This window comes from Cyprinus carpio, chromosome B12 (genome assembly GCF_018340385.1).
Source record: "Cyprinus carpio isolate SPL01 chromosome B12, ASM1834038v1, whole genome shotgun sequence".
Taxonomy (NCBI): Eukaryota; Metazoa; Chordata; class Actinopteri; order Cypriniformes; family Cyprinidae; genus Cyprinus; species Cyprinus carpio.
In genome coordinates this window covers 14,923,795-15,044,564 of record NC_056608.1, presented here as the reverse complement: position 1 = coordinate 15,044,564, position 120,770 = coordinate 14,923,795, and the positions used below count along the sequence as shown (strand labels likewise).

At 38.2% G+C, this 120,770-nt stretch overlaps 2 protein-coding genes across 11 annotated transcripts in view; one reads left to right on the top strand and one right to left on the bottom strand.

Moving 5' to 3' along the window:
* znf438 (zinc finger protein 438) overlaps positions 1-34,950 on the bottom strand; it is a 62,981-nt gene extending 28,031 nt beyond the window's left edge. For 7 of the 8 annotated variants that reach the window (XR_006156103.1, XR_006156102.1, XM_042735573.1 and 4 more), the window contains exon 1: positions 34,800-34,950. The gene's annotated coding sequence lies outside the window, so the exon portion shown is untranslated. The remainder of the gene's footprint in view (positions 1-34,799) is intronic. The other variant, XM_042735572.1, reaches the window with a different exon arrangement.
* Positions 34,951-48,215: 13,265 nt separating this feature from the next.
* Positions 48,216-112,276, top strand: zeb1b (zinc finger E-box binding homeobox 1b). Of its 3 annotated transcripts, none has more exons than XM_042735565.1 (8): positions 48,216-48,580; positions 95,248-95,415; positions 102,413-102,568; positions 104,772-104,974; positions 105,388-105,499; positions 105,886-107,564; positions 107,672-107,852; positions 109,500-112,276. In XM_042735565.1, exons 1-8 carry the CDS (start codon positions 48,523-48,525, stop codon positions 110,216-110,218), a joined length of 3,276 nt encoding a protein of 1,091 aa, XP_042591499.1. In that variant the 5' UTR covers positions 48,216-48,522; the 3' UTR covers positions 110,219-112,276. The 3 variants fall into 3 exon arrangements, with proteins under 3 accessions (XP_042591499.1, XP_042591500.1, XP_042591501.1); XM_042735566.1 differs by lacking the exon at positions 48,216-48,580 and adding an exon at positions 48,602-50,398; XM_042735567.1 differs by lacking the exon at positions 48,216-48,580 and adding an exon at positions 76,046-76,407.
* The last annotated feature ends 8,494 nt before the right edge of the window (positions 112,277-120,770 follow it).

The window sequence follows — 120,770 nt, the reverse complement described above, 5'->3', positions numbered from 1 at the left end:
TAGCCATGCATGTTAAATGTTGTTGCTCATAGTGTACACAGTTTGTCAAACAATGGTAACAAAGAGCAACATGATTGTTCAGGAAACCTGTTTGGAAACAATTCTGATTTGGGTCATAGTGGGTCATTAATTTCATAATGTAACTTATTTCCAAGTAGGAAAAAAATAATAATAATAATAATAATAAAACTAAATGAAAATGAATTAATTTATAATCTTTTCTAATAAAAACAGAGGATTTTAATAAAATAATGGTCCCACTTTATATTAGCTGTCTATGGAGGGCCAGAAAGCTCTCGGATTCCATCAAAAATATCTTAATTTGTGTTTGAGGGTGAGTAATTAGTGACAGAATTTTCATTTCTGGGTGAACTATCCCTTTAAGGGTAGTAGTAGGGTCGATAGTGTAATTATAGATGAAACTACAGAAATGAATTACAGATGTAATTAATGTACGGTATTTTCAAAAATAAGTACAATGTAAAAACATGTACACATTGTTTTAAATGATTCATTTAAACGTAAGTACATAGCACTTAAGGACATGTAATATAAAGTGGGTCCAAAATATTTTTTATTGTACCAATGAATATTTCACAAAAAGACAAGAAGAGTGCATTAAGTATGCTTTCATTTCACATTGACTTTACGAAAAAAGTTAGTGGCAGTAACTTAGGACTGAATAATAAAATGATGAAAGAAAGTTAGGACTGGCCCTAGGCTGGATAGACACAAGTTTTGATGTTATTTCAAACCAACCATTTTATATTTAGCATTTCCATCAGAACTCTGTCTGAACTTGTTGAGCTAAATTTGCTCTTGTGTTTTTAAGCAAGAGTGAGTCACTTCTGAAAATGAATCTGAAGATCATTTACCAGAGGCGAAGGATCTGTTTCACCCCATCATATTAATACTGACTATAGTGTGGCACTTTCAACCCCATAGTTCTTAAAACAAAATAAATATTTATAAATTGAAATAAATATTTCAATTGATTGATATTTATATGCAATTAAAATAGCTGATTTAAAGCAGTTTCGAATGGCCGCAAGTGGTTAGAGCATAAAAAGTAGATAAAACGTCCCACTGAATACTGATTTAGATCCGGGTTCTTGATGCCAACATCCTGCAGTTCAAAAAAACCTCAGCTGAAAAACTGAGTCCCAGGACTCAGCAAGACCATTATCGGTTCAAGAGTCAACACTACCCACTGAGCTTATTCACTAAATACAGATCCTGTATCTGTCCTTGTTTCTCACACAATGTCTCTACTAGTAGGTCTTCATAGAGTCACTGGAGATTCATGTCTTGACAAAAGGCCTTCGCTCTGTCCATTTGCTCCACGAGCGCTAACAGCCGACAGCATTCATTTCCTAGCTTTTGTGTGAGTGTGTGCATGTGTTTGAAAGAGAGGATCTTCAGCACTGTATGTGAATAACAGATTCAAGCCTGCGGGCTCCCTTCAGCAAGCTCTGCCTGTTTAAGTGAGAGTAGCCTACGGAGACATCTATTACCCTACTGTCCGTCTCTCCATCTCACTTGTTCTCAATCACCACATTAAAAGGCAAAAAAATTATTTCCTTTTTAGTTCAAGACAAGGTCTTACGGAGTACAAAATCAAACATCACACGCCTCAGGGAGTTGACATGAAAACCTTAAAATGCAAAAGTCAAATCCAGTTTTCGAGGCTATCTTGATAATATTTTTTCACCTACAGAGACGTTTACTTTTTAACTGCTGCCAGAAAGTGGACCTGCGAACAGAGACCCCCAACTGATTGCCCGATTAAAGCCAAGAGTGATCGGCCAACCACCAGAGAGCATTTCGCCAACAGATCAAACTGACACCCGAATACATCTGGCTCTAAACACGCTGCATTCAGCCAAAAGAGAAAATGAAGACAGGATAGTAGAAAACAAGGAAGAAAGAGGAACAACAGAGGAGAACAGGGAGGAGAAATCCCTTCAAATTGATCCCATAGAGACCCTCAAGGTTTCATTTAAGAACCTGGATTAAGCCCTCCAACAAATCATGGGATGTGAGGTAAGAGAAAGAAAGAAAAGGGGGGATGTGAACGAGAGATAATATGTCCTTTGGCTCACATGGAAAACCCCAGTGCTGATGGAACACCATCCCGGTGATAGAAACTAGGTTACAACTTCATCAATGTTGAAAATAATCCAACGCTTTGAAAAGTTTTCAAGATAATATAATGGCTTAAAGTGTTATGCAGAAACTCCTCAGCAAAGTCCAGAAAATGAATATTTAAAGAGTCTATCTTTTCCAAATGCATCTAATTAAAATAAGAGCCATGCGTATGTGAACTAGCACCTACTTATAAAAATATAGAGCAGAAGACTGAATTTATTGAGTTTATTGTCTCATAGAACAAGGTATAAAGACCACACACAGCTCATAATCTTCTCCATCCAATTCCTTTAGAAGACTTTTGATGTTCCAGATATATCTGAACTCTGAGGAAAAAACTAGGGTAGTTGTTATATAGAAGTTCTCAATGCAGCACCATGGGAACTTGTCAACACGTCTTTGTTTCCAGATGGGGCTCCAGTAAAGTGTAGAAGTCAGCCAAATAGATTGGATCTGGAGATTTCAGCCAGATCTGACTATTTTGTGTGAAATATACATCACAATCAGTGAACGTTTTGTCTGATGTTTCAAGAACATTCAAATTGCCAAACTGTAGATACTGTCCTGCTAAGAACACAAAATGTTAGCAAAAACAGGATTAGAAAAATGGAGTGTGAGTGTGTGGAAAACATGAGCGAGAGGAGGATAAAAAATAAGTGCTGCTGTCCCTTGTGTGCTTTAACTCTCTGCTCGAGCTCCTCTTGATGGAGCTCTGCTATGCAAGATCCTCATGATGCTGGGGTTTTTTCCAGTATAAATTTGTTTGTTTGTCTACGTAGAGTTCCTGGGCAAATCCCTCATGTGACTGCAACTATGAAACTATGTCATGTTTTGCCTGTCTAGTTACCGAGCAGCGGTGGTTTCCACAGCATGACGTGCTTTTCAGTGCTCCTCTGGCCCGGCAGTTAAACGGTGCAGGTTGACTTCCTTCAGCACCGCCATGATGGATGACCGACACTCAACATGAATAACTAAACAGCCTCATAAATTAGCCAGTCACTACTAATATCATTACACCCACCCCCACCCTTTGCCAACAACACATCCACTTATCCGGCTGCCCAAGCATTTCTGCTGATGCCTGCCTTGTGCTAAAAGGAACATCTGTAATTTTACCTTAACACAGTTTATTTATATAGTATTCTAAGCATTTAATTAAAGCTATATCCTTATGGATTTCCCTTCGTAAACTTAAATGCATAGAAAACAGCAGGGGAAACGATGTTAAGGGAATCTGCCATTAGTAAAAGCCACAGGTGACCTCACTGTAAAGCCGAGACACACTGCATGTTAAGCGTAGTAAATTGATTGTCCCCAGAGCAGCCACATCATTACAGCTAATTCTCAGTGCAGATGAAGAGCTGAAGGATGTAAAAATAAAACTCCAATCTATGCACAATTGAAATCTTTTTGGATAGAGATTTAAAGATAAAGCCTGATTTTTGTATACATAATTTTATCTCGTATATGTATTTATATACAATTTTCTCTCATGTTAGCGGACATATTTTGAATTGTAAAAAATATTTACATTTACAATATTACTGTTGTTTACTGTATTTTTTTGATCAAATAATTTCAGCCTTGGTGAGCAGAAGAGACGTCTGTCAGGGTTCTGGACTGTCTGTTTGTGTTTTGCTCCCTGTGACCCAGTTTCTCCTCGTGTTAATTGTTAATTTGATTTCAGCTGTGTCTATTTTGTCCCTCGTTATCCTGTTCATAAGCCCCAGTCTGTTCAGTTAGTGTTTGTTGGGTCTACCAGTAATGTATGTGTGTCTACCTCCTGTTCCCTGTGTTGGATTTACCCTCTGTATTGGAATATTAAAGTCTCTTTCCATTATCCACAGCTCCATGTTCCTTCTGGCAGCATAACGTGACAGAAGACCTGATCAACAAACAGTTTTTTGGTGCATTTACCCTCCATTTTTATTTCCGTTTTTCCTTTCAGTGTTTTTGTTTCCATTGTGATCCCTTATGGATCCCTTCACCCGCCCGGAAATTCCTCCTCCTCCTGCTGGAGCAGGGGGATAGATCTCTCGAGGGCCATACGAGACTATTCGAGTTGCTAGCAAGCACCACCAGCTACCTGGACGAACTTGAACACCGCAAGCAGAGCGCCGTCGTCCGAAGATGATCCTCGAGAGGATTTCATCGCCTTCGTGGAGTGGACTATGGCAAGAAACGGATCGCAATCCATAACTTGCCCCGTGGATGATCTCGTCAGATCCACTCCACACCCAGTGCCCAGCCCACCATTTTCCCGCGGTGCGTATCATCAGCCCGAGCCCACCGATGACGGAGAGGCAATTCCCGCCATGATCGACAAGCCAGCGCAAAGCCGAATGACTGATCAAGGGAGCTCAACCTGTCAGACCAGGTGCGAGAGCCAGCGACAATGCCCGCCACAAAGGAGAAAGCCGCGGACAGTGTGAAATGAGTATAGTGCAGCGAGTGTGCCACACCGAAGAGGAGAGGGCTTCAGTCCTCGAAACCAGTCTAGAGCACCCTCCAGTGCCCGCTCCTAGAAAGTGCCCTCCAGTGCCTGCTCCTCGAAAGCACCAATTTGTCCGCTCCTCCAGAGCACCATCCTGTTCCCGTGTTCAGCCTAGAGGGGGATTCCAATCCAGAGTTTAGCCCTGAATGCCTGGAGTCTCACAAATGACCTGCTCCTGCCTCCTCCACCGCTGTCGTCTGCAGCCCCTCTGCTCGCCCTCAATGCCCACCATCATTCCGTTGCCGTGACTGGAGAATCCCTCACTTTCGAGCCATAGACCAGTGTATCCACCTCGGCTCCTAGCTCCCTCACCTTCACCGTCACCTGTCGATTCACCAGCTCCACAGGGCTCCCTCAACCCTCCAGCTCCATCTTGGTTGGGCGTCGACCCGCCATCAACTCACGACTCCGCTCCTCCGGCTGCACCTCGTCGCTCTGTCCCACCGGGCCAGAGCTCAGACCTCCCGCTAGCTCCACCTTGGTCCTTAGTCACTCCGGCTCCGCCGCAGATCTCTGGATCTTAACCTTGTTTGCCAGAGCCCCAGGCTCCAACCTGGCCCCCTGGATCCTCGGCATCCCCCTGACTCGTTGACTCTTCATCTCCGCCACGGGCTCCTCCACCACCTGCTCCGCCGCCGTTAGTCGGCAGCCATTCCTTCTCCATGGCTCCTCCCTCCGTCGGCTCCTCCGTGGGTCAACATTATGGCTGTAACCTGGGTCCAGCTGGGCTCCTCCTGCACCTAGCCCCTCCTGTCTCCTCCCTGGACTCTGTCTGCCGGCTCCCTCCCGGCAATGACTATTTCTTTAAATAGTCTATACACACACACACACACACACACACACCTGTGACCACATATCAACTCAATTTTATATTAATGTGACTTTGGCATGGTAAACAACTAAACTTTGCCTCCTCAGGGTCCTCATATTTATATGGCTCTATAAATTGTTATTAGCTAGCTCGTAGCCTATTGACCAGTGAACAGATCAACCAAAAACAGCATTTGTCCCCATGTGAATGAGAAACCGAAAGCTCCATGTAATGATAATCACATCCTTTGTAAAAGAGCTGGTGGGACACAGCAGCAGTCTAAGGACTAATGCTGACTCATGACTTCTGCTTTCGTACATGCTTCCTTGTTTTGTCAAGGTGATTTACTGCAACTTCCTGAATGTGCTGAAAGCAGCCAGAGTGGGTATGAGCTAGTCAGTGAGTGTGAAGCAAATTTGACTATGAAATTATTTAGGGACACAAAAACAATATTTTTTTTTTACCAACAATAATTATAACAAAAAACAACTGGCTGATACCGACAATATTTAACAACATAAAAAAACAGGGGTTAAAAATGAAAAAAGAATTAAAAAAAAGATTCACTCCGAGCAGAATTGGTATTTGAATGTTCCTGCGTTCCTCTGTATTATTACCATTCTGAAAGCAGTTTGAGTAGAAAAGGCCTTTTTTTCAAGATATTTAAGTAGGCTGTACATCACATTTTATTATTATTAATATATTATTTAATTATTATCATTCAGAAATCATGTAGGCTAAAACACTGTTAAATAAAGCAAAATATTTAAAAACATTACAAACACAATTAGGCTATTTTAGTTCCCTTCTCTCCACAACAAATCCTCTAAAGTTGTAAGCCAAAACAAATTAATTTAAAAGCGAAACTGAAGCCTACCTCTCTCATTCTGCACGTATACAAATGCTACCATATTCATGACGTATCTGTATGCTAAAAAATTATTTATTATGTAAACTATAGGCTTTGTTCTTCACTCGCATTTTCGACATACAACATCATACATTACATAGGCTATAACAGCACAGTGAGGCAGTGGTTACGCTGAGTGGCACAGACTGGACTATTTCAAATGAGCAGTGTAACTTTTTATGCATCTTTAACTGTATTTTATTTTGATAATGAACAGGCTGTAATGTCAAGTTCGCTGATGTGATTCAAAATTGTAAAGCTTTTACAAAATAAAGAAACCCGCTTTCCTTTGCATGAACTTCGGAGTGCATTACAATGATCCAAACTCAGCACATTTATTTTCTTTCGTTTTGTTAATCTGTTAATGATTAAAGTGAAATAGATTTTATGTATAGGCCTATATATTCCTTTTTATGTAGCCTATATAGTTTTGTTTTTCTCTGTTCACAGAAACTCTGCAGGTGCGTGATGTTAACTTGTTTGAATTCGTGTTCTACATGATCCCACCATCCTACCATATTTGCCAATTACTTAAACACACAAAAAGTTGCATATTACCTGCCATTCATTTTCACTCAAATGTAGGCCTAATGCTTAATTGGCAGTTTGTGACACATCCTAAGATAAACTAACTCCGGGGCATTGCCATTGCGACTTAAAGTTACCTATGATGAATTTACAGCTGAGTGTAGGCGTTTCACTCGTTGGATGCGTCAGTCACATTTGCATAGGCCGTACTATGCTGTCTGACAAAACTATATTTTGTATAGATTTTATTTTGTTTTGGCAAGTATTTAATTATTTTGCCCAGAGGAAAAACACAACTCATTGTCTCCATGCAGTTAATTAATAAACCATCGTTATCGGCCTTTTACATGCCATTTCCGATATGCCGATGGCTTTAAAATAATCAAAAATCGGCTTGAATCCCTAAAATTATTATTTGTTGTAGTAGACTACGTTTCGATTTTCTATGTATCATAATTTAGTTTTAATTTGACTGTATTTTTTAAAGCCTTAGTAGTTTAGGAAAACAATTCTGGGTAAGGCTAAATATAGTCAAGCTGTAGTCAAGACCTTGTAAGCTCAGCCTCCTATCTGGAGAGGTAAAATTCACTGATGTTCTCAAGATAGACCTCATTCTTGTCCTTTTAAGAACATAATGTCTAAATTTAAATGAGCATTAGGAAGGAAACTGTCTCATGACTTAATCCTGTGGCTGCTTTTTTGTTTGTCATAAAACCAGCATTGACTCTACAGAGGGCATATGCTCTTACTCACAGTATGTAAAAGGACAGGAAGTTTCCCCACTACAATGCAGAATGTAAGCGTGAACGAGAGAGGAAGAGACTCTGTCTTTGTGTCGCGCTCAGATCGAGCAGCAGTGTCATAATCACACATGCTGAAGCAGCAGAGGGCGAGCATCTCTTGCTATCAGCTGCTCTACATTATGGCTTTATTTAGCCGTGGGAGTTAGGAGGATATCCGGTGGGTGGCGGCCACTTCCTATGCGAGACCGCAGGTTAAGCTTTGGTCACAGGTTTGTGTAGCTCTGCGCGGAAGCAGGTAGCATACATAGTATCTCATGTTACTTGGCAGGAGTGCTTTCTACTGACTCCACAAAGAGCAAGAAAGCCACAGTACTTTAACGCTGGCAGTCTGGGAAATCTTTTTACAGTGTGCTAGTGATTTATACAAGAAACTATAAAATTGGGAAACCAAGAATTCATTCTCATTCAGAACAGAGTAAATAAATAAATAAATAAATATAAGTAAATAAATAAATATAAACACTAGGTGGCCCTTACTGGGGGGTACCTGGGCAAACAATGCAAGAAAGAGGTGTTGCAAAGAGGTGCATCCAAGAGTACAACTGACTCATTATGCAGATTGTCAGAAAGCACCAAAATCTGTTTCCAGTTTCTACGGCTGAAGCAATTGTTGGATTGTTATCACAATCTAGATAAGATTGCAATTTTTGAAAAAAAAGGTTTTCAAAAAAAAAAAAAAAATTTAACTTAAAAAAAAAAAAAAAAAAAAAAAACAATTAAATATATATATATATATATATATATATATATATTTATATATATATATATATATATATATATATATTATTTTTTTTTTTTTTTGCCATTTTACGCCTTTATTTTCGATAGGACAGTAAGTGGATAGGAAGCAAAATGCCCAATAGGTCGACTGCGAAGGCAATGCTGGTAGTTCGCGCTTTAGGTAATTGGGGTGCGAGACAACTTAAAACTAAAATATAATACATTCACTAATGTTATGACTATTATGTTAAATAATGTAAAATATATATATATATAAATAAATAACAGCACCACCTCTCTATGTATTCTGTGATGTTCTGTGTTTCAGAGCAGCAAACCTTTCTTATCGCGCTGTGTGAAATAGCCTACAGACTGAACGGGGGCTCAAAACGGCTGTATGAGCATATGACACACAAACTACAGCTCTCGTCTGGATAAAAGAAGCCAGTGTCACACTAAAAATTGACCCTTATGACTGGTTTTGTGGTTCAGGGTCACATTTTAAGACTAACAACACTGTTCTGTGTTCTTGTTTTGAACCAGTTTACTAATGGTTTAGTATAAAAATTTGCTTTGTTTCCATTTCGGGGTGGGTGAGAGCAGATTTAAAAAGTCCCAAAATAAGAGCCACCCTAATAAACACACTTTTCTATTATTTTACTAAACAAAGGATACCATTAGATATCCTCCTCAAAATGTTAGTAATTGTTTGTTTATAATGTATAAATATAAACAATAATATAATTTTAGTATAGTATATTATAAACAAATCCTAAAAAACTACTTGATTTTTACCTAAAAATTCGTTCTTCATCAAAAGCATTTATCAAAGAAACATTAATGGTGGTGTTAACATAGTCTTTAAGGAATCTGAAGCAAAAAAGTTATGTGTTTTTCATCCCTTATAATCTTAGGGAGAGACTAAAAGGTCCAAAAAGGATTGCCTTGGCCAAAATGCTCTTTAAAATTTGGTTACTCTGTTTTATTTATTACGCAAGGGTATTCGCTGAAGTTCAAATGCAATGCAACATTAGAAAAATACACAATCTTGATCATATCCTGTTGAGATGAACTCCACCTGTGCAGGCAAGCACCTGAAAACATAGAGAAGCTTCCGGTTCATCTCTGTACTGATCTGCTCTTTCTGGTATTTGGCTCTGGCACAGCAGGGGGACCGCAGTGACTTGACTCTCTTTGCAGTTTAAGAGGTTTCAGAGGCTGGGAATGATTACTGCTCACGGGGCAATTAGTCAGTACACCACGGGACTATATTTAGACTGTCTCAGCGGGTCCATCACTGGGTCAGGCCCAAATAACATTGCTGTTTGTTCCGTATGGCCCCGGGTTTCCATTTACAAAGACTGGCGTTTTTTGGTCAAAGCGGGGGTGACCGCACATCCAAAGCTCTCTCCCTCTCTCTATCTCTCTCTCCCCATCCATCTGTCAGGTGCTCAGAGAGAAAAAGAGTTGGAAGAGAATCCGTGGGAAAAGATAGTGAACGGGACAAAGAGGAGAGATGAACATCAGGTTATAAAACACGAACCAAACTATGTGTCTTTTATTGGAAGTGTGCAGTTAAAACATGCTGATAAGATTATTTTCTGATCCTACAAGGGTTTTACTGTTGGGAAAGAGAGAGTAATATAAGAAGTAAATATGAACTAGCAGATATGTCTTATTTCTTTTTTCCTCCTCTAAACGTTCAAAGTGAATCTTCAACAGGATGTATCAAGTATCATGTGACTATGTTGCGCTAAACCATCTTTATCGCTAAGATTGATCACAGGCCACCTCTGCTGTATCAGAGCCTTTCATCTGTTGTTATGGTAACATGAGTGACAGCTCCAAAATGCAATGACAAGCCTTTAAATTCTTCTTCATCCTTATGAGGTGGATGAAATGTAGAACTGCCTCATGATAGTCTGTTTCTAAATTATTGCTTGAAGTATGTGAGAAGACAACATTGTTCACTTGAGCACTAAACTTGAGTTTCACCAATCAGCTTGGCCTTATTCTGAGCCAAATGACTGGTATAGATTTCTCAAATAACGGTTTTCCCATGCCTGCGATGAAGGAAAGCTGAAAAAGAAACCATGTTTCATCACCACCGTTGTTAGGAGGCAAAACGCAGAAGATTTTTATCCTTAAAAACAGGAGGTTCGCCCACACTCTCACCTGGGATCTCTCTTGGCCAGTGTAAGGAAGCCAGGAGGTTATGGGAGCCTGGGAATGTTTAGTATGAAGAAAGTGATCCGAAAGGAGCTGGAGCTGGGGGAATTGGACAGGAAACATGGAAAGTAACCCTTTCCTGTCTTAAGAGGGTGAGAGAGAAGGGGAAAAAAATGCTAGAAAAACAAGGCATTAAGGATTTGACTCATTTCCACACTAATGCAAGGTTGGAGACCTGTCAGCATAGGTACAGGCAGCAGCCGGGAAAGAATAAATGCTGATATTATGAAAAACATGGAAACAGGCTGAGTCAAAAGACTCCATTGTGACCATTTCATTTTCCACACGGTGCAAGACACCAAAACAGTTTATGTTTACCTAATTTAAAAGCACAGTGATTCATTACAATCCAAGAAAAAGACCAAGACAACATTTTCAAATTTTCTGTGCTGATTTTGGGCGAAAATCTGGATTTAAACATGGAAAAATGTGTTAAATGGAGTTGAACGTACTTTTATTGGTAGCTGAATGCATAATTAAATTAGCCAAAACATAATGACATAACCCTGTGAATGACACGTGGTCAAATTCTGCAGGTTTCTGCAGGCAGTGATGCCGTGTGGGCCTGTCCATCACTAATCAAACCATATTATTAGTAACTTGGACTTGAATGATATAATGACCAATGAGGTGCAGTGCTGTTTCTGAGGCAGATATTTAGAGGCAGAGAACTAGTGGAAGAAAATGGACACGGGGAGATAAGAAGACAAGTTAAGCGCTGCAGTGTGTTCTTATCGATTTTTATAAATATTTCAAATCAATTCATGTCTTCGCTGCCCAGAGCATTTCTTTTCTTTAACTCTCTGGCCAGAGGACATTTCTGCATGATATTGAACGTGACAAACATTACCTACGACAGCTCAGGAAACAGCTCGGCTTCTTAAAGCAGTCAGGCAATGATCACAATCCTGCACACGCTGTGTCACATGATCACTTCCTATAAGGGGAAGAGGGCCTATATGGTAATAAGGACAAAACATCAAGGTTCAGTGGTTTTTAGGATATTACTGAAAGAACAAGAGCTAACAGAATGCAACAGTACAGGCAAAAATAACAAGGAATAGTCTGGTTATCAGTTCTACGCAGGAAGCTAAATATTCTAAAGTAACTCAAAAAGGAGCAGGAGTCATAATTATTAGTAGATGATGGCGAAAAAAATAGCTCACACAGTATCGCAGGTCATTACCATACAACACCGGTTCATAGGGACCACGGCTGAAAATGACAAAAAAAGCGGCAAACAAGCATAAAAGTGGTCTGTAATAAGTCTTCTAACAAAAAGACAATGGAAGTCAATGGTTACCAAAACAATTGGTTACCAGCATTCTTCAAAATATCTTCTTCCACAAAGGAAAGTCAAAAAGGTTTGGAATGACATAGGGTTTTTATCAATACTGTTATTGAATCATTAAGTGTACATATTGTTAAATCAGTTCTATCTGACAGCAGGATAACTGAAAAGAACCAACTCAAAGTAACGATTCATGCAGTCATCTGATTCTTCTGAAGTAGTTCTTGAGTCAACAGCTCACTAGGGCAAGATTATACTTACATTTCGTTCCGTTTCTCTAATGATTGTTTAATGATTTTGTGTTAAATAAAAATAGGTTTGGAACACCATGAGGAGGAGTAAATAATGACAAAATGCTAATTTTTGACTGAACTATCCCTTTAAATGTAGTCCAACCCATAAAAATTCAGAAACCTATCCAGAATTACACAGCTTTATGACTTAATCACAAAGATAACATTCCTCCTCAAAATAACATTGAGAACCCAAAATTGGCATGTAGCAGAGAATAATTTCCCCTGGAGAAATCCCCATGAAATATCCAAAGAGGAAACAACGCGTGTAGGAGGACAACGAGGGAGATTAAGTGAGTGGAGGAATGAGAGAAGGAAAGAAAAGAGGTTACTTTGGCAATCGGACCAGGTGATAAAACAGCAAACATGCTCGATGGACAGCATATAAAAAATGTTTGTTATTTATCAGTCAGCTCAAGTGAAATGAAAGAACAGTCTGCCCTGCTTTACGCTGCTCTGTGAATGGGAAACCGATTCAAGCATATCCTTGGGGTAACATAATTTATTGAAATAAAATTCAGATGACTTTAAATATGTATAACAAACACATCATGAGCAGGGCTTACCGAGAGTACATTGGGGATTATATGTAGCGTGACGTTGGCGCTCTTTTCAGCAGATGTCCCGAATGACTAAGAAATAAAGCGGCTGCGATAAGAGAGATGATTCGCGCTGTTTTATGTAACTCGATGTACCCAGTTAAAACACGAGTATAATATTCTGGAATCCTGGGGCAGCTTGAACAAAACAACTGAGATGACTGAGAGGCTTGCTATCACCGCCTCTGCTGTCGAAGAGGATTGTGGTTCCTTTAACTTGTGCATTTCAATGGCCCATGGAAACTCTGACATGCACTCTTCTCTCGGTCCAAAAAAGAGGGAGATATTCAAAAGATTTATGTTTTATCATTTTCCAGTGATATGAGTCAAGCTGCGGATACAATATCTTTTTAGCCAGTGCTCTTATGAGCATAAAATCAAGGATTATATTTATTCTGGTGACCCAGTCAGGCCAATAAATTTTCCCTGCCCTAGCGACATTTTCACTAACCTGAAGCAAAAAAAAAAATAGATTATTAGCCAACCAATTTTTCTGGTAGAAGCCATTTGTTATTACTAAACATTAAATATTTTTTAAATTGCAAAAATAAATGTTTATTATACAGCTATAATCAGTGCCTCCAGGATTTTGGGGGATTTTTTTCAGATTTTTGCGGCCTATAATTTGTGACATTTCTTATTGTTTTGCAGTGAAAATATACCACAGACAACATTCTTCTAACACTGTTATTACCATTGTAGGGCTCCAGACTAACATTTGGAGGACACCAGCACCAATGCCATTAAATTCCACAGAAGGTGGAACCAGCACCTGACAGTAAAGCACTCACCCTAATCACACATGTACATCTTGGAGATGTCTATATGATGTCTGAATTTACATATGCAAGATGTATTTTTTAAGGCCCCGATATACTTCAAACGAAATCGAAGAACGAACTGATATGACGTCATTTCGAGCAAAATCAGGCCGAAACAAATTTTTGTTTTGAGTTTGTTTTGGCAGTTTGAAACAGCTGACCAAAGCAAACTTTCTGGGGGAGTTCCTTTTGGCTACCAAACACCTTTAAGCTTCCATTGGTCAGTGGCTGTTATGCAATCGGTGGGTGTGTTCTGAAACTCCACCTTCTATGATGTGCAATTTTTTTCCCAGGTTAATTTCTCATTCAACGGAGGTCAGACAGGAGAACAACATCTCCTAGTCACTAGCAACAGGAATACACTGGAGCTGAGGTGGCACAAATATATCCGCACCGGTACGATTACTCACGAACATACTTCAAAGATTCAGATAAAGCATTTAATTCCTAGAAAGAAATTGCAACGAAGCTTGGTGTCGACGGAGTTAACCCGGAGTTATGCAAAAAGTGACGCAGACAAACATCCGAGACAAGTTTTCCAAAGCCATGAAAAGAATGAAAGGAAAGAGTAAAGATATAAGGTAGCAAGTACCAAATACATGCGTTTCAAATAAATGTTACACCATACTGCTGCTGCTTAAGCGAATTTAAAGGGTATACAATAAATGAAATGCCGAACGAACATACAATAATAAACCTTTGTTTTTTATCAAAAATAAATCATGACAGCACATAAAATACAAAAAGGTGTAACAATTTGTCCAGTTTAACAAAATAAATGAACACTAATAAAATAAAGCAGAATTGCTGCTAAGCTAAAGTTTTCAGACTATGAGACATTCACACTTCCCATAAAGGACTGATTATGGAAATGTTATGGTTCTTTTGTATTGCAAACATAATACTTGCCTCTGAATTGCTGCTAATCATCATTCTTTTGTCTATAATATTCTGACCATTGGTGCCAGTATCACACCTAGATTGCCTACACTTCATTATTTCATCATTGTTGTGTTTAGGAAATGCGCGTGAGTATTGTGAGTCACCCCACCTCCAACAGCGCGGGGGTGTCGGAATGTTCGAAAACAGTATACCGTCACTCAGCCTTTTCGAACATCTTTTTGCCCCCAAACGAAGAACGAAAACAAACTTCATTTGAAGTATATAGGGGCCTTTAGAGTGTTTGCTCATCTGCAATGCGCCTAAGATGTTTCCTGTCAGATGTCAAACTGACATTTATTACAATGCATGTAAAACTGCCTCGAAGACGTTTATCAGATTACACAGCAGATGCTTCCCAGATCTTTAGCAGACGTCTTACAGATGTACTTGTGCTGTCTAGGTAGTTGAGATGCAGATACAATTAACTTTTATTACTGTCATTCATAATGTCTAAATATAATTTAATAAATTCAAAAAATATATATTAGGAAGTGGAAATGGCTAATTAGCCTACAAGTACTTCTCTGCTGCCATCTACTAGTGGTAATTTAAAGTCTTTTTTATTTTTAAATAAGTGTTTGCTTTCCTACATCAAGAAATTTTTTAGTTTTATAAATGGGGGCAACCTATGAAGGTTGAACAAATAATGTCATCACATTAAAAATAACTTACATATTTGGTAATACTAAAAGCTTTGAAGTGCTGGGAAAAGTTGTGTCAGGCATTTAAAAACACTTGAAAACATTAAACCATTTCTGCCATAAGTTGTTCCAGTAGTTTTACTATGTTAAATCCATGGTGAATGGTGGTGATTTGTGTTTATTGAACAATGTTTTTCCTGGTTTCCACATAGCTTTAGCAGAATTCTGCGCCTAATTTGAATGCTTCTCACAAGATTTCACAGAGATGTTATTGATTCTGCGGCAAATTCGACTGCTTTCTTCACTGCATCACCCAGCGCTGTGTATAACGGGGTCACATGATCAAGATTAGGCCGCGGCTCCGGGCCAAGCAGATAAATGGTCTGCGATGCATAACCCCAAGGAGTAGCGTTCCGCTTTCGGTTTGTTTGTCCAATGTAGGTCTTGTAAATTGGTCATGATGAGAACGCAAGGCTGTTCATTCCATTTTTGGAACCTTTCTTTGACTGAATGCGCATTGTGATGACGTCATGTGATGTCTGTAAGCCCAAAATCTGTGGAAAATGTGTGGCAACGAAAATTGCAGAGTTTGCTTGATTTTACGATAATTTCAGCGATCGCAGAATTGCAAAATCCTGAAGGGACTGTATAATGCAACTATCAAACAGGCATAATTCATAAACAAATGGCATAAACCCAAAACATCAAAACACACACCCACATATATATATACACAGTTTTGCTCGTAAGTGTACATAAACCTTGAAGAATATGCAAATAGGCTGTTAATAACTAAAAATATGTTAAAAATATGTTAATAATTTTAACAAAATAAGAGGAACATGAAACTTGTTTGTTATTCTTTATTTAGTACTGACCTGAATAAGCGGTTTCACGTAACAGATGTTTATATATACTCCACAAGAAGAAAAAATTACTGAATTTATAAAAATGACCCCGTTCAAAAGTCTACATACCCTTGAATCTTAATATTGTGTGTCATTTCCTGGATGATCCATGACTGATTTTCTGTTTTGTGATAGTTGTTAATGAGTCCCTTGTTTGTCTTGAGCAGTTCAACTGCCTGCTGTTCTTCAGAAAAGTTCTTCAGGTCCCACAAATTCTTTGGTTTTCCAGCATTTTTGTGTATTTGAACCCTTTCCAACAATGACTGTATGATTTTGAGATCCATCTTTTCACACTGAGGACAACTTAGGGACTCATATACAACAATTACAGAAGGTTTTAGCACTCACTGTTGCTCCAGAAGGAAAAACTATTAAGGTTAAGAGCCGAGGGGTGAAAACTTTTGTGTACATTTTTCTTATTTTGCCTATATCATATTTTTTCACTTAGTACTGCCCTTCAGAGGCTACAAAAGATAGTTACATGTTTCCCAGAAGACAAAAGAAGTTAAATTTACCCTGATCTTCAAATTCAAAAAGTTTACACCCCCCGGCTCTTAATGCATGATTTTTCCTTCTGGAGCATCAGTGAGCATTTGAACCTTCTGTAATAGTAGCATATGAGTCCCTCAGTTCTCCTCTGTATGATTTTGAGATTCATATTTTCACACTGTCACTTTTGGAAAGGGTTCAAATATGCAGATGCTGGAAAACCAAAGAATGTGCAGGATCTGGAACATTTTTCTGAACTGCTCAGGACCAATGCAGGACTCACAAACAACTATCACAAAACAGAAAATTATCCAGGAAATGACACACAGTATTAAGATTCAAGGGTATGTAGACTTTTGAACAGGGTCATTTTTTATAAATTCAGTTATAAATTATTTTTTCTTGTGTAGTATATATAAACATCTGTTACGTGAAATAGCTTATTCAGGTCAGTACTAAATAAAGATACTAATAAAGTTTCATGTTCCTCTTATTTTGTTAAAATTATTAACATAGTTGCATATTCTGCAAGGGGTATGTACACTTATGAGCACAATTGTATATATGTGTGTGCATATATGTATGTGTGTGATATATAAAGGAAATATATATATATATATATATATATATATATATATATATTGTGACGGGACGAGCCAACGACAGACACAGTGGGCGTGGCGTCAGGCCTCGGAGAGGTTTTTTATTTAACAGAAAAAACCAAAACAAGGGGGAATAAAGTGTCCAAAAGGGGAACAGTGTCCAAAACCAACAGGGAATCTGGTGTCCTCGTCGTGCTGCGGGGTTCGTGGGGGTCTGGCAGTGTTCACGGAGGGAAGGGTCCAGGTAAGGGGCGGAGTCCCGGCGGCCGCACGCGCTCCCCTCTTCGGTCCGGGGGCGCGAGGGGGCGGCGGCTTCTTCTAGCGGCTTCATCCTCCTCGCTGGCCGCGGCGCTTGCAGGGGGGATGGACGGCCCGGCATCCTGGCCCGACGGCCGTGTAGACGGGTGCGGTTCTCGACCGGGGACCGCGGGTCCGGCAGCTCACGTCTCTGGTGGCGCGGGAGTCCCTCAACGCACCCTTCCTGGACCCACGAGGACACCAGTGTGCATGCACGGGGAAGAGACCGGTCTGGCAGTGTTCATGGAGGAAGGGTCCAGGTAAGGGGCGGAGTCCGGCGGCCGCACGCGCTCCCCTCTTCGGTCCGGGGCGCGAGGGGGCGGCGGCTTCTTCTAGCGGCTTCATCCTCCTCGCTGGCCGCGGCGCTTGCAGGGGATGGACGGCCCGGCATCCTGGCCCGACGGCCGTGTAGACGGGTGCGGTTCTCGACCGGACCGCGGGTCCCGGCAGCTCACGTCTCTGGTGGCGCGGGAGTCCCTCAACGCACCCTTCCTGGACCCACGAGGACACCAGTGTGCATGCACGGGGAGAGAGACCGTGTCTCCCGAGGAGAGGCACGTTGGGGCTTTTTAAACAGCGGCGGTGATGAGGCTCCATTCCCTTCAGTGTGCCCCATCACACGCCGCCAGCCCCAGGTCCTGACGTTCGTCCAGCGCCCCTCCTCTCTCCCACACCCCACTCCTATCGGGAGCCTGGTGAAGGGCGGCGATTTAGGACGGGGTGCCGGTGATTATCAGGGAGGAGGCAGCTGACTCGCCACATTCCCCCCCCCAAGCGACATCCCCGTCCTCCGGGCGCAGCCCACCACGGGAGTGCTACCTTCCTCACCAGGCCCCAAACGGTCGGAGTGGGCGGGGCGGGGATTCCTCTCCGGGCAGTCCCTCCCTCTCGCAGCGCGCCGGAACAGGGACAGAGGAAACGGGATTTAGTCGACAGCCTCAACCAACCACAGGGTAAAATGACCGTAAAAGAGAAGTCACTTACCCCTTTGTGTGGCTGGGAGGCCGTCTCCCTCCCGTTTTCTCCGTCCCAGTCCGGGTACGCGCACTTTTGCAAACGAAGAGGGAGTGACGTCATCATCAGGTGTTTCCCAACCAACTGCTGCTGTCTAGGCTCCGCCTTGCCCGCATTCTCCACCACTGTGACGGGACGCGCCAACGACAGACACGTGTGGGGCGTGGCGTCAGGCCTCGGAGAGGTTTTTATTTAACAGAAACAACCAAAACAAGGGGGAATAAAGTGTCCAAAAGGGGAACAGTGTCCAAAACAACAGGGAATCTGGTGTCCTCGCCGTGCTGCGGGGTTCGTGGGGGTCTGGCAGTGTTCACGGAGGGAAGGGTCCAGGTAAGGGGCGGAGTCCGGCGGCCGCACGCGGTCCCCTCTTTGGTCCGGGGCGCGAGGGGCGGCGGCTTCTTCTAGCGGCTTCATCCTCCTCGCTGGCCCGCGGCGCTTGCAGGGGATGGACGGCCCGGCATCCTGGCCCGACGGCCATGTAGACGGGTGCGGTTCTCGACCGGACCCGCGGGGGGGGGGGTCGGCAGCTCACGTCTCTGGTGGCGCGGGAGTCCCTCAACGCACCCTTCCTGGACCCACGAGGACACCAGTGTGCATGCACGGGGAAAGAGACCGGTCTGGCAGTGTTCATGGAGGAAGGGTCCAGGTAAGGGGCGGAGTCCGGCGGCCGCACGCGCTCCCCTCTTCGGTCCGGGGCGCGAGGGCGCGGCTTCTTCTAGCGGCTTCATCCTCCTCGCTGGCCGCGGCGCTTGCAGGGGATGGACGGCCCGGCATCCTGGCCCGACGGCCGTGTAGACGGGTGCGGTTTTTCGACCGGACCGCGGGTCCGGCAGCTCACGTCTCTGGTGGCGCGGGAGTCCCTCAACGCACCCTTCCTGGACCCACGAGGACACCAGTGTGCATGCACGGGGAGAGAGACCGGTCTCCCGAGGAGAGGCACGTTGGGCTTTTAAACAGCGGCGGTGATGAGGCTCCATTCCCTTCAGGTGTGCCCCATCACACGCCGCCAGCCCTGACTCGTCCAGCGCCCCTCCTCTCTCCCACACCCACTCCTATCGGGAGCCTGGTGAAGGGCGCGGCGATTTAGGACGGGTGCCGGTGATTATCAGGGAGGAGGCAGCTGACTCGCCACTATATATATATATATATATATATATATATATATATATATATATATATATATATATATATATATATATATATATATATATATATATATTAAGGAACTAAAAAATAATTAAAATCAATACATAATTAAACTGTAGAGGTACTACGGCAAGCTGTTTTGGCTTATTACTTCACAGGATATGAATTCTTGATATAAACAATTAAATTTTCACTAGTTAAAGTTGGAAGTTGGAATTGGATTTCTACTAGTAACAATTGCTATTTTTGATGTCAGGAATTACATTTCCACTAGTAACAACGTTAATTCTTGATATCAACATTTAAATTTTCACTAGATAAAATGATAATTATTGATATCAGTAATTACATTTCAACAACAAAAAATATAATTCTTGATATCTCTAATTGTATTTTCACTAGTTAAATGTCACCATAGACTACCATTCAAAAAATCAATTGTTGATATCAAGAATTGATTTCTTACTAGTTAAAATTCCAATTTCACAAATCAGAAATATTCTTACTAGTAAAGACCTTTGTTTTTGATATCAGTAATCACGTGGTTACTAGTGCCACTAGTAAAACTGTTCCTTTTTTATATCAATAATTCAAATGTCACTAGTGACAATGTTAATTTTTTATATCATGAAGGTGATTGTTACTAGTATCAAAAGTCAGAGATCAAGAATTAACATGATATCTCTTGATATCAGAAATTCACATTTTTACTATTAACAATGTAGTTATTGATCCCAAAAAAATAAAGGTCTTTACTAGTAAAAATATTTCTGATATGTGCAATTACAATTTTAACTAGTAAGAAATAAATTCTTGATATCAACAACTGAATGTGAATGCCAGCCTATGGTGACATTTAACTAGTGAAAATACAATTACAGATATCAAGAATTTTATTTTTTGCTAGTTGAAATTCAATTCCTGATTTCAAGGATTGTATCCCCCAATTGTAAGTCACTTTGGATAAAAGCGTCTGCAAATTGACTAAACGTAATGTGAATGTTAAAATTAGCATTTTAACTAGTAAAAATTTAATTGTTGATATCAAGAATTAACATTATTACTAGTAGAAATGTAATTCCAGATATCAAAAATAGCCATTGTTACTGGTAGAAATCCGATCCCTTATATCAAGAATTAGCATTTTTTAACTAGTGAAAACTGAATTGTTGTTATCAAGAATTCATATCCCGTGAAGGAATAAAAGTCTAAACGGCTTGCCATAGAGGTACAACAACTTTTTATTGCTGTAAAGAGGTATTATTCATGTATTTATACAAGAATAATAAATTGCAGGAAATTGACAGTTTTTATGTTTGAATGTTAAATGAAATAATATTAATCATGGATAATATGTCTGATTGTTGCACTATAAATAATTCTTAAAAAAAACAAAAATAAAAAAAAAAAAAAAATCCTTCATAACATCCATCATAACAACACAAAAAAAAAAAGATCTGTATCACATCTGTCCTGAAAACACAATATGAAAACAATGACAGATATCAACATCTCTAGACAGAACTGATGGAATAATATACTTGTATCTTGTCCTGTCTACAGTTTTTTGTGCTTTAGTTTCTCCTGCTGTGTATTGTGGACTACAGCTGGTCATTGCTAAACTTCCATTCTGGGTCATGTGATCTAGTTTGGAACCGCAATGGAATTTGTTACTGACCCCTCCTTAAACCAATCCTCCCCCTAACATAGACACACTTTGACACGCGCATGTGTGTATGCACAAACACAAACCCACACAGACACGCAAATAAAGCTAGGTGGAGAACATGCACGCTGAGGCACCATGGGTGTGTGTCCACCTCTGCCATTCCAGAGACAGTCTTACATATAAACAATACAAACAGACTGAGAAAGAGGAGGAGAGGAAGATACAAAGATAAATAGCAAAAGAACAAGACAGCAGAGGAGAGGAGAGGAGAGGAGAGGAGAGGAGAGGAAAGGTAGCGTCCAGCTTAGGCAGCTGTGTGCTATTACTGCTCTCCCCACCCCTCCTCCCGTGGCAGGAAATGAGCAATCATTTAGTAGTGACAGGTACACGCCGAACCACGGCATCTCTCCCCTAAAACCCTGAGAATACTGCACCACAGCCGGCCAGAATTACCCCTACAGACCACCACACGTCAGCATCTGCCTGAGTCAGATACGCATGTTTATTTCTTGTGTTTATCAGAGAAAGACTGGAGAGAACTTGTTGAAAATGCACAACAAACTTTTAAACCCAAGTACAATCTTGAGTCAGATCAGAACAAGTACCAAGTACCATCCAGTCACAACAATGTTTGCACATTTGGGCCAAAAAATTTGTCATTAATCACTTACCCCCATGTCGTACAGGCATGTGATCAGCTAGAGACAAAAAAGAAGGAAAATCTGACCACGCCCCCAGCACTCATTATTAAAAATATATATTTTAGCACATTAAAAGATATATCTTATATTGTAAAAATACATACTGTCCTGTAAAAATAAAAAGCAGCATTTAATAATCATGACAACAATATAATATAATATATTATAATAAAACACTATAATATATTAAAGTATATAGAATTATTAGTATTATTAAAGTACCTGCAAAAAGTTTGGAAACATTACAGTTATTAATGATTGTGAAATAACTATCTTCTGCTCATCAAGGCTGAATTTATTTGATCAAAAAAAAAAAAAAAAATATATATATATATATATATATATATATATATATTATATATATATATATATATATATATATAATATATAGTAACGTTATTCCTGTGATGCAAAGCAGAATTTTCTTCATCATTACTCCAGTTTTCAGTGATTTTAATACATTATAAAATGTAACGTTATTCCTGTGATGCAAAGCAGAATTTTCTTCATCATTACTCCAGTTTTCAGTGTCACACGATCTTTTAGAAATCATTACAATTTATTTGACTCTCAAGAAACATTTCGGATTATTATCAATGTTGATATTATCAATTTTGCTGCTTCATATTTTGTGTGAAAATGATGATGCACTTAATTTTTCAGGATTTTTTTGAGATATATAAAATTTAATGAACAGCATTTATTTGAATTTATCAAATATATTAAATTTGTTAATGCCTTTATTAAATAGAAATCATTTTAAATGTCTTCACTCACTTTTTGTCACTTTCATGCATGATGAATAAAATTATTAATTTCTCTCTCTTTTTTAAATCTTATACAAATGTTTGAGTGGTATCACTGTAATATTAAGCAGCAAAACTCTTTCTAACATTTATAATAATGAGAAATGTTTCTTGAGCAGCAAATCATCATATTAGAATGATTTCTGAAGTATTATGTGACACTGAAAATTCTTTGTAAACAACAACAGATTTATAAACGTTTCTAATAACTAATGTTGCGTTCTCAAATGCAAATGAAAGCGGCTCAAACCAAGCGCAGCGCTAACAGTGAATCACAACTATAAACAGTGCTGTAACAGCAGACATGTAGCGCGTCACACTATAGCCTTTTATATAATTACAGCACAACCGTTGTGAATTTTATGACAGCACTAACAATCTCAAATTCTCGCTGCTATTCATAAAGTCACTGGGTAGAGTAACACGTTTCAGCGCTGATTCTGCTCGCGTTTGGTGCTTTGAATCATTTGAATGCTTTGAACTGTCCTGCAGATGGAACCGCGAGCTCGTGCAGCGCTCTCAGGACTATTCCATCCTTGATGTTTCTTTTCACAGTTTATTTAGGTAATAGCTTAAGGCTATTTGCGTGATTTCAATCATCATGCAGTAACCAACCAACCCCCCCCCCCCCCCCCCAAAAAAAAAACTCAAATCACATTGGTCGTCCCTCAAAGGTTGGATGATACGGACATTCCTGGTCGTAACAAACCCGTAAAAGCTTTGTACGTTTTCGATACACAATTTAAGATATTTTGGATGACAACAGGGAGGCTTGAGACTGTCCCATTGATTGCCAAGTAAATTGCACTGTCAAGGTCCAAAAAAGTATGAAAGACATCATCAGAATACTGCCATCAGTGGTTCAACCGTAATGTTATGAAGCAACGAGAATACTTTTTGTACACAAAGAAAACAAAAATAATGACTTTATTCAACAACTTCTCTATTCTGTGTCTCTCCATATCACCGTAGTGCCATTTTGGAGTAGCGCTATTCTGTGTCATCCACAACATAAGGATAAGTTTGCTACGTGTATTTACGCTTTGATTTGAACAAAAATTATTCTTGTTGCTTCATAACATTATGGTTGAACCACTGATGGCAGATAGACTATTCTGACAATGTCTTTCATACTTTTCTGGACCTTGACAGTGCAATTTACTTGTCAGTCAATGGGACAGTCACAGGCCTCCCGGTTTTCATAAACCATAGTACATAGTACAAACCTGTGTAGTCAGGTTTTGGGAAGTCACACTATACATTTGTAAACCCTAGGCTAATGGTATTATAGAGGTCAATACCATTGATCTGACAAACACAGACATGTGACAGACATGTGTCAGACATGTGACTTGTTCTAAGAACTGCTTGTCCATCTATGAAAATGTCACCATGTGGTAAGAAAAACATATATTTAATACATTTGGTGTCAATTTAGAACAGCATCACATTTCTATCAGACCCTGAAAATAAAACAATGTGTAAAAGTTTCTGGGACTGTACAAAGTGCATCAACATTTAATGAGGTAAGCACTATTCAGTTTCTAATTGGCTGTTATTGCATTTTCTAACTTTTAATAAACAATACATTGTGAAGATTTTACCACCTATGGTTTTTCAATACACCTTAGAACCACAATTTGGTGTTCAAATTGAAAACACAGTTTTTTGCTCTCAAAAATATACAGTACTGTTCAATAGTTTGATGTTAGTACGATAATCTACATTTTCAAAAGAAACCTATTCATGCTCACCAATGCAAAATAAATTTTATAAAAATACAGTGTGAAAAAATTACTTAAACCTAAAATAAACTAACCAACATAATAAACATCAAAATGTAATTTATTCCTGTGATGGCCATGCTGAATTGTCAGCAGCTATTTCTCCAGTCTAGTGTCACATGACCCTTCAGAAATCATGTTAAAGTGGTGCTCAAGACACAATTCTTTTTATTATCATTTTTGAAAACAGTTGTGCTGCTTAACAGTTCGGTGGAAACCATGATACTTTAGAGAAAGCAACGTAGAATAGCTTTTATTTAAAATTGAAATTCACTTGAAATGGAATTTACTGTCACTTTTAGCCATTTTAATGCATCCCTGCTGAATAATAGTATTAAATGGATAGTTCACCCAAAAATGATAATTCTGTCATTAATTACCCTCATGTGGTATGCATGTGTGGTACTCATGAATATGCATCAACGACATGGAAGAGAAGAAACACCAAAATAAACATAATAATACACACAACACAATCCAAATTTTTAGAAACAACCACCCCCTGAAAATAAATTCTACCATCTTTATAATAAATGCGTTACAAATTTTGAGACCAACACCCCAGTTGACTTGAATGTGTTTTTGACCTAACACAAGTCAACTGCTCCAGGTCTGGAATGAATGACCTTACACACAACTGGCTAGCGAGCAGAGCTTTACTGAAAACAGCTTAACAGCTTACAACCATACATCGTTTCCAATAGTGCAATGACATGATGAACAATCACTCTGAGATTGTCACTTCCAGGTGAACATCGAAAAAGAGAACATGCCGTAACAAAAAGTTAAATAACACCCAAACAAATGCATTTTAATAATGTAGCTGGCAGAGAGCATTCAGACAGAAAGGCAGCCTGCCGCTTATTCATGCATGCGCCTGATGCAGAGCGACATAAATGTCCTCATTACAACAGCCATGTTGCCTCCAAACAGCCTGTGCATACTGAACTTTATAAGAAATAGGTAAAGATGTGTTTGCTGCTGCTGGAGGAATTGTACATTCATTCATCCGAGTTTTGCACAGAATGCCTTTAGGTCTCATGGATGATCAATTGTAGATCCATTCACATACTGCCGAAATCCTTATAAACAAGATCTAGTTGTACTCAAGTCTGGTTTTAACTGCATTACTTTACTTTACATTACACGCACCATTAGAAATGGACATTATGACCAAAAATTGGTTCACCGTCATCATTACATCTATATAGAAGTGCTTTATCTAGCTTAATTAAAATGCTCTTAGTATAACTTGAATAGCAAAATATTTAAAATATAAAAAAAAGGCCAAAGTACAAACAAAATGCAATTAAATAAGTGCTCTTAATCATTACTGAATGGGCTAATGTGCAAGACCACCAGCTTGGCAAATCACTCCGATTACAAAGTAGTTCTTGTCAGCACTTCAGGTACCGCATACTGCAACAATTCCTCAGACATGCTGAATTCAGCACTGTAAAACCCTTTTCACCGGAGAGCAAGAGACAGGTCTATCCACAAAGAACAAAAATAAACAAAATCAGCTTCCATATTGTTTGGTTTACTCCCTTAAGCTCAGAAACCTCATCTTCAAGGACAATAAGGCCATCGAGCACAGTTCAACTGTCTTATTAGAGCTGTACATGCTTGCATTTATTCTCCAGGAACAGTCACAACATAACCTTACACCTAAATTGTCTTTGGCATGAAAGTCTCTATGTTCAGATCATTTAAAACATTTCTGGACCAATGGGACAGTTTGTTGCTCCACCAATTTTTTAAATGTGTGTATTTGCATAGGTTGAGTAAAGGAAAGGTGTCTATAAACTATCAAGACAAATAATTGCCAGCCTAAGGAATAGATTATGTCCTTAGCATTGTTGGATATTGCTGAAGATTAACTGATTTTTAATCAATCAACCAACCAAATTAGCAAATAAATAAATAAATAAAAATTACAAAATAAAATAACATTAATCAGACAAAATAAATAATTAAATAAAATGTAATTACATTTAAACAAAAACAAGTAAAAATTAAATAAAAAAAAATAAATAAATAAAAAAACAATAAATAAATACATTCAAAATCTTCATAATTCTACAAAAATAACCAGAAAAACAAATAATAACGTGTCAAACTAAGCTCAGATTACAACACTTTTACAAGTACCCGAAATCATTATAAAACATGTTATATTTACTAAACACATACATTAGGGGTGTGGAATAAACAAACATATATATTCTGTATGGGCCTCTATATGATAGATTCAGATGCACATATTCATCACATGCTCTTCATTCACAATTAAAAACTCTATAGCCCATTGTCTTTGCAACATTGTCTTTCTCTCTGTCATACACGCACACCATAAACTGTATAAAAACATGGATGTAGTATCCGTGACGTCACCCATAGATTCCTGAAGAGCGTTTTTGAAGCGCAAAGTGGGCGGAGCGGGCTGTCGCCATCTTGGCAGCACGTCACAGCGCGTCTCTCCCGGATAATCGAAAATGGGCAAAAAGGCGGCAGCTGGTTGCTAAAACCATGCCCACTTAGCGCGACGGCAGTGTCAGCAGTAGCAATCCACCTGTCACTCAAGTGGCCACTCCCATAATTATGCAGAACTTTAAGGCTTAATATAATTTAAACGGGTGAGTTATAAAAAATTCACCCCCCCCCCACAGCTGTCACGAAGGGCAAAATTAGCTATATAGACCAAAATAATTTTTTGTACTAGGCTGATAACATGTTTTATTTCTGCTGTAAAGTTGGGCATTTTAACATGGAGAGCCTATGGGAATGATTCCCTTTTGGAGCCAGCCTCCAGTGGCCAGTCGATGAATTGCAGTTTTAGTCACTTCCTTGTTGGTTCCAAGAGAGGGAGCGGGAGGTTGCCGCATGATGCACACACATAAACCTACTGGGTTGTTCTGAAGCTTTAACATGCATTTGTGTAATGATAAGGATCATTTTGAAAAAGCACCTTGTTGCATCATACACTATCTCTTCAGGCCACATCCGTGGTCTATAGGTCATCGCAAAAATCTCCCCCACAACGGTAACTTTCAATCAATTTAATGTGGAACGGTTGGACCACGAGTTAAAGAGATCCATCATTGGGGAGAAGGACAGCATTTCACAACCATTAAATGACAATACATATCTTTGACTGACCACAAAAACAGCTCTTGGTTACAGTGCACTGATAGGTGGCTGAGGGAACAGAAGTAGGATCTACTATTTCCTCCCTTTTAGATCTCTTCAGCTTCTTCCATCCTTGCAGATACAGGTTTCATAACCCCATGTCACGTGTGCATGAGTATGCGTAGGTTTGTGGCAGTAACGATTTACGTGTGGTTTGGGCTCAAGTCTTCAGACAGTACTCACTCCACCACAAAACCACACTAGGAACAAGTGAGTCACACTACAGTCACCTCCTCAGGTGGACCGGGGGAAGGAATGAGTGAGATGGAGAGACGGGGACGGATGATGACTAAAAAAAAAAAAAAAAACATGAGAAATGGGAGAAACAGAGTTGTTTGTGTCCAAGCAATTGTGGAGTGTTTGAACAAGGGAATGCCACATCAAATTAATTAGAAATCTGAATCATATAGAACAGATCCTGACATGGACAAAGAGTACCAGTGGGAACCATCATTATGGTGTTTCACTGTTTCCTTTCATTCCCTTGAGTAACACTGAAAGCACCTGTAAACTAAACAGCACTTCCTTTCTGGCATTCGATTGTCATTCCAACTGGGCAAGACTGATTTTCACTGGAAGGAGGTCATAATGCCGGAACAATATTGTTATATAAAACAAATAGTTGTGTCTTTTATTTAGTATTGGAGCAACACAGCCAATTTTCTATAAGAGTTGAGCAACAAGGATTCTCAAATGAGCCGTATAAAGACATTCTGACTTTTCCCCCAACACAGTTCTGGTGTTAACCTGCATGTTAAAGTACAATCATCTCTGGCACACATCATTATTGTGCAAGATACTTATACACTAGCTGGGAAGGTGGGCCCAGATGTGTGTAATCAACAAAAGGGATTGATTTATCTGATCAAGTTCCATATGCAACTAATCATTCACTTTAGAAAGAGAGAGAGCGAAGGAAAGAAAGACAGACATATGGCTTGTGACACTTTTGTGGAGATGCTGTTTTTTCTTTAACATTAATACCTAAATGTCAGTGTTCACCATACAGCAAAAATGTCTTTATGAATTTATAACTGTACATTACACCTGACCTGTACATTTTCTAGCAATTACTGCAAAATGCACAAATGTGTTAAAAAAATTTAAACTTCAAATAAAGGCTGTTCTTTTGAACTTTCTATTTATCAAAGAATGCTAAATATATATATATATATATAATAAGAAAAATACCAAATGACAATATTATATATATATATATATATATATATATATATATATATATATATATATATATATATATATATATATATATATATATATAAATAATAAGAAAAATACCAAATGACAATATTACAAAGATTAGAAAACTGTTACTGAAAACTGGAGAATTCAGCTTTGCTATTGCAAGAAACAGTTATTTTAAACAATATTTCATAATATTAGGGTTTTACTGCATTTTTGATTAAAATCCTTGGTGAGAGAGAAGAGACCGTTTTCCAAAAAATGTTTTTAAAAAATCATACTGACCCCCAAACGTTTTAACAGTACTAATGTATAGATATTTTTATCTCATACATCTAAAAACATAAAAATAACAATACACATGGTGCCAGTGTCAATGTCAACATTTATTGTTGAGCACTTAAATCAAAATGACACTTCCTAATTTGTTTCGTCTCACTGGTCCAAATCTGAGTTTGACTCTACTTCCTTCCCCTGTGGTTCTGAACCACAGTACATTATATTTTTAGCACCACCATGAGCACTAGCACCAGATGTTTACTACAGCAGTAGGTAATTAGAATGAGAAGACACAAATTTCACTGTAATATAGGCATTAGGGTCGGGCCGATAGATGATGCCATCGTCCATCGCCGATGGCTGATAGACATCATGATGTTGAGCCGGCATCGTGATCTTCCCCATACCCCCTGCAATCCGCCACATCCCAATACCGTGTTCGGAAAGAAAAAGACGAGTACATTGAAACCCCTAAAGGGAATATATACCCCCTAACCCCCATCCCCCGCCCGCCCCCGATGTCATCGTCCATCGCGATGATTCACTATAGACATCGTCCAATGCCAATTTTGTAGACATCGCCCAACCCTAATAGGCATTCACTTAAATATGAAATGCAATAAACTACAATACATATTTCTAACCAGGAGTATGCAAATGAAAGTGAACTGGAAAGACGCCATCCCCACTGTGAAGCATGGGGATGGCAGCATCATGCTGTGGGGATGCGTCTCTACATCAGGCTCCTGGAGGGCTCGTGAGGTGGATGGGTGAAATAAATGTAGCAAAACACAAGAGAAAAAAACCTGACGGAGTCTGCAAAACACCTGCGACTTGGAAGATTTGTTATCCAGCAAGACAATGACCCAAAGCATAAAGCCAGTGCCATGCAGGCATGGCTTAAAAACAACGATGTTAATATCCTGGAGTGGTTAAATCCACAGTCCAGATCTCAAGCCAACTGAGAATTTATGAGCGTGCTTGAAAAGGCCTGTCCACTCATGATCTCCATGCAACCAGACAAATCCAGAATAGTTTTACAAAGGGAAAAATTTCAATGACCAGATGTGGAAACAGATAGAGAGGCGTAGAATACATACAAACTCAAGGCTCAAGCAGCCTCAGATGTGGTTCACGTCAAACAAACTAAATTCTGACATCAAAAAAATGGACTGAGATCTACCCCCAAACCTCCTTAAAACTGATGACTTCATTAGCACCCTGACAACAAAAGAATTTCTTAAAGTTTCCTACATGCCGTGGTGAGCAAATGAAACATTCACTAGTCCATTACCACAGCCACTCTGCCCTCAGTCCAATGCCACCACATTCATAATTCACACTTTTATGCACTTTTCTTGTACAAGGTGTTGGCTATTTTTTTTTTTTTTTTTTGAATACTAAGGTGAGTTTCTAGTATAAGCGGCAGTCATGTCACTACAGTTTAATCAATGTACTCTTAACTATTTTAACTACTGGCCATGACTAGTGAGGTGCTTCCCTTTACTGATAATAAGAATGAAGATGATGAGAGAGAAAACTATTCAATGTAAATGAGCCACTATAGTTTGAGTAATTACAGACATGACTGATTCAAAAGGGTTTGGTTTTAAATACCGTGAATCTTTTCTTAAGGATAAATGCCTTTCTGCAGCAAAAAAAAAAAAAAAAAAAAAAAAGCTATAATTATGTGATGCCATAAAGATGCAAATGTCACATGACTCCCTTGGACCACAGCACAACACTGGCTCTAAATTCCAAACAGCATAAATTGTCTTCACAGGTGCAAAAGTGCTTAATTCAGCCAAAAATGACATTTCTGACATTAATTACTAATCCTCATGTTGTCCCAAACCTGTATGTCTTTGTGTTACCTGTTACGTGGAAATTATAATAGAAGTTAAAAAAAATAATAATAAATCAAACTTGTTCAGTAGCTTGCGTCAAAAACTCTTAAGACTACAGTTCAAAAGTTTGGGGTTGGGTTTTTAAATAAGTTTCTTATGCTCACCAAAACTAATAACTGTGCTATTTTAGTGTCACATGATCCTTCATAAATCAGTCTAATATGCTGATCTAGTGTTAAAGAAACATTTCTTACTTTCAATGTTAAAAAGCAGTTGTGATTCTTAGTATGTTTGTGGAAACCATAATCCATTTTTTAAGATTTGATTAATAGAAAAGTTCAAAAACAACATATACTTGAAATCTTTTGAAATGATGTACAAGTATTTGTCACTATTGATCAATGTAATGCATCCTTGCTGACTAAAAGTATTAATTTCTTACTGTAATAAATTATTAAAAAGTATTCAAATCTTTCTGGCCCCTATCTTTTGAATGACAGTGTACCTGCATTTAAAATTTTATTTTAGCTATCTATAAAAGCAGTAAACTGAGTGTATTTATCTTGTTCGGGTGTTGAAAACCGGTCAGGTTTGTGTCTAAAACTACAACAAAAAAGGGAACAAAAAAAGCGTATTGTGAGAAAATATTAGAAATGCACTCCGTAGCATGTAAAATAAACAGGAAAGCATGAGGCTTTGCCACACATTGCTGTATGACCTCTCTGAATTCTGCATATGTCAGATAATGGTGGAAATTCTGAATCTTGTGATCGCAGCAAACCTGGTCCCCTTGAACAAAGAAATGAATTACTCATAAAATATGCACGGCTCCATGTTCATATGTTTATTTTGGCCACACATCGCACCTTGCCGTGAAGCTCAGCGCTGTTACAACAAAGACATTTGTTCTGCATCTGTTCAGAACAATCCCAGTAATTACAGTGCAGTTTCCTCCGCAGTTTTGATCCCTAATTGTGGAAAGCCTTATTTCTGACCACACATGAGAGCCGTACAGATAGGTGAACGGTCTCCTGCGAGTAATCACTACAAAGTCACCGACCAAGAAGTTGAAGGAGAGTTTAAGATAGCTATCTTTTTCTGGCTAGGTTTGTGTATGGGATAAATGTTGTGTGTGTGTATGCGCGCGCATGCAGTGATGTTGACATGGTTCTGATTGACCGGAAATGTTAAATAAGCATCTCTGCTATGAAAAGGGTCTCCCTCCCCCTCTCTCTCACCACATGTGAAACCACACAACGTCATGACAACTGCCAAAATAAACCTCAGCATCCTCCAAAAGAGCGTGTGAGTGCGCTTCCCTGCCGTGCAACACGTCCGTGCAGAGGTGTATTTAATAACCTTTTGCAAAATCCCTGAAAGAATGCGTTCAGTGACACCGCAGAAATGAATTTCAACTGCCAACAGCTACACCATAATCATCAGAAGATTCTCAGCGATCCCCTAAATTTCTCTCGAGAAGTTTTAAGTTTAAAGTCAAATATTTTGATGAGGAAAAAACGTTACTTGAGCAGAAAACTCCTTTATTAAGGTTAACCCTTTCTAAACGTTTGAAAGCACTATGCCAATGTTTTCCAGTAGCATATTGTGTCATGTTACACTGTTATTAAGCATTTCTGGTCATATCTTTAACGCTGCGGCTATTAAAGTATGACTCAAAAGCGCAAAAGGGAACAGTTCATCAAAAAATTAAACTTATGTCCAAATCTTTGAGATTTTCTTTCTATCGTGGAAAACTAAAAAAAAGTTTTAAGAATATCCTGGCCAGACTTTTCAATATAATGAAAACTAATAAGGACTGGGGCTTTCAAGCTTTAAAAAGGATGCAAAATACCATAAAAGTAGGCCTTACAGCAAAAAAACTATGTTCCAAATCTTCTAAAGCCATACAGTAACTTTTTGTGACGAACAGACTGAAATTTACCTGCCGTGAAATGCATTATCTGTCTTTCAAAAACATGTCTTTCCATACTGTAGTAACAAATTCATCATTTGTACATTACATTTTGCTATTCTCTTACTTAGTTACTCAGCAAATATAAATAGATAAGCCTCTATTAAAACATGTATGTCAATTGTTTTACACTCATGTAAGGTTAGCTTTAGCTAAGCAACATAATCATCACTTAAAAAAAAAAACTTGCTTACAATCCTACACATCATAAACCTGGCATCCGCTGTAATTTTTAAAACGTCTCCAGTCTGATAGAACCATATTGTACAGCTTTTGCCAGTTCAGTTCATGAGTACCAATTCTCATCACCAAAAAGGTATGTGTGTGCGTGCGTTTATGAATTTAACAAATTGTTTGAGACAATTTTCCTGACACTGCTACTCATTCAGCAAACCTTGCCATTATAAATACAAGGATGTTCCACTGGAATTCCTGGGGCAAATTTCCAATCTAATGTCCAGAATGATTTGTAGCTTAACTGAGAAAATATTACTCTAACATTTGGAATCCAACGCGGTTGATTTACTAGTTTGAAATGTCACTGGTCATGCATGTATATGCAAACAAACAAGCACAGATTGGTAAATTTATAGTCCAACTTTGATTTGTTGTTAGATGAGCTAGGTCTATTTCACACTATATGAGAAAGCATCACATATTTCAGCAACAATATTAATAGGTTACAATATTCCCAAGCAACGGCACTGCATATCAGAAGTGTAGGTACGAGTTGGGTTTCAGCTCTGAACCTAATTTTTAAAATGTGAACCACATAAAACTTAGTGGAAAATACTTTCAAATTCCAAATTTGCATATAGCAACATAATGCACTGAAGCAAACTGCTCACACATTGTTTGAAAAAGCATCTGTCCGGGTCGATGCAAGTTGCATACAGTGACAGACACAAACAACACTTTCTTGCAGATATGGTGCTGGTGTGAAAGCTTTAGCGGTTAGTGTTAAAACAATGTGAAACTCTGTGAAACAGGCCTGACTTTCAAATTCATTTCAGTGCAGGCAATGTAAATCACCATTATTTGAGTAAAGAGGACTCATAGCTCCTCATTTAAAAGGCTGGCTTATGATATTTACAAACTGACAGCTAAGATCAGATACTTACACACAATATAACATTATGATAAAAGGACTTTTGCAAAGTCTAATAATGCATTAGGTAACTAATGCACACACCCAAAGCAAAGCAAACCTTATGACCTTCTACCTTCAAAACTACGCAAAAGGTGGGTGTAACATATACAAACAATCACAATACCATGCAGTGAGTTACATCATCATTGCACAAATATTTATGAATGCATCGGTGCTGTAACTATTCTGTTAATACAATATGTCACTTTTAAAACGATATTGCATGAGAACTGTATGTTTACTATGCACAGAGATGAGAATCCCCACATTGCGAATATGAACTTTGCAATTGTTTTTAAGAACGTGTGGTTGCAGTTTCTGTGCTAAAGCTCTGTTTTAATGAAGTTTGATGCTCAGTGTTGTTTTATTCTGTATAAACACATCCTCGAAGGCCCTGGCCTGTGATCGCTCTGGTATTCCTATTGGCTGAAAATAAAGTCGTAACACGACTGCTTGGAGAGCCCATTGGGCTCCTCTTTTCTGCACGAAATAACGGAACATCTTGTGCCTCACCTTCCAGAAATGTCCTCCGGCTCGATCAGAGGACTCTTGGTTAATTTGGAGCACGCGCCACATTAATTAGGTGAGTAGCTCGACACATCTTCATAACTGTTTCTCCACAGCCATTTTTGGGCGAGACCTCAAATCCCAAACGGTGGCTGTTACAAAACAGAAGTGAGGGGTATTTATCTTAAACGCAATATAGAGAATCCGAAATCATACATTTCAATACAAAATCAAAAGATTTTGTTGTAAAGCGTAATATTTAAGCAAAACACCATCTATGTTTGCTTATAATACAATAACAACGTTCCACACCCACCCCTTTTAAGAAAAATGGTACGGCTCAGTCAACACCAGTTTACTTCTGTGAATACAGCCAATCAGAGACGATTAAATTGTCACTCTCCAATCAGAGCACCGCCTACTTGATGACGAGCGTACAGTCGGCGTATTTTTTTTTATCAGATTCAAGGACCTGCGGGAAATCTGAGGCAGACGACCAATTCAACAGAAAATATATCACCCAAACAATACCAGTGCAATAAGACTAGCTCTATAGGTTTTCAGCGGTTATAGAGAGCGTTGTATATCTAGACTACATATATAACTAAAGTTACATTAGGCTAGAATTCAACTAGAAACTAGATAAGATGAGGTTGGAACTGCTGAGAGAGTGGAAGTGAAGGCATGCACAATAAAAATCTACAGGTAACGTTAAACAAACGACGAGTGGCGGATTTAGCAGCCTCATCAGCTCTCACTCTGGTGTGTGGTAAACTGGATAGCACTACGCTGTAGACTAACGTTAAGTGACATGTCACTAAAAAATTAAAATACTGTTGCTGTTCTAAATACTTAAAAAAAATTCAAACTTCTATTATAACAACTATACACCAGTGGGGTCCAAAATCTAAGATGGCTAGGTAATTTTTAAAATAATTTCAAACTTGTATTATAACAATTTTAATGTTAATCTTAAATTGCTAAATTATCATGAATTAAGATTTCTTAGTAGGCTATTTGATTTATCTTCCTTTTGCTTTAGCATCACTCAAATAAGTTTAAATGGTCAGTGTCACATTTTTTACATGCATTAAATTATTTTATGCCATTATGTTTCTTCTTAAAGCTAAACATTTAGATTCCAGTTTTCTGTGTGCTGATAAACTGAAATGGTCAGAATATTTTGGTTTATCAAGCCATCTTTTAGTTTGTCATAGTCATGCATTAATGTTGCTGGCAGTATGTGAGAATGTGCATGTACACTCTCAGAAAAAAAAGTGCAAAATTGTACCTTCAGGGGAACAACTGCTTGTCATTACCTTAAGGGTACATATTACTACTCTAACGTACTAATATGCACCCTTCAGGGGTAAAGCTGTCCCTTTGAGGGTCATGCCCCAGTGAAAAGCTGTTTTGTTGTACAATTATACATTTTGCAAAAAAAAATTCTGATAACTTATGCATAATATTTAGATGGAACTTTCCACTTGTTTCAAAATCTAAAGATATATATTTGGCCTTTTTGCTTTATTGGGACAGTGCAACTGTAATGAAGCATTTGGAGAGGTAAAAGAGGAACAAGGTTTGAGAAAAATCTTGAGTTGGAGACTTAAACTTGGGTTACCCCAAAGCACTGCTAAATATCAAGGTACTTCCCACAAAGCTATGACTCTGACTCAGGGTGAAACATAAACATTTATGTGCTTTAGATTAAAAAAAATGAATATATTTGAATAAAATACAGATTGGTATTTAGACTCCAAAGCAACCTTAAAAATAAAAGTAAAAATTTAATTTGTCAAAAACCATTTAGACAATTGTATTTATAGGAGTTGCTCACGGTCATAACCTTTTCCCCTTTTAAACAGTAGGTGGTTAGTTCACTTATGTGAACAACATGTGGCCTTGCAAAAAAACATTCAGAGAAAGACCTCTCCAGCATCTTCAAATTAGTGTTAACCCAGTGCTTTTATTGTGTGGTTTCAGCAAACAGACATATGGCCCAAAATATTTTTCATGAGCAATGGGAAATTTTGCCTTGTGTATTTTAAAGTGTTTTGTATTGTTACTGACTAAACTTCATACAACCTTGAAGTACTTGAACCTTAATGTAATTTCAGCAGTTACCTTCATCTTTCTTAACATCAGACTGAGAGAATGTGAGTTCCATAGTTCAAGGCTGGACTATAAACATAGAGAGAATCAATGACACTCCTTCTGTTGTAAACAATGAAATGGACTCACCCGCCTTCATTCTACATCTCCTTAATAAAAAGCAAAATGAAGCACTTGTCCATTCAAGCCGAAGGGCATACAGATGGCAATAACTTGTGTTTACAAGAAGAAAAAGCATCAGTAAGAAGTCAGATAAAAATAAAAGGTTCTCTTAAGCTAGTTTGTTTACAGTCTCTCTCTTTCCCTCATCCCTCACTTGTCTCAGGCATATTTGTAATGGTTTATGAATGTCTGTTCTGTAAGAGGAGCCATTTGGATGTTTTTGTCTGTGAAATCTGTCATGGTCATTAGAAAGGCAGAGAAAAGGTGAGTCAGTGAATTATTCCACTGGGGCAAGCAAGTGTGATGACCTGGCTGTTCATCAGCCGTCAAGCATAAAACCGAAAGCTTACGGGATTCTTTTTCACTCGGGTTGATTTCAAGGAAACTTGTGTTTTGGCTTCTTCTGAAAAGCTCTAAATGCCACATTGAAAGTGGTAGTGGAGAGCTTCCTCAAATAGTTATTTTGCAGCCTCCAACTTTGTCCTCTGCCATAGCAGAAGTACACCTGACATAGCTTTTCAGTTACGTATCATCAACCAGGGTTTTTTTCTTTTTCGGTTATGTCTTTTGACGTTTCTCCTCAGCACCCACAAAGCTGACACTAGGTCCATGACATGGGCTAGTCAAATGCATGTAGTGAAAAAAAAAACAGTGCTTGTCTTTTCATTTATTTGGCATGCTTTCCTTCATTTCTTTTCTCTCTCTGTACACATTGTAAGTTATTATGGGTTGAGACTGAGAGGCTGAATTTGTAGGTAGTTGCAGCTTTCATGACCGTTAGACCCATATGTCTTGCAATTTATGAGAGTGGTTGTGTGTAGATACATGGTATTGCTTGAACAGAGGCACTCTGCTTCTTCTAACTGCTGTAAAAAATATTTTTCTCAGAAGACCTTTTCTTCATGTAATTCTACCTGTTCATTCCTACCTCTGTTTCATATCATCCCCTAATATTGGTCAAGACTGTGTAATGAGTAGCCCATGTGCCCTGTTTACCGTACATCTCTGTATCTTTCTAATAATATATAATAATAAACCTACCAACAGTGGACTTTTTTGGTTGGTGTAAAAGAAGAAGTAAGGTAATGTAAGAGCTTTTTCTTCTTCCTCAAAGGTACACATGGTAATTTTTGTGGTTTCTAATGATGGTTGATATAACAGTCACTTTAGATTAATACTGACACCTGTCGGTGTGGATGTTGCCTACAACAAATGTTAATATTATTACCATTGCATGTACAACTGCACCTTGTTGTTTATTATTAGAGAATTCGCAAGAGAGAGCAGAATTCAGCAAACTGAACAACAAACGTCCTGTGTTTCAGCGATGACTCATCTGAATGCCTCTGATTGGTCATTGCATTCATAAAGTCAACGGAGTTGTGTGTGATTAGTTATAACACGTAACACTGTAAAAACACAGAAAAAGGAATGAAGAGTTTGGTTCCAAAACACATTAAACACTATTTTAAAAATAATAATAATTGAGCCAGTATCTGGCCAGTATTGAAAAGTCAATTTAAAATTTTACGTAATTCTGTCATGTTTTCACCCTATCTTTCCAAATCGCGACAAACACCGGTCTCCCTTCTCTGCAGAATACAATACATCCGCTCAACCAATCACAGCGCCCCATTCCACGCATTGTAAACAATAACTGACAAGCTACGCAATATCGTGGTCATAATCGCAGATGAATCGACTTCAATTAAGAATGTGATATTGTGTAGCTTGTCAGTGATGGCTCTGTGTATTAAATGCTGCTCCATCTGAATGCATGTGAAGGAGATTTACTACTAATCACAGAACTGGCTTTACTGATGAGATGCGCATGACAATCGCATGCGATTTATTGTGCAGCCCTTAAAAAATGAATACTTTTGACGCCATTGATGAACCTGTGGTGGTTTTTGCGGTGGGGAAGAAACGTAAGCTATTAATAAGATCAGTACTGACAAAGTTCAGAGGCTGTCATATGTGGATCAACTTACTTTGTTGTGTAGTTTCAATTTGAAAAATAACTTTTATATTGATTCAATGGATTTATTGCATTTTGGATAAAAAATTATCAGTTTTTATAATAAATCTTTGAAAATCTAAATCTGTATTTGAAATTTTAATGTTGTTATAACTTATAGATGCTATGTAAAAGTTTGAAACAGAAAATAGTGTTTTTCATAAACCAACAAAACAAACAAAGAAAACACATTTTTACTCAAATTATATTAAAATGGATTTATAGGGTTTTTGAACCAAACTCCTCAAATATGATGGAACAAATAAGCCCTAATATTAATTACATGGCATTACTAGTCTGTTTATAATAATCAGCCACAGGCGATATCTCTATCGTCAGTCGGCACAACCATAATTTGCAGTCAACCATTATTAGTTTATTGATATTTTTGATTATGTTTACTAATATAATGTGTGTAGTATTCAACAGGTCATCAACATGGTGGCCACCAAGAGGCAACCCACTCCATGTAAAAAAATAAATAAAATGCAAATGCCTGCTTGTGACTGGCGTCTTCCTTTTAATTTTGATGTGTGTAAGTTTTTAATGAGGAAAAATACATAGAGTGCACCTTTAAAAAACTGACACTGAAACAAAATAAGCATCATGCTAATTCGCCAAATCTATCCACAAAACAGCAGGAATTCTGAATGACTAAATACCTGCATACTAAACATGGAAATCTCTAACCACTAATGCAATATCAGAAAACAAAACTTAGGAAAGTAATAAGGAGGATGTCCAAATGCCTTCTGTGGAAAAAGTTCCTTCACAGAAAGCACCTGGATAATGATTGTTTCTCTCTTTCTTTTTGTTGGTTTCTCTTTTTATTTCTCCTTTTCTCTGAGGTGCATTCACATCTGCACCTAAATGTGAAGGATTCTTCGATATGCAGAGCCTGAAGTGTGTGTATGTGTGAGTGTGGGAAGCACATGATTCTTCCTATCAGACATGCCAGCAAAATGAGCAGAAGAAAGATTTTGGTGTTCCAACATACACAAAATAAATTTTAGCTGTGGTTGTGAGGTGAATTTTTGACGGAACATTTGGAATGGATCTCCAGTAATCTGCGTGACAGACTTAGCTCACCCGTATAACCTGGACGATCCAGAAAAAATCCTGTCTCATACACACACGCACATTATATGCTTCAGCTATGGTACTATTCTTCCTACGCATCCATTATAAAAGACTCCTGGGCACTCAGATGTTAGATTTTGAGTCACACATATTTTATAATGAACAAAATATTTAAAAGTACGTGAAACAATATTGGTGTTTACACCTCATTTTTAGTTAAGCTGCGAATGTTATATGCAAGATTTGAAATACTGCTTTTAACTACAATAATAAGCTTTGAGAAAGAAAATGAGTTTGTGATTTGTCATGGCACACCTATAATCATGAATTCTGCATTTAAATTGCAACAATTTTCAATGCATAAAATACTTTTTGTTAAGATTTCTATTGTAGGTATAATAGATCACACATTCTGCATTTGGTTATAAGCAGAATTTGATTACAATTTGAGTTCTAAGAATCTGCTGGTTTACTGGATGTTTTGTTTTGGGTGTGGCCAAATTCTCCTGGGCATTATAGCTGCAACCCTGTCCAGGGACACTCCAGAGAAGAGGAAGTGAGATCATAATGACCTTGTTCTTGGGAAGGGGGTGTGTATTGTGATTGACATCTCAATCTTGCCTGTAAAACATTCCATTGTTAGGCCCTTGAGTTTTCCTGGGCTCTTGAGTAGTTTTGTCGTCATGGCATTTGTGTTTGCATTCTCTATGAGCAGCAGTAACTTCAGCACAGTGCTAGAAAAACAAGTAAACACAGATTTTGTGGCTTTGGATTTTTCTGGATCATGTCACAAACAATCAACTCATTTTCTGGCCATGTAACTGTAAGACTTAGAAATCACTTCTGACTCTCAAATTTTTTAACACAGATGTTTCTGCTTTACTTGGATCAGGAAGGACAGCTTTCATTTCAATATAAATGTGTGCACTTTATGTCTAAAGTTCTTAGTCCCCTCAAAAATGTGGCTGTTAATCCATGTCAATGAGATTTTGGGTTATCAGTGTACTTCAAAAAAAGTTGACAAAACAGCTTCTTCTGGTATACAGATCAAAGATATTGATGACATATCTTGCACTCAAAAGTTTATCCAAGTTTTTGCATGTAATACAATGTTTTGAAGACAGAACGAGAATGTTCCTCACCCAAAAGGTATGGTCACATAAGTTCATTTTCAGCTAAACTTAAAAGGCTCATTGCCTGTTGTCAATAGTGTAGCAATATGTAGCACAGCTCACACAAAAGTCACTTTCAAACCAAGAAATTTTTTGTTGGTTAACAAAGTAAATCTGCATGACTACCTTGAACCTGCTGCGAAAGCTTTTGCCCTTACAAATTCCTGATTACATAGATTCCAGTTGTCATGAAATTTTGCCAATCATAAATGTGACCACACCTTAATACCACCTGCAACTGACTAGCAGAAGCACACAGCTAATTATGCTTCTGTGAAATATTAAAATAAAATTGATTGGTTTTATTATAAAATGCCCAAAAAAGAAATACCCAAACCTCCTGTTTCATGTCAACACAAAACAATGCTCATCAAGTCATTTCATTGGGTCTTCAAATCAGTTTAGTATTCTGGAAAATGCCCGTTTGAGTTACCTTGATGGTCTGTCCCTAATTTAAGATTATTATATTTCTGTTTACTGTCATACTGTAATGGAAGATGGCTTATGCCTCATGCTGAACACATTCCCGAGGGTTGCTTGAGTTTCGAGTTTTTATCTCCATCCATTATGATCACCACTCTTTCTTTCTTTCTTTCTTTCTTTCTTAGTACATACCTGTCAGTTTCTACCATAATCCTCCATTTGTTTTTAATCTTTCTCTGTTTCTCCAGTTGTACTTGCCACCTGTGTTTCTCTTTCATTCCTCTCGCTTTCTGTTCCTCTCCTCTCTCGCCACTTTAAATCACCCGTTTCTTCAACGTGTCCGTGTGTCAAATGAGCCTTACACAAATAACTTTAAGCTGATTTTTCCTGCCTCTTTCTTTTTATGTATGTTTTCCTGTATCATTAGTAGTCCTATGTATTTCCATTTCTCTTCCTTCCTTTTTCTCTCTCTTTCAATCCCCCCCCGCGCCCTGAGCCACATACACACATCTTCTCCCTTCCCCCACACAGCTGGCGCCCTGAGCTGTTAGTCCAGATGGTTAGGAGGGGAGGCAGGGGCTTGTTCTCCACGTAGCCCCACAGCAGTCTCTCTGTCCTGGGCAGCTCTAAGTCGGCTCCCCCCTGGACCAACTGGAACCCCCCACCCAACCCACCCCAAATAGCACTGCCAGCATTAATCTCCTAAATGATCCCGCCAGGAGGAGGATCAATACTCATTTACAGAGACGCGGCCTGATCCCTTAATGTAGAGCAGTGAGGATAGCTTTCTACCCCCCCACTCATGTTGCTGTCTCTCCTTCTATCTTGTCTCTTCCTTTCGCACTCTTTCTTCCTGTCTTCATGGCCCATTCCTTCTCTTCCTCTTTAACCCAGTGAAAGGAAAAGGTAAATGGGATTGGAATAGGTAACAGGTGAAGAAATGGATGTACAATGGAAAAATGACCGGATAAATTGCTTGTAGTATGAGGTCAGTCGCTTTAATGAAAAATAAAACCTCCGTTGATTAAGTCACCACTGTTAAACTGCCACCCTCAGTATTCCCAGTGGATTGAAACCAGCAGCTCTTGGATTGCAGATATTGTTGGGTTTTAATTTTGTCCTGCTGGGTGGTCCCGTCACCAGTTACCAGGAATAGAGGCTACTGGCTTTCAGACTGCTATTTAAAAAGCATAGTGACTGACCGCTATTATACAGTTGTAATATTTGCTGTAGGCATTATTTTTACTCTTTGTTTTCCATCGTTGCAAGAAAATATGACTTCATGTCGAAATGGCAGCATCCAAGGAAAATGGGAATAGACTGGACTTTCCACAGAATAATGGCCCCGTCTTTTTCCAGTCGGTTAGCACCAGCAGAGAGCGAGCGCGTGTGTGGTTTTCAAAACGCCTCATCATTGATCTCTGATGAAGCCTGCCCTTCACTGAAATGCTTTTCTTCTTTTTCTTTTTCCCTTAGCCAGGGAACGTCTGTTTTTCACCTTCACTCTGTCTCTGAGCTTGCCCAGCCGTAGTGGCACCTGGAGCCAACTCAGCTGGACAGCTGCTCTGGTCGCTGGCACACTGGGAGAATATAACTGGTGCCTGGTCAAAAACAAGCTAAACCATGAAATAATATTTTACAGTTTCGCTATTCCAAGTCATCATGAAGTCAGCACAATTTCAGAGATTTCTTTCAGGACAGGACCACGTACCAGCGAAATTCCCAGTGAGGGTTCAGAAGGATGATGTTCGTTTAATCCCACCAGAAGCCGCTTACCTCACTTCTTCCAAAAAGTTTCTTTCTGCAACTCTACCTCAGCTTCCAGTTATTGCAATGGTTATGGCCAGTAGGGGAACATAGCTCAAACCCCTTCATTATGGCCAGCCAAACCTGTCCACCCTTTTCCACATCGCTCTTTTCCATTATATGCACATGCAGCATGTGAATAAATATATATATAGGAAGGCAGAGATGAATGCTAACTCTCTTTACGAGATTCTATGGACATTAATGCTATTATTATCTGTTACTCTGTAAAGCCTCTGCACAGCCACAGAGCACTTTGTCCTGTTGAATAATTCACTGTCAGCAGCCATAGGCAGAGCGAACTGGCTTAATGATGAAGGGACAGGCACCTTACTCAGCTCTGTCTGTTGTCTGTTTGATGAAGTGAAAGAGGCCATGGGTTGGAGAGGGTTAGACAGATGACAGGGAGGGTATTTGAGGCTACTACCAGGGGCATTTCTAAACTAATGTTGGGTTTTTCTCTGCAAAGATTCCACTATGTACTTAGAGGATATTGCTTTCAACACAGAGCTTGTCTTCTCTCTAAACATTCAAAATGAAATTGCCCTGTCATTTGTCTCCTAACCATTGTTTCATTTCCCTTTCCACTTCCTGTTCTCATGACCATAGCTCACCTGTAGAGCGTTTGCAGATTTGATTAAACAGACGGCTTTGGAATGTTTAAGAAGGTCATAGTTCTCTTCAGACCTCATTATCTGGGTTCGTTTTATGGAAACAGTTTTCATAATGCAGCTGAAATGCAAGATGAGAACACACAGGATGTTAAAGGGATTAGTCTCAAAAATGACAATTCTGTCATTATACCTAACCTCATGTTGTTTCAAACCCATTGGACTGAGGAACACAAAAAGTTACTTATTAGAGTTCATGAGAAAAGTAGTGAATTGTTGAATAAATTGTCCATTTGAGTCAATTTATTAATCTCATTAACTGAATCAAAATAAATCAGTTGATCTGCTTCTTTGAATCAGACTGATCAGCCAATCTGATTTACTGAATCTCAAATGATTCAGTTGATCTGATTTAATGAATTGCAAATAAATCAACTAATATGATTTATTGGGTGTTTCTCTAACAGAAGGATGCATCTTTCTAAAGATGCATATCTAGGCTGCATAAAGCTCCATTGAAGGACGTCACAGTTTGAAGGATCCTTAGTAGGCAGTCTTGTGCCCTTCATTTGGCCTTTTTTGAAGGATGCATCAGGTGTATCCTTTATGTCCTTCAATCACCCACAATCCTTTGCACAGATTCTAATTCACTTAAAATGAATGAGCTGAAAATGAATCAACACTGAGCTTGTTCAGTTTTATTCAAGATAAGATTTTTTATATGCACTTACTACACTATTCTGAGAAGGACTCTAGCCTTGAAGCCTCAGAAGGACTAGGAAGGTTCACTGTGTTCCTCTGTTTGAGCAGCCCCCATTGAATCGCAAATGAATCAACTCATATGATTCACTGAATCAAATATGTTCTAAATGATTCAGACTGATCTGTTCAACTCACTCACTTGATGTTCTGATCATAGTGATTTCTAAGTTAAACACATGCAGGAGATGAATATTATCAGAGAATATCAGAAAGCTATCTTAGACTGCTTTTATGATACTTTTATGGTTCATTTGCATCCATTTCAAAACATTTCTCCTTCAGTGGAAGAAAGTAAGCCATACGGGTTTGGAACGACATTAAGGGGAGTAAATAACATAATTTTCATTTTCAGGTAGTACTTAAAGAGCAATGGAGGAAGGAAATACTGTTTAATTTTACAGTGATTATGTTCAATATTTTTCTTACATATAGGCTTGTGCAACATGCTTTAAATTTGCAACATATCATCATGAGATTATATAGTTTTTTCACTCAATCAATGCGGACTGTACACTGCAGACCCATGCTAAGTACACCACACCCAGCTGAGGTCTGACAGAAACCTGATAGTCATCAGGTACAAGAATAGCGCTACCCGCCACTGCTGCAGCACTCGCTTTTGTGACCTGTAACAGAGAACGGCAGACCTTCAGATGGTAACATGTTGGTGCTTCAGCCCAGTGTGTCCTTGTATTCAAAGTCAAATAAATGCGCTAGCTCATGTTTTGGCTGCTGCATTCATACGTATGTATTTGACCAGATCATGTTTTTAACATCATTAAACACCTGAAAATCTTTGGGATGCTCCAAACTCATTATCTTAAACATTTCTCTACATCTAACTTTTCTCTGGCCTTCAGTTCCTTTTAGTTGGTGTCAGTCGGTCTCTCTCTCTCTGTCTTTCTCTCTTTCTCTCATGCATTCTCTCCCTAGTCAGAATCAGAGAAGTAAACATCCCTGGGGAACAGCGAGCTCTTTCTTTGGGTGGAGGACTGAATCATTGCAGTGAGGGTCCCATGATCCTCCCTGTGCCTTGGGACACACACTGCATTCCTCCTTCCTACTCAGTCGCACACACATACACTCGAACACATATTTCCTTCATACTTTAAAGGGATCATATGACGTTGCTAAAAAGAACATTATTTTGTGTATTTGGTGTAATGCAATGTGTTTATGTGGTTTAAGGTTCAAAAAACACATTATTTTCCACATAATGTACATTATTGTTTCTCCTCTATGCCTCGCCTTTCTGAAACACGTCGATTTTTACAAAGCTCATTGTTCTGAAAAGCAAAGTGTGCTCTGATTGGCCAGCTATCCAGTGCGTTGGGATTGGCCGAATGCCTCAAGCATGTGACGGAAATGTTATGCCCCTAAACACTGTGATGCCGTGTGTGAATGACGGGTAGGGTAAAATGTCAGGACACTAGCGCGATGAGGCAAAACCAGTAAAACCCATTACAAACAAGGCATTTGTTGCATCCAGTGGGGACAAAATTACTGATTATAATGACTTATACTGTCTTTTTATGCGTTGCGTATCGCGCTGCATAAACATAAAACCATGTCTGCTCTAACAGTTACTCTTCACTGCTCAAAACTCTCGTTTGAATCATCAGTGGCAAATCCTTTAACGTTACGTACTTACAGACTGTGTGTCAGAAGCGCCAGACTGTCCTTGCAAAGTTAGAATTGCCCCACTTTATAGAAACAGACACAGGCATTGTAGGCTATACTCTCAGAGGAAACAGTCCTCGTCCTCTGTAAAATGCGCGGCACACATCTGAATATTTGGGTTGAATACAACAGTGTTGTAAATACAACTTAACCACTGATTTCTAGTTGTGTCCTCTTTTGAAAGGCCAAACAAAGTAGCTTCACTTTCACAATAAAACACAGCGTCTCCCCACAGAGACGTTTGTGCCAGTAAACATTTAGCAAATAACGTTTTGATCTAATGTCACAGTTATTTCGTGAACTGACAAATCTTTTGCCAACCTGAAGAACTGTGAAGTGCATTAGATATGCTTATTTCACTAAAGTGTTTCTTCTGTTATGCTCAGATGTGTACTCTTTAGTGATAGACCAAATTTTATTTTCAAATAAAACAAAAACTCAGCTACATCAGCCACTGATAACATCAGTCATGTGACATGATGTTTAATAATTAAAAAATGAATGGCACCGCTTTGAAGTTCCAACCATGTTCCTTTGAATTCAATCTTGACTAAATAAAAACAGTTATATATAATTCAAAACTTATGGGAAAAACTGACTTCCATATAAAAGATTTAAATGATCTTGTCAGATACAGCCTTTTTTGAAATTCTATCTGAAGTTAGCTATAAGTAACGCCTATAACAAATAAGAGATTGGGGAACAGGAAAATAGTCACAAGGACTGTAAATCAGTACTGAAATTCTGAATCAAAAGTTGAGTTGCAAAACCAGTTCAATATCAACTTAAATAATATTTAATTTTATCTCCTGAAATTATTTTCCACTATCAACATATTTTTGGCAATAGCTCTTTGTAAAAATGACACAGAAGTCACAAAATGGGAAAACAATGGTAATGTTAAACACTTTTATGATTAAAACACCCTATTTTTATTTATTTATTTATTATTAAGTAATTAAATAAGATTCTCTCTTTCCTATGTTAGGGGTCAAATAATTAAATAATATTAAATAGGGTTACACTTTATTTTAAGGTGTCCTTGTTACAGTGTAATTATACATTTAAGTACTGAATATTTTTAAATAACTATATACTGTAGGGTTAAGGTTACTTGCATTTAATTATGCATAATTTAGTGTTATTATAATACCAAGTACATGTAACTTGTGTAACAAGGACACCTTAAAATAAAGTGTTACCTTAAATAGTATTTATTTATTTGATTCTTTTAGATGAGAGTAGCCTACCTTAAGTTATGATTTAAGATATATTTATTGATTTTAATAAAACTACCCCTTATAACTGTTCATTAGAGTAAAAAGTGACAACTAGCCAGTGCCCCCTCTATAAAAAGTTACTGTCAACTTCTTGCTGCGACTAGTTTTATGACAAGCACTTTTCTGCCTCGTCATGAATTAAAAAAAAGTTGCAGCAAAGATTGCGTGACTGTGTATGCGTGCGCCATAAACAGGTGCACGCGTCAAACTTTCCCCGCCCCCGTCCTAACTGTACAAAAAACACATCACGCTCGATTCAGGTTAAATGTTTACCGTCGCGCTTTTCTCTGTGATGCGCTTGGAAATGTTTGTTTTGTCCAGACACTCGTGTTTCTTTTGAACTGTCAATCAAAATAGCTTTTCCTCTCCCTGTACACGCACAGGTTGGTCAGCGAGCGTTTCGGAGCGCCGCAGGGAGCGCGTGGTGCGAGGGGCGGGAGTTGGCCAGAGACGGGGGTCTGAGCGCCAGAGAGAGAGGTATAGGAGCCAGAAGGTAATGTCGTAAAGCCGAGTGTCGTAAACCAGGTGCAGGGAGGGGAGGTGGAGTAGAAGGGAGGGAGGGGAGGTGTGGGGGCGAGAGGAGGTGACTCTCCAGCAGCATTTAGACACAGCGAAAGGATCATGGCGGATGGCCCCAGGTGTAAGCGCAGAAAGCAGGCGAACCCGAGGAGGACAAACGGTGAGTAAAAACCCTTCGCTTTGCTTGGCGACGGCTGTTTCCATTCAACTCTGGACTCCGGGCCGCTGGCAGAACTTCTCGAGCCCCACAAAGTGCTGGAAAGTAGCGCCGTGTTATAGCCCCTATCTAGTGTACCGTTATACCTGCCGCGCTCGCGACTCTCTCACCGCCTAGCGGTGCACAGCGCGAGCGCGGACCGTTATACGCAGCCAGTCCCATACAAGTGACTCTCGCTTTTGTTTCCCCTTTTACTCCCCTTCGCCCTGAGTTCACTTTATAAAGCTTTTGGGTTTGAAAAAAACAATTCTATTCGAATCTGTTACCCGCCATCGTTAGATTTTGCTCTTTAGAGTTGAAACTTATTTTCTTGCTCTAAATGTACCTGTTTGGTCCGATGCGGGTGATCTGGTTTCGCATGAATCAGTTTGAGCGATTGAAGTGGTGGAAATGCTTTCATACATACGCGTTTGGGAATAGAGCGGTGGCTTGAGAGGATTTTGTTTTATTTTCGTTGACAACAAACTTTGATATATCTGCAGTGGGCTGTTCCGCTGTCTGCGTGGTAGCAGGTAGCTAGCGAGCTAGCAGAATCCTAAAAATAACCTCTAATATTAGTATGTATGTAAACGTTTAAGAGTAATATTTAGGAATGCGTGGCTTTAAATCGCCGATGTGACAGTTTGGCTTGTTTCACTATCTACAAGTCGCACTTTTGTCTTATAGCTCACAAGAAACTGCCTGATAACAGCAGCATGCTGCTCTCTCTGTGTTGCTGCTGCATTAGAAAACAGGGGCATGTATGCAGTTCGCGGTGATGTTTGACAGGAAAGTTTCTTCTTGAACTCTGATTTAAGTTTACAAAGCAAAAAATAAGGGTGTGTTTATGTAACAGTCCTGCCAGTCCAGGCGTCCCTGCGGGATCGGGGCTCTGAGAGCTCTGGAGCACGATGCCAGTTAAAGCAACCTGTTTGTGCAGCCAGCCTGCCACATTTCTAGTTGGGTGGTAACGCTGAAGAGAAAAGGAAAGGAATCTGAAGGGCTGTCTGCTGCTAGAACAACTGCTGCAGCCTATATAAGGAATGCGTATACATCCCGAGCAGCGCAGAGACTCCTGATAAATCGCGCTGCTGCAGCTGGACTTACTGCACTGACAGTTTATTTGTTTCGGGGACTTTATGCATCCGCTTTATGTAATGCACGTCCGCAACTGTAGGTTTCGGGTTTGTGTGTGGTAAATCCTACTTGCGATTTGTTTCTTTGAATTATAACGATTTAGCAGGCAAGCCGTGTCCAGAGGTATAGATGTGAGCCTGAGTAATTTTACGAAGGAAATCGATCGATAGCGAGAAATGTGAGGCGTGCTTTACTTCTCGCTTGCGCGCGTGAGATAGGGAATAGAAACTTGAAAATACTTTTAAATAATTTTATTCGTCCAAACTCTCTCCTTTTAGATTAAAAGTCCGCCGTTTTTCATTTCGTCGGCTCATCTGTTGTATTAAGTGTCTTTTTTGTGAAGAGCTGAGTGAAGAAATACACTTTTCCTAAGGCTGACGCCATGCGCGCGCCGTGTAGCGGATCTCTCAGCGCGCGCGTGTGTGAGCGACCTGTAATATGTGCTTACCTGATCGGAGGGGAGGATAAAAATGTCACTTAGGTTTTTCGTAATGGCCATTTGACCATCTCGCTATTGTTTTTTGCTACCCGAACTTGCTGACAAGGAAGGAGTCTTTCTTTCTCTCTCTCTGAGATACATTGTCTCATTTTGAAAGCAGACGGGAGGTGTTTGTCGTGCGTTGCAGCAAATGTCAACTTGTGCAGGTATTAAAAAAAAGATGTATGTGTAGTGTTCGCATGCCTTTTCACTCTCAGCTGCTGTTGTCGTTTGTTTTTAACTGCAGAATGGATGGGTGCCTGTTATCATTCGGTTTTCTATAGCGCTTACTCTTAAAAGCATCGCGACAGTGCAAAGAGCATCCTCAATACTTATAGGTGCTAGAGCATCGCTCATGATCTTTTTTTCATGCGGTAAAAGCATAGGCGTGTTCTGAAATTGTTTCGAAACCTACAATGATTTTACACCGTGAGGTTTGAGGGTCATTTTGCAGCGCTTTTCTGCGGTGTTGGGTTGATATAAGTGCTTTGTCATAGGGCGTTTGGCACTGCTCACCGCACTGCAGGTATCTGAACGCGGAGACGCACCTGAGCCGTGCAACAGCACCTGCTTGTACTTATTTTATCATATTAACACCTCCTCAGATATAACTTTTGATGACGTTACGTCACTTAATTTTAAACTTAGTCCTTCCGTGTTAAATAAAGCTTGTTTTATCATTTTAATCATCATATAAACCCACATTAATTTAAGTTCATTCTATGAACGCTCGCAGGAGCTCTGCGTCCTGACCGTTCATTATTTGAAGTCACGGACTGACCTCGGAGCTCTCCCGGTGCGTGATGAACGCTCCCTGCGTCATTAACATACGCCCCTCCCCCTCCGCGCCGCCGTGAGGAGTGTTGATCAGACCGTGTATAATTGGAATGTGGCCGCTTGAGTGCTTCACCGTTTGGTGTAAAGGCCAACAGTAAATGTTCACTGGAGGCAAACTGTCTTCTAGATGGATTCACCTTGTGTTTACCAGACGTACCTTCACTTTAATGACCATAATCATGATGAATGGAACGTTTTTCATTTCAACTCACTTACTTTAGAACTATTCTGAATCAGCCACAGAAGGCTTAAACACTGTAAAGTATCTTGTAAAGTTATGTGACATGAACAGTATACCTAAACTGTTTGTTCATAACATCTTCAGCTCTAATTATAATTCACACAACCTTCACCGACTTAACAATCACACATAATTAAAATCTCCCCCTTAGGTCTTCTATGATTGTGGCTCTTAATAGAAGGCCTAATTGTTGGCAACATTGCTGTCCTGATAAAACACACATGGAGACAGTTTGCAGCAATAAGACTGTTACACGTAAATATATACTTTAAAATGCAAAAGCAAGTTTAGAAACATTAATAATTACCGAAAACTTTTATTTTTCTCGGTCATCTTGGAAGGTCATCCCAACATGGTAACTTGTGTGTCAAAAATTCAAAAAGTTCCCAGTTAGCATTCATGTGAAAATTTCAAGTTGACAATTTGTGTTTAGAAAGATTATAATAGCTTATTAAGGCAACATTATTTGCTTGAGAACTGTATTTGTATTTTTTATGATGCTCTTAATTGGTCACATGACTTGCATTTACAGATTAGTGTGAGCCGAAGCAGTAAATATGGAAATACCTATACCATTCTACTAATCTTTCTTTTTTTGGCTATCAATAAAGTATTTGTAAAGGTTACAGTGGGTTCTACACAGGGGCTGAGGGGGAAGGTAAAGTTTTTTTTCTTTTACCTGGTGCTGAAGCTTTTACCAGACACTTTGAGCATGTGACAGCAGCACTTCACCATCAGGTGAAAAATATGTGACTTGCCTGTTGCTTTGACTAAAGGCTGGGTGTTAACCCCGAGATGAGCTGTTGGGCAGGTGAAGAATGTTTTACAAGCTAGAGAATTCATTAGTTCTCTCTGACTTTTAACCCTGTATAGACCTGACTGAATGACCTACCCTGAAAACAAAATATGCTAAATTCTATAGAGATACAGAAAAATATAATTTTTTTCATCATTTGGTAAGTCTGTATTTAGTTAAACTGAGTAAACTTGAGGCCCAGGGAACGACCCATAGATTCTGACTCTCCGTCTTGGATTGGAATGCTAAATAGTCAACAGTTTTTCCGAGTATTTAAAGCCGTCTCAGGTGAAGTTATCTGCAGAATGCGAGGAAGGTTAACTGTGTCTAAACAACTTGAAAACTGTGTTGCTGTGCAGTAAAGCCTTAATCAATCTAATTTAAAAACACACCTTGCTCATATTATCAACAGCTCCAAAGGCCGACAGAGTACATTTCGAGTATGCCACTTCTGAACTTCTGAACATACGTATTCCCAAAACACTTCTATTGATAGAGCTAAGAAGATGCTTTAACCGTGTGCCAATGTGTCTTTTTTCACCTTTTCGCATGGGACTGGTTCTAGCGACGTTCCCAGCCACTTGGGGTTCTCGTGGCACGTAACATGAAGGCGATCAGGGGCTTGAGCTGTAAACGTGAAGGTGCTAATAGTCCGCAAGATGACAGGTGTTGTTCACAGGGCAGCTCTCCTTCTGTCCCTTCCTCCTTTGGCTCTTTCCGAGAGTACTGAAGGGCAATTTGAAACCTCCCAGTTTGGGAATAGAGGAATGTGGCTGACCGGTATTAGCATGGCTAAGAAAATAAACATGGCAGCGGCTGTTGGGCGTGCTGTGCTTTGTAGTGGCTTTCTAAAATGGAGGTTACGTTTCAAAAGAACCTTAGCAAGACTGTATTTTTATTCCGAGACGTTTTAGGGGAAGGATTTACACCTCTGAAATGAGCAGAACCCACAAAGTTTTACCCAGCGGCATTTATACAAATACACCCAATGAATGATGAGAAATATGTAGCTTGTTTACTGTCATTACCTTTGGAGAGCTATGGCCAACTCCAGGCTACTGCCAGCTCTGTGATAAAAAGGGGTTAGCGGAATTTATTTGACTGATAAAACTTTAATTACTGTGCTGGGCTAGTTCCACACCCCGTACCAGACTTTCTAGGGGTTTAAAGCAATAAACACACATGCTTGTTTTTTCTCTTACTCATGCACATTAAGTTGACGCTTTATAGTTAGGAAATAGTGCAGTATTTTTAAAATGTGTTTGTTTTTCTCTAGGTATATTTGAGTTAGGAGGACCGCTTTTCTGTGGGACATGCTGCTAGGGCATTTTAAAAGCCATCTGCTAACATTTAGGGTCTCTCCCTGGTGAACTAGGTTCAGCCGAGGAGGAAATTTTCATTTATCCATCATGCTTTCGTTGACTTCCTCCAAAAGTCCATCTGAAATGCTCTCTCCTCTCTTCTGCGTCCCTCTCATTTCTTGACCCTTTCTGTAAGACACAGTAGCAGGGTGATGTTTAGTGATCTCTGCCATGGGCGCCCATGCAATGCCTCAAATATGACTTCACACCCCCCCCAAACCCCCCGGCCATTGTGAGGCGTCCAGCGTAACAAATTGGCTGTGTGTTAAAGCCCCCAACACACACACACAAATACACATGCTGTGAATAGATCTCTAGGTAACAAAGCTCAGAAGCAGCCCTTGTTTTTTCGTCTTACCCCCATTCCCTTTCAGTTTGCCCCCCGTGTGGAGGTCACGTGGGGGAGGGATTTGTTGAAGATGGGGGTCAGTGTTTTGGAGGCCTGCCGAGGTGACAGTGAAGGACTGTTGTAAACTGGCAAGATAGCTGCTCTTCTCTCCCTTCCTGTGCTTTGCATAACAAACATGGCCTCCTTCTTGTCAAGGGCCGGTGTGTGAATGTGTTTATAGCATGTGGAAAACACTGTATGTGACTGAGAACTTGTAGACAGAGCGTGGTGGTGTATTTCTATTTGATTATTTGATAGGTCCAGTTTGTGTTTTCTCTTTCATTGAACACATTTGTCCGCTTCTCTTTAGAAGGGTCAGAGAAGGAAATTGGTCCTTTTGTTTTGTTGATTAGGTGAATGAAAAGGAAAGAAAGGGAAATGGGACTCAATTATAGGCAATAGTGATAGCCACTCAGGCCACGCATGACACAACATAAGACAAGCATGCACAACTTCACATGTAATGTGACTTACACTACCCTTCAAAAGTTTGGCGTCGGTGAGATTTTTAGAAATGCCCTCCTTACTAGTTTCGTGAAGTATGCTCTTACTACTTTTTAATTTTAAACTTTAAATTTATAAATCAAGATTTGGTTAGACTGCATGGTTAATTGGATTGACATTGTTGAATAATATTTTTTTCCTTGCCAATACAGCCTTAGCAACGCAAGCAAAAATTTTGCTTCAGAGGTTGAGAAGGTTTTTGAAAAATAACCAAAATGTTTTTTCTTTATAATACTATTATTTATAGTAAATACTGTCAATTTTAGTTTCATTTTATCTTTAAGAAGTATTCTTGATGGAATCATCCTCCATCCTGTACAGGACTGAAATCCGCACACGGTTCATTTCAGGTGCTGCTTAATTCCTGCGGCCCTGTCCAAATTTGGCTCTCAGCAAACAGCCCTCCAAACATCTCTGTGCTTTTACAAATGGGGATTAATGATCAGGCCGGTCACTGGTCCCACGGAAGGAGAGGAAGCATTACTCCTAAAGAAAAACCTTCTCTTTATTTCTGTCTCCTTCATCTCTCCCTCATTTTCATTCTCCTCAGAAGAGCCCAGGTTTCATGAACCCGCTTTATAGCCGTGCACGGTTGTACTTTATTGGTTGGTTTGTGTGTGTATTTGTGTGTGTGTGCTTAAGTGAGCTATTGTGTTTTAAAGCTTCAGTGAGGGGGAGAAAAGGGGTTTTGCTACCTATGCAGCAGGCCACTATCGGGCATAGAGGGGCTTAGCGGCAGAAGAAAAGGACTATTGAAAGAGTGCAGAGAGGGAGGGAACACTCTTTCTCCCGCGCTGCCTGTGGGAAAAAACTACTGCCCATGCGGAGACACTCATTTGCATATGACCCATTCTCCTCCGAGAGGAAGATGAGATGTGGAGGAATCCTTGTCTCTCTGCATGTCAGTGTGTAGGTGGAGCGTTTGTCACTTGTGATGGAGAGGTGTGATAGAGGAACAAGTGTTAGAGCGAATGGGTGTCAACAGCGCTGGTCCATGGACTAAAATATCCTAAAGGTGTCTGAGTGGTGAGAAAAGACACGTACACTCTAGTGGTCAAAAACACATCTCAGTAACACTTAAAGCCTGAGTTCCGCTTTGATACCCAAATAACATATGATTAAGTTCATATCATATACCACTTTATATATGCCCCTCCCTCACCCTTCACCGAAAAGGAAGCTTTTTGTAGAATATAAAAAACTGAGGAATACACAATATGCTCTATGTCGTTTTTATTTAAATATCGTATGACATAGGATATTTAATTGTGAATGCTCATTTACTGTATATAAAAAAAAAAAAAAATTAATTTAACATGAGCTTAAAGTTAGTCTTTAAATACACTAATAATTTAATAACACTGTTAAATGATGCTGTTGTTCATGTGTAGCATATAAAATGACTGATTTCAGTTTTTAGCGTTCAGTTTTTATTTTCAATTTAATTTGAAATAAATAAATGTTTAATTTTTTATAAAATATTTTTACATTTAATGAATATAATTGTTTTTATTTTAATTTAATTGATTTAATTGAATGACATATTTAGACCATTTGTACTTTATATTTTTCATATATTAATTTTAATTTAATAAAAATGTAATTTGCTTTTAATTTGTAATTTATCTGCTGTAACATGAATGTAATGTTAGTATCAGACATAATTTTAATATCTGTGCATTCTTGAAACAAGCCACATATTTATTTACATTATCAAACAGGATTTTCTCAAAGGGGAAATTTTGTTCATCAGACCATTCTGCAGATAATTTTGTCTTCACAGTATAGTAAACCCACACACTAGCACACTTACAGCTCAGCCCTGGAATAGCAACAGCCAGTTAGGATCATTCACAAGTATTGTGCTGTCTGGACACAGCAGCACACATTCCACAATGAGTGTGTGTGTGTGTGTGTGTGTGTGTGTGTGTGTGTGTGTGTGTGTGTGTGTGTGTGTGAATGTTTCCTATCAGTCTTATTTTTCTGCTGTATGTCACTGTGTTGTGTTGATCTCATCTAATAGAGTGTGTATGAAATAGATTCTCTGGAGATAAACACTTCTCCGCAGATCTCTTGTCAGCGTGAGTCATATGAACAGGTGTGTGAGGTGTATGACCTCATCTAATACAATCATCTATCCCAACTTGTGTGTGTGTGCAGGCATGGTGGGAAGGTCGCTGCCACATCACACAGGAAATTAAGACTTCACCCCCTCCTTCTCCACTCCTTTACTCTTTGGGGATATTATGTTTGTGTGTACACCTGTCCAAAAGACTCCGATCGGAGCCTGACAACTTAAGTGGCTTGCTCTTTAGGGATAAGTCTACGAGTTTGTGTCTATGAGTGTGTGCACCTGTTAGGGTTTCTTCAGTGCACCTGAGAATATGAGTGCTCGTAATTGGCTTGTGTGGGGGCTAATTTTGTGTGTCTGTTGTGCTGATACGTTTATTGTTTTTAATAATATGACTTGGACATCTCTTAAGGGCTAGGATAATCATTGGCATTTCTCTCCGTCTCTCCCTCTCTCTCTCTTTCATGCTTCTCCTGGCCTTAATCCTAAAGTTTGTGTTTAACTGTTTACACAATATAGGCCTGCTGGACTCTTCCTGGACTCTGTTTTCAGTAGATTGTGGTGTAATCTAGTAGTTAAAGATCTTGGCTGGTAACCAAAAGGTTGCAAGCTCAAATCCCTGAGGAACGATCCATGAACGAACACCATTGTGCTCTGGAGCGAGCCACTTAACCTTAGGTTTCTCCAGGAGGATTGTTTCTGTAACTGAACATGCAATTACAGCGGTTTTCAAAGTTTCTGATGCCAAGGAGGAGCCCTAAATATGATGATCCCCTTGTGAGGGATCACCTCACTAAAACATAAATGCAGCTATATATTTTCATGAATGGGCTCTTTTAAAATTTCCGAGGTTCTAAGAAGCAGAAGTTGTCTTACTTGAGAAAACATTTACAGCAAATATAATTTTTGCTTTCCCACTTGCCCCAACTAACTGTGGAAACACATCATAGTCTATGATTTTTTTATCAAACAAAATGGGTAACACTTTATTTTAAGGTGTTCTGTTACATGCGTTACATCATGTTCTTACTATAGTCATAGCAATAAATTATGCATAATTACACGCAACTAACCCTGAAGCAAATCCTCATCCTAACCCTAACCATAGTAAGTACATGTAGTTAATTAATATTACTCAGCACTTAAATGTATAATTACACTGTAACAAGGACACCATAAAATGAAGTGTTATATGTTAGACATGTGACAACAAAATTAAATAGATGTTTCCAAAATGAAGTTGGCAATTTCACTGTACTAAAGCAAATTGTTAAAATTTTACCTGGAAAATATTTAAGTTGTTTTTTCACTTTTTAGTTTCAGATTGTAACTGAGATGAACTGTTTTAGGGGGGAAAATAGTTTAAAGAATTTAGACTTTCACAGCGACAGGTATGATATCTGTCAAGTTATAGGAATAAAAAAACAAAACAAAAAGCTGAAACTTTAACATGGTGTAATTCTATGTTGTTCTGTTCGGTGTGTAATATGGAAACAGCAAAGGATGAGCAATGAAAGTCTTATCACCGCTTAGAGTGTTTTTCTTATCTTCACCCCCTGTGTATAAAGAACCTCTGCTAAAAATGAAAAGCTGTATTTTTCATTTTTTTAATCTTACCAGCTTCACGCTCATATCCAATCCCATCATCCCCATATTGCATCCATAATAGGCAACAACCTGCAATATCTCCTGATTGATCCACGAGGCACGGCAGTCTCTTCGGCACAGAAACAGCTCCTAAAGAGCATCAACACACCTTCAACCGTCACTGTTCCTTTTTCAACATTTGCAGCCCTGTTGCATCAGAAAGCGAAATTATAGCTAGAAGTAATGCATCCTCATTTAATGCTTTCAGCCCTTATCGCATCAAAACAATGCTAAGAAGATAATGATGAATATGCCGTATACTTTTATCAGCTCGTAGGCTTGCACGGCCTTATGAATACAGTTCTTATGCCGGCGAGTGGCTGCACTGATAAGGTGATCTATCAAAGTGATGTATGAAATGTCAGGGATGCTGGGAGGCTGTGTGAGATCTCTGTTCTCTGAGGTTCTGAGGAGCTCTGCAAGGGTTTGATGCGCTATGATTTGAGGGGGTACTCATCGTAATGCGTCTCTATCCATGGCCCCCTGGAGATGTGTGTGTGTGTGTGTGTGTGTGTCCTTGTCCATCTGAACTCCCTAGAGAAGTGATTGTATAAGTAGGATGTTAGGTCATACTATGAGTGTGTGTATTAGTCACGTTGTGAAATGCTTTCCGCCAGAGTGACTGTCAAGACTGCTAAACATCTAGAAAGATGCGATGGGGAAAAAGTGTAGCCTTTGCAAAAAATAGCTAAAAAATGCTAAATTGGCCATATATGGACCATTCTTGGTGCAAATTGCTGTCCCACAACCAAAAAACACATTTAAAAAGCATTTAAGTATTTAAATCTTAGATATTTATTACTATCCTTTTATTATTTATTGAAACCCACAATAATATTTCAAATATTAGTAAGCTTAATATATATAATCATCATTTTTGGGTACTTCCAATTGGGAGGTGGCTGTCCCAAATCCTAACCCCTAAATTTCAACTTATGAAAATTATATGGAAATATTTTTTTTCCATTGTTGTTTTTGAAAGTATCTTTCTGGTTCCCTTAAAACGTGATGTTCAAAAAATATTCAGGCTTTTTGCCTTTTACAAGAAAAATTGGATTCAAAATACAACAAATCTCATAAATTACTTAAAATATTGTTATAAATGTAATTGTTATGGATTTACCTCCTTTAAATTTTTTAGTAAAATAGCAAAAAATATATTTACAATCTAGATGTAAGCAAAATCTTAATTGGTCAATATAGCCCTTCTAAATAAATTATTATCACTGTGTTTCAGGTAGAGGACAAATATTCCAAAACCTTCTGAAAATACAATATATGAGAATTAACTGCACAATTACTATGTGTACCTTGGATATTATACAATTTGCATACATACAAATGTTTTGGAAAAAGACATTTTTTTCAAGGTGTTTACAACTCTGACTTTGGACCAATTCTGTAGAATGGCCCATATATATACACACAGAAAGTATATAAGTGTTCTGTATTTTATTAATGTGATGTTATTACAGCCTCTCGTATTTGAGATGCTGTCACCCCAATTAAAATGTTTCTCAGGGGTCTATCCGATCTGTTAGCAAGCGTTAAACATGCCTATGTGTGTGTTGCCAGAAAGGCTTGTCATGTGATGATAAATATGTTTAAGCGGTGTTTAGTAAACTGTTTGTTTCTGCTCTCCAGCTCCATATGTTTGCCTCAGGTCCCCACTGGTTTCCTCTGATGTCATCTGTCCATGTGCTAAATGGCATCCCGGGAATTTCTCGCCTCCACTATAATAATAATTATCCTGGGGTCCCGTGTGAGGGGATGTCATTGCAACATTTCCTTTTAAAACCAGCCTAATGTGAACCAGATTTGGCTCCACGCTCTCTCTGTATGTGATCCGGACATCTTTAAAGCGGTGATCGTTCACCTCTGCTGGTGCTGTCAGACTCCCCCACCCCTCCTCTGTCTGTCTGCACCTGGCACCTGATGGTATCAGAGCCTCCCACTACATGTTACAGCCAATCACAGCGCAAGTAGTGGTATCCCTCCTGTATTTGCAGTACACAGTATTTGGCCTTGCCAAGTTTACCTGATAGTTACCTGATACTGAACTTGGGTTAGACATCAAGAGCAAATAAATGACTTGTGTAATAATCTTGCTTCATGCCTTGATCTTATTGGTGGTTCATTTCTTGGCTTTCTGCAAAGTTAAACCGAAATGATGTTTGCAATCTATTTTACATTTATAATATGATGTATTTCTTATCCATTAGGAATTGATTAGATTGAGGCAGAGCAGTTTATTGCATTCTGATAGAAGAATACAAGCATTTTGTATTTGGAATAACTTAAGAATCGTGTGTAGTAAGACCGAAAGTGTGCATTCAGACAGTAAATAAGGTCAATTTGGATTTCGTGTTGATTTAAAGGATGTGTTTTTGGTCTGTTTTAGTGGAACTGAATGTATCCAGCAGATGCTACTGCATTCAGGTGCTAATGTGTTGTTGTTTTTTTCAGTGTGTATGATGCTCTTTATCAAAACTGGCAGATTAAAGTCCACCTGTCCTGATTCAGGTGTTTGCAGTCAAAACAAACACTGACCTTGCCTTGTTCACCTGTGCGCTGTGTTTACCTGGTTACAACACTGACAAAAAGTGATGACTGAACTTGGGTCTAGATATCGGCAACAAATAGGAAAGTTACTCATCAGTTTATTTTTTCTATATTTGAACTTCACTGGAAGCGCATGTTTATCTGTGTTTTCATTTTAGCATTAATTTAAATTTATTTATTTGTAGTAGTTTCAGTAACACTTGACAATATGTGACCCTGGACCACAAAACCTGTCATAAGTAGCACAGGTATATTTGTAGCAATAGCCAACAATACATTGTATGGGTCAAAATTATCATTTATCATATTCCAAAAATCATTAGGATATTAAATAAAGATCATGTTCTATAAAGATATTTTGTAAATGTCCTACTGTAAATATATCAGAACTTAATTTTTGATTAGTAATATGCATTGCTAAGAACTTAATTTGGACAACTTTAAAGGTGATTTTCTCAGATTCCAGATTTTCAAATATCTAGACCAAATATTGTCCTATTTTAACAAATCATACATCAATGACTGCATGGTTTTGTGGTGTAGGTCACATATGGTTCAATTCGATAATCCATTAGGTATCGTGAACTAATGAATAGAATCTTTACAGCATTTATTTATTTGGTTAACTTCTAGTTATATTAATTAACATCACTGATTGATTTATGAATTAATAATCAACAATTAATTAAAAAAAATATGAATAAATGTAACAAACAATGTTAGTTCATGATATTTGTTGCATTAATTAATTGTAATAAATTTAACCTTATTGTAAAATGTTTCTTAGTTTCATTGTTTTCCAGTATTCTTGAGCTCAGCTACATGTTTTATACTGAAAAACTCCCTGGGTCCACTTAACATTTTCAGCACACTTTCATAATGTGTTTGAAAACGTTGTTAGACCTTTTTGTTCTCACAATGCTTTCACAGTTCTTCTGCAAGTCCCAGCTTCCCTGAACAAATCCACTACACTTTTTCAATGTCCTTTAATGTTCCCGGCCTCCCTTAACACTTAAATAACATAATCACAGTGCTTTCACAACATTTTCCTTGCTCTTACAGAGTACGGCAGCTGCCGCTCGACTCCCCGTCCAACTACAGCAGGTGCTGCAGGCTCACAGGAATTCCGCTACACGTCTCATAAATAACACCTGACAAAAGAGAGAGAGAGGAGACATGGTACCTTTGATGATTTGGAGTGAAAGACTTCAGCAGACATGGATTCTGAATTACTTTGCTTTAAAATACAGGGAAAAGAAACAGTGAGGCAGAGGAAAGGAACGAGACTCTTAATATTGCGCAAATGGAATGATGCATGAGGGTGTGTCTGCATAGAGAGAGAAAAAAAGATGCATGACATTGGCTGTGGCCAAAACCGTAGGCAGCTGTCCTGCTGTCCAGTTAGCCAATGACTACACAGCAGTGTTTTCGTATGAATGCAACTCCTAAGGAAACTGCTTTCAAAAAAGCTTCCAAGTCATAGTGTCTATGTTTAATCATTAATGATTAAAATGTGTATTTCTCAGAAGAAATTAAATCAAAAGTTGACAAAAAAAAAGATATTTATGAATTATATTGCATCTTTTAAGATGGACAAACCACTCGCATATGATTGTGGAATATCATAGGCAGGCATATATAGAGGTTTCGAGACTGAGAAAGGTAAAAAGAAAGCTGAGATTGAAGATTTCCTGTGGATCACGTGGTCTAGTATAGTTTCAGGGGAAGTCTGGTGTTAAGTCATATGCAGAAACTTCAAAACTCACCTATATGTGGAAGAAATATCTTAGTTTCAATTTATCAGTTGCCTTTATGTGTCTTTATGAGCTCACCAGCTCAGTGAGAAACAGAAAGACAGTATGGGGTCACCTTCAGACTGCATACAACCACCAAAAAAAAAACAGTTGTTTTCATAATCTGCCAATTTTTTATTTTATCATGTGTCCATTTTTCTCTCTCCCTTAAATTAAGCTTTTAAGCTTGGTATTAACTGAAAGCATGGAGATCACAAAAAAGATTTTTTATTTTTTTTAAATAAAAGTCAAATGGATGTGTTTGGTTAATGGATGCAGATGAGAACATGAAAGAGTGCTTGTGAATTCAAATCAAATAGCGGGGAGGGCATTGTTCTCTTCTCTAGGAGTTTATAATTCCATAAAAGAAAACCAGGCGACTGTGTTAATTGCGCTGTTAAAAGCTGCTAACGTCGTCAGGAATGACATTGAATGAGTGTCTCAAAAAGTGGCGGCATAATAATTAAGAAGTGCACATTAATCAGGTTAGATTGGGCATGAATAGACATGTGTAAAGTGATTAATTGAATCATTACTGTGGTCCTCTACCCCTGTTTTGCTTTTCTCAGAGGTTATTTACAAAAGGCTGAAGTTACTGATGCTTGGACGTGGCATATTTTTAGCTAAATGAATCATTTTATCAAGCTGTCTGTAAACTCATCCTTCGCTGATGGTACCAGCTGGAATCGTATTCTGATGGGAATCTTAATTTTAGTTTAAACATAAAAGCTAGTGATAGTGATTGTATTTCTCATAGAAATTAGGAATCTGCCATGCATGTCGATGCATATTTTGTGAAATGTTATTACAATTAAAATAAGTTTTCTATTTATAGATTTTAAAATATAATTTATTCTTCTGAGGGCAAAGCTGAATTTTCAGCAGCCATTACTCCAATCACGTGATCCTTCAGAAATCATTCTAATATGCGGATTTAGTGTTCAAGAGGGTGAATAGAACAAAAGAACAGCATTTATTTGAAGTAGAGATCTTTTTTTCACAATACAAAAGTCTTTGCTGATATTTTTGATGATTTTATTTATTTTATAAACGATTAGAAGATATAATTCCACATGATACCTGTTTGGACCTTTCTGAGTGATGATGCAAACAAATCATCAAACTGATTCAGAATCACTCAACTCAACTCTTTTTGGCATTTTAATAAGATTTAAATTAGGGACACTATTAAAATAGCCTTGTTTCAGCACTCTCAAGTTCAAAGGTGATTGACTTAATTTATATATACTGTAAATATATGTTGTATTGTCCAGCCCCAGGACCCAAACATACCCTAGGTGACAAGTCTTTTCCTACTTTGAGTGACCCCCATCCAGGCCAATGCCAACAAAACCAGGAAGAGGCAAAGACAGATTACTTACCCAGGATGTACAGCCCCAATGCCCCCTCACAACAAAACAAAGTAACAAAAAAAAGCAACAACAACACAAAACAAACAAGGAAATGCATGTAACTTTAGGATAAGTGTCTGATTGCTGCAGGCGTGAGAGTGGATTTAGACTTTTAACACTGCAGAAGTTTAATTATGATTTCGGTATTAATAGAATCAGACTGTCTCTCTCACAAACATAGTGTTGAAACGCTCCCGTCACACACTGGATCTCTGTTTCATCCAATTCCTCTCACTAATACCAAAGTCTTGCAACACTGCTTTTGAGGCAACACTGTGTGCATGCCAACGAGCCTCTGTCTCCTTTTGTGCTGTTTTCACTGACTGGCCTTATTCACGCGCTGGGATAAATAAGCCTCATTCATGACCGCTGAAAGCCTGAGTCTGCCCTCGCTGGCACAGACGGCCCCTCTGCATGTTCCTGCCTGGCATCCGCTCACCAAAGTGGGCACTGCCAGCCCAGCTCACTGTCCCGCCGTCCTGATTGTGCTAAGACAATCAGTAAATGAGAAATCAAGCTTTGGTAAGACTTAAAGGGATAATTCACCCAAAAATGAAAATTCTGACATTAATTACTCACCCTCATGTTCCAAACCTGTAAGACCTTCATTCATTTACTCTCTTTGCACATAAGAAGTATTCTCATAGCTTCATAAAATTAAGGTTGAACCATTAATGTCACATGGACTGTTTTAACAATGTCCTTACTACCTTTCTGGGCCTTGAAAGTTTTAGTTGCATTGCTGTCTATGCAGGGTCAGAAAGCTTTCGGATTTCATCAAAAATCTCAATTTGTGTTTCGAAGATGAGGGTGAGTAATTAATGACAGAATTTTCATTTTTTTAAGTTTTTTTTTTTTTAAGATTTTAGAGTTTTTGAAGAATTTTACAACTGTTTTGTTTATATAATTAAAGTAAATAGGGCCCAAAACAACAATGTATTGGACAAAAAAAAAATCTAAATATATTCTTTTACATTCTACATAAGAAAGAATTTCAGGTTTGGAACAACACTATGGATGAGGAAATTATGACACGATTGTTATTACTGTGAACTATCCTTTTAAGAATCACTTTCTACACTCTCATTGGTACTTTCTGCATTGCATCACTGTGTATTTGCATAAAGTTGAGTTCTGCTCAACTTTTGTTTCATAACTAATATTTGTTTGCTGAATTACTGAAAATAAATGACATCAGCTCTCTTTGTCACTGCAGATTGCAGTTTTGTTGATTTACAAGTCTCTTTTACTGTATATCTTCCATTTGACAAGGAAGTCAGTGTCTTCCAGAGTTTAATGTGTGTTATCTGAAAAGGGGAAGAGAGAACTACTATTAAGCAATGGTTGGACAGGCAGAGGACATTAAGAAAGAGGCCAGAAGAAGAAGAGGAATGAAAGGAAGAGGGCAACAGAAAGGGTGGAGAATGGGAATGCACTCATGAGATAAGCGTGTGAGACTCACATGGTTGGCCTGTGTGTGTGTGTGTGTGTGTGTGTGTGTGTGTGTGTGTGTGTGTGTGTGTGTGTGTGTTTGTGTGTGGGTGGATGATTTGGTTTGTGCATGCATTCCTAACCGCCACCTGAATGCTGACCTTACTCTGAACTGGACATGCATCTTTTTTTCTGATCAAAAAACCTTGTTTACCCTGCACACCCAAACCACTAATGCACATTTCTTCATAGGTATTAACATTTCTTCATATTTCTGGCTTAGATGCACTCGGAAAGTGTGATAAGATAAAAAATTTGGCTCTGCTGGGACAGCAGGAACAACAGGAAAAGCGCACGTTTGAGGACAGGCTGGTTTGATACCGGATGCTGAAGAAAATTTACTGTTGTGTCTTTACCTCCACTTGTCATTTTTGTGGCATCATGTCTCCTGAGGATCACATTTGCTGACCTTTTTCCACCCACATTTTTGGTCTTGCCATGACTCTGTTTACCACCAAAGAGCACCTTCAGAAAGCACAACACAAGCTGAAAATTGAACCGCTGACAATTAAGTTTCACCAAGCTAAAAACCTGATATGTCTGGGATAATGAGAGTGATTAGGGATGCCGTTAGCTGAATTGAAATCTCTGAAGAGTGGTAGAGGGGTCTGGGCTTGTGGTAAGCAGCCGAGGCAGACTGTACTTACCCTTTAATTTAGCCTCTGTGCAGCCAATGTGCCCTCAGCCTGAGCTGTCATTTAGAGCTGAGCCTTCTCTCTGTCCTAATCAAATCAAAGCCTAATAAATCTATTAAATCAAGGAGAATCTCTTTAGCCCTACAGATGCTGGGAATGTCTAGACGTTTATAGCCAGTGTGCCATGCTGGACCTTTGGAATTCACAGCCATTCGCTCTCGTCTCCTGCTTGATGTGAGGCGGTATTGGGTTGTTTCGAGAGATGCCATTGGTGGATAATTTAGCTTGAATGCTGATTAACAGTAAAATAGTACATATGATATAATAATTAGGCATTTATTCTACTATATATAAATATAATTACGGTTTTGATTTATTGGTTTATTAATATTTATGATTTATATTTTTATTCATTTAATATTATTTTGCATATATATGCAAGTAGGCAAAGTATTTAAGCATTTTATGTAACCTTTATTATTCATTTAATATTATTTTGCATATATATGCATGTAAGCAGAGTATTTAAGCATTTTATGTAACCTTTGACAATTTTGTTAAAAGGTTGATCTGTCAATTATTGATTTGCTCCTGAGTTAACTAGTGTGTGTGTGTGTGTGTGTGTGTGTGTGTGTGTGTTTTGTGGCCCTCTCTCCACATCTCAGTCATGCACCAGGTTGTCCCATGGAGTCGTGTAGCACTGAAGCATCCCATTTAGAGAGATTAATTTACAACAACACCATGTGTAATGATGATCTTGTGGCCTGGCTGGTTATTAATACGTAAATACGGTGGATTAGTCTGCTCGCAGGCTTGTGCTTGGAGACCAGGATTATGGAAAAGCGCAGGAGTTTTGCTGCATGCCGCTTGCCTCATACACACGCACATGTGGACGCAAATACACAGACCACCTGAAGCACCCAGAGAGAGGATGATTAGTTCATGGTTAATCTTCTCTATTGAGGTTGATCTCTGTATGTCTGACTCCACCCCTCCCCCAATTACACTCAAGTACGGCTCAGCAGATAACGTCCAGGTCAGACGCGCACACCCACAAACACGCTCGCAGGCTAAGCTTTTACATTAAATGCTGCCCACAGGACAGTTTTAGACCCTGCATTACACCTCGACTCACATACACTGAACATTTAAACACCAGATGGATTGAAGGACACTGGAGGGAATCTGCATCTTTTTCCTGCTTTGATAACTGAATGCTTGTTCGAATCAGCCATAGGCTTCCAAACTGGCTTACATCAAAAGCCACGTCTCTCCCGTCACATGGTCTGCACAGGAAACATGATAATAGCTCCAATCATGCTGATTCAATCAGGGCTTCTCCTCGAGCATTCTGGAGCTAAATAGTTCCTTGTTGACTACATACACTCACAACTCTGCAAAAACCACAGCAAACTAGAATCTGAAGCTCTAGGTTAATGTAAAAAGAAACATTAGAGAACAGCAATGGGAGTCAGTGAAACCGCTCTGTATTCTTTTGAAGACAACATGAAATCAATATTTTTTATGTTGTCAATAATGACAGATTGTGCACGATTGATATTGTGAAATATTATTTGCATTTGTAAATAACTTATGTTATTTGAAGTTATTTTTAATGTTATTTTAATCTATTTTAAATGTCATTAATTCCTCTGATGGCAAAGCTGAGTCTTAATTTACTAGAAAACATTCAACATTTTGGGTTTGGCTTTAACTTGTTGGCTGTCTGTTTAAAATATTTGAAGGTAAACTAGAAAAGTTTTATATAATTTATTATAAAATTTATTTTTTGTCTTGATTTTATAGAAAATAATTAAAATGCTGGGTTTGGCTTTAACATTCTTGGCTGTCAGTAAAGATTTAAAATTAAAACTATAAAAAGCTCATATATTTTTCTATATTATTTCAATCCATCTGACCAAATGATCCAGTCAAATCACGATTCATAAAATCCATTCATACCATCTGTACTCCATTATTTCTTGTTGAATATTCTGTTTCACTTAGTAGTAGGGCACATTATGTACATTAAGCGTGCTGCAAATGGCGTTGCTTTTAAAGATATTAAAGTTGGTAGAGTAAGTGATAATGTACAGTTGGTTATTATCACAAAATACCCAACGGTGTAATCAGGACCCCAATGCAAAAGCAGATTCATTAATATGAGCTGAAATGATTTCATTATGTAAAAAGCAAGATCACATAATAGAGACATAAAGCTATAACAGCAATGAAGGAAATCGGTGCTCAGGGACAATACTCAATATTTAGTTTAGTCACCATTATACAAAAACATTTGACTGCAGTTGACCAGTCAGAATCAAGCTGTGTAATAATGAACCAAAATCATTTTATGCGCCTAATTGTCAACTGACGAAGAAGAGAATTTAGTGAATGCTCTTTGTGGATCATATTTCAATCTCTTCTCATGGTAACAGATTCACTGGGGCCTTGTGTAACCTGTGGCCATGACTCTGCTGCTGTGGGTCGGCCGTGCGATTAGTGCAGCTCAATCCATCTACGTTATGGCTGAAATAGCTCCACATAAAGTAGTAAGCACAACCTCCTGACCCAAAAATGAGGGGCTTAAGAGACCAGCTGTGTGTGTGTGTGTGTTCGCCCGGGAGAAAGAGAGCGCATGATTCAAAGGTTAAACCTTTATATATGTGTGTGTGGGAGAGATTTGTAAGAGAGGAGAAGAACAGGTAAAAGTGTAGCGATAAACCCTATTTATAAATCCCTCTTCCTTTAGCGTCTATCTCTCCTAATCTCTCTCTCTCTTGTGTCTTTCCGTTCCCTTCCTTCCTCTCGCTGTGCTTCCTCTCCCTCATTCACCAGGGCGCCTCTGCAAATATGCATTAACTGCATTTGTGTACCTGAGCGGGGTTTTATCACCTTTTTGTCGCCATCTCGGGTTTGTTATCGTGCACGATTAATGAGGTCGTTGTATGAAATAACGCAGACTTACTGCTAACACATTTATCCACCCTATCCCATCATCACAGGGTGTGTCGTCCTGGAAGAGGACACAGGAAACAAGAGCGCAATAGTGCACCAATTAAACAAGCACTCTTCATGCTGTGTGTGTCTGTGTGTGTTTCTACTCAAAATGTACTCATCTCCTCTTTTTTTCATTCACACTCTCACTCGCACTCCCACACACTCAGGGCGGCATCATAGACAATCATCGTGTCTGAGGACATGGCACAGGAAATCAGGGTTGTCTTGGAAACGGGGGCTTATTGATTAAGTGGTCATCATCGCTCGGCACATGCAGCTCAGAGGTGGACAGGGTTGTTCAACTGTCTCTCTTCTTTTGTTCTGTCTTTTGTTCTTCGTCCATGTTTCTTTTCCATTCTTCCTCATCCAGATTCCCACCAGGTGTTTGTCTCTCCCACATGAGTAATTTCGATATTTAATTTTTTTGGCTGTTGCCTTGTTTTTAAGATTGATATTTTTGTGTTGATTTGAGTTGGTGTAGTGCTCATATAGCACCTTTGGATGGGATACTATATATATATATATATATATATATATATATATATATATATATATATGTGTATATATATATATATATATATATATATATATATATATATATATATATATATATATATATGTTCAAGGCCGTAACCATGTCTTGAACATTGGGGGGGACCAACTTATATAACTTTGTGGTTTGTTATTTTGAGTCATTTGGGATGCGGTAACACACAGCCCTCTCTCACAATATATTGCTTTACCGATCTATCACTTTTGCGTCTAGGAAATGTCCACGCAATCGTGCTAAATGTATCAGAAGTTCTGTGCTCTGGCGCAGTTAGCGCTCACACTACATGCATACCGCACCTGAGCCCAACTGAACCGTGCTCTGGCCCACCTCTTCCAACCGACTCAGGGACAGCTAAACGGACCGTGCCTGAGCACGGCACGGAGGGATCACACTAGTAAAACCAACCAGGCTTTGGGGGCGCTCGGCCACGGTTAGGATTGCCTAGTGTTAGTACACCCTAATTCTCCCACATCCCGCACATATGAGTCTCTACCCACCAGCTCCCACACTCACCCATAAAGTGTTGTCCCGCGCCGCACTCTGTTGCATTGGGTCCCGCGGGAGTGCAGGTCTCTACTCGGAAGGTGCCTGTTATACTGTTTTGATCGAGGCTCTGGACTCTAAGCAAAACTTGTTTTTCTATAACAAACTATAAAATATTTTATATAAAAACGTTAATGCCTTGGCAGTGTTAGCAAAGCCCCCCCCCCCAACCCCCTTATTTGATATTTTTCTTTCTTTTTCACTTGTCATGTGCTCATGTTCACTCCCTCTGGTTCTTTCTGCTCTAAAGTTTGACTGTCAGATGTCAGATGTTTTGATCTCTGTCTTGGAGCAGTGAAAAGACTTTAGAATGGATTGGGAATTTACAGTAGGAAATAAGGACAGGACCACTGTCGTTATTGCCATTGGCTGGCAGTGTAATATTTTGAGTTTAGACAGATTAAGTCAGGGTCCACAAGTCCAAGATCCATTTAGATCCTGAAAGAGCTTCTATGGTTTATATGACTCTAGCTTCAGGCCACAGATGTGTGTGTGGCTTAGGTTGTGGCCTACAGACCAGCCAGGCTTAATAAACACATAATGTCTTAATAAAAATCTGAAAATGCAGAAAGGTTTATGTTAAAGTTAGGGGATAAAAAAATATCATTAACTCTGTGTAAAAGAACATACATTTTAAAAGAAATAGAAAAGTTTAAAAGAATAGAAGTCAATGGAAGCTTGTAGTGTGTGTAAGAAATTTAAAGGGATAGTTCACACTATAATCAAAATTATGTCACCTCTTTAGGTGTGTAGCAACCGAGTGGCAACCTCTCTCGTGAAACCAACACAGAAGTGACTAAAACTGCAATTCATCGATTGGCTCCAAAAAAAAAAAAAAAAAAAAGTATTTACAGCCAGGTCAAAAAGTGGTTTTGGTCTATATAGCTAATTTTGCCCTTCGTGACAACTGTGATGGGGTGAATTTTTTCATAACTCATCCGTTTAAATTAAAGTTCTGCATAATTAAGGGCATGGCCATTTGAGTGACACTTGGATTGCCACTGCTGTCAACGCCGTCGAGCTAGGTGGGAGTGGTTTCAGCAACCAGCTCCCGCCTTTTTGCCCATTTTTGATTATCCAGGAGTGAAGCACGGTGATGCTGCCAAGATGGCGACGGCCAGTTCCGCCCACTTTGAGCTTCAAAAACGCTCTTCAGAAATCTATGGGTGACGTGACGGACACTACGTCCATGTTTTTATACAGTCTATGGTAGCAACATCCTTTAAGTCTGAATGTCATGTGCATTTATGTAACCTCACTGAGCATGTGTGTGTTGTAATAGTGCATCATCTGTCTCCTCTTCTGATGTCTCAGAGGACTGAGACACAGTGGAATGTAAACACATGAGCAAAATAAACTGCTATTATCGAAAGTAGCTGGTGTGTTTGTGTGTAAAGAGATGCTGGATGTTGCCAAGTCAGCGATAGTAGAGTTTAATTTTAAATGTATCTAAATGTACCAGCTGGGAGATTGCAAGCTTCATTGTCTGAACTCCCACCATATTTGCATAAAGTTAAACTCTGCTCAACTTTGTTGCATCCTTCCTGCCACTCATGTCACCTCGAACCTCCAACTCTCATTAAAAATGAATGACTTTCAGCTGCACAAGTGTGAACAGCCCTTAAGAGAGTTTGTGTCATGTGGAGGGTAACATATCAACCTTGAATGACTCAATCCTAAATTTCTAAATTATTGCAAAATAATCTGATGGAACCTTTGAAATACTCAAATTAGGTCTAAAGTTTCTTAAAATGCTTAGCTATCAGATTTAATGAGAGCGTGGACCATTTCCAGATTAATCTTTCTTAAATTTAAGCTGCCATTTAGTAATGAAGCGTGAGAATGTTTGGGGAGTGAAAGTGCGCCACTCTTTTGAACAGCTGGGGAACATCACGTCATGGAAAACTCAAAAGAAAAAGCGTATCGGTTCGTCGCGAGTTCACCAGGAAGTTGAGGTTGTTCCTGCCAAGGTCATGACCCAGGAAGTACATTACCTCAGATAAGGGCTGGTGGGAATTCAGCCATTGTGGCAGTGTCACGAGAAGAGAGGATGTGGATAGTATGAACTGTGTGTGTAAGAGGGATGGTGTTAAGGAAAGCTAGGCTTAATAAAGTCAGACATTGGATTCTCTGTTCTCTTATGTCTTGGACTCAGAATAGTGATGTGTGTTCATTGGTTGAAACAACATTTCATGCAAGTTTTCAAACCAAAGAATTTGCCTCAAGTAAACAGATAATGTGATTTTACACATTAAAATAGCACCTTTCTCTCAAAAATGTGAGACACTTAAACTACTGTTAAAAAGTTGGGGGTCGGTAAGAAGTCTCTTATGCTTATCAAGGCTGCATTTATTTTATCATAAATATGATAAAAACATTACTGTTGTGAAACATTACAATAAAAATTATATATAATAAATAAATAATCAATCATGGTTCTTCACAAATTACTCTAATAAAATTATTTAATGTTCAATAAACTTTTATTATAAAGGTTAAAAACAGTTGTGATGCTGAATGTTTTTTTTTTTGTGATTTTTTTTTTCATGGTTCTAGAAAAGGCAGGGTTCAAAAGAAAAGCATTTGCTTAAAAAAAAGGATAACATATTATAAATGTCTTTAACTTTTTTATCATGATACATAGGCCTACTGTGATTTATTCCAAAGTGACTTATATGATGCATTTAAAGTCAAATAATCTAAATAAAGTCTTTTAAAAGACAAGTATTCACTGTGGTTCATGTTTGTGGCATGCGGCAGAAAGATGCTCAAGGAGACTAAAGCAGAGCATTCTGTTGTTCTCTTTATTTTTTTAAAGGCATGACATTTTGTAGTTATTTTGAACGTAACGTTACACAAATAAAATATACATTTTACCATACAACTATAAATGACAGAGTATTAAGTTATTTCCCCTCGATGAGGAAAAAATCCAAGTGAAAAAAATCAATCAGTACTCAATATTAATTTAAACTCTGTATATAAACTGCTTTAAATATGACTGCTGCATATTTCTTGTGCACTTCAATACTGGTCTGCACTTGACTGCAGTCACGTCTGTCTGCTTATTGAGTTTATTTAACCCATCACAATTTATTGGAACTGTGTGAATTAGAGTGACCACTAACCTTAATCTTGTTCTAAAGGCTTATTACTTAATAACACAAAAAATGTCCTGCTCACACTTGCCAATTTAATGGCAGAGAATGGTGACTTTAGGTTTTGTTTATTTTTTTGAAGCGGATGCATATCTGTCGTAAAATAATCCTATGCATTTCGTGGCATATATTCCAAGCATTCTGAAGGTATAATGAGGGTTTGGTGAGAAACAAACCGAAATGGCAAGTTATTATGAAAATCTTGTGTTGCAGTCATTTGTGCCAGTGCGCAGCAGCTCACGCCGCGCACAAGTGCATATCCGTTTGAGATATCAAATATAATCAATTTTAATTTAGTGACGTGACTTACAGCCAAGTATGGTGACCCATACTCAGAATTCGTGCTCTGCATTTAACCCATCCAAAGTGCACACACACAGCAGTGAACACACACAAACACACACCGTGAACACACACCCGGAGCAGTGGGCAGCCATTTATGCTGCGGCGCCCGGGGAGCAGTTGGGGGTTCGGTGCCTTGCTCAAGGGCATCTTAGTCCTGGTATTGCTGGCCCGAGACTCGAAACCACAACCTTAGGGTTAGGAGTCAAACTCTCTAACCATTAGGCCATGACTTCCCTGTCGTGGCCTGGTAATAAAACACAAGACTACATTATAAAACTCTAACAGTAGGCTATTTAATATCTGTTGTTCTCTGGTTGTCAGTCAGAATGACAGTTCTTGCAGGAACATTATACACAAAGGAGAGAAATAAAAAATAGGCTTCAATACACTAATCAAACAAATATTTATTTTGAAATTAATGAATTAATTTATTAATCAAACAAAAGGGTATAATGGGTAAACAATATACTCTATATCATAGCCTGCCATGCCCAGCTGATGCAAAGAATAGAATTTATATCTACACAGAAGAAAGCCCTGTCTAGACTCTGCCCTGGTATGAGTTGTGTCGAGCTATTCATTTGTCTGTTTGTTTGATAAAAAAAAAAAAGAAATGTAGTTGCAATAAATGTATACAACTGCAGCTGCAGAGGACTATTATTCTGCTGCGTAATACTGCGGAAGAACTAATGACAGCATGGTTTGATCTTCGGCTGACCAATCAGCAGGAAGGGCCATTTAATTCCCACCCACTTGTAGAAATCGAATATTCAAGCTGTTTATTAATTTTTGTTGATTTGAATGAACCCCTAAGTTGAATGCACGCTAGTAATAGTGATGCTTAGCAAACACCACTAGTAATCTCACAATGCTAAACGCCTAATCACGCTCAGATATCTTCTTGCAAGAGATGCTCAACCGCTAATATTGTAGCCTGACCTCTTTCTCTCACTCTCTCTCTCACTTTGAAACTGAGACGTTGATGACTTTGGTGTTTTTTTTTCGTTCCTTGTCTCTGTTCTTTTTCTTGCTCCTTTCTTTCTCTCTCTTTCATTTCTCTGTTCCACCCTTTTTTAATTTCTCCTGCTACATCAAAGCTCAGCCTGGTGTGTAGGCGGTTAAATATGGGCCCAATGTCAACAAGCTCTTTACTTTTTTCACTTCTCTTTCTCTTTTTCTTCTTCTTAGACCTGGAGGACATGCCCTTCAGTACAAACACTATGTACTTTTTTTCCCTTAGTGAAACATCCCTTTCAATCTTTTCGTTTAGGAAAAAATGTCACTTTCTTGTCACCATGTCATGGGAAATTATCTCAGAAAGACTAACCGTGTTCATTACCGTTCAGTTACAGTCAAATCAAAGAAACTTCTTATGATGCCACAGAATGTCTCTGAAAACACACTTATGCTGTCCAGACAAAGTCATAATTAGAAGTCTGGGGATTTTACAGTACTGACTCATTATAAATCATCTATTAGCACCAGATATTCCTACAAGCTTAGAGACGTCACAGTTTTTCTTTATCATGGATTCTAGGCTGACTTAATAAAGCTGTCTGGGGATATAAGAGGAGGATGAGACCCAGACGCAGGGAGGATTGAGGAGAGGTCTGGAGCACACCTGGTTTACACACACATAGCGCTCTAATGTGGGTTCTGATGACTTCCATTTGTTAAGTTTCCGTTTGATTTCTTTTTAAATAAGGAAAAGATGTTGTTAAAGATAGAAAAAGGAAGGAGGAAGGACTGTGAAACAGCACAGGAAATAACGTCAAAGCAACAGTTCTTGTGTGACGTGGACCTGGCCGGTGGAGACTCATGGGGAACAAATTCAACTGAATGAATAAATAACACACATACAAGAGCACACACCTGTCGAGTTGATTCTGTCCAGAGCATTTTTTTCAGTATGTCTAAACTTCTGTTTTTGTATTTGGATACATGGATACATGTTTGAGTCTGTACAGTGGCAACAAAATATTTTTTATGCCGAGAAACTATGACTTTCATTCCATTACAATGAAAGGTGCTTTTTCAGCATTTTTAAATGATTTTGAGTTTCAGTTCACTCAGGTGCTGAAAGAATAACGATGTTGCTAATACAGTATATGATCCAATATGATCCATTAGTGAGGAACAATGTCTTATACATTTATAGTTTTTCTTAGGTTTTGATTTGTTAAAACTGGTGTGTGTGTGTGTGTGTGTGTGTGTGTGTGTGTGTCTGTGTGTGTGTATATATATATATATATATATATATATATATATATATGACCCTGGACCACAAAACCTTGAAATTTCAATTTCACAAAGAAATGTGCAACACTGACAGATAAGGACAAAAGAAGCAATCAAAACCAACAAAAGAGCAATAATAAAATAATAAAAGTGCTATATTAGTATATTATTATAATTATATTTCAATTTCACAAAGAAATGTGCAGCATTTTGTCCAACCAATAATAAAAGGATACAGTTAGTTTATAATTTATCTTAAATCTCATGTTTTATCGCTCCTGTGTAGATGTTTTTAGGGCCACTGTGTATATATGTTTGAGAAAATCACAGCGAAATACTGTGTTAAATGAATGCCTGGGTTGATTATGCACACTTTGTGTCTACAGAGAGAATTAGGGGTTAAAAGTGGGTTCCAGGAGGGGCAGCTTTTCCCCAAGCCTTGTGCAGTAGAGCATTTAAGCCTTGTTGTAAAGCTCTCTCACACACACATCATGGTTTAGAGCACATGCTTATAATGCCGGCCTATAGTCCAGAGATCATGTCTTAGTCTAATAATTATTACACTCACAGTCTGTGTCTGATTGTTGCTGCAAACCCACAGGTGAGTGTGTGTGTGCGTGTGTGTGTGTGACGGCAATCAGATGATTGTAATCTCTAATCTCTGTTGTTTATCTAATGTGCTGTTTGTTTCTCACGGATTAAGAGGATGTTTAGAGCTCCGGTGTTTTTGGTATTATTATTCCATACTAATTGTGTGTGTGTTTTAGAGAGTAAAAGCATTAACAAATGTGATCATTTGAGAGCGCAATTAGCCTATTTGACCACTGTTGTTGTTTATGTGGTGTGTGGGTGTGTGTGAGGAGGCGTGTGATAAAGATCAGCAGATGATCTGTGTATTTTTGTAAATTGTGGTCTCTTTGCTACTCCGATGATGATGAAGGCCTTCATGCAGATCAAGAATGTCTGAATGAACAAAGACCATTCTGTATTTCCTCTCGCTTTTGTGTCTGATCTGCATGTGTTAATGTGTATATGTGAATTTTTTGTATTTGCTTATTTGGTCTGGCAGGTAAATGTCACGCATGGGAGTGTTGCCTAGCTACAAAAATCAAATGCCATTAGCCCAATGAGTGTGAGAGCGTGTTTCACATTCCTGACAAATAACATGTCCACAACACCTCGCCACTCATCTGCATGTACACACACTTCCTGTTTCCTTTTCATTTCATCAAATAATTAAAAAGCAAATGGTGCGTCCCTTTGAACTCTTTATTGATGATGTTCTGAGTGCTTACGGAGGACTCATGCTTTGTTACTCGTGTTTCTGACTCTGGTTTTAGACAATGTTTATGGATTTTTGCTGCGTTCACCTCTAGTTGGAATTACTGTAATTACGAGATGATAACTCTCGTTTTTCAGATTTAACTCTGAGCTGCTCACAAGTAATTTTTGTGGCAGTTTTCATAACACCAGAATGGATCCATTGTGGCTTTGTTCTTGATGTCTTAATCACAATATTAAATCACCTCTGTATTTTATTTCAGAATATTTACGAACTAAGTAAGTTCACAGATTGCATTTCATTTTTGCATTGCATTGTGCTGCTTTTTCATTGTTTTTCTTTATAAACATGCAGTGGAAGTAAGTGTTTGACCGCATCTTGCACCTTTTATAGCATCTCGTGTATGACACAATAATCATAATGTGATGTTTTAAGAAATTCACATTTAAAAAATGTCTCTTGGGTTTTTTTTTATTCCACTACCATACGTTTCACAGAGAAAAGCATTCTGTGACATCATGATATATCTGTGATGTGTAGAGGTAGCTGATGATGTCACAAAGGTTTAGTGAGTTTTTGTAAAATTCCATGTTTAGAACTTTTAATTAAAGTGATAGTTCACCCCAAAATGAATGTACTCACCCTCATGTTGTTCCAAACTCTTAAGACCTTTGTTCATCTTCGGAACACAAATTAAGATATTTTTGATGAAATCCAAGAGCTTTCTGACCCTGCATAGACAGCAACACAACTGACATGTTCAAGGCCCAGAAAAGTAGTAAGAACATCGTAATGACATCACATGGACTATTTTAACAATGTTCCTTTAAGAATTTTAACAAAGATGTTAATAAGATTTACAACTTTACCTAAGAACAGTGATGATGTGTTGGTATGTTTTAGTATTAACATTAGTTTCTTTAAAATCCTCATAATAATTTAACAATCAAACATTGATTATAATGTAGCTAACATCTTATGCCAAATTTACTCTGCATAGGTGGCCCAGAAGTGGAACTGGAATGTGCTCTAGGTGTCTTTACATAGACAGTTTAATGCTGCTCAGAGGTGGCATGAATGCATTTACACAGTAATTACAGTTTTATGCTTTGATACTAAGTGGCTGAGATGAGTCTGAGCAGGCATAATTTAATATGGCTTTAATGTGGCATTGCGTCTTTACACTAAATTTGCTATCACTTTTAGAAACAGTATGTGAAGTTCTTTCCAATGCTCTGCCAATCAAATAATTCAGAATGAAGTTTAAACAAAATTAACAGATTTGTGTCACTGACAAATGCTGCAAATAGGGAAATGTCACAGTGTTGTTAAACTAAATATCATCACTTTAGGAACACCGCTCAGCCAATCAGATTACAGGACCGGAACTAACTGTTGTATAACAGAAAACTGGACAAAAAAGAGTTTACAGATGTTTCTGTTTGTTTAGTTCCTAAAGTGTGCCAACACAACCAAAACTGCCTTTGGGTCTGCTTCAAAGCGTTCAATCCTCTCTTTCCTCTCATTTCTTTTGCTTTTTCCCCTTTGCACTTAAGGGGGAATCAGGGACAAACCATCTATCAGTCACTAAACACACACACACACACACACACACACACACACACACACACACACACACACACACACACTCTTCTCCACACAGCATTGCGTCACACCCTCCCATTGTGTTTATTAAAAGCTGCATATGTGAGTTTCCTGAATTGTCAAAGGATCCACAAAGTTTAAAGGACAAACGCGCACAAATGTTCACCTGGTCTATCTTTTAAAAGTGTCCCGCGTGCATGTGTTTGTGTGTGTTGAGAACTATCACAGGAAGGGTTGTGTTCAGGGTCACACTGACTAATAGAATTAGGTCAGTGTGGGTAGTTCAATACAAATGCTCCTCTCGAATGCTCTTATGATGTTATAGGACAACATTTAAGATCAGTGTCGTATTATACAAGCAAATAATGAATTTGTTGTGTGTGCACTTGTCTAGGTCAGAGATCCCATTAGTAAAGGTGAGAGGAAATTAGAGCTCTGTGTTGTTTTACATTGAGCGATTTGTCAGTGTGCACATTGATTTCTGTCCGTGTACATCTTTCTCTTTCTCTCTGACACACACGCATACACAAGTCACAGACAAAGAGAAGCTTCAGTATGTCAATATGTCTGTCCCTGGTGACATCATCTATCTGCCAGGACAGTTGTTTTATCTATTTTATCGTAAAATACCCCCTTTATACATATTCCTGTACTTATTATGCAACATTCATGGGTCCAAGCTATTCCCAAGAGAAATGCTTGTATTTGTAATCTTTTATTGCTCCTGTTCCAAACCACCTGACTTCATTCTGGCATGTAACGCCCACTTTTTGCAATCCAAGCAATAGCCGATGTTTAAAAGCCACACATGCATTAAATTTTTTCTTGTTGAATATTACGTTTCACTTGGAAATACAGTACAGTATGTAACATTAGTTAAATAAAACAGGTTGAGGATGTTGTTTCATGTTGACTGTAAATAGTGCTGAGTGTGTGTCTGTAGGAAGGCCGTTAAAATCTTGTGATTGGTGATCAAAGTAAAAACAGGACAACTGATCCTTGTCACTTCTTGTAATTAGTGACTACACCAACATCCAATCCCTTTTTTCTCTTCTCCCTGTGCCTCTCAGCGCACAGACATTTACACTCTCTCATGGCTGGTTAGGTTAGATATATCTCGGCTGCCTGTAATTGTGTAAGTGATTGCTGTCCTGCCCGTTTAGTAGTGTGTAATGGAGCAGCAATGGATGGATCAGTGAGCTCCAAGAGACGGGGGGCTCAACCCCACCTCACTGCCCAGGAACAAGATACCCTTCTGGGGCTCAGGCAGACAATAGTTTGAAGAATCTTGGAGATTACATTTGGAATGGAGGTTTTGTTTGTTAGAGAGTGAAAATGCTCTACATTACCATTAAAAAGTTTGGTGTTGTAAGATAAAAAATTATGTTTTGAAAGTAGTTCTCACATGGGTTGAATTTATTTGATTTAAAATACAGTTAAAACAGTAATATTGTGAAATATTATTATGACTTAAAATAACTGTTTTCTGTTTTAATGTATTTTAACACGTCATTTCATTTAAAGATCACCTACAGCTCAACCTGGCAAAGACTGAGCTTCTTGTCTCCCCTGCCACTCTAACTCTACAACATGATTTCACTATCCATGATATTCACTGTCACCATCTTTGATGACCAGCTGACCTTCAAAGACCACATTGCAAAGACTGCTCGATCTTGCAGGTTTGCATTGCACAACATCAGAAAGATCAGGCCCTTTCTACTTCTTGTCCAGGACCTTGTCATTTCTAGGCTGGACTACTGTAATGCTCTTCTGGCTGGACTTCCATCAAGTACAGTCAAACCTCTACAAATGATTCAGAATGCAGCAGCACGACTAGTCTTCAGCAAGCTCAAAATAGCCCATGTTACACCTCTCTTTATCTTCTTGTACTGGCTACCGGTTGCAGCTCGAATCAAGTTCAAGACACTGCTTGCATAGAGAACAGGCTCAGCACCCACCTACTTCCACTCACAACTACAAATCTACATCCCCTCCAGAAGTCCTCATGGTACCTTACCAGAGAGGCTCAAAATCACTTTCCAGATCATTCTCGTTCACCATTCCTGGACGGTGAAATGATCTTCCCACCCCTATCTGGAACGCAGAATCCCTAACATCCCGACAGCTCTTTCGACGCTACTTGACTTCGTCCTAAAAAAACAAAACTTAGTCTTTCTCTTTATTTATTCCTTCCTTTTCTAGCTTGTACTTATTTGAACAAATGCCTGAAACTTGGTATTACGAGCACTTCCTGTGTCTTCTTGCCTCTTTAAGAAGAATCGCTTTATGTGTTCCCCAGTTGTAAGTCGCTTTGGATAAAAGCGTCTGCAAAATGACTAAATGTAAATGTAAATATATTTTTTCCTGTAATAGCAAAGCTTATTTTCCGCAGTCATTACTCCAGTCTTAAGAGTCACGTGATCCTTCAGATAGCATTCTGATATGCTGATTTGGTGCTTATGCAATTTTATTTTTTGTCATTTTATGTTTTAACATGTCGCAATACTGTTGTAATTTATTGCTACATATTTATATTCTACATATTTTTTGTACTTTGTACTACTATGCAAATTGAGATTTGTCTTTAAGATCTGATTTGGACTGTTAATGATAAAGACAGCAAAGCTCAATGCAGATTAACCAATCGTTTATTTGAAAATTTTCATATTATTAGCATCCGCTAGTAAAAAACTGATATATTTAAAATACAGTTATTTCAAATTTATGAACATATTTACTGACATAATGCTTGAGACTTACTGATATAAGAATTATAATTTAACTTTATTTGGAGTACCACTTGTGCACAATGCACATTTCTTAATATTAAGCCTAAAATGTGTTTTAATGTCACTAATGATGATCATTGTATGATCTTTGAATGATAACAGTCTTTAAATGCAAGATATTTAAAGTGTACCTGAAGTATACTTCCAATAGTTTCACTTTAGCACAATCAAATATACTTCAGTAGCCTGTATCTTTATTTGGACTTCAGCACTACTTCTGCACAAGTGAAGTGTACAAAATTTAGTGCAAAATTAGTTGTTCCAATTTAGCAGACTTTAAATATACCAGTTTAGTATACCAAAAGTACAAATGCAGGGTATTTGTATTAAGTACATAAATATGTAAATGTATTTGTAGTATACTTAGCATGAAATTTAACATTTTAGTATATTTATTTTTCACTAGGGTCTGCCAATAATTGTGTCCACAATTGGGCCTTGACAGCCGATAAATTCTGTTTGCATTTTTTTTCATATATATAATTTTGAATACATATGCCGATTTCATTTCAAAGATTTTCTGTAAGTCTCATTTGTGCTCATTTAACATATTATGTTTATTTTAGTTTGATATGAAAAACCTGTATCTGTCGACGACTGGTGTAAATTATTTCTGTCTTTACATTCACCAGAGAGCGAGTTTCAAGGGGCTGTGAAGCAAACAGAGAGTGAAATTTGCAGATCTGTGCTGTTTCTGCGTGACGTGGGAGAGTTTCTGGGGTTGTTTTGTTGACTCATCCCTCTGCCTCCAGTGCGAGTCTTTGAATGTGTGTGTATGCGAGTGTGTGTATGCCTGTGGCATCTCTTCACCTCTGTAAGTGTCAGGCTGTCTGAATGATCTGCTTTATGAGACCTGACCTTTAAATACAAGAGTCTGAGCAGCCCCCTCTCTCTCAGTCTTCCTCTCTCTGACCATGTGTGACAGGATCTGCCTCGGGCGAACACTCCTTCCAGAATATAGACTTTGAATATGGACTTTGACAGCGATTCTGTGTCTTTTCAAGTCATTAACAGTTTTTTTGTACCACTGCATATACTCACAGCCCAATCTCTCACAGATCAAATGCTGTTATTTTGACTATTTTAGGTCGGAAAGAGAGGGGCGGCTTATCTGTGTCTCCCTCCCCCATCTCCAGTGCCCCGTTAACAAGAATAGTCACATCCTTGCTGAACACTTCACCTGTTCCCACAGTCCAACAGCTGAGACTGTGAGTGGGCCTCCTGTCGGTCTGGACCACAGACTGGTTTAATCCGGTTTAAGGTGTTTTCAGTCTGGATGTGCTGCATTAGAAAGAGAAACAGTGAGAGAAAAACACCATCCACCAGAATCTCTTTTATAAGACTATTTTAACATCATCTTCTTAATAATAACAAAAAATTCTTTCCAAATTCCATAATCAGAATCTCTTTTATAAGACTATTTTAACATGATGTTCTTAATCATAACAAAATATTCTGTCCTCTTTGTCTGACTCACTTGAACTGTTTGGGAAATGCCATGCGTACACACACACACACACACACACTGACAAATGTACTCAGATGCTCTTAAAATGACTAATCATATCTGAGTCACTGTGTGTGTTGGTTTGGATTTGTGCATAAGTAAGTGTATCAGAGTGTGCTGTTCAGTGGTTTGCTTGAGTTGGTCAGTCAGACAGGCTGTTCGATGTCTTGTCTAGACACCACTGGCTCATTCTCTTGTTCTTTTATTGATCATTTCATAGATTAAAACTTTTGGACAGTGCTTGTGTCCAAGAGAGTGAGCAGACACTATTACATATCTGTAAAAACCACCAAACAGGGAAGCTTGCACCAGAGGAATATTTTATAGCTCAGAGGTTGCTCTTTTATGGCTCAGGAGAATTAATAGTGTTTGTAGTTATGCTTCATTGAAGTATCAACTTAGTCTCACCGGCTTTATAAAATTCAAGATAAATAAAAGTAAAAAATTTGTAAAATGATGTGACTCAGATAATTTTATTTTGTATGTACTGGTTGAGAATTGTTTGAGTTTATATTGAAACTTATTGCATTTGGTTGAAGATGTTTGGTATCTTGGCAACTCCAAGCACAGTCAAGACTAGGGATGTAACTGAGGCCGATGCAATACGCATTTTGATGCATAGCCAACGATAAGGTACATTAAGGATACATATGAAGCATCTACCGATGCAATGCGATAGGATTCACCCCATCATGATGCAGTGCAATCCAATTTTGATTCGATTCAACACAATGCAATTCAATGCAATACGATGCAATGGGAAAAATATGATGCTATGCAATTCAATATTGTACAGATAGCCTGCTTTTATTTCTTTGGTTCAGACAGTGGCTTCTGACTCCTAACACCTCTGTCTCTGTAGTGTTGTTGTATGTCGTATTCACGTAGCAGCAGTGAAGAGAGAATGCGCCTGAGAAACAGTCTAGAGAGGAGAAATCTATCTAGATATAAAATATTGGTCACAAATTATTAGTCACTTTCTAAATAATAAAAGTATAGTGCATCTACTAATAATCATATATGATTAAATTGTTTTTTACCAATACAAATATGTTAGAAACGATGCATCACGATACAAATGCCAACGTGTATACGATGCACACTTTTTTAAATTGCATCATTACATTTTATGCATATCGGTGAATCTTACCATCCACGGCGTCAATACTTAAATCTATAGAGATGACAAATGAAAGATTTTAGTTTAGTTTAGTTTAGTTTTTAGAATCGGTGGCTGCTGAACTCCACAGAAAGTTTCCACAGAATCTGAACACCTGTCATTCACAACATTATACAGTACATATCATCTGCCTCTTGCATGCTCCTTAATTTAAATGAATTTGATTATATTTTCTGCTACCAATAAGAATTTAATAGTAGTATTTAAAATTATTTTTCAATTTAAATCATATTTTACCATTTAAATCCATTCCACAGAATCACGCACAATTTCCCTCAAAATAGCACAGTAAATGCAGAAAAACTGATGACCGAAAGAATATATATATATATATATTCTCAAATATATATATATATATATATATATATATATATATACACAGGTGCATCTCAATAAATTAGAATGTCGTGGAGAAGTTAATTTATTTCAGTAATTCAACTCAAATTGTGAAATGCAGTGCACACAGACTGAAGTAGTTTTAGTCTTTGGTTCTTTTAATTGTGATGATTTTGGCTCACACTTAACAAAAACCCACCAATTCACCAATCTTAACAAATTAGAATACTTCATAAGACCAATAAAAAAAAATCATTTTTAGTGAATTGTTGGCCTTCTAGAAAGTATGTTAATTTACTGTAAATGTACTCAATACTTGGTAGGGGCTCCTCTTGCTTTAATTACTGCCTCAATTCGGCGTGGCATGGAGGTGATCAGTTTGTGGCACTGCTGAAGTGGTATGCAAACCCAGGTTTCTTTGACAGTGGCCTTCAGCTCATCTGCATTTTTTTGGTCTCTTGTTTCTCATTTTCCTCTTGACAAAACCCCATAGATTCTCTATGGGGTTCAGGTCTGGTGAGTTTGCTGGCCAGTCAAGCACACCAACACCATGGTCATTTAACCAACTTTTGGTTCTTTTGGCATTGTCAGCAGCCAAATCCTGCTGGAGAATAAAATCAGCATCTTCAAAAAGCTGGTCTGTACAGCAGAAGGAAGCAGGAAGTGCTCCAAAATGTCTTGGTAAACGAGTGCAGTGACTTTGGTTTTCAAAAAACACAATGGACCAACACCAGCAGATGACATTGCACCACAAATCATCACAGACTGTGAAAACTTAACACTGGACTTCAAGCAACTTGGGCTATGAGCTTCTCCACCCTTCCTCCAGACTCTAGGACCTTGGTTTCCAAATGAAATACAAAACTTGCTCTCATCTGAAAAGAGGACTTTGGACCACTGGACAACAGTCCAGTTCTTCTTCTCCTTAGCCCAGGTAAGATGCCTCTGACGTTGTCTGTGGTTCTGGAGTGGCTTTACAAGAGGAATATGACAACTGTAGCCAAATTCCTTGACACGTCTGTGTGTGGTGTCTCTTGATGCCTTGACCCCAGCCTCAGTCCATTCCTTGTGAAGTTCACTCAAATTCTTGAATCAATTTTGCTTGACAATCCTCATAAGGCTGCGGTTCTCTCGGTTGGTTATGCATCTTTTTCTTCAACACTTTTTCCTTCCACTCAACTTTCTGTTTACATGCTTGGATACAGCACTCTGTGAACAGCCAGCTTCTTTGGCAATGAATGTTTGAGGCTTACCCTCCTTGTGAAGGGTGTCAATGATTGTCTTCTGGACAACTGTCGGATCAGCAGTCTTCCCCATGATTGTGTAGCCTAGTGAACCAAACTGAGAGAACATTTTGAAGGCTCAGGAAACCTTAGCAGTTGTTTTGAGTTGATTAGCTGATTGGCATGTCACCATATTCTAATTTGTTGAGATAGTGAATTGGTGGGTTTTTTCATCACAATTAAAAGAGCCAAAGACTAAAACTACTTCAGTCTGTGTGCACTGAATTTATTAAATACACAAGTTTCACAATTTGAGTTGAATTACTGAAATAAATGAATTTTTCCTCAACATTCTAATTTATTGAATGTATTTATATACAATATATATATATATATATACACACACTATATATATATATATATATATATATATATATATATATATATATATATATATATATATGCGTGTCCAAGAGAGTGTCCATATATGTCATATATTTCAACTGTTGCAGTCTTGGGAGGGAGAGAAATCCCCATTTCCTGTTGACGCAGGTGTGTGGTTACGTCTGTGTGTTCTCATACAACAGTTTAGTGCTTTCTTCATTGTCAGTGTTAATTTTGGTAGAGTTACCTTGACGACGGGACTTTCCCACCCTAAACAAAGTGTGTTATGTTAGCGTCTAAATCCAGCGTGCTGACCATGGGCGGCACTGAACCTGTCTGATCTGCTTATGAAGACGAGTGTGAGGACAGAGTGAGGCAGAGCTGCTGGAAGGACGAGTGGGAGGAGAGAGAGAAAGAGAAGGTAGTGAAACTGTATGAAGAAAGGTTCGGGTTAGTGAACCATATCTGCAGGTACAGGACTGACTGACTACCCAGCAGGCACGGCAGATGTTTCCTCTTTATATCTACAGAACGGTGAAGCACAAACACACATGAACAGACACAAAGTCTAGCACCGCGCAGATACAGAACAGGCTCTGATAATGAATGAGTGCCTCAGCATACCGCCCATATTTCCACTAACAGGTAATGCACTGCCATGAAAAACAAACTTGCTGGTTTAACTTACTCTCAGACTCTTAAATTAGTCTTTAGCCAATCGGCACGTAAATGAAAGAGCATTATTTCTGTGAACGGGGTCAGTCTCACCTCAAACCAAAACACACTTAAATAAGCGCTGACTAACTGAGGCAGCATGCTTTATTATCATAGTGCAGGTATGACCACGCTCTCTGACCTTATTTAGAAGAACCCAGTTGCACTGAGCAAGATTAGCTCAAAATACACTCACATAGTCTCATGTGAAGGCCAGACACACATCATGCATGGTCAGATGTAAGTTCTTAAAGTCACCTTTGCTCACACACACACACACACACACACACACACACACACACACACACACACACACACACACACACACACACACACACACACACAGCTATTCCTCACTATGCATTCTTTCTCTTAGCACATCACTTTTTTATCACCAACCTGTAGTCAAGCTAAGTGTACATTGGCAGTGTCTTTGTGGTTGACGTGCTCTTCTTCAGTGAATAGAGGAGACAGCCTGCTGCGACTAATTAGCTTCTTAGCATTGGTTGGATAATGATGCACTTGTGAAGTGACGCTCTTAGCAGGGCAAGTGGCGCCACCGCCATCTATGACACTAGTTTGTGTGCTGACTCCCAGAAGGCAGGAAGTGGGAGAGCAAGGCGAATGAGATGTAGGAGCGTGAATATTATGTACTTTTAGTAAAGCTGTAATTTAGCACGTCAGGGCTGCAGCTTTAGCTGCGCACATGTTTTCGGATATGTTGAGCTTTTTTTGCAGCAACTGACTTTATTTGCTTAAGTTTTCCATAGGGACACACCATATTGGTTATTATTTGTAACAGACAGTACTGGACATTTACATTTAGACTCCTGTTTCATTGTTTTTTTTTTAGTACTTTTCCTGTCTTTTACTTTTGTACTTTAACAGAAATGTTAAAAGCTTGAGGGTTTAAATGCTTGAAAGTGAAGAATTTAAAAAATAAAAATTAGTATCGTTACTTTTCAAACATTTGTTCTTTATTTTACAATACAGTTATTTACAGTAATATTTGTCTTTGTTTTTAGAATTACTATTAAAACAACAACAGCAACAATAATAATAATTATAAAATAATATATAAACTATATAATGTAATATATAAACACAATATATAATTATAATAACAAAATAAATAATACAAATGAGCAAATAATAACAATAATATATAACAAAATTTCACAACACACATTATTATTATTATTATTATTAGAGGTTTTTGTCAATTTTAAAGTCCAGTTACAATGTCAAAATAAAACACTTTTCAAATATATGTAATATTTTATCTTTTTATGTGAACATGCAAATGTGTCACTAAATTATTGAAATAATAACTTAAAATCTCAGGGGGTACTTCATGTAAAAAAAAATATATATATATATATTCTTTTCAATTGTATTTCCAACATCCCATATGACATTTGTCATTCAGTTCAGAATTCAAAACAAACTATTTTTTCCATTATGTTGCCAAGCAAGGATGCCTAAATTAAGTAGTTGATTTATTTTTTTTTATGGACAAATATACAGGTCATAGTGATTTTTGTACTTATAAATTGTGATTTTTTTATTTTATTTTTTTATCAGGCTGTGACATCAATTATTGTCTTATTGATATCGGCCAGAATTTTAATATCAGTGCATCTTTAGTCTTCCCATCTCTTTTCATCTCTGACATCAGGAATGTCACTTGAATGCTAAATGCTTTGCAAACTGGGCCATGCTGTGTTTCATTTGGCTCTATGTTGCCTCACTGACATCTCCTTGGGAACAGGTTGCCCCCTACAGCCCAGAGCAGAGGGTGCAGCGCGAAGCCCAGCCTCTGAAAACAGAAACATAATGATACAGGCCGCATGTGGAACCCGATTCTTTCTCAGGAGTGGGTTCACACACTCCCCAGACGCCCAGAGATGTGTGCGGTGACAGGCTTTTGTTTGATGTGATGGCTCTGTCTTGTTGTGGTTAGTGTGTGATAGAAAAGAATGCTGGGTGGGGATGTGGTTTGAAGCACTGCGTGTGTGTTTGCCAGTGAAAAAAGAAGTTTGTGCATAATAAAGGATTGCCATTTAGTCAGAGCATGCATGGTCCAGAAGGCTTTACTTAATTTTTCCAGTTCTGCGTTGTTATTTTTCAGTTTTCGAGCACCTCTAGTTTCAAGATAAGAGCAGAAGTGTGTGTTTGTGTGTATTGAAGCTTTGGTTTATATATAGCTCAGTTCTAGCATAGGGTGTGTCTTCATTCCTCCAACGCTGCTTCTGTGTGTTATACTTCAAACTGTCACAAATCCAGCTATGAGTTTTATAATTATTAGAGATGCTACAGTTACAAACTTGACAGTTATTGACAGGAACATCCATCAGGATCAATTCTCTCCTCAGGTTTTATTTCCCATCATCCTCTCCATCGGTACTTGTACAAAATGGCTTATGCGTGGGCTGATTAGATTTTCGCTTTGTGGTTTTTAAGGAGTTCTGAGTGGATGCAAAGGTGCTGCTATGATGTTGCTTAAGTTTTAAGGGTAGTTTTAGTGAGTTGCACTGAGGTTTCTAAGTGTTGCTATTAATTCTCCAGACAAAAATTGTGTCAAATCTAGGGGTGTGCGATATTTAGCATCTTCAATAATATTGTAATTGTTGTTTTAACGATGTGGGAGCTGACATTATCACATATGTCACTGACAGTGCAGAAAAAACAAACAAAAACTTCATCAATTAAAGATCTTCATTTCTTTTTTTTTTCATATCTTTTTAACAGCACACCTTTCCTCATAAAGATGTATGATCTGAGGAATCATTCAAGTCCATGTTACAAATAGTGAGAGACGAGTTATGCATTACTTTATTTTTCAGTTTCTTTCTCTCTCTCTTTTTTTTCATTTATATATACATTTGTGTATTTTTATTCTCATCTTATTTTTTATTATCTCTGTGTTCTTGTCTCTGTGTACTGGAAGCTTGGGACACTAAAACAAATACTTGGCAATAAAGCTCTTCCTGACTTCTGACTTCTGAAATTTTAATACTTATCTTAGAGGTTTGCTCAAATAACAGTAGTCACCAAATCTGACACTAGTATGAGCAACAGTAACAGCAGTGGTTTCCTTAGCAAGCACCACTAATTAGTCTTTGCAGCTGAAAAGCAACAGTGCAGTATGTGCCTGTTGTAATGAAGGTTAAAAAAAAAAGCCGACACAGCAATCTGTCGTTATGGTCGAGCCACTCAGGGAGAGTGTTATGATTGGACATTCCACGCATAGCTTCTCTCACCAGGGTTGCAGCAGTGAACGAAGCACTCGAACAAACGAACGAAAAACCCAACTATCCATTCTTACCATAACCTCCTTCTAAAACAAACACCAGTTCTCTTGCCGCAAAGATAGCTTTGGAAGAAAACGCGTACCTAAGCCCTAAAGAAAACTGTGTTTGCAATGGAAACCCAATTACAGGCCATTAAGGTTTTTTTGTGGAGATCACCCACCTCGTGTTGTCATATGTTGATTCAGACAGACTTACAGGTATACAACCAGTTACTTTCCATACAAAGGTGAAATAAAGACCAGCAATGCAGACCTCAGGACTCTGCGAGGTAAACGTGATGCTGAAGAGGAAAGCATGCTGTAATTTACTGCTCTTGTGCCCCCCTCAAGTTCCCTTCATTGGTGATAAATCCTATGAACAGAATCCTGAGTGAGGTATCAGTGTGCCCCAGCGATTATTTTCTTACACCACAGGCCACAATGATTAATATGTTCTGCAGAGAGTGTTCCAGAAGAGACACTCCTGAAAGATTTAACACACAGTTTGTCCTCTTAGCACATTTGATTCTTACTGGCTAATTCTGTGTGTCTTCTTAAAATTGCAAACTATGCAAAGGTCAGAAGATTTATGTTTTTAATACATTCATGTTTTCAATGCATTAGTAGAAATGCACAATTTATCAGTACCATACGTGTTATTTAATGGGTATTGGTTATTATCATAACAACTTAATGATTAAACAACACAAACAATATAAAATCTTACCAATTTGTCTATTCAATTTGAATGTATTTTAAATAGTGCTGTCAAACAATTAATCGCGATTAATCGCATTCAGAATAAAAGTTTTTCTTTACATAATATGCGAGTGTACTGTGTCTATGTGTGTCTATGTGTTATGTATATATAAATACACACAAGTATATTTAATATATAAACATAACATTTCTTAAATATATACATGGATGTGTGTGTGTTTATATATACATAATAAATATACACAGTACACACTCATATATTATATAAAGAAATCTTTTATTTTGGATGCGATTAATCGCGTTTAATCTTTTGACAGCACTAATTTTCAAATGAAATTTAATCTTATTTTATCTGTTAACATTGTATATTTAATTATGCATGTGCACATTTCATGTATTTTTACATCTAAATTACCTTTGTACTCATCTTATGCTTCCTTAAAGTTAATCTTTAAGAATACATATAAGTTAATAACACTGTGAATATCCATTTTCAAATACTGTACATTATAATGTTATGACACCTAAATTCACTTGAAGCATTTTTTTGTTGTTGTTGATTTTGATCCAGTAACAGAAGTCCTACTTCTCTAAATTACATTGTGCTTGTGCTTGAATAAGCTCTACATAGAGATTGAGAGGGCAAGTAGCAGATGAGAATGTTCTTAGTGGCAAAGACTCATGGGAAACCTGCAGCTCACCTTCCTAAATGACAAATCAATAACTCTTGTCTGCCTCAGAGTCTCATGTGTCTTTTATCTGAGCTGGAGTTCAGATGGGTAAAGGCTCAATTTATTATTTAAAGGGTCTATATGTGATGTACTGAACCGCTAACAAGCAGTTGAGCTCTGCCCAGGTGAGTCACAATGTATATGTGTACTTGTTTAGGGATTGCTTTTAGAGGGATTTATCAGTGTGCCTTGACAGATGTCACTGGGGGTCTCGATTGTGTTTGCTTTAAATAGAACTTTCGGAGAATCACCTGGAGTTCTGGGAATCCAGGCTTTATCATACAGGTACAGAGCAGCAGATTGGAGGCCAGCTTTTGCCCAGTCAACATATCACTTAAACTGGGTTGATTATAAAATCCATACATGAGGCATAGCTGGAAAACTGATTGACCAGTAGGAATGTAGACTCATTAGGCTAATGGTTTCATAGGCTGACTTGACATACTCATAGTGCTGTGCATGCCGACAACACACAAAAATATCATTGGATGTTTCAGTGGAATGTCAGTGTTTGTATTTGGGCAAGTGTATGTGATATTTTAGGAGATAGGAAATACATTTAGCATGCATTTATATAACTGAGTAATAGTAGAGCATTGGCCTGGTGGTTAGCGCACATGCTAAAAATACAATGAGCCTTAGTTCAGAATGCCTTTCCCCCGTCATTTTCTGTTCTTTCTCTATACCAGTATTATCAAAAATTACTCTTAATATCAAAAACATCCAAGCAGTATATCTATGAAGCATGATATTTACAAATAAGTTTTTATTATTATTGGTTAAAAACTGTGATACATTATTTCTCAGGATTCTTTTTATAACTGTCAATTTTGATCAATTTAATGCATCTTTGCTAAATAAATGTATTAATATGTATTTCTTAAATAAAATTCCTAAAGACTGCAAACTTTTGAACTGTTGTGTATACTGTGTGAAAAAAGCAAGTTGTTTCCTATATTAAATTGGCTTTTATATTGTCATTAAACTAAATCCAAAACAAATCATTAAAATATTCTTTCTATTTAATTTCTGAAATGCTTAATTTCTGTTTAAAAGCATATTGATGCAAATTTTTTGTATAGTGCTTTTCACAAGAAGTAATGTTTCAAAGCAGCATTACAAAGTAAAGCAGAAAATAATAATATTTCACAAAATATATAAAGATTTGTTTTGCTTACTTTTACTAAAAAGTATTGCTATCAAGAGAGTAAAAATTTGTAATCGATCTCATTATTTTTAAAAAATATTTAAAGTATGAGTAGTAATCATTATTTTGATTTATTTATTTACATTTGTTTTTTAGACTGACCTCTGACTTTTCTATTTTGAGGCACAGATGTTAAATGTTTCCTGCTGTCTTTTAGGTGTTTTTATGTAGTACAGTTTGTTCTTCATGTGCCTTTACACAGTTTTAGTTTACAGCTCCAGCATAATGTGAGCTATTCCTTTCTCGGTAAAGCGTTTATTTAGTCACTTTTCCTGTGTGTACCTCCTGAAGGCTGTAATGAAATCTCTCATGTGGAACGGCGGAACAAGGCTCGTGGCTGTTTGTCATGGATCATTCACAGTGAGCTCACACACTCTCCGCTGTCCCTTTACTTCTGTCTTCTGCTGACTAGCCACACCGTTAGCTTCCCTTGGCTGAACAGCCTGATGGGATTGGTAGCATCTCCTTCACAGTACACCGAATTGACTGTTGTAGTGATCCGTGCATCACTCGGATAGGTTTGACAGAACTTGTGGCTAGTGAGCGATGGGTCTATCTTTATGACTGTGTGATTTTTTTTTTTACCATTTTTTTATAGGCAGCATTTTTCAACCACCGCCACATTGAGACTCTATTTCAGGTACATATATAGACCTTAAAACTAAAGATGGACCATGAGATAGAGAGAAAGAAAGAGGTTAAGAGGTTTGTACATGCACAGAACAGGTGGCGAATGAAAGTACAGGCCAGAGAAATAAAAGAAGATTGAGAGTGTGTGAGCGAGAGAGAGAGAGAGAGAGAGAGAGTTGGTTAAAGTTTAAAACAAAAAACAAAAAATCACAAAAACATAAAAATGCAAAATAACCACATAAGAAGAGATATGACCAGCATAAGAGATATTGTGTGTGTTCTCTACTGCCAGCCCCTCTGTGTGTGTGTGTGTGTGTGTGTGTGTGTGTGTGTGTGTGTGTGTGTGTGTCTCTACGGCCAGCCCCTCTGCTGACTTTGCTCCTCTCAAAGGAAAATTGATTTGGCCGGAGAGAGAGGTACTTAGATGAGTGGAAAAGAAGAATGACGGAGAGCAAGAACTGCGAGAGAAATGGAGAGAGAGGAGGAGGATGGAGAGGAAGGCTTTTCGGCACACCTATTCCTTTCCCCGCAAAAAAAATTAGCCAACAAGGATTCACTCATATTACGATAATAATCACTACCAGTCTCTAGCATCATATTCATTGTGTGATGTGTGAATATCTTTATTAGAAAAAAATGTTTTTTACCAATTAAAGGGATAGTTCACCCTCTTGGATCATTTACTCACCTCCGTGTTCATCCAAACTTGTTCTGTGGAATAAAAAAGAAGATATTTTGAAGAATCTTTCTGTTGTTTTTGTCAAAGGGGTCCAAAACAACATTGAACCCTACTGACTTTCATTGTATGGATGAAAGAAATAACAGGAATAACAGCATTTTTAAAAATATGTTTAGCAGAAGTAAGAACAGCACAGGGTGGTTAAATGTTTACAGAATTCTCATTTTTGGGTGAACTGTACCTTTAAAATAATACTGATTCCTCAAGTGGCAATAAACTCTTCAGTTCAAGGTGTATACAAGTGCTGGATGTTTGCTGTCGCTGGGTTTGAAAAGGTCTCTCTTTTAGCTGAATTTATAAATCTAAACATTCAACCTCTGCTTGATTTATGCCTGCTCCATTAGAGGCCTTGTCCTGCCAGCACTTACCTTTAAGGAATGAGAACGTGTTAGGTGAGCTTACCACTCTGTCATCCGCTGTTTTAATAGAATGTCAAATCACACTTGGCCTAGCATGCAAACACACACATTACTAATTAAGGCCGTCTGGCCTGTTACAGAAAATCAATGGTGTTTAAGCTCAATCTCTCTCTCTCCTTCCTGTGTTGCTGAAATGGAGGTCAACCTGTCCCTCCTTTTTGACAAAAAAGTAAAGAGGCAAATCACAGACCTATAAGAAGATACGTTTCAAGTACTGTACGGTGTGTGATCTCATGATTACAGTAGTTTGTTCATCATTTCATGATCTGATTACACCGTCGGACTATGTCCACACTGGACCGTTTGGCCACAAATGGTTTTAACACGAGCCGTTCTGATTTATTGATTCAATCTTGAGTGATTCTTTGTCTTGTTTCATTGGCTCACTGAAAGACGCAGGAACTGCTCCACTACTATTTGGCATTTCATTGAATTATTCCCTGAAGTACACTTCATCTCTCTACATCTCTTCAGTCATCTCTCCCGCTTCAACAATTGGTTTCATCTGAGCTGCAGTCTCTCTTTTTAATCTTGTCCGGATCTATCTTGTAGTCATTTTCACCAGCAGCGTCTTTCCAGATTTCAAGGGTTTCATCAAGCCTTCTGTGGTTTGCAAGCACTTGCCGGCTCCATATGTTAGCATTCTCTTTAAGTGTTGTGTTTTCTCTGTGTCTCTGCAGTGAGTAACTACAGTCATGTGCTGGAGGGCCAGTCAGACTCAGATGATGAAGATAAGCTTCACATCGTGGAGGAGGAAGGGAGTCTCCTGGATGGGGCGGACTGTGACAGTGTGGCCCCGGATGATGACCCTAACGGTACCGTCGACGCTGATGGCAGATGGGACGATGGTGAGCCCGCCATTTTGTGGCATATCGTTATCAAGGAAGCTCTGTATATTGAGTCTCATTTTAGGTTCACCTAAGTTTCTCAGGGAGTGTTCTGTGTACATGAGACACGTTCTTGCGTTCAAAAACAGCTAGATAGAAGAGAATGAAGGTGTCTCAGTATGCATGTTTTAAAAGTTCGACTATTTTTAAATTGACACGCTGTCTTAAAAATGCACAGCTTGTGGCAGGATGCTCCAAAAACAGAGCTAAACATGATGCAACAGCCAAAGACCTCCGTCTGAATTTGTGACTGTGATGCTTTAAAAGGGATGAATTTAAATATGCAACCACACATAAAACAAAAACAACATCATAACATTTAATTAAAAAATGAATAAAAAAATTCAGAATCTATAAAACACTCGTTTAATTGTTCAAAAGTGACAGTAAAGGCATTAAAGATGTTACAAAAATGTCTAATTTAATAAATGCTATTCTTTTGAACTTTCTGTTCATTAAGAATCTTGAAAAATGTATCACTGTTTCCACAAAAAAAATATCAAGCAACCATATTTAACATTGATATGTTTTTTGAACAACAAATCAGCATATTAGAATGATTTCTAAATAATCATATGACACAATTCAGCTTTGCCATCAAGAGAATAAATTATACAAATATTAAAACAGAATTGATTTAAATTGTAATAATATTTCACAATATTACTGTTTTTATTGCATTTTGATCAAATAGGCACAGAACGAATTAGCATAAGAGACCTCTTTTGGAACATTTGAACAGTATTGCAAAACAATTGAAAGAAATTATATTAAAAAAAATCTAAATACAATGTTCTCTTTGAAAACCTGTACTATAAATATTAGGAAATCTCATAAATCTAATTTATATAATAGATCTGGAAAGTCATTAATTTATAAGAAATTCATGACTTTAAAAAAAAAAATTGAATTTTTTTAAGAAAAAAATATATATATTTGAAAAGTTCTGACTAGGCAAACATTGGTATTCAGGAAATGCACCCTGTTGAAAAACTAGTTGACTTTTCAAATCAACTAGTCACTTGTAAGGTGACTAGTCAATCATCATTAACATTATAACAAAGGTTTTTTTTAAATCTCTCTAACAAACACTGATTGAGATAATTCAACACCATTCCTTTGCTGCCTTTCAAGCACAGGTATTTCCTTCAGAAAATTCAGAGTTTTTATTGTGATGGTAAAATCTTGGCTCCATCTGGATAATAAGCCTTGATAAAGGGTGACTGGGATACAATAGAGCTCTTTTGCTTCCGACGAAAGGCATTTTTCCTGTTCCTGGGCTACTATGTATTGCCTGCACTGTGAGGATTGATTATGCTGGAAGAGGTGAACGCAAAGTTGTGTGTGAGCTACCAGGGTGCTATTGTGCATTAAGCTTGGTGTTGCGGGACGCAGGCATCATGGCAGGTAATATACCGCCACTATAACCACAGCAACTGCTTGCACAGCAGCCCCTAGTTCAGTTTTTTCATTCAGCACAATTTCTACTCTCTCCACTCTGTATTTCAAGGTTTGCCCCCCAAATTCAAGTCCTCTGTCATTTTAATTTCTGCCAGTATTCATTCATTCATTCCTCTCTCCTGGCTTCTCTGTCAGTTCTCTGCAGGATAGAGCTTCAGTGAAGAAGAAAGTCATTGTTTTTGGCAGAGCTCTCCAAACATTAAACACTTCACAGAAACCCGAGTTAAGAGAGACGGACTACACACACACACTCTCTCTTGAATGTTTCTTTTATTACCTCCATACCACCTTCATCTCTTTGTAGTCTTTCTTTGTCTGCCTGTTGCTTCTTTGTTGTAGCTCTGAATGAATTGTTGTTGTGAGAATTCTTCCTTTTAACATGTTACAGCACCTGTTGCAGCACCTTTTCCTCTTCATTTCGTAGCTTTTCTCTCCATTGCCAAAGGCTTGGTTGCAGCAAGAGGCCCAGATATACGAGCGAGGTGTGTCACATAGAGAAATCGGTCTGCTGAGATGTAATGTGCATTGTTCTCTGTTCACAGATGTCGCTTTTGAGTTATATACACTTCTCTGCCTAAGCTTCCCATCATTCATAGAGCTCAGGGCTGTAAAGCAGCCACTAGCCATAATGGTCCAGCGCTATCAGTCCAACTCTCTCTCCATTTCGGGCTACCCCACACCTTTATTTTCTTTTCTCTTTCTTTGTATCTTGGCAGCGATCTCTGTATTAGAGGACCAGCTCACTTAAAAACCGCATGGCTGGCTCTCTGTGGTCTCTGGCTACAATTCTTGTACCTCAACCTCCACATTTACTTTCCCTCCGTCCAAGCTATGTTTCTGCGCTTCGTTCTTCACTATCAGGTGACTGGCCACTCGTTCACTGTCAGCTCTCGGGTTCTCTGAGATGAAAACGCTCCTCTTGCAGTCATTTATGGGGTAAATACTCCGTAAACCAATACATGATTACTGTGGTATGGATAGTGATGCTGTGTATCCAATTCGATATGTCAAGCCGCTCTGTTTCCCTGTAATTTAACCACACGTTTCTTGAACAGGCATTAGGAATCCGCCATTTACGTAATGCGGTGAGTAGAGGCACCTAGCATAATGGAACAAGAAACATGTTGGATGGGTTTCCCTCATTTTTTACTGTTGGGAGGATTACATTCTATATTTGACTCTTAGGTTTTAAAGTGCATGAGCATATGGTGATGGAGTAATTGGTCACTGGGGAAAGTGCTGTAAGTGCCTGACTCATAATGGAAATCTCACCAGAACTTTAATCAGGAAAAGTGAAGCTGGTGGATTCTGGGAAACGTAGTGCCTGCTGATGGTCTATGCTGTGAGAGGCACTCAAGAATCCGAATCATATGAATCTCAAAGTTTATATTCTACCTCCAAAATTTGCAGTTGTTAAGATTTATTTATTTATTTTTACAAAAATGTAGTAAAAACAGCAATACTGTAAAATCTATAATTTTAACTTAAAACAATTTTTCAGTCATTACTCCAGTCTACAGTGTTACTAATAGAAATCGTTATATTATGCTGACTTGGGGATCAGTAAAGATTTCTTATGATCAATGTTGAAAACAGTTGTGCTGCTTAAGATTTTTGTGAATACTGTTATAAATTTCTTTCAGGATTTTTTTGGTGAATAGAAAATTTTAAAGAATAGCATTTATTTTAAACAGAAATATTTGTGACATTATAATTGTACTTAGTGTCGATACACAATAAAATTCTATATAAATGCCTCATTCATTCATTTATTCATTCATTCATACTGTCATTTTAATTCATCATTGCTAAATAAAATGAAAAAAAATAATGAATAATTACTGACACCAAACTTGTGACTATACCTGTATACATAGAGATATATGGAAGCTCCACCACATACAACTTTTTATCTCACAATTCCTTTTTTTTTCTCGTAATAGCGTGATACAAACTCACAATTCTGACTTTTTCCTCAGAATTGCGTGATACAAACTCGCGATTCTGACTTTTCCTCAAAATTCCGTGATACAAACTCGCAATTCTGACTTTTTCTCAGAATTGCATGATGCAAACTCGCGATTCTGAATTTTTCCTCAAAAATGCATGATACAAACTCGCGATTCTGAGTTTTTCCTCAGAATTGCGTGATACAAACTCGCGATTCTAAGTTTTTCCCCAGAAATGCGATACAAACTCGCGATTCTGACTTTTTCTCAGAATTGCATGATGCAAACTCGCAATTCTGACTTTTTCCTCAGAATTCCGTGATACAAACTTGCAATTCTGAATTTTTCCTCAAAATTGCATGATACAAACTCGCGATTCTGAATTTTTCCTCAGAATTGCATGATACAAACTTGCGATTCTGAGTTTTTCCTCAGAATTGCGTGATACAAACTCGCGATTCTAAGTTTTTCCCCAGAAATGCGATACAAACTCGCGATTCTGACTTTTTCTCAGAATTGCAATTCTGACTTTTTCCTCAGAATTCCGTGATACAAACTTGCAATTCTGAATTTTTCCTCAAAATTGCATGATACAAACTCGCGATTCTGAATTTTTCCTCAAAATTGGGTGATACAAACTCACGATTCTGAATTTTTTTTAGTTTATCTTGCAAGTTTATATCTCCCAATTGTGAGAAAAAGGTCAGATTTTCGAGATGTAAACTTGCAGTTGCAACAAAAAATGTCAGAATTGTGAAATAAAACCTCGCAATTTCATTTTTTATTTTTATTCAGTGGTGGAAACAGGCTTCCATAGATAGATATATAACCTTTATTATAATTTAACTTAATTATCATTACTGTAATACTAAAAATAGTCTCACATTCAACAATGTCTCTACCTATTTACTTCTTAAGGGCAAGCTATGATGTTTTACAAGCAAAAATCTGTTTAGGGGTGTTTTCTGTTCAAACCAGTATCTGATACAGTCTACATTTGAAGGGTCATGTGAGCAACCTCACAGAAAAATCAGATTTGAGCAGAAAATCAGATTTGGGCCACATTCAGCCTCGGTGAGAATGCCATAGTCAACCGTAACTATTTTGTTAGTGGGTTTAATGGATAGTGGAACCACGCTTACAGAACCTCACAAGATTTTATATACATATGTCTTCATTTTCTCTACTTAATCATCTGAGTTAAAGTAAATCTGTGAACTGGCTGAGCTTTTAGACTCATGTGACCCAGCTCTGGCACACTAATAGCACGTCATTGTCAAATCAAACCAAGCCCGTCACAGAACACTCATGCACTTTATCTGACCTTCACCCTTAATGTGTTTAACAAGGTCAGGATGTCATATATAATCATGTACGTGTGTTAGCTGCTTCCCTGAGCTTAGACTACAACAGTAGCTTATTTGTTTCTCTTCAAAGAAAATTTAGGTTGTTGTACAATCACAAGACAACATCTGTCTGCCTCTGTCAACTTGTTTTATTGTAAGGCCTGAGGGGATATTGTTCCTCACAAGATGTCACAGGACTTTAATAATGTAGCATAATAAAATAGTTTGTGAACGATTCTTGGAAACGCTGTAGTGTAGATCTTAGTGTAGAGTGAGGAATGAGACACTCTTGTCCAGCCCCACTAACATTCATGTCTCTATCTCTGGCCCACTTATAATGTGAGATTGTCACGGCTACAGAAATGTTGTGATGTCCTGACAACAGCGTGCTGTGATGGCTGTGTAGTGCAGGGCAAAACTTGGAGCGAGAGCTCTGGCAATCATCTGTTCCTTCACTAGCGGAACATCTCACACCCAGATTTCAACACGATTTAATCCTCTCAGGAACCTTTGGGAGGGACCTACTGAAATATTTGCCATTGAAATCACTGGAGATCATGATAGCCATTCATTTCAGTGGAGTTTATCTTTTCAATGTGTTCATGTTTTTTCTGTCTGTAAATGGCAAGAGCATAGTTTAAATGAATATGTAAATGAATCTATAAAATAAGCATAAGCACAACGAAAGTCTTGCCACTTCAAAGTAAAATGGACTAAAATTTAAAACTAAAGTCCAAAATGGACTAAAAAAAATGGAATTAATTAATATGTTTATTATTATATTAAAAATAATGAAACAAATCAAATTAACATGTTAATTATTAATAAATAATTAATTAAATGTTTGTTGACTGGGTGCTTGATTTAATCAACATTTAATAATTTTATCATAATTAAAAGAAAACTATAACACTGCAAGATATTAACAATACATTAAAATGTTCAGATTTAATTGTATTTTGCTAATATTGATTAATTTTAATTGTTGGATGCATGTAATGAATTAAAAGTAAAGTCAAGTCATACCATTTCAAACAGAGTAAAATGAACTAAACTGTTTTTTATATTAAATTTGTAATTAATTAATATATGTTTATTAATAAATTAAAAATAATGAAAATAATAAAATGTACATTACTTATTAATAAATAATAAATTAATTCATAGTAAATAATAGCTAATAACAGTAATAATAATAATACCTACTGACAATTGAACATACATTTTAAAGACAAAAATTACAAAAAACTAATAAATAATGATAATTAAAATAAATAAATATAATAACACTGATGACAGGATATGTGTCATATTTGGACCAAGGACGTTCGTCTATACTGTGGTGAGAAAACCCTACATGTCAGACAAATAAACAGTGTCGGTATGAATCAGTGTCCCTTATGGAGACATCACTACTGACAAGAGTAGAGTGCACTACAAAAAGAGCTGCTGAGAAAGAGAGCGAGAATGAGCAAAAGAACACTGACATAAACAAAAACAAAAAAACCCTCTTCATTTTCTTTTTGTCCCTCACATATTGCAGGATCTCTTAAATCGTTCCGACACACAAATGCACAAATGTCCTCAGGTGTTTCCGAATGTTGTTTTGACTCGCTAGCAAATGCCATTAGTTGTAATTGCTGACATTGCGGACTCATTTTCAGCATACGCATGAGAGAGCGCATTGCTAAGGCACAGAACAGTGTGCCGCCCGAGGGCTCAGTTTCTCCCGAAGCCTTCACTTGTTCATTTGCAATCGTTAGCTGAGCCAATCTTTCGTTTGTGAGCAAAAGAGAATGAGAGTACATTTCTCAAATTAAAGAAGCTCATTTAATGGGGACGTTGAGCTCAGATTGTGCATTAAGCCCGAAATTGAATTAGCTGCACCAGAGTGATTTCTTTTTCATTTGCTTTTAATAGGTAAATGTGCAATCGAGGACTAATATGTGTTTTTGTGGGTGTACATACCAACAGACATGAAGCTATGTATCTAAAGCTCATACCCACTCAAACTCCTCTGAGTATTTAGCTAATGTACTGTTTAATAGTGAGTCACCACTAAATATTTTGGCTGTTATTTGGTCTCTTTCAAATTACTTATCCTTCATATTTTATCCTGCATTGGGCCGTATCGTATGACTGATATTCTGTCCACAGACATAGCGGTGAGCATCAGTGTAAGTGTGTCTGTATTTGTTGCAGTGAAAGAGGAGTGCGTGTCAGAGGAGGATGAGAGGAGCAGAGATGCTTTGGTTGAGGAGATGCTCCAGCAAGGAGACACGGCCGTCATCTTCCCGGAGGCTCCAGAAGACGAACCGCGACAGGGCACACCAGAAACTAGCGGACATGATGAAAATGGTACACACACAAACACACACACGCATCACACACATTGTAAACACTTCACTGGGTAACATTACTCAAGATGAATATAAATAGTTGCTAGAATAAGTGTGAACTCTTGGATTTTGTTTTATTCATTGTTAATCAGTCTATTTTGTTTATCTGTTATTGTGACCGTGTTTTTGAGTAATACAGCAGAAGGCACGAGGGTTCACATACGTTTTCCTGCAACTGTATGTACTTGACATTTGAATCTCACACATGGAGTAGCCACACTTGGCTCTGAAACGATTTTAAATTAAATTAATTTAATTTAATTTAATTTAATTTAATTTAATTTAATTTAATAATTTAAATTAAATTAAATTAAATTAAATTAAATTAAATTAAATTAAATTAAATTAAATTTAATTTAAAGCTACTAAAATAAACAAAAAATATAATCCAAATAGACTTACAGTGCATTCAGGCTATCAATTTCTACCTATCATGTGTTCCCGGAGTCGAACCCCTAACCTTGCGCTTGCTAACGCAATGCTCTACCACTTGAGCTACAGGAGCACTAATGGCTCTGAAATGATTTCTAGGTGCCAAAACTTTATAAATGTCGTTAAAAAAACTATTGCAAAATGGCATACTCCAAAATACCAGTTATTTTTAATCAAAGTAACCGATGTAACGTAAATTTAATTTTTGCCTTTCACAATAAGTCATGCCGATGGATGTTGGTATGTTTACGTATATCGCAGCCTCCACACTAGCTGTTATTTTTAATCAAAGTAGATGTATGCGTGTATCTTTAGTGAAGCAGTTCGGAGAGCCACTTCTGAAACGTGCCGCAGCGCTGCTGGTATAAACACAAGCATTGACTAGAGTGGCCGTGATCATCTCTGGTGGCCGTGTCGGAGCAGTAATGAGCCACAGATGTGTGAAGTTAATGCAATTAATGGTAAGGAAAGCAGCCATGTATGAGCTGTTTCTTGGAGGTTGTAGTACATCAAATAATGATCATGAGATTTTTACGTACTCCAAAAAAAAAAAAAATTACAAAAAAAAAAAACGAAATTTCTTTTTCGAATTTCCCAAAAACCATTTACACAATCAACTAAAAACCAACACATGCAAGTGTAAAAACTTTTTTTATATAGGTATTTTTACGAAATTGACATCAGGCATATTTTAAATTTTTTAATTTGCACAATTCGAAGGGTAATGGAAACGCAGCTTCTGTTAGACCTGCAACACCTGTGCAAATCTCCCATACCTGAGCTACTTTCTCACGTCCCTGTTGCTGTTTGTGAGAGAGAGAACGTTTCACCTGACCGGAGAGAGAAGGTTAATAGGTTACCTGTTAACAGGTAATATGTTACCTGTGTGAGAGCTGGACAGAAACCTGTCCAGGTGTTTCCTGCTCATTTTCCATTTGACATTTGAAAAATAATATATTAATATTATACAACATAGATAAGTGTTTCCTTAAATTTAAACGTTTGGTTTGAGAAATAAGACAGTGGCAAATCTTAATTTGTATGCACTATAATGGCATTTCAATTAAACTTGTTAATCTCTTAATGTATGACAGCGGCTTTATTTTTTTTATTTTTTTTTTGGTTAATATGTGCTGTCAAATCTTCTCTGGCCTGTTATTCACGTTGCTTTTGTAACAGGCTTCACCAGCATGTTGTTTCTTTTATTTATGAAATCCATTGTTCATCCATGTAATTATTTGCCTTGTTGCCGTGGTTTTCTTTGATTACCCAGCTGCCAATCCTTATTCTTTTTATTTTGGCTGCTGTTCTTCAGCTCTTCATGCTGGAGATATTTCAGGATGGGAAGTGTAACACATTAAAGACCTTCCCAACCTCTCATATTCTCATTTGCCAGTGCATTGATCCATGTCTACATGCACACGCACACACAAACACTTCACAGATAAATCATCTATGCCAGAAATGTATGCAACTGGATTCCCTTGTATTACAGTACATTAGTCTACTTGCACACCGCTTCAGATATATTTGAACAACATAGCAAATAATTGTATGTGAACTTGAATACATTTATAACTACCAAAAGATAAAAAAAGATTCATGATTCTAATATATGCTTTTGAGGAAAAAAGAAGAGAGAGATAAAAAAAGGGAGTCGCAGAAAATAAAAATGAATACACACATACACCTCTACCCATCTGTAATACTCTCTTCTCTCTCACTCTCAGGCACGCCAGACTCATTTTCTCAGCTCCTCACCTGTCCCTATTGCTCTCGTGGCTACAAGCGTTACACCTCACTGAAAGAACACATTAAATACAGACACGAGAAGAGTGAGGACAACTTCAGCTGCTCTCTCTGCAGCTACACCTTTGCCTACCGAACACAGCTAGACAGACACATGACCGCACACAAAGCTGGCAGAGAACAGGTATTCTGTCCTTATCCTATAATGTTTGTGAGAAGTGTGATTTAATGACATTTTAAATCTAACATGTTCCAAATAGTTTTTACGGGATAACTCTGGGAATAAGGTTGCAATTTTAGACTATTGTGTGTATAGTAAATCTCAAAGATTTAAAACTCAAAACGGTTGGATTTAACACATAAGTAATAATATATCACTCATGGAATACCTAAAGAAAAGAACTAAAAAAACTTTAAAATGTACTGTAAATATAAATGTTGTCATTAAGAAATTAAAGTACATAGCTACATTTTATACAAAGAGCAAATGGTTAAAAAACACTTTTAAACACTTTTTATGAGATTTTACACTTAGATATAAATGATGACAGCAGTATTGTTCATCTGATTATAACACATTCTCTCTTACGTTTTTAGCGGCATGTTACTCAATCAGGTGGAGGAGGGAATCGAAAGTTTAAATGCACTGAATGTGGCAAAGCCTTCAAGTACAAACACCACCTGAAAGAACACCTGCGCATCCACAGTGGTGAGGACTGCTTGAAATATGCTATGCTACTATATCTGTGTGTGTTTGTGTGTGTGTTTACAAGCATGCATGTGTGTGCATTTGTTTACTTAGGGCAATTACTGTCAGAGGCTACCTAGTTTGTACTTTAAAAGCTGCACACTGTTTTTATAGCCTTTACTGTTTGAAAAAAATAATAATAATTCTGTGTTGTAGTTTCTTTTGAGGACCACCTATGAAGTGTCTGTTTAATTTACTTAAAGAGATTTACCCTCCATTCATTTGATCATCACATACTGTATCTGAACCACACGTGTCCTCAACAGTAAAAGCAGTAGAGTTGAAGACCTCTTTATATATATGTGAATTGTCGGTTTTCTCATTTCTTTATTGTGTGTGTTGTATAGGAGAAAAGCCTTATGAGTGCTCCAACTGCAAGAAGCGTTTCTCTCATTCCGGTTCTTATAGTTCCCACATCAGCAGTAAGAAATGCATTGGCCTCATCTCAGTAAACGGACGGCCGCGACCTCCTCCTGCCACCGGGGCTGCCAAGGCCCCGCAGTGCTCTTCCCCATCCCTGCCAACCTCTTCCCCCACAGCACATGTCCAAGTCAGAGACAAACTGGACAATAGTAAACCCCTTCAGGAACAGCTTCCCTTGACACAGATCAAGTCTGAGCCACTGGACTATGAGTACAAGACTGTGGTGGTGGCGCCATCTGCTAGAGGCGTAAATGGCATATTACAAGGTGGGGCAGCAGCCGTACAGGCTGTTGTGCTCCCAACAGTCGGTCTGGTATCCCCAATCAGCATCAACCTTGGGGACTTACAGAACGTGCTGAAGGTGGCAGTGGATGGGAACGTCATCAGGCAAGTGCTGGAAAGCGCACAAGCTAAGGGGCAGCAAACAGGGACGGGAATCGTTGGAGCAGGAGGGGTGGGAATTGCCCAAGCACCGCAGCAAGTCATACAGGCCATTAGTCTTCCCATCTTGGACCAGGATGGCAGTGCTAAGATCTTCATTAATTACAGTCTAGACCCTTCACAGGCCCAAGTGGTCCTTCAAAGTCCAAAGAAGGAATCTTTGGGGTTGAACACAGAAGCCTGCAAGGCTCAGAAGCTGCCAGAGGACCTGACAGTCAAGACGAATAGGGACAAAACCACCATCACTGTGGATGAGAAGAGCATTTTACACAATGACACAACACTTAAGCACTGTGGTAAAGATGGACATAGGGTAAACGGGAAAAACCTTGAGGGGAAGATAGACTTGGAGGAAGGACTGTGTCCTGGTCAGCCTCCCCTGAAGAACCTTCTCTCCTTGCTCAAGGCTTACTTTGCCTTAAACAACGAGCCCACCAAGGAGGAGCTGGCAAAGATATCAGAGTCTGTCAGTCTTCCAGCAGAGGTGGTGAAGAAATGGTTTGAGAAGATGCAGATGGGACAGATCTCTGTAGATCCCTCCTTACCCCTGGGTGAGGATGAGCAGACCACTCCTGGAGATTTGGATGGGACTAGAGGTGCATCACCCCGACCAGAGCCAGATAAGCAACTGATCTCAGAGAAGCAAGGAGAGAGGGAATGCTGTAGCCCAGCTGAGGGTGTAGCAGCTGGGGAGAATGGGATAGAGAGTGTCCCTACATCCCCTTCACCACTAAACCTATCCGCCGATGGTCCTGTCCCAGCCAGGACTCTTGAGGAAGGCGAGGGACCTCTTGATCTGTCGTTACCAAAATCTGCTGCTACAGCTGCTGTGGCTAGCGGTCATGTAAACACTGTTTACTTGGCTCAAGAGGAGCCATTGAATTTGACTTGCACAAAGAAGGAACTGCTCAGCAATGCAAGCACCAATGCTGCCATATATGCCAGCCAACCAAGTGCCAATCCCATAAACATCGTGACCACTCAACTGCCCACCCTAGTGGCTATCACTGACCAGGGACAAGCGCAATGTCTTCGTGCACTTACCACCACTAATCAGACCATCCTGATCCCGCAGCTGACTTACAGTTACACCACTACATCCTCCAGTCCAGCAGGGAACGACGCTCCACAGAAGAACGTTATACACGTCAATGGCATCAAGGTGAGAGCCGTGCCACAAATGTACCTTGTACCAAGAGTCAGGTATGTGCATACAAATGTACCTTGGTTATATCAAATCAAAACGATCTGCTTTTTCTCACAATGTAGGAGGAGAAACAGGAGATGGGGTCAGAGGTCACCTCGACATTGGAAGAACAGACAGACTCAGACTCAGGGCCGACAAGAAAGAAGATGAAAAGGACGGAGAGTGGGCTGTACGCCTGTGACCTGTGTGACAAAATCTTCCAGAAGAGCAGCTCATTGCTCCGCCATAAATATGAACACACAGGTGGGATTCTCACACAAAAAGGGGAAAATAGTAGGCGTAAGGAGTTTAGCCAGTTTTTAGATGTTCCTTCATATGTAAATGGCTTGGCATTTATAGAAATATGATTTGAAGTGATACTGAAGGGGAAATTATGACAGAATACATTGTGTTGCAGTAATTTTACCTATTACACACAGAGCAGAACTGAATTTAAAGTTCCAACCGCTGTTAAATTACACGTGCTGGAGGGTGCGGCGATTTATTTTCCCTTATCCGCTGGCCAAATACATTACCTTCTCACACCGAACCCAGGCTGTTGCATCAGTTCTCTGTTAGTAATTTACACTCCTCCTCCCTCTTTTGCTTTAAAAACATGAGAAGTTTGTGAAGCCAAGAGTCAGTCACCTCTCACTGTTAAAATACCTGGCCAAAAAGTGAGCAGCACTCATCCAAATGACATCACAGTGCCTTGAACCACAAATTTTGCTGTCTTTTCTCTCTCACTTATTTTTTGTCTGAAGCCACAGTTTATAAACTTCCAGGCCAGCCTTGGTGGAACTGGCCTGTCTTGTGCACCACAGCTTGTTTTGATTCATTGTTTGGTCTTATTGTCCATGGCTACATAACAACATGTAATGCAATTCTTAATGCCTTAAAGATTCAGGGTTGAACACTGGGTGTGGGGGATTTTCTAGTGCTGCATGAAGAGATTACAATATTTTTTTTGTGGTTGGAACCCTTTATTAGTTGAGCTGTGTGACAGCTTTTTATAGCATGCATATAACTGATGAAAATTAGTCCATTTAATATATCATACTGTGACATAATTGTATCGATCAACTGACAAACATTCATCATAAACTTCCAGTGGATGTGACATGATTTTTAACACGTTAAAGGGATAGTTCACCCAAAATAGTTATATCATTCAATCATGAAATTTCTATCATTGATTATTCACCCTTATGTCATTCCAAACCCTTAAGACCTTTGTTCATCTTTGGAAAACAAGATATTTTCTGATCCTGCATAGACAGCAACAGAAATACCACGCCCTTTCAAGACCCAGAAAGGTAGTAAGGACATTGTTAAAATAGTCCATGTGACATCTGTGGTTCAACCTTAATTTTATGACGCTACGAGAATACTTTGTGTGCAAAGAAATTAAAAATATAGACTTTATTCAACAACTTCTTCTCTTCCATGTCAGTCGAATTCTGACATGGAAGAGAAGAAATTGTTTAATAAAATTACCATTTATGCTTTCCTTCCCGTACCTTCATAAAATCACAGTTGAACCAACGATGTCCTTACTACCTATTTTACCGATGTCTTTACTACCTTTTGGGGCATTGAATGTGGTAGTTCTGTTGCTGTCTATGCAGGGTCAGAAAGCTCTTGGATTTCATTAGCACAATTAGCATTCACATTAGTGTGATTAGCACCACTTAAACAGAAGTCACTTTGGAACCAAGCAGTGTTCTATTGGTCAACATGACGAATTTGCATGACCATCTTCTACATGGGGACCTATTTCGCCCTTACCTGAAACTCCCAATTGCACAGAAAAAAAGCTCAGAAATGATTGTATTTCTCTGTATATTCTAGTAATGACACAAGTACTCCAAGATAAATATTAATAGAGTGCAACTTCTTCATCTCTTGCAGGAAAGAGGCCTCATGAATGTGGGATCTGCAGCAAGGCCTTCAAACACAAGCACCATCTAATAGAGCACCTGCGCCTGCACTCCGGAGAAAAGCCGTACCAGTGTGACAAGTGCGGCAAGCGCTTCTCCCACTCTGGCTCCTACTCGCAACACATGAACCACCGATACTCCTACTGTAAGAAAGAGGCTCAAGGCCAAGGGCTAGGCCAAGGAGTCGAGGAAGAGGACAATCCTGGTGAAGAGCAGCCTCGGACGGGCAGCACAGCGACCTCACCCCCTTCCCACCTGGACTCGGATGAGCGGGGGAGTAGTACCAGAGAGGATGAGAGTGAGGAGGATGAGGAGATTGGCTCGGGGAGCTTAGTGGATGAGGATGAGATTCAGGTGGTCAAGATCGGAGAGGAGGGAGATGAAGATGACCAGGGAGCAGATGAAGACCAGGAAGGGGAGGGAGAGAGGATGGAAGGGGCGGAACAAGAAGAAGATGGTGACGAGGAAGGTGAGAGCGAGGAAAATGATGGACAAACGTTGAAAGTCATAGTGATGCAGGATGAATGTGAAGACGGAAACGAAGAGGATGAGCAAACGGCAGAGGAGGCCATGGACACAGGAACTCTTAAACACATGAAGGACATAACAGAAAAAGAGAACCCGGCGGACGATAAGAAAAAGATTGAAAATGAAGAAAACACAGCCACTATGAATGGAGATGTGAAGTGAAGCCACAACTGTGTTTTTATGGCCCTTATTCCTTACGACGTTGTTTTATAAAGTTACTAATTTGAAGGAACAAAAAAGACGTTTTCTCTCCGCAGATGTTTCTCTCTCTTCCTGAGAAGTGACTGTTAAGACAAGAATGAAGTGAGGAAGAGAGCGTGACTGCTCTTACGCTGCATTTAAACCCACTACTGTGTATAAACCCCCAGGTGTGCCTGATAAATACGAAAGTTACTTTTTCCACATAAAGACGATTTTCAGTGTTTGAGTATGGTTTGTATAAATGCAAAGTTTAACGAAAAAAAAAAAAAAAACAAAGAAAAAAGAAAATGACGCATATACGGACTGAAACTATACACGTTTTGGCTAATAATGTTTATTACTAAAACGCCTTGGGTCAATTTCTTTTATCAGTATTACTAATTTTTTGTCACTCTCGGTTTACCCTCAAAAGCTGTACAGTTGGAAGAGAGAGATTTCTATACGTTTTTATTGCCAATGAACAAAACTCAGTATTTTCTTGCATTTGAAGGAAAAAAAAGTATCCTGTGCACTACCATATTCCCAGTTTACCTATGGAACACCTATGTGGGCCTTGTGTTGTTTAATGTCTACCTTCCAGTATTAGCACCCCTAAGCCACGCTAGTGCTCGCTAGCGCAACATTTGTCTGTCGTCTCATTTCAAGGAGGACTGTGAGCCTTAAATGTCAAAAGATCGATGCGGTTACGGTGGGAGGGCTTTAATGAATCCCAAAAAGCCAAGACATTAAAATCTTAGTAATCCTGAACAGCTGGTTTTAGACGTAGTCTTCATCATGTTTCAGGTGATCGCCATCAGTCCCTTCCCCACCCATCATCCACCCTTATGCAAAAACATGCATGTTGGAAGTGCCATTGAACAGTGCTGTGCCGTCGCTGAGCAGCACACTCGCGTGGGGCTTATGCTGTCTTTGATTTTGGTAGCAAAATTTTGGACCCCGCACCTAAACCACTAGTCCTGACTAAAGGACAAGACTGCCTCTTTTTATTATTATTTTTTTTATTATTTGTTCAATTCAGTAAGGACTACACTGCATCAAGAAATCAGGAAAGACGATCAATGAGCAAAAAGGAGACAAAAGAAGCTCTTTTTTCAGCCTTGAAGTATTTTTCCCCTGTTTGGTGCACTTGTTTCTCTTGTTATCTTTAGCTGCACGACACTTTTTCTTCAGGTAACAAATGTAAGCAGATATGATCAATGAAGAATTCACTTTTAGTGTTTTTCGTTTCTTTTCAGTCAGCCTTTTTACCTGTCAGTATTAATTTTTGTCTTGTTTGTAATGACGTTTTTGTTGTTGTTGTTTGTTTCAGTGAACATTGTGTAATTTTTTTGTTTTGTTTTGTTTTTCAGTAAAGGCAGTATTACCCCTCCCATCCCTCACCATGTATAACTTTACATTTTTAGTTTTAGAGACCTTTTATATTTATGTGTCTTATTTTTGTATTTTCTTTATGGTTATTTATTACACAATGTAGTGTACAATACTGTAGTTTGTATTAATACAATAATATATTTTAGTATGAAGAATAATTTCGAAGAAAAATGAAATCAAAGCTGGGGAAGGAACTCTAGCATTTCAAAGTGTTTTAAAACAGAAAAAGTATTATTTTCAAATTTTCAAAATGCATTGTTTGAAACAAAACAAAAACACCCCTAAAGTGTATGAGAACTGTTAGCTTTTACATGTCACTTTCATGTTATTGTCTCTTACCCCACTATACTTTGAAGCTACTGAAAACTAATTGTATGCTATACACGCATGAGTCCTTGCTGTTGCATCGAAAGATTGTCCTTCACCATGAAACTGTGCTGCCCTTTTAATGAAGCCAAAACATCATCAATGTGTTGTTTTTAATATTATTTTTGGTTGTGCCAATTTGTAACTCTCTTTGTCTACATCAAGGCAACAAAGTCTTTTATATGTCCCTGTTTTAACCTTTTTAGTGATAGCTTTTTGTTTGATCGTTTGTTTTTTTTAATGACTCCCCATCTCACAATAAAATACTTCCAGAATTCAACACTTACAGCTTTTCTAGAATATTTCCATTACACGATATGTAGATCTTTAATTACAAGACCTAAGCATAAATTTCAAAAGATGAGAATGAATTTAGTCTCTGTTGCCTACAGAGACATGCACAGTGAACACAATCCCTCAGCTCCAACAAAAACCATTGATTAGGATCAGGTTGCCATGCGGGTTTTTGGATAGAGAGCATGAATTATTAATGCAACAAACATAAACCATAATGATCTGACTGAAGTCTGAAAATGATTTGATTCATGCTCAACCCTCTGCTGTATGCAGAATAGACTCACTGTGTTTGTGTGCAACTGCCATAAATGATTTTGTTAAAGCAGAAGCCAGAATATTCTTAAACTCTGTGGCAGCTGGATGTTTAAAGCAGTTATAGAAGGACACTCTTAATGTACGGTCTTCTGAATGATCAAACTGGGCACTCAAAATCAGAGTAGCTTTCTCATGACCCTTCTGCCAACTTAGTATTGAACAATCTGGAAATCACACACAAGGCTGGAAATGTGTGCACACAGAATGAAACGAGAGCCCTGTTTCCAGCAGTAGCTGAAAGCTGATGGACAACAGCACAGAAACAAGCCAATAGTGGAAGCAGAGAACAGAACACCCCCTGGGAAATTTAGTGGATAGCACAATCAAATACAAATAGCCTACATCTGTGCTCAAAACATTACCCTTTACTTAAAAATCATGTTCATTTAGCCAAGCGCTGGATTTCACCGCGTGTAGGCACGAGGATTAATGCTGAATTCACAAAGTCACTGAGATTTCCCCCATCCATATTTTACTTGGATTGTTTCAGCACACTTGATTTTAATAAACAGTTTTATAGGTGGAATAAGCACAGCAGAAGTTCACATTAAGGGTCGGCGTCATTATATGAATTCTGGTGGTTATTACATATCATCCAGAACAAAATTAAATAGCTTGCTTTTCTTTGCATTTCCTCTGTAAGCAGAATGGATGATAAACTGTGCTGAATATGTAAGTTATTTTATGATGATCTTTAGGTCCAATATGAGGTTAAATTTTCCAAAACAAAATTGCAACCCTAATTGTGTGTTTGCATTTGTACTGTAGATACTGAAAGCTCCCCAAGACTTATTATTTTTAAACAAAGTTAAAACAAACACACACACACACAAATAATTAAAAAAAATAAACAAAAATCATAAATGCAAATGAGAAATTTTATGCCTTTACACATACACCATAACTAAAAAAAAAAAAAAAAACAAAAACACAAAAACGTATATTAATATATGTAAATGATGAAATGCTATCAGAGTTTTCCATTCCTAGATAAAAAAAATAAAAATAAAATGTAAAAAAAAAAGAGTGCCTTTTCCCATCTTGACATCACATGTAGTTTCATGAGGTTACACACTGACTTCAGTGCAGTTTGGTTGGACCACCAAAGCTGGATAAATATCCAGCTGATTTTTTTTTTTTTTTTTTTTGGACAGTGGAGTGACAAACAATGAATTGTTTGAAAGTCATTTTAAAATGTTGCTCAAACATCAGCAAGTTTCTTCTGAGGGCCTCTTTTGATCGCAGCATGATTTAGCCACACTCCACAGCTGCTAAGACCAAACCTCACCACAAGTTTCTGATGTTTATATAAGGCAGCGCCCCTCCATTTACTCTCTAATGAGCTTCTAATCATTTGCACCTTTGCAACAGTGCACCTGATTTTCATTTTGGGCATTTGCTGGATGTGGAAATTGCATTTTTGTTTATTTAAATAGTACAAATGACTGCAAAACCCTACTCAACCTTATATGACCTAACCCGATTCTTTTATTTGATTCTGATCCAGCTGAGAATACAGCAGTGAGACTGTGCCACAGGGCCGAATATTAACACTGCCCCACATCTTCTAACAAACAGAAATACACAAAAACACATATTATTATAGACTGATACAAATAGCAAATATCCATTACAGTAACATGCTGTTATAGATGTTGCTGATATATACTGTATTTGTAATACCATCATCCTTTGGAGACTGTAAGAAGAGACGCACAACATCACTGCTGTAACATGAGCTCACTAACCGTGTCTGAAGAAACTGAGCATAATGCTAGCATAAAGATGATCTCCATATCAGCTTTTTGCCTTAATTAGCAAATCTGATAATCTGCTTCGCTGCAAAAATAAATGAAATTAATAAATAAATACATAATTACATAAATGAATAACATTATAATTAATAATAATAAAATCATTTTTTAAACTAGTTGTCTTTTAAATTTCTTTAACATTTCTATATATATATATAATTTCTTAACAGTCATTAGTTTGTATTATTTATAAAAAATCAAATGTGTAATTGCTTGAAAAAAAAGCACATTTTGTCCACCCAAGTAAAAATTTATTTATTTGTTTGTTTGATAGTTTGAATAATTATTTATTTAGGAACATTTTGTACAGGTCAAATTTATGGCTCCAAATCTATTATATATATATATATACTTATCTATCTATCTATCTATCTATAGATAGATAGATAGATAGATAGATAGATAGATAGATAAAAAAAACACTATTTATTCAAACTGCAAGTAATATTTTTGTGGGAAAATGTTTTTCAAAATCTATGAAAACAGCATGAATACTATAGCCACTTTCATTTAAAATTAGATTTTTTGCTTTTTATCATCTCAGACATCTTTATTTGTCACTGAAGAATAATTTTTAAAATGAAAAACAGCACGAGACACCTTGGTTATTGTGTTCGGTGAACATATTCGCAGGTGAAATGAAGATAGCCTTCTGATGATGTCGTCTGTCCTCGGTAACGCAGATGACCTGTAGTGATGATGTCAAAGACATGCTCAAGCACATAATGATTTAATTAGAATCCCCCACAGAAAGAGTAGCATGCAGTCAATGCTTTTTAAATAACAAACGTGAGCCCAAAACCAGATTGAAGAAGTGATCTGTTGTCTTCCACACACACACACACACTTACTCTAAGCCAGATGGCTCAGGGTACAAAAATCAATTAGATCTCCACCTCAGGAGCAGAGGGAATTCATCCCGGCCGACCCCAGCAGCCCCTCCTCGGTCTGCGTACAAGAGGACTGAGGCTCCCCTTCTGCCTCATCACCTCAGCTCTAATCTACTTCTCTCTTCGCTGCATACACACTAACTTCATTAGACGAGCGAGGGGAGGAGGGAGAGGTAGAAATAGGGCACGGTGAATATCTTGAACTGCATGAATCACCAGAGCTCCTCTAAACATAACTGAATTGCGAGAGCATACTTGAGAGAGGGAGAGAGAAGAAGAGAGAGCTGTAAGTAACATCAAAATGGATTTATTTTGCATTGGAAACTCTTTCCAGCTCTGCTTTGGAGGAGAGGAGCAGAAAAGGAGGGAAGAATACGTGTAGGTGGATTCTGGGAGAAGGATAATGTGCAATCAAAAGAAATAAGCTGACAGCAAGAATTAAGACTGTGGAAGAGCCAAAACATGATCTTCATTACACCCTAGTGTTCACGTTACAACATTACAACGAATTCATGACCTCAGTGTTCGTCTGACAAGAACTTATGAAGCTTAATGAACAATCAGGCTAATCGTGTACAAAGTATTAGCACGAGCTAACCCAGAGGTTTAATTAGTCTTTACATCATTTACTCTCTCTGATTTAGTTCCCTGTGACAATTCTTGCATGGTCTTGGCCAAGAAATTACACTGAATAGTACATAAATTCACTGTGAAAGTAGTCGGTGCGATTTATTTGCTACAATACAAGTATTCTAAAGTCATGCGATAGCTAGTATGACGATCAGACCTACGTTTATTCGCATATTTCTCCTCAACTGAGCTATAAAAAGCTTCAAGTAATTAAGTTTAACAAATCAGTTCGATTTATAAAATTTACTTCTATTATGTAAACCGGTTAAACAGATTCACCGAGAATAAAAAAAAAAAAATAACTCAAAAGAACAATTATTTCAGCTTCTTCTTTTGTGAAGACAGGGCGGATGTGAAGATCATCAGTTTCTCCATTGCTTAGCTTCAGAGCACTTGGAATACACTTTATGATACTTTTAAAGTCATTTAAGAAATTGTAACAACAGTCAGTCCCCATTCGCTGTTGATTTCAAAATGATATTTTTAACTATTTATTTATTTGTTTTGCATATTTTTTTTTCTTTTATTTTTTCACATTCAAACTTTAAATATATTTTTTTCACATTCTAACTTCAAAAGAACATTGCAGGCTATATTTGTGAAAATATACGTCCTTACAGAGAGTTATTAATTGACTACAACAGAGAACCAACAACAAGAAAAAGTATAAACAAATTACCCAAAAATTCCGGTGTCATTTGCTCACCCCCAATTTGTTCCAAACCAGTATATACAGGCCTATTAACCACTGTGGTTTTGTTTAAAGGCTTAGTTCACCCAAAAATTTTTGATTCATATCCCATTTTCCCAAACAAAATTAATTCCAAAAAATACCTGCATGCATTTGAGACAAGACTGTCTGTAACCAAACAGCTGATGTATAGCCATTGACTTCCATAGTGATAGTGTAGAAAATATAACAATAAAAAAAAAAAAAAATTAAAAGTATTTATTTTTTTTATTTTATGAAAGTCAATAGCTAACAGCAACTGTTTGGTTTCACATTCTTCCAAATATCTTATTTTGTATTGAGCAGGAGAAAAAATCCCTTTTTTTTCCAACAACATGAAGGTGATTAAATACCTGCATGCATTTGAGACACGACCCTTTAAATAAAAAATATTTTTTTTCCAACAACATGAAGGTGATTAAATACCTGCATGCATTTGAGACAAGACTGTCTGAATAAACACTGTCACGTCCCCTTCAATGTCAAGGATGGTTACGGCCCTGTTTAAGCATAAAAATTCCAAAGGGAAATGCTGCTTGTACTGTATGAGTGAACGACCTAACTGATGTTTAACATTACATGCCTTTATCTCTGAAACTGCACTGTGAAGAGGCTGCTGCACCTCAGATCATAAATCATCAAGAGCGAGGTGTGAAGAGTGTGTGTGTGTGTTCTTGTTAGGGAAAGTGTGTGAGGTAAACTCATGGGAGCAGCAGTCAAAACACCAGTGCGAACACCCCTCATTTATCACGCGCACACACACAAGCTCACACATCAAGCCTATGATTTCATAGACCTTAATTAAAAAGCACACAGCACTATTTATAAGTGTGATCGTCACTTAGTAGCACTAATAAGGACGTTCGTTGAAGTAACACGTATTATTAAGCGTTAGGAGTAGCGGGGGCTCTGCTATAGGCACACATGCTAATAAGCTGCTGACGGGGTCTAACACCACTCCACGGGCCTGAACAGGATTAATCAGCCTGTAAAAGAGACCCACCACACGGCTTCCTGCAAGGACACCGAGGCTAAATCAGCAGTTGGAGACAAACTAATTAACGGGTAGAGAGAGACCGAATCACTTGAGACTAGCGAAGAGGGGCATTGCTTTTAAATTACTGTCAGTCTTACTCACAAGATGCCTGGCTTTAGAGGGTTTCACTGTCTTTACTTTAGGGTGTGTTTGAGCTGATGTATGAGAAATTTTTAAAGCTGTAGTGCTCTTTGCTTCTCATTAAACTTTCCAATTCAACTCCTGTCTTCACTTGTCTTCTTTTAAGACATGCCTGTCCTATTAAAAATGTAGTGACTATAGAAATGTGAGTCATTTGTGTCCTTCGTATAGGCCTACATGTTTCCTCTCAGAAAACTGGTACAAAACTGTCATTGGGGCGGTGCCCTTTCAAAAGCTACAAATACAGTATGTTTAGGCACTTTAGGCACTAATATGAACTTATTAAAATATTAATGTGTTTTGAAGTACTAATGTGTAATTTATAGTACTAATATGTACCATTTAGGGGTAAATAAGGTACAAAGATGTAACTGGGGCTGTACCACTCAAAAAGGTATACCTTTGTACCTTGATTACCCCTAAAGAGTGTATATTAGTACCTTAAAATATTTTAGTACATAATTTGTACATTTTAGTACCTTTTTAAGTTTTGTACCTTTTTTTTCTGAGTGTTCCACCCAAGTGGCAGCTTTGTACCTTTTTTGGGCGAGTGCATGTGTAAAGCTTTACTTGTGCTACTGTGAAAATTTTTCTACAAACATCAGAAACTTTCTGATGTTTATTTTATATTTACTATTTATTTTATTAAGGAGGCCTGCACATGGCATGCAGGAAAAAAATAGTATGCTAAATCGTGCCTTCAAATTATAAATTGTGCGCACAATTTACTATTTCGTTCCCTTGAATTAGTAAATTGTGCACACGATTTAGCAAATCGAGGGAACGAATAAGCAAATCGAGGGAAGTAATTGGTAATCGTGTGCAAGTTTTAGTACATCGAGGGAACAAATTAGTAAATCTTGTGCACAATTTTTTTTTCTGCATGTCATGTGCGGGGATCCATAATTTTATAAATAATTTAGTTAAATAATTATATAAATACCTTTAAATAATATATTAATATTAACATTTTTATGTGAACAAAAGTATAGAAATAAAAGCTAGCATTTTGTTGTTTTCTTATTACTTTTTTGTTTTATTTGACATTTTTTTAAAAATACTTCTTAATAGTTGTGCATTAACACTTTCGTGCTCTTTTCAATGTTAAAGTAATAAACTAAAATCTCTTTTTATGATTTTGTTCAGTAAACAGTTGATAACTAATATTTGCAGGAATAACGGTGTTTAATTTTCTAAGAAGCACTGTGTTGTTTCAAGAATGACTTCAAGAATGTCATATTTAATAGCTTTGTTACTTTTAAGGCATAATTTCCCAAAGCAATCATTTATCTACAGATGGCACAGTGCATATGTGAACACTTAAATATTATATGCTGGACAGAATTTTGAAAATCTTGCAAAAAAGGAACTTCTTGTCTGGCACTCTGGAAGAGGCGCCAATTTTATATAATGACCCATATTTGCATATTGGCACACACACTCTATAAAACTCCAGGCAGGGTTCTTCAGGTGTTCTCTGCTGCAAAATTTACAAGCTCTTAATGCTGGGTCAGATGATGGAGTACGGATAAACCAATCAGGCTTCACCCAGGATGAGTAAATGGACGAGCAGAGGGGTCCATTATCTGTCAGGCTCGTATGATACAGCAGCTCCATATTTACGGCCTACTTAATGGGGTTGATTGTATTAGTGCACAAGAAGAGGGAACGGCCCTATTGCAGGCATAGTATTTCCAGCTTTGTGCAATTACCTTATGTAAATCCCGCAAGCAGGCGTCTATTTAAAATGCATTGAATTTCCCAATGCAAAACCATCAAGTCCAACCATGCGAACTTCATTAATACCAAAGCATGGGCAGATAACATTTAAAGTACTAATGCCCGTGTGCATTTAGGGTTTATTTTAAGGGGTACTTGAGATGGTATTTGCAAAGACTCAGGAGTGTCTCAAATGAGGAATAAGCAAAACTTTACATGAAAGTACCATCAATATTTACACAATTCCCTTATAAAAGCCAGTTAGGGAAAGGAAATGGATTTCAACATCATGTTTGCCCTGTATCCGGCGTGGTTTACATCTCTGTGCAATATTTGCATTAATGGTCAATTATTTTGCACAAGAGGCATCTTGAACCCTGATAATATCACTTAAAGCTTAAAGTAACAGCAGACGGATGCTTATCAGCTGCTAGGACATTCCTATAAATGTCATTCAGCCTGCATGCATACAGATATACAGCCCACAAAACAGTTTACATTTATATGTAGCCCTATAAAAGTAGTTACCCTGTCAAATAAAATTATTTAATCTGCTCTCCTCATACATGCAAATTAAGTTGTGTTGCTGTCAAATTCGCAAGATTCGGCTTATTTCTTCTTTTCCTCTTGATCTGATAGACTCATTCAGCAGAGTTTAACTAACAGCACTTTTTTATTCATATCGGAGCGGTTGCACAGAGCAGCAAATGTGCAAAATGTTTTTTTTTTTTTTTAATGAACACGATTACTCAGTTTAGTTGGGGCTCCAAAACGCAGATATGAAAATGGATCCCTGAAGATGCAAACTCAATTATCGTTTATGAAAGTCTTCAGTCATATACGTTTTAGGCACACAAACATGTTCTTGGTCAGAGTCTGTCACTCATACTGAGCAAGATGCAACAGAAAATGATAGACATATAGAGGAAAAAAGAAGAGTCAAAGTCATGAATGTTTTATGGGTCATAATGGCTTGCTCAAATGTCCTCACCAAACTTAGGCCTCCACGGACACACAAGACCAGGGGCTTTCCTGGCACCTCTGCCCCACAGACACGCAGCAGCATATGGTGTGCAATTCAGACACCTCTGGGGCCCCGGCTGCAGCAGAGTGTGGTCAGAGCTATAAATTATGGATATGAGCTAATTGTTTTCTCTTTTTAGCCTGTACAGCTCATGCTTTCAAGCAGGTGTTTGATTTGATC

Coding starts and splice junctions, on each gene's coding strand:
- zeb1b (XM_042735565.1), top strand. CDS start 48,523: ATGGCGGATGGCCCCAGGTGTAAGCGCAGAAAGCAGGCGAACCCGAGG. Junction 107,565..107,671: donor TACACGTCAATGGCATCAAG/GTGAGAGCCGTG, acceptor CTCACAATGTAG/GAGGAGAAACAGGAGATGGG. Junction 107,853..109,499: donor CCATAAATATGAACACACAG/GTGGGATTCTCA, acceptor CATCTCTTGCAG/GAAAGAGGCCTCATGAATGT.